Source organism: Hypomesus nipponensis, chromosome 23, assembly GCF_054491055.1.
Source record: "Hypomesus nipponensis isolate SF chromosome 23, ASM5449105v1, whole genome shotgun sequence".
Taxonomy (NCBI): Eukaryota; Metazoa; Chordata; class Actinopteri; order Osmeriformes; family Osmeridae; genus Hypomesus; species Hypomesus nipponensis.
The window spans coordinates 20,265,001-20,375,000 of NC_140383.1; the positions used below are offsets into that span (position 1 = coordinate 20,265,001).

At 46.7% G+C, this 110,000-nt stretch overlaps 7 protein-coding genes and 5 long non-coding RNA genes across 13 annotated transcripts; 2 read left to right on the forward strand and 10 right to left on the reverse strand.

The window, feature by feature from the left end:
- Positions 1-21,596: 21,596 nt before the first annotated feature.
- tbc1d4 (TBC1 domain family, member 4) lies at positions 21,597-51,338 on the reverse strand. Of its 2 annotated transcripts, XM_084688114.1 has the most exons (23): positions 50,264-51,338; positions 43,996-44,124; positions 43,383-43,629; positions 42,980-43,227; positions 41,623-41,712; positions 40,955-41,059; positions 40,701-40,833; positions 40,135-40,226; positions 39,900-40,010; positions 39,015-39,134; positions 38,699-38,749; positions 36,776-36,990; positions 36,096-36,248; positions 32,976-33,133; positions 32,408-32,587; positions 30,513-30,674; positions 30,190-30,348; positions 29,762-29,862; positions 29,453-29,596; positions 28,121-28,280; positions 27,495-27,664; positions 26,635-26,814; positions 21,597-24,453 (listed from the first exon to the last, which is right to left on the reverse strand). In XM_084688114.1, the coding sequence occupies exons 1-23, from the start codon at positions 50,654-50,656 to the stop codon at positions 24,223-24,225; spliced, it is 3,732 nt and encodes a 1,243-aa protein (XP_084544240.1). In that variant the 5' UTR covers positions 50,657-51,338; the 3' UTR covers positions 21,597-24,222. The 2 variants fall into 2 exon arrangements, with proteins under 2 accessions (XP_084544240.1, XP_084544241.1); XM_084688115.1 differs by lacking the exon at positions 36,096-36,248 and having other exon boundaries at positions 50,264-51,337.
- On the forward strand, positions 49,359-53,531 carry LOC146234519 (uncharacterized). Its single transcript, XR_014741543.1, has 3 exons — positions 49,359-49,438; positions 50,259-50,351; positions 53,115-53,531. It is a non-coding gene; the product is annotated as an uncharacterized LOC146234519 (long non-coding RNA).
- On the reverse strand, positions 52,221-55,068 carry commd6 (COMM domain containing 6). Its single transcript, XM_084688128.1, has 7 exons — positions 54,917-55,068; positions 54,602-54,660; positions 54,184-54,249; positions 54,014-54,090; positions 53,499-53,667; positions 53,121-53,273; positions 52,221-52,871 (listed from the first exon to the last, which is right to left on the reverse strand). Exons 1-7 carry the CDS (start codon positions 54,939-54,941, stop codon positions 52,821-52,823), a joined length of 600 nt encoding a protein of 199 aa, XP_084544254.1. The 5' UTR covers positions 54,942-55,068; the 3' UTR covers positions 52,221-52,820.
- A 4,709-nt stretch (positions 55,069-59,777) lies between these two features.
- On the forward strand, positions 59,778-62,922 carry LOC146234521 (uncharacterized). Its single transcript, XM_084688124.1, has 2 exons — positions 59,778-59,980; positions 60,655-62,922. Exon 2 carries the CDS (start codon positions 60,867-60,869, stop codon positions 61,803-61,805), a length of 939 nt encoding a protein of 312 aa, XP_084544250.1. The 5' UTR covers positions 59,778-59,980; positions 60,655-60,866; the 3' UTR covers positions 61,806-62,922.
- A 281-nt stretch (positions 62,923-63,203) lies between these two features.
- Positions 63,204-67,179, reverse strand: LOC146234522 (uncharacterized). Its single transcript, XM_084688116.1, has 3 exons — positions 65,836-67,179; positions 64,886-65,589; positions 63,204-64,129 (listed from the first exon to the last, which is right to left on the reverse strand). The coding sequence occupies exons 1-3, from the start codon at positions 67,142-67,144 to the stop codon at positions 63,800-63,802; spliced, it is 2,343 nt and encodes a 780-aa protein (XP_084544242.1). The 5' UTR covers positions 67,145-67,179; the 3' UTR covers positions 63,204-63,799.
- A 923-nt stretch (positions 67,180-68,102) lies between these two features.
- LOC146234523 (uncharacterized) lies at positions 68,103-69,662 on the reverse strand. Its single transcript, XR_014741539.1, has 3 exons — positions 69,182-69,662; positions 68,749-68,877; positions 68,103-68,274 (listed from the first exon to the last, which is right to left on the reverse strand). It is a non-coding gene; the product is annotated as an uncharacterized LOC146234523 (long non-coding RNA).
- A 3,405-nt stretch (positions 69,663-73,067) lies between these two features.
- On the reverse strand, positions 73,068-76,615 carry LOC146234524 (uncharacterized). Its single transcript, XM_084688574.1, has 4 exons — positions 75,272-76,615; positions 74,322-75,025; positions 73,469-73,565; positions 73,068-73,195 (listed from the first exon to the last, which is right to left on the reverse strand). Exons 1-4 carry the CDS (start codon positions 76,578-76,580, stop codon positions 73,068-73,070), a joined length of 2,238 nt encoding a protein of 745 aa, XP_084544700.1. The 5' UTR covers positions 76,581-76,615.
- Positions 76,616-77,533: 918 nt separating this feature from the next.
- Positions 77,534-79,093, reverse strand: LOC146234525 (uncharacterized). Its single transcript, XR_014741540.1, has 3 exons — positions 78,613-79,093; positions 78,180-78,308; positions 77,534-77,705 (listed from the first exon to the last, which is right to left on the reverse strand). It is a non-coding gene; the product is annotated as an uncharacterized LOC146234525 (long non-coding RNA).
- A 3,208-nt stretch (positions 79,094-82,301) lies between these two features.
- On the reverse strand, positions 82,302-84,341 carry LOC146234526 (uncharacterized). The gene is made up of 3 exons (XM_084688126.1): positions 83,708-84,341; positions 82,855-82,951; positions 82,302-82,621 (listed from the first exon to the last, which is right to left on the reverse strand). Exons 1-3 carry the CDS (start codon positions 84,233-84,235, stop codon positions 82,494-82,496), a joined length of 753 nt encoding a protein of 250 aa, XP_084544252.1. The 5' UTR covers positions 84,236-84,341; the 3' UTR covers positions 82,302-82,493.
- A 12,347-nt stretch (positions 84,342-96,688) lies between these two features.
- LOC146234527 (uncharacterized) lies at positions 96,689-99,926 on the reverse strand. The gene is made up of 4 exons (XM_084688117.1): positions 99,210-99,926; positions 98,260-98,963; positions 97,407-97,503; positions 96,689-97,105 (listed from the first exon to the last, which is right to left on the reverse strand). The coding sequence occupies exons 1-4, from the start codon at positions 99,907-99,909 to the stop codon at positions 96,972-96,974; spliced, it is 1,635 nt and encodes a 544-aa protein (XP_084544243.1). The 5' UTR covers positions 99,910-99,926; the 3' UTR covers positions 96,689-96,971.
- Positions 99,927-101,483: 1,557 nt separating this feature from the next.
- Positions 101,484-102,932, reverse strand: LOC146234528 (uncharacterized). The gene is made up of 3 exons (XR_014741541.1): positions 102,575-102,932; positions 102,130-102,258; positions 101,484-101,655 (listed from the first exon to the last, which is right to left on the reverse strand). It is a non-coding gene; the product is annotated as an uncharacterized LOC146234528 (long non-coding RNA).
- Positions 102,933-108,721: 5,789 nt separating this feature from the next.
- On the reverse strand, positions 108,722-109,952 carry LOC146234529 (uncharacterized). The gene is made up of 3 exons (XR_014741544.1): positions 109,823-109,952; positions 109,368-109,496; positions 108,722-108,893 (listed from the first exon to the last, which is right to left on the reverse strand). It is a non-coding gene; the product is annotated as an uncharacterized LOC146234529 (long non-coding RNA).
- Positions 109,953-110,000: the final 48 nt, after the last annotated feature.

Consider the following 110,000-nt stretch of genomic DNA (forward strand, 5'->3'; position numbering starts at 1 on the left):
TTTCTTCTCTCTTTTGTTATTTAGCTTTATCTATCTCTCCCTCTCCTTTCCCTTCTCTCTACCTCTATCCCCAAACTCTCCTTATCTCTCCCTCTTATTGGTAAACCTCTTTCTCTCTTCACCGCCACCCCCCCCCTTCTCATTTCCAGGCTTGTATGAGCTCAGCCTCTCCAAACAGAGATGGTCAGGGTTGGATTGTGGTTAGAACTGTTGGTTAGAACCCCAACCCAGTCTACTCTGACCATTCAGGCAATACCATTCAGATGAGCAGAGGGAGAAAGAGAGAGAGCAAGAGTGAGGAAGTCATCATACAACAAGCAACGCATTCAAAAATTGGTCTGACATACTACCCCCCATACACACACACACATACACACACACAAAAAAACAAAACAAGTGTAAAGCCCTCACCCGAATGACCCAAGAGACGCACCCGCTACCTGCACTGAATGGTCAATTCAACCACGCACACACGCCAGCCTCTTCTATACCGTATCCTGGACGTCTGTACATTCAATGCATTTAAATTCAATGTTAAGAGAGAGAGACAGTGTAAGAGAAAAAGACAGTGCAAGAGAGAGAAATAGAGAGAGAGAGAGAGAGAGAGAGAGAAAAAAAGAAAAAGAAAGAAAGAAAAAGAAAGAAAGAGCGGTCCTCTGTGATACGGTTGTTAGGGGGGGGTGACACTTTCTCAGCCCTGACAAGCAAGCCGGCTAGGGTTGCCATGACTCATCTCCGAGCGCGGCCGTTAGCAACTGATTGGATGCGGTCACTCAGTGGAGAATGAGTTCCATAGAGCGCCTCCACAGATCTGGCAATGCAAAAAGACTGGCCTTTCTCTCCAGAACACACAAGGTGTGTCCTTGGACGTGTCACTGTTCGCCAAGCTGAACACGACACTGTGGGCCTCGGATACTCAACACTAGGCTGGTGCAGAGCAAACGACTTTGGCTGTCTCTCCCTTTCTCCCTCTGCCCTCCTCTCTATTGTTCATCCCCTCCTTTTTTCCACCTTCCTCCTTGCTGCAGCCCCCCCCCCCCCTCCTCACCTACACACACACACACACACTTAGCCCTCATCCCCCTGCCTCTCACCGGTAACCTAGAGTAGATGGGGGTGTTATGTCAGGCCGATGTAGTCCCTGGTAACAAAAGCTGCCCTGTCCGCTCCGAGCCCAGATGTTGCTTATTGATCCCCCCGTGGATTTGGCAGAATGTGACCGCTCCAGCACTCTCTCTCTCTTTCTCTCTTTTTTCTCACTTCCTCTCTCTCTCTCTCTCTCTCTCTCTCTCTCTCTCTCTCTCTCTCTCTCTCTCTCTCTCTCTCTCTCTCTCTCTTTCTCTCTCTGTGTTTCCAAGAGAACTGTGAGCATTCTCTTCTTGTGTGCAGTATCAGACCAGAGCAGAGGCTGTCATCTCTATCTCTATTTCTCTCTCTCCCTCCTTCTGCCCCCCCACCCCCTTCTCTCTTTTACTATGGCTGTCTAATAAGGGTGGCGTGTCTCAGTGTCTGACATTGTGAAGCGTTACCCAGGTATCACGAGGGCTGTGTACCTGTCTGGAAGACATGGCAACCAGAGAGAGAGAAAACGGGGAGGGGGGGGTCTAAAAGGTAGAGACTGAGACGAGAATGTAAAGGAGAGGGAGATGTGGTCGCGGAGACGAAGACAAAGAGAGAAAGAGAGCGATTGAGAAAAAAGGTGGGAGGGGGAGGAGAGGAGAAGAGAGGAGGGAGAGGAGAGGAGAAGAGAAGAGAAAGGAAGAGAGGAGAGGAGAGGAGGGAGAGAAGTGGAGAGGAGGGAGAGAAGTGGACAGGAGGGAGAGAAGTGGAGAGGAGGGAGAGAAGTGGACAGGAGGGAGAGAAGTGGAGAGGAGGGAGAGGAGAGGAGGAAGAAGATGGAGAGGAGAGGAGTGGAGTGTAGAGGAGGGAGAGGAGTGGAGGGAGAGGAGAGGAGGGGAGGGAGAGGAGGGAGGGGAGTGGAGAGGAGGGAGAGGAGGGGAGGGAGAGGAGGGAGAGGAGAGAAGAGGAGTGGAGTGTAGAGGAGAGAGAGGAGTGGAGGGAGAGGAGGGGAGGGAGAGGAGGGAGAGGAATGGAGAGGAGGGAGAGGAGGGGAGGGAGAGGAGAGGAGAGGAGAGGAGAGGAGAGGAAAGGAAAGGAAAGGAGAGGAGAGGAGAGGAGAGGAGAGGAGAGGAGAGGAGAGGAGAGGAGAGGAGAGGAGAGGAGAGGAGAGGAGAGGAGAGGAGAGGAGAGGAGAGGAGAGGAGGAGAGGAGTGGAGAGGAGGGAGAGGAGTGGAGAGAAGGGAGAGGAGGGAGAGGAGGGAGAGGAGGGAGAGGAGGGAGAGGAAGACCAAGAGAGCCTCTAAAGCGTTGACTCCCCAGAGCCACCAGATCCAGAGCCTCCTGTCATGTCCAGGATGACAGCAATCTGGACACAGAGCAGCAGGCATGCAGCTACAGGCCTTTGCACTGTAAGGGGCACCAGCCCAGGAATGTCCTGGGGGGTATTCCAGGTAGCGGTTTTAACTAACTCTGAGATTAACCCTGAACTCTGAGTTGAGTTACTCTAACATGGGAAACTCATAAAATTCGGTTCCAGAAAAGCTGATATGAATTTGTTAACTCTGTTAACTCTGAGTACGGCAACTCTGAGTTCAGCGCGTGCATGAATACTACCAAAAGCCAACATCTATGGAGCTCCGATACTAGGATTCACCATGGCAACCGACGACAAAAAACGTAATATTTCACCACACTTTAGATATAAGTTTTATTTCGTGTTCATGCATCAATCTGAGCACATATTCCGGAAAAAAGCAACACGGCTGTATAGCCTTTAGCTACAATTGGCGTGGGAGACAATTGCTGCCGAGTCAATGCATTACTATTTGAATGCAATAGCCAGTCCGTACATTGAACATTTAACCCCACTGTCCGTTAATATTACAGGAGAAAAAGTGGTGGACTTAATAAAATAGCATGTTCAATGTTATATTACATATGAAAACATACTACGAACAGGTAATGCACATGTTGCTTATAGGCTACGCTTGTGATTGTAGCCTCGACGTCACCATGGTTTTAATCATATTTGACATGATACAAAGTTTAAATAACAATTGGTGGGTGCCTATTTCAACTTGTAGTGGCAGTTTCCCTCAACAGAATGCTTTTTATCAAAGGATGCTGATGATGATGATTAAGATGACGAAGAGACATTAATGACTGCTGCCGCAGAAATGGATGCAGAGAATAATGTATGGTAGCTACTGGTAGTTCTCTCTCCATGTACTTTTATTTACACGCTTTTTTTGTATTTGTCAGTTACACTGACATTATGAGAATATTGAATATAAAAACGATTTGCACATTCTGACAACAGGGCATGCTGTGTACAGTGAGATGTTCATTTAATGGCAGGTGAATTTTGCATGTGGAACAGTGAAATGTAGCTAATGTAATCTCATGTTACAAGTAAATTAGTTGTACAAACTGCACCTCGTGAAGAAAGTGCCAAAAACGAGAGAAGAGAAGAGAGAAACGAGAGAACGAGAAGAGATGGTGTAGGCCTACTTAGGGTAGAAGAATAAAGGCTCATCTCGAAAAAGATTTACTGGAACACCAGTTATGAGAGGATGCATGGTCACAGGTGGTGTTAATTGTAGGAACAATAACCTACATTAATATTAATTGTTGAATTTTCTGAATTTCTATTTTGACCAAGAGATGTTGTACATAGGGCAGAAGAATAAAGGCTGATCTTGTAAGGCTATCCACCTGCCCCCAGCTCTCTTATGGTAAAATATGGAGTTACTGGATGGAGTCTCAACTTGATGGCTCTCACATCTTTGTAACTTACTGTAGCATTGCTAGACATGTTGATAAGTAAGGGTCAGGATTCTGGTGTGATTGTAGTTGTTCTTGGGTATAAACGGAATTGTGAATGTGAAGCATTGTTCTGTGGATTCTTGATCTCCTGAGACCTTCTCCTCAGCTCTGGCTTGTCCTAGGCCTACTCCTTCTTCCTCACCTCATGCTTTCTATCTGTGGTTTACAATAATCATGGTAGAGTAGGCATAAGAGTTAACTTAATTGATTGCATTCATTTGCAATATGATAAAATGATTATATTATTTAACCTTAATTTGACCATTCCTGCTCTGATTTAACCCAAAGAGTCAAATAACTTCATTATTTGGTTAATGTTAATACACTGTTCAGTTTCCCATCTTCCTTCAAACCATAGGGGAATTAGTTTCGGTTGTTTGGCCAATATATTGACCCCCAACAATGTTGAAATAGATTTGCTGAAACAACAGTTACAGGACGGTAGCCTACATCATGTAAATTGTAGGAATTATATGAATCTTGCAAATTGTAGGAACAATAGCCGATAGAAATAAGCTACTCATTGTTAGATTCCTATTTGTAGGCAATAAAAAAGACCAAATACAATTTCAATTATGTGTCCTTATTTCAGTGCCAAAAGGCATTTGGTCAATTCTGAGTGAAAATCCACAGTGAGTAACACTATCGATGAAGACCTAAAGGCTGAGAATGTTGCTAAAACAAATTACAGATTGTGACAGGAAACGGTAACGTTAATTTCGGTATTCATCAGGGAATTAAAGTACATTGAACAGCATTCTTAAAATCGTCTCCCGGCGTATAACTAAGCAAATAAAATTTTGTTCGAGATCGCTCGGCTGAACCAGGAAATGGTATGCCGTGTCTGCCAACGCTATCAGGCTCATAAAGTGGGAGGGGATCGGTAGAAACGCAGAGTTAGGCATGGAAAACCTGCTAGCGAGCAGGTGTAGGCGCGGTTAGGAAGAGTTGGGTGGGCTGTGGTAGGGTGGGGTAGGTCAAGGTGGGCAAGGAGAGGTGGTGTGGAGAGGGATGGGAGGGGTGGAGTAAGGCAGGTGTGGTATGGTGAGGTAGGGCGGGGAATAGGGTGAGGTCTGCTAGGGGTAGGGTAGGGTAGAGGAGGGGAGGGTAGAGGCCATGATGGGCAAAGAAGCGTGAGCCTTTGTTCATTCTATATCCAAAGACATAGTTCGACCCAACACTAACCGTATAGTGTTTGTAACCTCGATCAACTGATAATGAACTGAAGGACATTCTTGGATTGTGGCTAAAGCCATATATATTCAGCAGTGTAAGCCCTGCATTTGTTTGTGACCGTGTACAGAGCTCATTCGTAAACATTGTAATGCAGATAAGCCAAGAGCAAAATAGCAAAGCCCAAAGGAGTTGATGGTGTTGGCTGAACATGGCTCAGTCCGAGTGAATTTATTAACAAAAATATGTTAAAACAGTCATACAACGCACACTCACTCACCAGAACCCCTAAAGCTGTGGTAAATGCATAATATTCACTCCTTCACTCCGAGCCCAAACATCGGTCAGTTCTGTGTAATAAGATTCCAACCGAATGCTACCGCTAAGACACCGCCGAGTTCAACATGTCTGCTCCTTAGCCTCAAAAGTGCCTCCACATCAATGACTTCTCCTTTATCTGTGTGCTAGCAGCCGGAGCTGCGAGTGTGCCTCGTGTGTGTGTGTGTGTGTGAGTGCGAGGTGCTGGGCGGTGGGAGGGTGTGTGGGCGAAGGTGTGTGGCACAGGGCCTAGTGCACCGCCTGGAGTGCATCGCTCGCTCGCCAGGCTAGCAGCAATCGCACGGCTCTAGCGCTCCGCGTTGCATCACCATGGAGGCTGCCGTTTGCCGTTGTTGGGGCTCAAAGGCTTTCTCGACTTTTTCTCCATCTCTCGCTTTCTCTCTCTTTCTACCTCTCTCTTTCTTTCTCTCTTTCTCCATCGCTCTCTCGTTCTCTCTCTTTCTCTCTTTCTCCGTCTCCCTCTCTTTCTTTCTCTCTCTGTCTCCATCTCTCTTTCTTTCTCGCTCTTTCTCCATCTCTGTCTCTCTCCATCTCCTGCTGGACATGATGACACTGGAGGGGTTGAATGTAGTTCTTTCCTTGGACTCGGGCACTGTTTTCAGGAGTGCTTTGTAGGAATTTGTGTTTCCAGTCCTTTCTTAGGGTTTGGTACTTCTTTCCAACAAAGGTTCAAATAGTTTGTTTCCTTTATTGTTGCTTCCATTCATATGACTTGTAAGAGTAGAAATATTTTCCTGTCATTTTCATCTTATCAGTGCATGTGAGTGTGCTGGATTGGGACGGAATCCTAATTTGATAATAGTCGTTGTCTATTTATCATTGTGACCACCGAGTCCCTAACGTTACATTGGAGACAAGTATGCACCAAGCAGCAAGTCCTTAACATGTTATGAGATCTCCTCCCAAACACACAGCCCTCAACTCACACATAGACATTAGCACTTCTTAATGATTATGAAAACAGCTTTTTTTTTTTTTACTAGGTCCCTCCTTCTGAAACAACCCCCCCCCCCCCCCCCCCCCCCCCCCCCCCCCCCCCCCTCAGCCAGGATTGGCCCTGTGTTTGATTCAGGATATTCCCTGCTGGAGAGAATTCCTGCGTTGTGCATCCCCCTCCCCCCTCCCCCCATCCCCACACACACACACAACCTCCAACTCTGGCCCTGGACCCTGCCTCTTCATGCCAGAACGCTCCAACAACCCCCACCCCCACCCCAACACACACATACACTCTACAGGCCAGGCTTTGCGGGGGGCATTCCAGTAATGTTCACTTTTCCGACCCAAAACCCTTCCTCCTTCTCCTTCCCTGTTCACACTGTACATACATATCCTGTACATCCACACACACAGATCCTATACACACATACAAACCCTGAACACACACACACACAAATATACTCAAGTACACATATATGTACACACATTATCGATAAACACATTTCTGTGAGAACAAAGATTTTCATACAAACACTCATCGGAAGGTTGGCCATACCCTTTGTACCTGACTAATTGTGAACTGCCAGTGTTTTGGGATAGGGAGTTGTGGTAGACCAAACCGTTTGTGTGTATGTGTGTGTGTGTGTGTGAGTGTGTATACTGTGCAAATAAAATGTCAGGTTCAGTTTTATAACCTGGTGTTGGGTGGCCATGATATAATCTAACAGGACCAGCCATCACAGACTCGGCCATTGTAATGTTTCGGGTCACGCTTGGACCTAACCCTTAAGTGGGTTTACATCTTACTAGTCCTACTGACCAACTTTCCACTGTAAACATTACACACCCACAGTATAGTGATGCACCGTCACACCAATGGAGTGGGTCAAATCCAGGGCAGACCTATTCATACAAATTACTATTCAGGTCATTACTGCATTCTCGTAATTGACTGAAAATAGCAGGTTAGCGCAAAGGAAGCGCTGTTTCTGCAAGAATAGTGAATGATCAGTTGATTGTATTTTCTGTACTGAATTGGTAGTACTAGATTGGAGGAAAGCAGAGTTCTGACCAGTATTATTCAGCCTCACTTACAGTCTCTGATACTCAAACACCCTGCCCTCGCCTCCTAACCAGACTGAGAGAGGCTGCAAGGGGAGGTGTGGAGGTTGATAAATCCACACTTTCCTGCACATCAATTATTTAGTTACTGCATCCAGTAACATCTTGCTAGTAAGGCAACTCACACACACAGAGACACACACAAACACACACACACAAAGGGGGTGGTTGTGAAGAGAGTATGTCCTGATTGGAACCTGAGTGGGGAGCGGACAGGAGTGTTCATTAGGCCACCTAGACACCCCAACCTCTCCCTCCCTCGCTGTCTCTCTCTTTCTCTTTCTCTCTCTCTCACACACACACACACACACCGAAAACGTGTACAAGAGTGTTCATTAATCCACCCTTCTTCCCCTTAGTCACACAGTTTTCCTTCTCTCCCTGTCTATCTTTCCCGAGCACTTATTCTCTCTCCCTCTTGCTCACATACGCACACACAAAGAGAGGACAGGGGTGTTCATTAGGCCAGTTGGTCCCCCCCACAACCTGACCTGGGAGAAGGATAACAAGACCCCAGGGTGGCTGGTGTGGGCCCTCCCTTCTCAAACACCAGCAATGAATTCTCCTTCATCCAGACTCGAGGAACCGCACACTCAGCACTCACATACTCAGAGCCTGGACAGTCAGTTTCCTCTCTGGAAGCGATTGTTATTATCTTTCTTCAGCCCAGCCTAGGTTTAGAGAGATGAATAACCCACAGCTAATGGTACAAAAATGCTGGATTTATGTCTGGACATATCTCTGAAGGACCTGTACGGACATTTGAAGGACAATGTTTGAGCATGGATATTTGTTAGCACTTCATATCCTGTATTCAAATACTAAGTCCTAATCAATTGGATTAGGCCAGTTAACCACTGAAACAGCACACACCAAGACAGATGGTCCTCTGGTCTATGCAGGCACACAGTTCCTATTCAACTCAAGTATTAAAGAGGAATAAGTGAACCCAGAAGAGCTATGTGTGTGTTGTCTTTGTGTGGGTTTATGTCCAGCCACCAACTGAAAGTCGTCCAAGAGTACCTCACTAGGGATGGATGAGGTGGAAAGCAGCTTTTAAAGAGCTATAACTAACCTTACCACCCCTAAGAGACGCTCGTTTGACTGACGTACGAGTCCCTGGGGTCTCCCCGAGCGAGCGGCAGGGGCCAATGTCTGTCTGTCTGCCTGACTAGCTCTTGGATGACTGTTTGACTAGCTGGCTGGCCGGCTGGCAGGATATCTTTCAGATATACCTTTTTTAGCTGAGTTTGGCTGTTTGGGTTAACACACACACAAGGTCTCCAAAACAGACCCCTAAGGGGGAGAGAGGAGGACTAAATGGGGAGCTGGGCTGAGCAGGGCCAAGCGGGGCCCGAGTGCTGAGCTGAAATTAAAGCTGTTTCCCTGCGGTTAGTTAAATAGTTGGACAGTGAGAGCATGGGGTGGCGAGGAGTCAGGAGAAGACTGTCTGGGCTGTAGTGAGTGGAAACTTGGGAAGGGGGGAGTCAGGGGGAGAGACAGATGGGGGTGAAACATGCAAAAATAACGGATTAGGGTGAATGTTTTTCTGACCCGCTTTAAATAGTTTTTTTTTTAACAAAGTCTGTCATGGAGATAAAGGCAGGGATAGCAATGGAGGGAGATGCAGGGAACTACCATATAGGATAGCTGTCACTGCTGCTTGGAGCAATGTAGGATATCCAGTACATTACATAAGAGAATGAGATATACAGGATGTACTAGGAGTGCCACTGGGCTGAGGCTGGAGAGCTGAAGTTAGCAGAAAAAGCAATGAAAGAAGGAGGGGAAAAGGCTTGGATGGAGATCTGTTCCTCATCTCAAGACTCAATCCTGTGACGATGTGAGTAAGTGTTCGGAAGTCACATTTTCAGACAACTTCTAGAACGCCGAACTTCAGCTCAACTGCAGAAAATCCCCATTTCAGCCCGTCCAGACACTTTCTTGGATAGAAAAAGTGAACTTCGGGTTCTCCATCTCTCTCTCAGTACTTGTATAATCAGTGAGTAATGAGGCTTGATAGGGCAGAAGAGGGAGAGTGGTGGTTTCAGAGCTCGCTGGCTGGCCCTTGGTTGGCCTGGCGCTCTGTAACAACGCCTGAGTGTTTACTGTGTTACATAACTGCCTGGCAGGCATCTGGGCTGAGGAGCAAAGGAGGAAGGGCCCAGGGTCCTTCTGCCCCCCCCCCCCCCTTCTCCTTCCCTGCATCCCCCCACCCCTCCAGATTCGCTGGGGTCCTCACCACAAGCCCCCGCCCACATTCTTGAGCCTCGTCTCACTGGGGTTTCGAGGGAGGTCTGTCTGTGTGTGTGTGTGTGTGTGTGTGTGTGTGTGTGTGTGTGTGTGTGTGTGTGTGTGTGTGTGTCTGTGTTTCCAGGGCTCATTCCTGTCAGAGAGGGTTCGCGTTCCAATATGAATAACACCACACCGCATTAATCACCCGCATGTTTCCCAACAAATGATTTCATCCTCTTGCCTTAAGGCTAACTTTTAGGGCCCACAATGTGGGTTGGTCGCAATCACCAATACTGCTTTTAGTATATTTTATGATACAAGTTGGATTGTTCTACTGGAGAAATATTCTCAATCATTCTTCACAGGTACAGGGAGCTGGCTGCGCCTGCAGGTTGTGAGGGAGACAGGAGGGAATCTGAAGCCAAATGTCTGGAAATCGATGGGGGTCCATACAGAGTTAGGACCAGCGTTCCAAGACAAATCCCAGCTGGGAGGACATCTGTACTGTAGAACTAGCAGACACAGATTTTTCTTGAGTAAAAAATAATCAAACTAGTGGAAAATGTACAATAACACTGTTACCATATCAAGAATGACTCTCTGAATTAGAATCAGCTTTATTCTTCAAGTTTGCACAAAGAAGGAATTTAATATGGCAGGAAGGTGCCTACGGTAAACATATGAGAGCTTTTAAATATATCGTGTAGAAAATAGAACACGTAAAAACATTTACAACAGTTTTCTAAATAATTCTAACAATTATTATCATTTGTTAAAGCACACTCAGTCTTCTGACAATGTTTTTGAGTGAATACATTTACTTTCTGTACGGTGAACAAGCTTCGAAAATTAAGATTCTTGTAATTAATTACATTTCGAAGTAATTCCTTCATGAGAAACACATGCTGGCAGGACATACTGTATGAAGGGACTAGCAGACATGGAACCACAGTACATGAGTGCTGGCCCTCTACAACATCACAATTGGGACCATTTCCTCTTTCAAAACAAAATGTCACTGCAACATTGACAGCTAATAATCGTACTCTGTCCTCGAGGCTTTGTGTGCAGCTGTCACAAACACATCACTGCAGCATTCATGTACATATTGTAGAAGATCGGTATTAGCAAAACGACCACAGACTGACGCCAGAGTGTCATAGGGCGGAGAGTGAAGCAGGACCTTATCAAGAAACTCTCATTAGTAAAGGGTGTATTTCTTGTAGAGTATTCGCCCACGGCATTGATGTGCACTGTGCCGGGCTGTGTGTGTCTGCTGGGCTGTGGGTGTGCTCTTTCTGTGTGTGAGTTTGTCAGTGCCACCAGTTAGCCAGTCGCTTGAGGGAATGGGGGTGGGGTGTGGATGAGTACAGTAGAGTACAGTATACTAACTATTTCCCTATTGGGAACAGTAGTTACCGTCCCTGCAATAACCATGTAAAATAAGAACATCATTTCATCACTAAATTAATTAGCAATGCAGTTGATGTTCGCTGTATTCTACGGTTCTAACAGAGAGTGTCTCTTTCAAAAAGGGGCTGAATGTGATACATACCCAACCAAGCCGAGCATGGCGTGACAAGTGGCATCAGCTATTGCTACTGTTTGGACAGAGACGTGTTGTACAGAGAAGAGTTTAGACAGAGCGTCTCACCAGTGCACTGGGTGCTATTCCACAGTGCTTGGGAGGGATGGACAGAGCAGTATATGGCCAAACATGTCGACGTATACAGCAGGACGGTCTGCGTTTTAGCACGTGCGTGTGCACTAGTGCATGCGTGTGTCTGCGCGCATGCACAAATGGAAGCTTCACATGTGTGACCTCCTATGTCCTGAAAGACATCCCTCTCCACCCCACCCCCAGAGCTTACGCAAACACACACACACACACACACACACAGTGAGTGTTCCGCCCTAGACAGGCCAGGTTGCCAGAGCTACACAAACTCCCACCCATTAGCGGCAGGATTCCAGGATAACCATGGCAACCAGTCTCTCACCCCCGGGGAGACAAGCAGTAGAACTGAAAGGCTCCATTCAATCTCCACATCCAGCACACGCACGCACGCACGTATATAGACATACACATGCACACACACACAGGAACACACACACACACACACACTACTCTGAAAGCCTCCCAACTGCCCAGCCCTGCCTTCCTCCACTGGGTCGGGCTGTGCGTTAGCTTGTTACAGACCACTTCATCCACACACACATACACACATATCAGGCAGAGCCAAGAGATACCTCATTTAAAGATACACGGGGTAGATAGATGGTCTTTTTCTTTTCCTCCCTTCATTAGTAGCCATTGCCCTACTAAAAAGTAAAGCACATGGTATATCTGTTTACATTTGAGTGCAGAACGGTTATTATTCATTGAAGAGCGTGTCACTTCCAGCCATAATCAGCAGAGCTGGAACTTTCAGCACAAAGAGATTGAGCAGCTGTAATGTAGTGGTAGATAATATACAGCTATCACCATCAGTCTGGGCTTACAATAAGGATTTATTTGGTCTTCTGTGAACTTGTTAGGATCTCCGTTCTCTCCTGTAGCCTAGCTAGGAGCTCTGTTCTCTCTCGTGGGCTAGTTAGGATCTCTGTTCTCTCCTGTGGACTAGCTAGGATCTTTGTTCACTCTTGTGGACGAGCTAGGATATATTTTCTCTCCTGTGGACTAGCTAGGATCTCTGTTCTCTTTCATGGACTAGTAAGGCTCTCTGTTCTCTCTTGTGGACGAGCTAGGATCTCTGTTGTCTCTCATGGACTCGTTGAGGGTCCGCTATCGCAGATGAGTAAGTGTGAGCTCTCTCTCCCTTCTCCTGCTCCAGACCCAGACGGTACTCTGTTCTCATTGTGGTTAGCCATGAAGACATTTACGCATTTAGCAGTCCAAAGCAACTTCCAAGAGAGAGTTTTACAAAAGTGCAGAGGTCACTGATCATAACAACGAGATAGCCCGAAACATTGCGGGTAGCCAAACATGGGGCATACATTGTGAAACCAACCAAATTAATTCCAAAGGGAAGAACAATAAGAGCATGTAGTTAGACTTATAACTTAGAATATATAATTAAACAGGAAGAACCTCAAAAGTGCAAGAGTGTACCCATGGAAAAAGCAAGCACAATAATTTGAGCGAGTACAATATTTTGAAGACAGTTACAACAAACCAACAAGAGCAACAAGTCTCTCAATAAGAGGCATTGTGATCCTGGAGGAAACTAACATCATGAAGAGACATGAAAGGTTAACGCACACAGTGGGAAATCAAGCTCTCTAAGTATCACAGTGGCACAGCACAGACAGAGGGGAGAAGGATCGTAAGAGTGAGGATGGACAAGAATGAGAGAAATAAATACTGAGAGATCTAGAGAGAAGGGGGGGGGATTATCTGTTATGCTGGGGACACACCTGGGGCGTAGCCACAGGCACAGGCCTACACAGGCCACAGGCACAGGCCTACACAGGCCACAGGCACAGGCCTGCACAGGCCACAGGCACAGGCCTGCACAGGCCACAGGCACAGGCCTACACAGGCCACAGGCACAGGCCTACCCAATTCGTTCTAAGGCCTACCCAAAATATCTCCGAAAAATGATGCACAGGTGCACATCTCAAAGTAAATAAGTAAAAAGAACGGAAAAGACGCCTATCCATATGTTTCTGAGCCTACCCAAAAATACGTTTTCTGGCTACGCCCCTGGAACACAGTGCACGATAATCGGAACGATTTCGCCCCTTCAGACAATCCTAGGTAACGTCCCGATTATCTTGATGGTTCTACAGATTATTTTATTAGATGTTCCCTTGGTGTGAGGTGTGTCAAGAGTCACCGAATCTGGTCGGAAGGACGTCGGAGGCGCCCCGATCGCGAATCCTATCATGTATAAACGTTGGGTACGTGCAAAAAGCTTGCGTACGCTGGTTTTCACGCACACTTTGTGATGTATAAAGATTTACTTAACGTGAGAATGTGCGGGCCGTCACAGAAAGTTTTGAGCAGACGTGAGAATGTGCGGACCGTCCACAAAGTCTTGTCTGGCTCTATAACATGGCGAATTGTACCTGAAAAGTGCCGAAACTCTAGCCTGGCTGCCAGCCCAACTTCTCCCCGCCCACAAAAAAATGTGGTCGGGAAGTTGGGTCTGGAGGGTCTCGTATTAGGGAACAACTACAGAAAACCAGAATCTGGGCGTACCAATGAAATTGCCAGGGCGGGCTTTATACGATGATGGACAGATGATCAACAGTAACGTAATCACCCACGTCACAAAAGAGCGCTTAAGTTGAATTTGTTTTGAACAAACAACATATTACGTTGCTCTGATTGGTTGTAGGTCTATCCAATTGAGCGAAGAGGCATTTGTTTTCCAGGCTCGTTTGAAACACACCCCGTAGTCAAAGCCCAACAGAGAGTTCTCAGACTCATATTCTGACTAAAATTATGAGTATGACCATGTCAGGCTACCGAAACTCACCAAACGTTATAAAATTTTCCACTACTACGTTTATGACGTTGACTATTCAAAAAACATTCATCATTAATGTGGATGATCACATCAAAATGCCAAAACCCCAAAACAGGAAATGCAATATAGCCTTCTGTTTAATCCGCCACCACTTAACAACTAAACTTGAGGGTGTCAAATCACTCAGGAAATGCATGTCACTAACCCTATAGCTGCCATGCTGTTACGATGCTCCACCACTCTTTTCTTCATTTAAAGTTTAACATCGGACCATTTCTTCTTAATTTCTGCGATGGTCCGGTTTTCTGAACCTACAGCATTTATGGCCCAATATTAATAATAATGATTTTCTTTGTAATGCACTTTACATTTCGCTAAATCTCAAAGTGCTACAGGTTAAAAACAAGAAAGGACGCAAATAGTGACAATTTTCCACTCCGCCCACTTTCGTTTGTCTACTACCTGATGACAGGCCGCCAAACAGGACACATTTTCTCGCCTCCACCTCTGTTGTCAGAACCTTGATCTCACAATCACCGTTTTTCTTCGAATAAACGCAGCGGCGTTTATTAAATAACGTACATTTTTGGTGCGGCGTTTATTCGAGGGCGGCGTTTATTCAAAGAAGTATGGTAATTCAGACAAATAAATGACCACAGGAGCGCAATAGACCATCTGCATATTCATTTATGGGAGGAGGCAAGGCGGGGTCAGTGGCTCGTTCATGTGCGGTCAATCTCACGTTGATTGTGATTTATAAAGGAAAGGTGCGCAGGACCTACCGTATGACCCGTTTATACATGTGACTATTTCTGTGTAGGTAGGCTATTTTTCGAGTTTTGGACGTATGCCATCTTCTGGTATGAAAGCTGCGCAATCCTTTATACATGAGGCCCCTGATGTGTGTGGGGAACCCCGAGGACAAACGCAGAGTTTTTCACGTGAAACGAAACAATATTCAATTAGAAAGCAAGCTGAGAGAGGACGGAAGCATAACAAACTTTGAATTGATTTGTGGCAACTGCAAACCGTTGTCTTTTTTTCCTTGAATTTTCTGTGAAAATCATTCCAAGAACTATCGCAATTTATTCATGCTTATCGTCCGCCATGCTTATAAAGTCTCGACAAGATTTAGCGAGATTTTTTTTTATTAACAGTCGGGACACTGTGGAAATCTGTGTGTGGTGTGCTGTTTTAGTCAAATCATGGCACGCCACACACTGTAGGAGCAAAACAGCTAAATCTCGGATTTTTGGTCTTCATGTGTGTGGTATCTCACAGTTTGAAGATCTTATAAGATCAAAAAAATCGAACACATTTTAGTGTAATTTAGTGTGTCCCCAGCATTAGGAACCAGACACCGCCGAGCAAGTGGTAGAACATATTGGAGATGATTAAACTTGAGACTCAGGAAGCACCAGCGGATACAATAACAACATCTATAGATATGTAGGTATATATGTCCGATATCTCTAGATATTCCTAGGTATCTCTAAATATAGAGCTACATAAGCAGATTGACTGTTGTAAAAGAGGGGACTATTTGAATATATTGAACATTTTTGCCCCAAAAGAGCTTAAAAAAATATGAAATGTGCCTTTTTGCATTCCAGTATTCTATATAAACATGTGAAAACATTTTCCTCAAATACTGAACCAGCAAACTTTGCAAAACACAACATTTGCCTTTGCCAAAACTTATGGCCACGTCTGTATACATGGATATATGTAGCCAGTGTCAATCGGTTAGACACACTCCAAGTTCGTATACAGACCACCTGCACTGACAAATCACCAGCTTTTTGTTGGCGTAGCTGGTCGTGGCCGCGCTTGGGATGTCGGAGGTGGTGGGTTCAGTGCCAGGTGCGGGAGAATATCGGCCGAGTGTACCTGCAACGGGGGCCCGGCCGCACGGGCCGGCCACGTCCGGTACATACCAGACCATCAGGGCGAGATATAGCAGGTGGACCCAAAAGCAGGGAGAGGCAAGGTAGGCAGCGTCAAAAAACAAAAATATATTCAGAATCAGAAGGGATTTTATTCTCCATGAATGTTTGCACAAACAAGGAATTTACTTTGGCAAGGAGGTGCATACATTAAACATATAGGAATATTGAAACTTAAATATGTGGACTAACTATACAAAAGGAGCAAAGTCCAGCTAATACTAAGGGGGTCTAGCTAATACTAAGGGGAATAAAATATAAGTAGCCATAATTTACAATCTAACCTAATATATTTGTCTTCCAAAAAAACACGTAGAACAAGTAGGGTGTACACACACGTAGGGACGACACGACACAAAAGTGACAGGGGAGAAACCATGACAAACATGAACTACAACAAAAAAGCAAACTCAAAACCTTACACAGACAACAAGACCCAGGTGTAGGTAATCACACAAAGGAAAAAACTTGGCCAGGGAAAACCATGACCTTAAACAAGAGCACCGTCATGGGTGTGACTTATATTTTGATCAATTGTATAGTCATCCCGTATTTTGATGATGATACTGTCTTCTTTATGTTAGCTCGTGAAGTGCCCGTGTGAGTGATCAATGGCTCCATTGTTTACAAAACGGTAAACATTTCAGACAATGTATTCTGCTCATTCTTCTAGTGAAAACAGACAGAATGTGAACTCTCTTTTCAATCCCGCCCTTCCCCAAAAAAACGATTTGCTGAACAACCATAAATATATAGGCTTGCCTGGTGGGGCCACACAATTTTAAGAAAACTACATGTTTATCATTTAAAAGATGTTAGATACAATTATCAGCAATGTAAATTAGAGCAGTATAATCACATCAGGTATCTCTACCCAACCATCCCTTTTTTTTACCCCCTACCACACACACACACACACATACTTAATACAACTGACATCTTTAGTTAGACATTAGGAACCAACAATATTTCCAATATGGCTAATACAGGCAAATAATGAAAGTAAAAACTAGAATCTGAACAATTGAATAGAGCAGCAAATGCTTATAATCATTATATGTAATGACACGTCGTCTGGAATCGGAACGTTATTTTGACATGAAACATTTAGATTTCAATGGTATCCTCAACAGGATGCCTTAACTCTTGGGCCCCCACGTTACCTCCATGTCATTGCAGTGAGAAACAAAATATTCAGTGATGAGGTGGAAACCGTTGCCCAATTCAAGTGTGCACACTCATACACACCCAGATTCGGGGAGTTATAGAAAGATGTTCTACTTCTCCCTCTGGAATGCACTTGCTTTTTTGAAGAGAAAACGTCATGCCAATGAATCCATTTCATATTTGAATGAGAAAAAGAAAGAGAGAGGAAAGAGGGGGACAGAGGGAGGGTTGGGAGTGGGCGTGGGACACAAAGACATTTAATAGCCTGTAAAAGGAATAAGGAGAACGGGAAAGAGTGGGTGGGTGGGGAAGAGTGAGAGAGTGACTGACTACCTCAAGCCGAGAGAGAGATGTGCGTGTGCGGCAGTGTGTGGTAGTCGACAGTGGGCGTCGTCTAGTTAGAGGATCAAAGTCAAGGTTTTGGGGGGTTTGTTAACATGGTAGGGATTGTATTTGGTGCCGAACAGAGGGATGAGAGAGGGGAAGATGGAGGAGGGATGGAGGGAGATTAGGCTGTGGAGCCTGTAAGCAAGCAAGAAATGAAGGAAGGAAGGAAGTCATGGGGGCATCATAATCTGACCTGAAAATGATCGTCAGTCTGTCACACACACACCTCCTCAGAGTGCCACTGGATACACAATCGAAACATGGGCACAAGCTAGACGAGACAATAAAACAGAAAGACACACACACTTGCACGCGCACACCCACACACAGCTCAGAACAATACATATTTGAAAACAGAGCATTTCTCGATCAATGACATACGAGGGTTCCGGAAGGATGTTTGCCGTGCCGGCACAATATGGCTTGACACACAAACACCCACGCCTACACACCCCTGTTTTCATTGAGCTTCTCTGGGTCTCTCTACGGTGTGACGTAGGCCTGTGTCCAGCACACTGTGACTCACACACAAACAGACTCTGCCCATAGGCCAGCGAGGAGGCTATGGCCTCTGTGGCCTTGTGAAAGAGGATGTACGCATGCATGTGTTCACACACACACAGAGCATGATGTCAGCACTGCCACTCCTCCCTCCCATATCGCTGATGTCATACACAGAAGAGTATGGGCTTTTCCCTAAACACACATTTCATAGATAATGTCAGATGTGAATAGCAGGAAGCAGGAGGGGTATCTGTATAGTGTCCCAAAAGGAGTTGGATCTTCCATCTGCAGTGAGCTGGACTGAATGCAGGACCCGGGCCAGTATATCAAAATGGAAGTATCTCATCCTTCTCTTTGTCTGTGGTTCTGTTATTCTTACATTCATCATCAAAGTGATTTGATATGACTCCGGGCCGGGCTCAGCATTAGTATGTTTACAGACGGAGCAGCAGAACCACATACTGCCCGTCAGCTCCTCTCGGGTCACCTGGGACCACACACACACACACACACAGAGCCCTCAGCTGTGACCCGTCTCTCCCCATAAGATCTCATGACGGATCGCTTCTGCACTTCTGCTCCGTGGAGCATCCTTTCTGCTCTCTGGCTCTGTCTGAGGTCCCAGTCTGTCAGTACCTGCCGGTGGATCTGTCTTCCTGGAAGTGGACGTTGGAGAATGTGTGCATGGGGGGGGGGGGGTTGGGAGTGGGAGTGGGAGGAAGAAGGAATAAGGGGGCAGGGGGAGGAAGGTATAGAGGCAGAGGGAAAGGAAATTCCCAGGGGTATGTGTGTGTGAGCATTTAGACCCCTCCCCCCCCACACACACACATACACACAGATATCACATACTGACTGTATACATACACACACACACACACACAAAATCTCCAGTCCTCAGTAGAGGAATAAGGCGTCGGATCAGGTAAACCCAGTGGAAACCCCAGGCTGTGCAGAGGGCCCCAGGGGATTCTGGGTAGCATGGCTGTTTGGCAATCCGAGGGGGTGGGGGGAAGTGGAAGAAGGAAAAATAGGATGGATGGGCAGATATATGAGGGGAATGGAATGGACGACTAGGCAGAGAGGAAGGAAAAGAGTGAGAAAAAAAATTCAGAGCGAGGCGCTCCTACTGAGGATGACGAGAGCTGACAGGCGTGTCATTAATCAGGAGATTCTCCAGGCGGGATACCTACCTATGTTCAGCAGGGGCCACAGGGGAGGCCAAAGGGAGTACTCCCCCCCCACTACCCCCCCACCCCCCCTTCAAACCCCAGGATTGGAGACTAGGAACAGAACAGTGAGGGTATCCAAATGTGGCTTCATTGTGGTTCTCCAATACCAAAGTTGCTCGCTCTGTCTCTCCATCTCTCTCTCCTTCAGCACCCTCCCCTCCCAGGAACACAGGTCTAACACACCTACACCTGGAGCATTTCTTTCGACAACAGAGAAAGAGAGGCAGAAAGAGGAAAAAGACAGAGTGAGAACATCTCAATAGGCAGATGAAACCTACAGCTGGGGGTGTAAGCTAGTCCGTTGGGGGCGGGAGCTGTATAGAGGGTGGGATGATGAAGGGAGGGTGGGAGGGAGAAGGGAGTAGTGTGTGTGAGCATGTGTGTACGAGCCTCGAGGGAGACGGCTTCTCCCTCTCCCTGGACTCGACAGAACCCACCTGAGTCTCTGTCCCTCCCCTCCAGCTGTTTCCGTCTGCATGCCCCCTCTCTCTCCTCCCCCACATTCTCTTTCTTCTCTCCCCCACCCCCTTCCTCCACCACCACCCCCCCCCCCCCCCTCCTCAGTCCCCCTCTCTCTCCCCGCTCCGCCTCGAAGGCCCACCTCGACGCAGTTCTGCTTCGACACAGCCACAGACCTCTCCAGTGCTGAACAGCACTTCCCCGCTGCGCCGTTCTCTTGTCCCCTCCTTCCCCGCACTAGTAGAACGGCACACGTTGAGAATGGAAATCGCTTTTGACACACACACACACTTTTTACACGGCATCCAGATACTGATCTGTGCCTACAGCCAGTATGCCGCCCATATAAGGCAGGATGACCCTCTACTCCACCCCCCTCCCACCAGTCTTTTCTCCAACTCAGCCTACCCCCTCCGACATTGTCTGTCAGCTTTGCCCCGCTACAATGACCCCGATCCTTCTCACTCTCTCTAACACTCACACACGCGCGCGCAGTCATACTTCAGTGGTCTAGGAGAGAAGTTCTTCCGACAGATATGTAAGTGTTATTACCCAATTAGTCATTGTTCCCCACTGGTGCTTTCTACAGTATGACCATGACATTATTCCTCTGGTCTCTTCCTCAGAATCTCCAGCAGCACATGTAGTACTGCCCAGGTTTAACGACGCCTTCAGTGAAGTCTTACATTACCAAGACGACAGAGTATATTGGAGTTGGGGAGGGAGCGAGGGGAAGAGGGAGGGAGAGAAGAGGAGGGACGGATGGACAGGGAAAAGAGAGAGGGACGGGGAGAGGGGAGGAGAGCAGATAAGGGCCTGGCAAGAGGAAGTGTCCAGCCTGGCCCTGGTCCTCCAAAGCACCCCCCCTTCCCAGGAAGAGGCCATGTGTGGGAATGTAACAGGAATGTGGCCCATTTTGTTTAGAGTCTGTGATAGGCTCTGGGACAACTGGTGTGAGGCAAGCAAGGGACTGTTCTGCAGTGTGTGTGTGTGGCTGAGGGATAACTGTACTGGGGGGGGGGGGGGGGGGGTCGCCGAGGGGCCTCTGTGATTTACTGTGTGTGTGTATAGTGTATGTGCATGTGCGTGACAGGCTCCGGGGGTAAAAGTTGGGTAGAGCGACACTGCAGCCCTCTCCGTGCAAGACCCTCACACACACACACACACCCTAAATCAGTGTGGGCCCATTGCAACGCCGGTCCAAGCTCTCTCTGACCGCCGCAGGGCCTGCGTATGGAGAGAAACTTGCTGTCCCCATCATGACGTTCTACAGGATGTGTGGTCACGACAGTATAGTGACCACTCATTCTGTACTGAAATGATATTGAATACTATATTCAGGGAGCACAAGTGTAATACAAATAATACATGTTAGTATTCTGCCATTGTAGTCGTCTAATATTGTAGAACTTGTGCCCCTGTACATTGTGCTGGGCCAAAAAGTAAGCATGGTTGTACCAAGAGGTGTGTGTGCTGTTTGTGTGTACAACTCACTTCGTTTTGGTAAAATGCTTCAGCAACAGAGAATAAAAAAACAACAGGAGCCTTGTCTAGAGGTCCAGTCTTGTACCTGCAACCTAAAACACCCTAAAAGTACCTTAAAATAGAGCTTCGAAAAAAGCTTGGTGCTTCCTCCGTTTCCGACGCCTACCCGCTCCTCTCTGCGGCTGACACATACATCATTTAATCATGACAGGATGGGTAGGAAGGAACACTCAGACAGTGAGAGTGGAAAAGGCAGTAAAGGTGTGGCTTTATTGACTTTCTTCTTGTGACAGTTTCTTTGAATATTATGGAGGCTTACTTGTCTCAAGATGAAACGGCATCAATGCCTTTTTTTTTTCTTCCTTTTTTACAAACAGCGTGTTTCATTTTGGAGTGATTTAAACAATACAGACAGACAGGCAGTGATTGTAGACTGTTACAATAGACTGTGAAAGGGAAAGGAGATGAGTAGTGACCATTTGTACACCTCAACCAGAACTTCCCCCTTTAAACTGATGAATGCTATGGCATATTTACAGTTCTGCAACAGTCCCAACTGGGCCAAAGAGAGGGGGGGTGGGGGGGGGGGGGGGGGTGGACTTTTGGCACAAACTGAGAACCTGTATGTACACACACTCACCATAGTCTGACGTTTTGGAACAGAAGTAACAAACTCCCCCACCATCCATTCTCCCAAGATTTCTTTACCAACAATCTAATTGTACTGAATACAATCAAGTATCAATTGTCAAGAGTCTGACCTTTTTACAATGTCCCATTTTTATGACTTAAGTCTGGACACAGCTGAATTACAGTCAAGACAGATGTTTTTGTGGGTCTTGTTAGAATTTGGTAAAGCTTGTACATTTAAGCAAATTGATGCATTGAGGGCACTGAGTAGTAAGGAAGGTATTGAATAAAACAAAACGCAATACATAATGCATCAATTGTCTTTGATGCATTATGTATTGCCAGCTTTGTCATCAATGATGGACAAACATAGGGGTAACATATTTGGTGTGACCAAGCAGACGATGATGATTGAGGGTACTTTGGAGAAAAAGCAATGCAGAAACCCATCTGCAAGCAACACCCCAGAATTCAACAGCAATGTTGAACACCCAGAAGAGCAGAAGAAGAACGGGGACGTTTTTATGTGAAAGCCCAGTATGCTAGCTGTCTTTCAAACACTTCAACAAAGGAAATTCCTGATATGGTGCGCTTAACGTGGCTGACAAGGAGAAAGACCTCGTCATTCAGATATGAGGCAGGTGGGTGGTGGTCTCCAACCTTTACTGTGTCACCTTGATTGTCACAGAGCCGCTTGACATTGACTGAGGTTGTCAGGTCAGATTCATCGGCCTCAAACGTATTCAAGACCCCTTCTTCCTTTATTCCTGACTCCCATCTATGCAGGCTGCTTTTAGTATGAGAGGGTATTGAACTGATAATGGTTGGAACTATACAAATAAATGGCCTGAAAAGCATTTTTGAACATCCTCAAATGACAGTGTGCATCCAATCATGGATCAATAGTGTTTCCCCCAAGTCCTCAGTGTAGGAAACACAGCACCAACTACGGTGACATGCTAAAACCGGACGTATGTACAACTTGGCTAACTCCATTAGAGTTTCAGATTGCTATGTTTGTTTTGGAACAACACCGATTGGAGCTGACCTCGTACTGAAATGGGCCTAAGCGTTTCTTCTCTCTTCAGTCGGGAGAGAGGCTAGTAGCTTACGGAGATGATGACTCAGACGTGGAAGTGCTATGAAACAAAAGGACTACTGAAAAACCCTCCTGGAACACAATGAAAATGTCTGACTAGATAGGTCAGCAGGTTCAGTAAGTGTGTGCGTGTGTGTGTGTGTGTGTGTGTGTGTGTGTGTGTGTGTGTGTGTGTGCGTGAGAGTAATGCGCCTAGTGGATCTAAACAGACAGCCAAGTCCGTTTGCTCTCCAACTTTTTTATGTTTTCCATGTTTCCTGTGTGGTTTCTCTCTCTCTCTCCCCTCCACTGTCTCTCTCCAACACACACACACACACACACACATACCCCTGGCACATACACACAGAAATACAAAACCAGATCACTTCTCTCCCTTCTTCCTCCTCCTGGAGGGGGTCTCAACGTGATGACATCACCAGCTTCCACCTCCTCCACAGTCTGACCGTGGGCCAACACCGCGGTCAGTCACACAGGAAGCGGACGACCTCACATCCTGCCTCGGCTCGGCGTGAAACGTATTCCTCCCGAAGAGGCGCGAGCCAGGGCTCCATATCTGCCTCTCTCGCTCACCTGTAATTCAACAGCTCCCTTTCCCCAGCATGTTAGAGGCACGCGTGCATCTGTGTGAAGGTACAGAGACGCGTCTCGCGACTAACATGAAATGGGAGGCCGTACCCACACGTCTACTGTCATGCTGCCTTATCGCAGACAACCGGGGCTGATATCATAAAGCTCCATGGAGGGAAAACGATTCATGTCACGTTCAAGTATATTGACAAATAGAGAAAATAGAATAGAAGAGACCCCCCCCCCCCCCCCCCCCCCCCGTTGCTCCATATTGAGATTAAGAGAGCGATATGGAGGAACACAGGCTTACATATATGCACACAGTCCTCTCTTTCTTGCTCTCCTGCATCGCGGTGCCTAGTTTAGCCCACGGGCAGCGAGTGGTGTCCATTCTGCCAACTCCCAGACCACGCAGCAACAGAAGCCCGCAGAGCGCCACGGAGAGATCCCGCGTGTCCGTGACGACATGTCCGTTTCAGTCTGCGACCCCCCTGACCTCCTCTCAGTTCCCCTAACCACCTTCCCTCTCCGTCCCGCCTCGGTGCCTCCACCGAGGCTCCGTCCGCCCTCTCCTCCTCCCATCAGGGCCTGGCGACGGCGGGCTTGGCCTTGCCGTTTGCCCCCGGCTTGATGGAAGTCATCTCGACGTCTCCCAGGGCGTCCGCAGGCAGGCAGGACTTCATCCTGTCGATGGTTTTCTGGTAGGACGCCTTCTCCTGCTCCATGGAGCGGATCACGTGCTTCATCTTGCTCTCGCGGGATAGGAAGCCCTCCACGTTGGTCTCCAGGCTCTGGATCTTCTGTCTGGCGGCCTGGAGGGCGGAGAAAGACAATATGATCACAGAAATGAATGACGTCCGGTGTTGGGATCTTGTGGGTTGCAAGGTGGATGGTGGGAGGTGTTTTACACTAATAGAATCCTCTTATGGAGGGTTAGACATATACCAGGTGGTTGACACTCACAAGGTCAGCAATGTGTATCGTCTCTTAAAAGCAGTAAGTAAGGAAGTAATGTAACTTCCTAATAATGATCATGATTTCCGATTGGGCTGGGTACAGCGGGGCATCATGGCGAGTTTAGGGGTCAAGGGTCAACTATGTTTCCAAGGACCATGATTGGTTGATATGACTTTGTGAGAACTTGGTGCCACTGCATCTCCTTTCAGACCTGTGGTCTTGGGAAGGAGTCAGTTCTGCGCAGCAGGATCCAGATCACAGCAAGTATATCATAAAGAGGATAGAAGAAGTGAACTTAAATCCCGACAATTCCACAGCTATGACCTCATCTTAACAGATGAACAAACTTTTACTACCGTAGACTACACACTAACACATCACCGAGCCAAACAGTTTAACCCTTGCAAAGGGAAAAATGATACTCTTCCAATTCTTTTGTCTTTCTATGTTCACGTTTTGGGATGTTGTACTTTAGTGACACCTTCTGGTCATCTAAAGTATTACAGACTGAGGCTGTTTGCTCCAGCCCTACAGTCCATTTGGGGAAGAAAAAAAATCTGTAACATACATTTAAGATGTCAGTAAAAAGAAGTAAGTAGAATTATTAATAAAATATTCATGATATAACAACATATTTGTTATATCAATAGGGCCATCAAAATATCGTTTTTTTCCCCCGCGTCGCATGTCACATTGTACGTATTAAATATAATATGCGAAAATGGCTACTGCTAAGAAAAGGAAAGTGGATGCTAAATGTCGTGTTTTTCAGGATAAAATTGGATAATTGAGCCCTTTCTATCCTTAAGTCCGTCTCTTCACTACCCCATGATTGATGGAACAGCCCCCCCTCTTTATTGTTACTTATTATTTAGTGATTCTGTTGTATTTATTTGATTTCTGCTTGTGTGTATTTGTGATTACCTGACTGCTTTGAATTGTATCATTCATTGGTTTTGTATACCTGCCTGCTTTCGTATTGTACATTGAAAAAAAGAAACGAAAACCTGCTAAATATGGCAATATTTTCTATGTGATATTTCTATCTCACAGTTATGTATCTTTCACTGTGCCATGTTTGAAGAAAGAAAAAAAAATGATGAATTATAATTTTTGATGAATTATACATTTTTTTGGTTGAGGTAAACGGCAAGCCAATATGTTTAGTATGTGGCGATGCATTGGCTGTGATGAAAAAGGCCAGTCTAGAACGTCACTACAGTTTGAAACATGGCAAACTTAACGATTGGAACAAACCAAGCATTGGAAGTGGCGTCTGAGTTCAGAACGACTTAACTGCTGCAAACACAGCGAAAGACTGGACTTGTTCAAGAATCACAGACCCCAATCTGGAAGACCAGCTGCGCGTGGCAACATCCTCATGTCCAGCGGACATCCCACAACTCTCAAAGGCAAAGCAGTTTCAGCCTTCGCCTCAGAATGTATGTTTCATCTATTTGATGTAGGTGTATTAATTAAGGTTGCGGTCCGTGAATACATATTTACACTACATTACATTTAGTCATTTAGCAGACGCTCTTATCCAGAGCGACTTACAGTAAGTACAGGGACATTCCCCCCGAGGCAAGTAGGGTGAAGTGCCTTGCCCAAGGACACAACATCATTTTGCACAGCTGGGAATCGAACTGGCAACCTTCTGATTACTAGCCCGATTCCCTAACCGCTCAGCCACCTGACTCTCCTGAATGACCTTTGATAGGAAAAAGGTTCGCCACCCCTGCTCTAGAGGGAAGAAGAAGCTAAATAGGTTTGGTGACAATGACATGTGTGTTTCAAATCCTCCTTCATGGTCATGCATTGTGTGATTTAAATACCAAGTCGGTTGTCTTGTTGTGGGCCCATTGAGACCAAAAAAACAGCACCATTTAAGTCTATTAACTGGACTAGCATTGTGTCGTGCGAACTGCACTTTAAATTCCTCAGATGATCTTACCTACCACAAGGGAACCAAATGTCCAGTTCCTAAAAAGTGTTTGTATTTTGTGAGTATCTGAGTGTGGTAGTTGAGCTCCCACCTGGAGTTTCTCCAGAAGTTCCATGTTCTGCTTCTTCAGCTGTGTGTTGGTCTTCTCCAGCCTGTCCAAGCGCTCCGAGTCGTCTCCGTGGGGGGTCGCGGGGTCCACCATCTCGTCCTGCAGGACGTGGTACTCCACCTCGTACGCGTGCAGCTGCTTGGAGATGTCCATCTCCAGTACCTGGCAACCCAGTGCGTCACACGAAAAGAGGGTTACAGTCTGTCAACCTGGTCACCCAACAGGTGACACTGCTGGGTGAGATCTAATCTTCCAGGAGAGTTAATCAGTTAAAACTGGAAGTAAATCAGTATTTCAGGTCCTGAAAACAGAGTGTCTACAGTGTGTCTGGATTTTGTACCGAACGAATGTTCTCCTACAAATGATCAACCCCCTTTAAACTTACAAAACCGAAGAAGATAATAGCATTGAAAAGACAAGTCGTTAACATGACACTGCAAACACACTATTTGCTACGCTGACTTTCATTAAACCTTATAGTGCACAAGCATAGGGGACTTACAAGCTTGTTGAACTGCCCTCATTGAGATACCAATGGCCTTTTATGAAGGAGTGTAATGAATCACACAAACACACACACACACACAGCCCTGCTGCACCCATATTGCCTAAATACTCTGCATGCTGACAAAGCACGTATAGTTTTGTGTGCCTGCTTACATACTGACAACATAACACACTGATAGAAATGTTCTATTTTGTGTTTAAGTCTAGATGTCTTAGACACCCCTGCAGCTACACTCATGATCTGCCCTTGAGGTAACAACACAGTATAAAGACAGCATTGTGATCATCCAAACTCTTTGACTCCTCCATTTCCCACCGAACCCTTTCCCCCATACCTTAGCGATGGTCTGCTCCATTTGGCTATGGGTTAGGGTGGGGATTGTAGTTTTCAGGTAGTCCACAATGGTTTCGAAGTTGTCACACTCCACAATTTCTCCCTCGTGGCTACTGAGCAGACACAGGGCTACTTTAAAGATGACCTCTGTGCCTTGGACAAACAGTATGTCTAAGACAGGAAACAGGAAGTATGATTCAAGGGAAAACAGATACTGGTCATTTAGGAACTTTTTTGTTTGCAAACAAAGTGAAAACCTTGACTTGAGAAGAACACGTGTTGAGTTTCCGATGACAAACTAGGAAGCGCAATACCAAACTTTGTGTGATTTTTTACACTATGACACAACTGTGAGTGTGATGGATGACCTGTGTTAGTGTGTTAGCTTAATTGCTGTGTGCTGGTTTCCTAATCAGGTGAGAACAGTAGTGCATAGATAAGATAAGAGTGTGCGGGAGACTGTAGGACAAGCTCACTGCAAAAGTCTCTTATGAACAAACCCACACGCCCACATCCACACATCAACAGAGACACATGTGAAACAAACACGCAGCGCAAATACAAAGACACACACACAAATGCAAGCACAGACACCCGCACAAATACACAAACACACAATAAACACACCGAAGATGCGTGCGACAAAGCCGAGGGGGAACTGGGAGGCGAACACGGTGAGGAACCAGGGGGCGGCGTAGAGACTGGGGCTGATCTCATGGTCCTCCAGGTGGCAGTAGAGCTCCCTGTGGTAGTCGTGCAGCAGTCTGGACAGCTGGTACATCTGGATCTGACAAACACACAAACACACACAGCAATTGGCACTATATGCAACTGACACACAAACACAGTCCCTGCAGGACGTAGAAGTCAAAACACATGTTGTGACACATGCCCTCCTGTGTAAATCATTCCCATCCAAAACGGGTAAGGCTGGCTCGGCGCAAGACTCCTGTATCAGACCTCCATCTAGGTATGTATCCTCAACCTGACCTGCTTTCGAAACCAGTTCAGACACAAGGAAGGAATGCTTCCATTTGCGCACAGGTTCTTGTTACAACTTAGAATATGAACAAACAGGATTCACCCTGAACCTAACTATTCCCCGTCAGCAAAGTTTACCATACCTGGCCACAGATCACCGGTCTAAGCTCTTCTCAGCACAGTTGGGTACCTCTTTCCCTATCCCAGCTTCACATGTCTGAAAGGAACAGTCCGGAATGACACACTAGACACTTCTTTCCCCTAGAAAACTTCAGGGCTGGTCTTGACAGAGCACTGAGAGAACACGCATACCCGCAGCTCACTGCTGAGGCCCAACCCCTGTTCAGATTAAACATTAGCACACCTACTGGCGCAATAACACCTCGCAGCACTGTTGAGGTTAACAGAGCGAGGAGTGTGCTGGAGGATAAGGGTGTGTGTTTTTGACATCCAACCCTCAGGGGAGAGACATGTCACGGCAGGGACCAGGGGGGGGGCGGGGGAGAGGGGGGGGGGGGGGGGAGGAGTTAGAAACAGAAGCTCCGACAGGCTCTTATCCTGTTTCTTTACTCATCAGATATGGTTGAGGAGCTCCTTGTTGTTAAGGCTTGTCCAGTCCACTGAAACACCATCCATCCAAACATCTTTCTGCTCAACTTCCCAAACACCTAGGGCTCCCCTCCATCCTCCCCTCCCCTCCTCCCTCTTCCCTCCCCACCTGCAGTGAGACCATCCTGTAAGATCTATGTTCTTCCGAGCCATGATTTTCTGCTGTACTTTCAATACTGCGCCATTCGTATATTGCGTCGGATCCCCCCAAAAATATCTGCACAATTATCCAAATGCCGGCCGTCTGAAACGCCATCCCTCCGTCAGGCCATCTTCTTGCCCCGCCAACTACTCCTCCATCTCTCCCTCCCTTCCTCCAGCCATTCCCTGGCCTCGTTCGCCCCTCCATCCGTCCCTCCATCGGCCTACCTGCAGACACACCATGTCAGGCTTGTACTGGCGCCTGAACCCCAGGTCGTACATGAGGAACTTCAGCATGTCAAACGCCTGGTCCTCGCTCATGTGCAGCAGCAGCACCCCTGCCACGAAGCTGATCCCCTGGCAGTAGCCCACCTACGCAGGGGGGGGACGACAAAGAAGAACGCCCACAACTTCTACAACGGGATGGAACACAGAGAGCGTTTCTAGAACGTGGCGGAATGCCAAGAACACACAAGGTTGCAGCACAGTATAGATGAGGTTAACTGTCCTGCACTCCCCACCCTCCCCCTCACACACCTCAGTGTCCAGGAGAGAGTAGGCTTTCAGCAGGTTGTAAAGGGACAGCTGGCCTGCCCCCAACTGGGTGGAGAAGTACTGGTGGGTGGGAAAGGTCCGGCCTGGAAAGGGGGGTGGGAGGTAGATATAGAATTCAGATAGAAATGTTATTTGAGTGCATGTGTGTGTGTGTATCGATGTGTTTGCGTGTGGTCTTGTTTAACTACCCTTAAGGGGACCAAATTCTGTGAAAAACCTTCCACAAAAAAAGGGTTAGAGTCTAACCCTAACCCAGGCAATTTGTGTTGGGGTAAGATTTACACTAAAGTTAAAATCAAGGTTTAGGGGTTAATGGTTAGAGGTAACACAATTTGGAATGGAAATGAATGGTCGGGCCCCACTAAGATAGAAACACAAACTACTGTGTGTGTGTGTGTGTGTGTACTGACCCAGATCTACCAGGATGGCGTGCTGCTGGGCGGTGAGCTGCTTGAGCAGAGTCTGGTAGGGCGTGTCTGGGGGCTGCTGGCGGGGGGGCAGTCTGTGCGTGAGTCGGTGCTGATGGGAAAACAGCAGCCACACCTCCCCGCGCCGTGCCTTGGACACGCCTAGAGGGCCACACACACGGCGATCACTACCAGGTACCACATCTGCACTGGGCGTGTCTGCATCTATGGCTAACGGCTAACAACGTCAAACATCAAACACACTATAAGTTACATAAATGTGAATACTACGACCCCCCCCCCCCCCCCCCCAGGGTGTCCCTCACCTTGGCCGACGGCATTGTGCACCTCCTTCTTATCCAGGGGAACCTTGTTCCTGCCGGGGGCGCTCAACTTCCTGTCCCAGAAGGCTTGCACGTCTGCCGAACACTCGCCCACCTCCTTGTAGTCCAACTTCATCTGACGGATGTGCAGCTCATCTTTGCTCGCTGGCAGGTCAGAGAGAGGCCAACGCAGAGCGCTTGTTAAGCAGTGGCGTTCAAAGGCAAACAATAGGAAGGATTGAGAGCACGGCTGATTAACTGAAGACTGAGAACTTCTTTCAGGGAAAGTGTTTGTTCATAGATCAAAAGAGGTACAGGTATGTTATTCCAGATGCAAGAGAGAGGTCTAAGTTTATGCCGACGATGAGTCACCATGGCTGCCATCACCACATTTGCACAGTTACCATGGCACCCAAAGCTGAACGGAAAAAACACCTGAGGTTTGGACAGAACCTCACTCGCATCTGCTGGCTACGCATCAACCATACCGCACCCCACAAAGTAGCACTGAGAAAGGACAGCATGACACAGAGTGATCAACCCATAGGAAAAGAACAGGTAAACGAGACGTAAAAAACCCAGTGATACAACTCACCCAAACAGGATGAGCTGTGCACCCCCCTCACCCCACCCCTCACATGCACCCCACCACCTCTGACCTGTGAGCTACTCTCTGCTCTTACCTTCTAGCGAAGGGTGTTAACCGCAGTAACATCCAGCAGTAAGGGGCAGCGTTGAAAACATATTACACAGAGAAGGGAAAAGTCGTGTTTGGAGGATTTTCAACTGAGTCAAGATGAATAATTGTATTTAGGTGTTCTGCCTGTAGGGGGAAGCAAATCCCAGAACTGTATCCCTTGTGACTTGCAAAACGTCCCTTATCGCCAGTCTAAGGACAATGAAATCATTGTTTTACAAAAGAAAAAAATGGTCTGACTTTTCACTTTAACCCACTGGCACTCAAATTACAGGTTTGCTGATACACATGGGCAGTGTATGTATGTGTCAGCTTGTTCCATCCAGGCATTCCTGTCCTCTAAAAATAACTGCGTTCCAGAATCCAAAACAGAGGCCCACCCCAAAATAAACAGCCGTCAGAAGCTAACTCTGGCCTCTCCAGCCAAATCCACCCGCTAGTATCACAACAGCTCTCTCTGCTCTCTACTATTCCTGTTGCAGCATGAGCTAATGGGTGGGTGGGTGGGGGTGGGGGGGGGGGTGAGTGACGTGGCAAGTTTTCATGTACATGATGGGGGGGGGGGTGGAGGAACTTTATGTAAACCACACTCTATAAAACAACAAGACTTGAAGTGCTTCTCAATACCTACCGGACAACTGAGAGAGAAAACTCTTGCAATCTAGTAGGATTTGGTGGACTAATGGAGTTAAGATAATAAATAATAAAAACAAATGCATTTTGCCCATTGGCCCATTTCATACCCATGTTTACCTAACAACAGGTATTAAACATGATAACCCCCCATCCACCCCCACCCTCTTCAATGTCTAACCCCCCATCTACCCCCTTCAGTATCTAACCCCCCTCCACCCCCACCCCACCTCCTTCAGTAACTAACCCCCATCCACCTCCACCTCATTCTGTAACTAACCCCCATTCACCTCCACCCCTTCAGTAACTAACCCCCACCCACCTCCACCTCCTTCAGTAACTAACCCCCATCCACCCCACCTCATTCTGTAACTAACCCCCATCCACCTCCACCTCCTTCAGTAACTAACCCCCATCCACCCCACCTCATTCTGTAACTAACCCCCATTCACCTCCACCCCTTCAGTAACTAACCCCCATCCACCCCCACCTCCTTCAGTAACTAACCCCCATCCACCCCATAAGTATCAAACAGGAGAGTGAAGGGTGCGGTCCAGGGCTCCCTCACCCTCCAAACGCTGGTTCTCCGTCTCCATGCGGAGCAGCAGGATCTGCTGGTGGATGGCCTTCTTCCACAGGGCCCGGTAGTCCGACCCCGTCCGCTTGGGACGCTCCGACGCCAGCCCCGCCAAGGGGTCCTGGGCAGGGTTGAAGGCCAGGGGAGAGAGGGGCAGCAGCTCACAATGGTCTGGAGGCCATACACGAGACTTTAACACTCCAAGGCTAGATCTACAGGTCATCAGTATTTCAACAAAACATATTAACTAAGTATCTCAAGTTAATGCAGTACATTTACTGCGATCAACTTTATTGACGTCTACTTCCTCAGTAAGGTCAAAGGGTGAACAGAAACATACGCCAGTATTGTAGGTAACATTATGTAAATGTGGGTGTTTCATGGTAGATGTGTCTACAGAGGTGTAACAGATTACACTTGTAACATCTGTAAACCTGGACTTGACGGATGACAGCAACAGCAGATACAGAAATGGGCGTTAAAGTTGTAAATCGACAGCAGGTGCTACCGGTTCCAACAGTAACATACCGGCATGTAGATACAGTTAGGGCCTACAGACCTGGATGCTGCATAGATGCAGAGCCCCTGTTCATGGGGGAAGCCACCCGGAGGAATATCTTCTGTCTCCAGGAGACCCTGCGGGGGGTCACGGGGGTGGCAGCGTTCACACTGTCACTGCTGCAGCCTGACAGCGTCCTCTTCCTGCCCTCCCCATTACTGGGGAAAGGGGGGGGGGGGGCGGCGGATGAGAGGGGAGGGAGGAGGCGGTGAGAGGAGGAGGGACGGTGGAGAGGAAGAGGGAGGACAGAAAGGTGACTGCAACTGATGCATGGCTGTGTCGTCTTGTTATCTTTCACCGACACTCTCAGCACAGCACACACGCCGCACGCGCACACACACACACACACACACACAGAGTCAGAGGAAACTTTACAGGCTGCTAATCGACAACGTCTTTGGTTGTCCTGCAGACTAGACAAAGATAAATCAAAATGAAAACAGTGGAAAAAAAGCAGACCTTCACGCAACCAATTAACGAAGCAGAGATTAGTGGCCGCAGCAACGATTAGAACGATAAACAATAGTAAACACAGAGACACGGGCAGCCATCGATGCAGTTGTTTGCACATATCCTGGAAAAAGCAGCAGCAGCTTTTGATGAGTGACGAGGACAGTGTAGGACAAGCAGTTGGATCTCATCCACAACCTTCTTTGTCACTGGCTATCATGTTTGTTCGCCTACTTTGTGATCTACTGACGTATTGGACATCTTTGTCCTACGGTTTAGTTCACCATGTGATTGTTTTGAACAAGCAGTTGTCTGGTCAGCAGGACGGACCTGACTCAGAATCAATAACAGGAAGTGACCTCACAGAGGGAGAGTTTGGGGCCACTGTTGCTGCAAAAACAGTGGTATGGTCCAAAGCCAGCCAGCCAGCACTATTTAGGAAGTTTTACATTTATTACTGATTTACCATGTCTTTTAATGTCCTCACATAGTCTTGTATTCCTGCAGTAGTGAGAGAGTGAGGTTGGGAGAAAGAAATGGTAAAACCCACACTGAAAAACCAACACAGGAAACACCAGATCTTGCTTATGGTTAGCATAACTAGGTAAGAACACAGAATAAACACAGCTATAGTAAGCAGAGATGTGGAATCTGTGCTGTGCCCACAAGGGGTCTTCATTAGTAGCTGATTAACTAGGCTGGCTGGGGGGCATTAGGACCTAGAGATAGCCTGAGGGAGGAGGGCAACCAGCTGGAACAGGAGATCCTCTGGAGAGGAGAGGCAGCAGGAGTCTGCCTGTCTGCTTTGTTGTCTCAGTGTCTCTGCCTCTCAGTGTCTCTGCCTCTCAGTGTCTCTGCCTCTCAGTGTCTCTGCCTCTCAGTGTGTCTCTGCCTCTCAGTGTGTCTCTGCCTCTCAGTGTGTCTCTGCCTCTCAGTGTGTCTCTGCCTCTCAGTGTGTCTCTGCCTCTCAGTGTGTCTCTGCCTCTCAGTGTGTCTCTGCCTCTCAGTGTGTCTCTGCCTCTCAGTGTGTCTCTGCCTCTCAGTGTGTCTCTGCCTCTCAGTGTGTCTCTGCCTCTCAGTGTGTCTCTGCCTCTCAGTGTGTCTCTGCCTCTCAGTTTGTCTCTGCCTCTCAGTGTGTCTCTGCCTCTCAGTGTGTCTCTGCCTCTCAGTGTGTCTCTGCCTCTCAGTGTGTCTCTGCCTCTCAGTGTGTCTCTGCCTCTCAGTGTGTCTCTGCCTCTCAGTGTGTCTCTGCCTCTCAGTGTGTCTCTGCCTCTCAGTGTGTCTCTGCCTCTCAGTGTGTCTCTGCCTCTCAGTGTGTCTCTGCCTCTCAGTGTCTGCCTCTCAGTGTCTGCCTCTCAGTGTCTGCCTCTCAGTGTCTGCCTCTCAGTGTGTGTCTGCCTCTCAGTGTCTGCCTCTCAGTGTCTGCCTTTCAGTGTCTGCCTCTCAGTGTCTGCCTCTCAGTGTCTGCCTCTCAGTGTCTGCCTCTCAATGTCTGCGTCTGTGTCACCCACTGTCTCTCTGACTTTGTGTCTCTGCCTCTCTGTAAGTTTGCATCCCAGTCTCTGCCTCTCGGTCTGGTTGTGTGCCCCAATCTTTCTCTGTAACTACCGGCCTCCATCTCTTAGTCTCGGTGTCTTTGCTTTTCTGCCTCTCTCTTATGCACCTCTGTATTAAAGTCTCTGTCAGTGGCTGAGGGGAGGAGCTAGGCTGTCAGACAGCGGGATAAATGGGGATATCAGAGGATATTTAGGGGAATGCATTTCCTGGTTTCCACATTGTGTGACCAGAATATCAGACAAGCATATTGATCCACATGTCATATCGCTGGCAGGTATGGAATGCATCTAGCTGCTGACACTACCGCTAAGGGGCTAAACTTTAATTGAGAAAATGGCAAGAAATGAATTCAAAACTAATCTTCACGCTATGAAGTTAACAATTCTTCATTCGTAATAAAGGTGATCATTTGAAATGAGTCATGCACATATAATCAAAGCCCAGCATTTATTGTAGCACAATATTGTAGCACAATTGTGTAGGTGTGATGCACCACAGGCATCGACCACCCTACACCGTACCAGGGCCTGTTGAGGTGGGTAAGCCGATTTACTGGATGAAAAGAGATCACGGTTAGCCAGGGATGAGTCAGACAGAATTAACCTAAATGAGTCCTAGAGAGTCGGACTGGGATGAGTCCTGCACAGTTAGTCTGGGGATGAACCCTGCGCAGTTAGCGTGGGGATAAGTTCCTGCGCAGTTGGAGTGGGGATGAGCCTAGCACAGTTAGTCTGGAGGTGAGTTCCACAGAGTCAGCCCGGCATAGAGCCTCACAGCTGCGTCATGGTTAGGCACAGGGCGCAGAGCAGCATTGACATGCACGCCAAGGCCAGAGAGGAGCCCGCCTCCCTCAGCACCACGCCTGGTGGAGGAAGAAGAGGAAGGGGAAGAAGAAAGGCGGAAACGGGGGGCTCCGGCTGCTGAGGTAACAGTGCATAGAAGAAAAGGAGGAAGAGAAGCCGGTGGAAGCTGCGGTTGTTGCTACCATCCCACAGAGGAACAACACGTGTGTACTTTCCCACCCACTCCACCGAACAGACACGTGTTTACGGGCCACTGGCTTTCTGGTCAAAGCGGTGTGGGCGGGTGGGGGGGTTCTGGCCCCCCGCTCACCTCTTGAGGGTCCCACTGTCTGGCAGGGAGGCCAGGGACCCCTGGTAAAAGCTTTTCAGGAAAGTGGGGGCGGAGAAGGAGGAGGGGAGGCTGAAGGAGTACTCGGAAGAGGACTCGGAGATGCTGCGCGTTCTCGCCAAGACCGGCCGAGGGCTGGGCGAGGCCAAAACACAAGAACACGCCCACACGATGTACAAAAGAAATCCATCAAACAAAATAAAACAAATGTACAGTACAAGAGGAAAAGGTGAGAACATCGGTGAGACGTCAAACTTCGTCTAACCCTGCCCCACTGAGGAGACATACCTGCGTGTATGTGTGTGTGGTGGGAACGTAATGTTTGTAAAAACACATGATTAAAATCCTGTATTTTTTTTTCTTTCTCTTGAAATAGCTAAAAGGCTGCCCAGAGTATGACTGCTACATCAATGTGGCTTCGATGAATAAAGGATTTACAAATCATTTTCCAGTTAGTACCCAACGATTACAGATGAGGCACATGCTATGATTTTTGACGGGAGTTAGTTCGACCTCCATTTAATAAGCATTCTGCAAATGCGCTTTCAAAAACATGACTCGCCATGTACATGACTCCCACCTCTGCCAACCAGAGGTACGCGGTCAAGTGACAGGAAGTGACACGGGTGGAAAAGGAAGCAGTGCGTCGTGCTGGGTTTTACCTGCTCTGCAGTAGCTCGGGGTTGACCGACTGCTGTCTGCGGAGTGGAGCCTTGCCCGCCTGGCCTTGGGACTGGCCCTCTGTGAATGAAATGCGTTTCTTCACCGGTGGGTGACTGAAGGTGTGGGCCCGCCGACGGAACTGGGGGGCGTCTGGGTCATCGTCGGGGAAACCAGTCGGCGAGCCCGGTGGGGAATCACTGGGAGATTCGTCCTGCTGAGAAGCGAAGAAGAGGAAGGTGAGGGTAAAAAAAAAAAAAATGGAGTCTTGAAAATAATTGCTAAAAGCTTTACGACTTTTTTTTTTTTTTTTTCGACCAACATTTGAAATATATGCAATTCAACCATTCACTTCAAAAATGCAAAATCACAGAAGAACCGAAGTCATTCCAACAAGTCGAGGGCCGCGCTCACCTAGCCCAATGATCGTCACGGCAACTGGCCCCCCACACACAGACACACGCGCCTCAACGACACCACACCACACACTGCCTGGTTCTGCCTTCAGCTGCTTTCTTATCGAGTGTATTCTACTGGCTGCTGTCCTGTGACTCACACCATCACACAATACAGGAGGGGAAGCCCTCTTTGGGCCCTGTTCCAAACGAAATCTCTCCTAACACCCTTGTGACCTCCTTCTCACACAGCGAACTGAACCAGGTCCTGTCACAGGAAGCGTGTGAGCAGTAATTCTCATTTTCCTGTTAAATCACCGCAACATCTCACCCGAAACGCTAGACAGGCTGGACCTCCACTGTCAAACTCCCAAGTTCCAGAACCTACTAAATTACCCCACACAGCCTTGGGAGATAAACATGAATTAAAAAAACAGGAGAGTTTGTTTTAAGGGAGGGCCAGTGCTTCATTGCAGGAGGGGGGTAACCAGAATTAGCCTGAGTCAAGGGATCTACAGAGGAAGGGGGGTGAGGGTCACTCGATAGACACAGAGAGAGCAGAACTTCCTGTCTGCAATGCTGTGTTTCCTGTTCACCCAGAGGGGTGGTGTGTGCGCGTGTGTGTGTGTGTGTGTGTGAGGGAGGAAGGAAGCAGACCATCCAGAGGGGGCATATACTTACTTATTCAGCTTTCCTACCCCCTACACTCATGACCAAGGCCAGGGTCAAGCAAAACACCCCTGCACCGGCACTGATAACAGTGGCTTCCATAGACTTAACCAACTGTGGTAGAAAGTGTTGGTTTCAGTCAAGGAAGGGGGAGTACATTGAATATGACAGTGTCACCAAGGTGAAATTTACAAAAACACCCCCTACCAAAGCTCAAACAAACATGCTCAAGTAACATAGCTGGCAATAATGGTGATTTTTTAAATTATTATTAGTTAATTGTTAATTTTTGTCGATGAAAGATTTTTGGGGAGGGGGGTTATGTAATGCAATGCAATAAAGTACATCTTCCCTGGACCTTGATGTATGGAGGACAAATTTCTGGTTATGTCAGGAGTCAGGTCATGTGAGGGCATCCTTGTATTTGTTATGTGTGTGTGCTCCCATGGATGTGTGTACCATCATTCATATTTTTTCCCTCCATCAGGTATGAAAGGGAGGTGGGGGGGGGGGGGGGCAACACACCCACACCCCACATTCAGCACCCCAGTGTCAACGCCAAACAACCGGTCCAAATGGTGTTCGTCAGGTCAGAGTAACAGCTAGACACACACCTGAATGACCGTGAACTAGATACTCTTTCTTGGAAAGAGGTAAGCGGTAGTAACATGTCTCAAAACGAGAGAAGCAGGGTGAGAGATAGAGTAAGAGGGAGAGTGAGAGAGAGAGAGAGAGGGGGGGGGGGGGGAGAGAGACAGACAGACAGACGGGCGAGTCTGAAGTGAGAATTCACAGAGCTGCTCCTTTATACGTTTCCCTCATTCGGGGAACTCTCGTGTTCCCTCGTCGTGAAATACTTACTCTCTCAAAGCTGCCCATGCTGCCCAAACGCCCTCGCATCCGGTTGGCACCCTGCCCACAGACATAATCAGCCACACTACAGGGTTAGGGACAGGGTTACATTACATCAAGCCAGTCTTTTAACCGCTACTACGAATAATCAAAACCCAGCTTAATAACTCTAGGGTAGAATGTTCTTGAATGTACACTTTCAGTCCTGAACGGCACTCTCCAGGGTTAACTCTACACAGCCCTCAATGGGAAGAGAACTTCGGAGCTCTCAGACTGTAGACCCCCCCACAGATACACAGGCTGGGCTGAGCAGGTGGTCTCGTACTCGTGAGAAGATGTTCTCCAGGGAGCTGGTGAGGGAGCTGCGGGCCTTGTTCTTCAGAACGTCCAGTTTGAAGCGCCCTCCCGGAGCCGAGCTTTCCACTGCTGCGCTGTTGGGAGCGCTCTGTCACGTGACAAACACAACATGAACACACATGAACACTCAGGGTCATACCAGAGAGGCCGTGCATATCGTCAAGACAGACTTACAGTAAAGATGCTGATGCTAATTGAGGGGGTCGCGTTCAACACGTAGCCTGCACTGTCCCGTGACCTGAATGACTCGAGGTTTCCCTCGCCGGGTCATGTGGTGTCAGGACAAATTCGTAGAAATGTTACCGTGTTGCTAAGTTGTTTTGACCTGCAGCACGAGTTCACCTCCGTTTTTGATAACAGACATGGAGAAAAGCCTTTCTCTCCAGACAGCTGTTAGTTTTCACACCCTAGTCAGAGCTCTTGGTGCTCTTGGTGTGTCTGTGTTTGAGTTGGGGGGGGGGGGGGGCAGGTGCTGCATCCATGTGGATCAGACAAAGTAAGTTGAACAACAAGATACAACAAGATAGACAGGCAGCCAGGCAGGCTGCAGACAGGGCCAACCTGTTCCTGTCAGGAGGCAGCAAGCTACATCAGAGAAAGGTCAGAAGGTGATGGGGGGGGGGTGAAGGGTCATGACGGTCACCAGGGAGACGAAAACAAGGAGGGCCGACAGAGGACAGCTGACAGGAAAGGAGTGACAGAGTTTGATGAGGACCAGTAGGGGGGGGGGGGGGGGGGGGGGGCGGAGGGCTTAAGTTTTGCCAGAATGAAGGTCTGTTAGGATCTTTTTAAGCTCCATGGTATATTGTATGGACTACACTGACCGGCTGGTGGACTTATAGCGTGTGTTTACCTGCGGGGCTTCTCCGATGTGGAGGTGGGATTTCTGTTTGGCTCCACACAGCTGTCTGAGGTGCAGGATCACCAGCTCGTTCTCCTCCTGGTCCGACGCTGGCTTCATCCTCTAGAATGTTCCACACACACAAGTCGGATTCAGAGGGTATTTCGGTCAATTTTCCGGGCCCAAGACCAAGTAATTGTTAAGAAAACCGCGCTCGTTTGGACTTGGCCTGATGTTCCGTCCTCACCTGAACTCTTTCAAATGCGTCCACTTGCTCGTTGTCAGTCAGCTGGGAGAGATATTTCTGGATGGCTAGCTTAGCCCTGGGAGGGTAGAGGCCTATATACACACAGACAGTGATATCATATCAGACCACAACACGATAGACTGATATCACCAATTTCACACAGGGTTCCTAGGTTATAAACGATGTGTGTGTATCAGGTGGAGTAGATAAGGCTGACCCCACAGGATCGATTTTTTCCTGTCATTTGCATCAGGCGCAGAGGAATATGCGAGTGTGGGCGGACTGACACTGATACTGTCGCACAGTGCAAGTCCCATTGTTTTACCGGGTCCTGATGTGCAGTACAGTGAACTGCATAGGTTCAACTCCCTCCTTTGTATGATCGCGATCCATTCGTACCATCGGCTGAGCTAGCGAAAGTGAGACGGTCAGTTGCGTGAGCGAGTCAGGAGGACCAGAGATCAAATACCGGGGAGAACGACACAACGGCTCCAGACAACCGTAAAACCATTGTCCTGTACACACAAACACACGCACACACGTAGCGGTCCACGAAGGCAGTATACCTTCGATGCGCTCGCAGAGCTTATGCAGGTCGTGCATGGGGCAGGCCTCGCACAGCTGGACCTGGGTCTTGCTGCTCTGCAGGGTGGCAGCGGTGGAGAAGGCCTGCTTCAGGGTCAGCATCACCTCGTCCACCTGACACGCACACACACACACGCGCACACCGTTTAATAACTCATTCGATCGGGATCTCCGAATAGGTCAATCCCGCGGACACGCAAACACAGTTGACGGCAATTAGCGGCAATTCCCTCACCAGGGATTCGCTGGCACACTGGAAGACGTAGCAGCAGTACTGACTGGGCCCCGGCTCCGCCACGTCTCGGCAGATGAACCCAAAGTGGTCCGTCTGCCTGATGCCCTGTACGGTGCGGAGGACAACACAAGCAGGAAGTGAGGTCGTTGAGAAAGGGAGCGCCGGCACCCGAACGCGTCATTGAGATCGATTGCTGCATCTCAAGTGCCGAGCTGAAATGGGATGACTCCAAGGCTGCTTTTTGAATCACGATCCGTGAACCAGGTTTATTTCACCTTCACACACCCAATTCGGTCCCGTAACCCGAGTTGACATGCACGGAACACACGTAACAAAACAACACATCTGATGATAAAATGCCTTGGCAATCCGCTGTAAGGTTAAGTAAGAGTAACAGTAGAGCAAACAGTATGTAAACAATAACTATCAGGGTGATAAAGGGGCTCTCAGGATAAAAGTTGCGTGTACGTGTGTCGTGCTGTGCTGGGAATGCGTGGGGGGAGCGGTGTGGGGGGAGCGGTGTGGGGGGAGCGGTGTGGGGGGAGCGGTGTGGGGGGAGCGGTGTGGGGGGAGCGGTGTGGGGGGAGGTCCTGGAGGAGGAACGACAAGAAGAGGGAGAAAGGGGAGAGTCGTGTGAGCACAGCGTCTCTGCAGAGCTCGGTACGGACCTGGGAGCAGGACGAGATGTCTTTGAAGTTCTTCTCCAGCACCACCGTCTTGGTGTCGGGACTAATGAGGTTGACCTCGAAACGACCCACCTTCAAACACATGCCCGTACACACACACAGACACACACACACACAGAAACACACACACAAGTCCATGAGGGATCTGACCTTCGTATGTTGTTTACCAATGCTGCTTTTCTTTTTTCTTTCAGGAAACAATTTCCTCACGACATAGCCTGTAGATATGTTTGCCACACACACACACTGTTAAAGTCAATCATCTGCAGAAACTGACTACTAAATGATGGTTTTGTACTGAGCGCTTTGCTGCAGTGGGCTGAATTAGCACCAAGAGGGACGGAGAAGAGTGTGACAAGAGGCAGCTGTAGGGAACAGGAAGTCCCTGGAGTCAGCCCCTGACCCCGGCCCTAACCCCGACCTCGGCAAGGCCCTCAAGTGGATCCGTGAAGGCGGAGTCTGATGCCGTTCTCGTGACAGGCATTCTGAATCAACACTAATTTGCAATGACATCGACATGACATAATATCATGAACAGGGCAGCAACATGACATTGCGGCTCGGGGAATGCCCAGGGCGCCCCCACTCTGCCCCAATGGTTGTGAGGGCCCCCTGGCAGCGATGCAGTCACTGCTACTGCAGCAGGAGTTATGGGCGCTCTAAATGAGGTGGTTAGAGGGGCCCGGCTGAGGAGCCTGCAGTCAGTGCCTAAAGCATTAAAGTGATTTGCGCTACCTAGCACCAGGGACTAAATGTAGTAAAGGATTGGATGACAGAGGCGAGGCAGTAAAGCATGTGTTATCTTGAGAACTGTGGGCCAGTTATCAGAAAGAGGCCTGTTGCAGCGGTGTTAATGAAACACCGACTGTAGCCCATGTTACACAGACGTGTTGATTTTAAATGTAAAATTGGCCGTAAAATATTGTGCTTCGAAACGATCTTAAAAATTGTGGAGTTAGTACCGAAGTGTGAATGAGATAATTCCCTATTCTATGAAAACAGACTCTCTAAAACGCTTATAAATGGGGGGTTATGCACATTTGTATTTTACGGCGGCCGACATGTGCAAACGCGCTGCACATTAAGAAAACATCTTCATGAATTAGACAACACATTGGCAGCATTCAGCAAACGCGCTGCAAATACACACAACACAACCAAATACACACAACACAACCAAATACATAAACGCGTTGCAAAAACGAAAGCACGCAAACCAAAAACGCTGCATCCAGTTTCACAACGGAAGTTTACTAGGCCTCTAGGAGGAGCGCTAATTTGCAGCGCGTTTGCACATGTCGGCCACCGTAGTATTTCCTACTCTACAACCAATCAGCACCTGGAATAGCATGGTGCGGTTCTTGTCGGCATTAGACGGCTGGACATGATTGGGTGCGGAGGCGTGTCTGCGCCGTGTGGGCGGGGCCTTCAAGGCGCCTTCCCGTGGCCTTCTTTGCAGGCTCCCCGCCAGACTGCTGCAGCGCGTTCTGAACTCCTGCTGCTCCCCGAACCCAGAGTCCTCCAGGATGCATTCTGGGACGGTCCCTCTAAGACTGCCCAGGCTGGGGCTGTTGGACAGGACCTTAGCTGGAGGGTTGGGGGGTAAAGCACACAAGCAGAATGGGCGACCTGTAGCAACAACCAGCTAATAAAAATGTTATATACACACACACACACACACACCTCCTGCGCTTGTCGACCACATGCATCCCCGGACCCAGGACTGAAGAAGCCCAACTGACCTCCCACGCCACCTCCGTTGGTCAGCTCCTCCCCTGCCAGGTCGTCCAGGTCCTCCGGCCCCTCGGACAGGGGCGAGGACAGCAGGTCCCCCTCCCCGCCTAGGGTGAACTCCAAGGGGGCGCCCTCTCTCTCCGTGGACCCCCGCTGGCCGTTGAGCAGACGTTTGCGCTCCACCTCGTGCTGGTGGAACTTGTCGATGCAGTCATCGATGAGGGTGGCAGGGGCCTTCTTGTGGGCCACCGTCACCTAGGCAGACGGATCGATTGATTGGTTGGCCGATCATTTCGCGGGTGGTCACTTTAGATATGAACTTAATCAGACAAGCAATCGACAACATGACTTTTAAAGAGGAAAGGTGTCACTCAGCAGTAAACCCCGCCAACCCGTTTTGTTCGAGAAAACTAAGAGAAGATTCCAGGAAAATCACAAAAACGTAGCCCAACTAATATATTTTAGTGGACTTATGAACTAAGTGCATGTTTGTATTTTGTTCCGTTTTGATGCACGATGAAACCCTTTCCTGTTTTCGACGTCACGTTACCTGGTAGTGTTGTGTGTGTTTTGTGCGTAGATGCTTCACGCAAGATGTGTCACGCCGCGTCACTCTACTACCTTTCCGCAGTAGAGCACCTCGTACTTCTGGGAGTTGTAGAAGGCCTCGTCGGCCTCCTGCCTGGGCTTGGACTCATCCTTCAGGGACGACTTGGACACCTGGCGGACGCTGCTGATCACCTCCGGCACCTGGGAGAGGGACGGACAACAACAGGAGAGGTACGAGAGATTTACAGGAATTCCGTCTCGTCGAACACATTCGAGTCATTAAACGTATATGATGGAAGCACTGGAAGGAGAAGAAAATCCACGTGCGAGTGTAGCAAGTAGCTCGGCAGAAATTCCAAGTCAAAGAAAATAAAGTGTATTTACATTTTCGGACCAAAACAAATGACCTAAAGAAAGGAGCCTCGCCTGAAGTCACCAAGGGCCAGGATGTGTCTTTAGAGGAGGTAAAAGCTGTTCCTGTTAACTGATATAGCACAAGGTCGTACAAACAAAACACGGCAAAAAAACAAAAAAACAATGATAGGGCCTCCAATAACAACGTCTGTCTTGCTGGGACGAGACCAAACATTGTGCTGGTGACAGAGCCAGTCAGGACAGGAGACATGAAAGCGCTCACAGGCAAACAGAAGAGATCCAACCTGAACAGGCCAAAGAGAAAACCATGGCTCCCCTGAGCTGCAGGGCACACACGGCTGACTGGAACACATGCAGCATGGAGGGGCAACAGCCTTCCTCCTCATCCTCTTCCACGAGGCTCCTTGAGAATGGAGGGGGTAGCCTTGAAGGAAAGTACACACCTAAACTTCCATTATTTTGATACGATCTGGTTTAGGGAGGGACAGAGGTGGAGGGAGAACAAAAGAAATAGAAAAATAAATAAAAGACTTGACTCCACAAGTTGTGGCAGACTACAGTCCTAAATCTGGCACTACATTCTATCCTGGGCGGTTAGGGGAGATTGTACCTCTACTCCATCATGTACGTGACCCCCCCCCCCCCCCCCCCCCGACATTTTTACTGCTCTGCCAGGAGAAAGGACTGGTGTGAAAGAGGCTCACGATCAATACTGCACTGGGCCATAAATCTGGCCCACACAACAGCTACTGAGGCAAAGGCCACCGCTGAATGCCAGATCCTTTAGAAAGCGAGAGTGCCTTTAGAAGCAGAGCCAATGTCGCCGTGCGACCTGGTTGGGCAGCAATGCTCAAAAGTAAAACAAACAAAAGCAGTCCACTCCTCACACCCTCCTCTCACCTTAGCCCTGAGATAAGAGCTGGAGGTGGCCTAATGTTGGGCAAATATGCTTTGGGGGGTATTATGCAATGCTAACAGGCATGGCTCAGTTCTTCCCATGGAAAGGGGTAGGCAACCGCATGAGAGGGGGACAGATCAAATATTACCCCTGAGCTCTTTAATATTGTAGCTGTGGTGCAGAGACCAACGCACTGACCGGCCCCAGTACTGAAGCACTCCGAACTGAAGACAGAGGCTTTCATTGAGTTTAAGAGAGGGGGAGGCATCTGTGTGCATGCACACACACACAGACAGGCACGCACACAGACACACAGGGGTGTGGCTGCCTGTTCATAACTGTCACTGGCTTATTTCCCAGGAACAACTCAAGAAGAAATCTCAGGGGAAAGAAGTAACGCACAAAGTGCAAAAGCAAAGCTCTCCAAATAATCACATCTTGCTAAACAAATTTGGTCAAAGCGGGGCATAAACAGACGACCATTGAGAGCGTGTTTGTCGACAATTAAAGACGGTCCAGCAAGTACAGCTCCTGGAATCCAATCCACATTGTTGCTTCAAGGTAACTACACTCAAGCTGCCGTGAAAAGCACCCCGTCAAAGAACTGCAATCTGACTTGGTCTTGATTGGTCTAGCGCCACCAACGCCATCGATGCTCACACACATGACACACAGCGTCTGATTAACAATTAAACACCTCATCGATTATTCATCTGTAAGATTATGCCAGAAGCCACCATTGGATCCAATTAATTATTTGCAGTAAAAACCCCAACAGAGGACTGGAGAAGAGGGCGGGGTTAAGGGGCCATAACCGCACTGGGGTAAGGGCCTGGGGTACAGGACAGGTAAGGGGACCAGAGGAGAAGACTGTGGAAAACTAAATGAATTGCTGGCAACAATCCAACCATGTGCCCTGCCTGCCCAGCTCATTTTGACCCCTAACAATCATTCGCCTCTAGTTTCTGAACTTTTCTTGATCTCCCTTAGATTCTCTTTATCTGCGATTCTTTATCTCTTCCTATTTCCTTCTGTCCCCTAATCAGGCTCGTTCGTCGTGACTGAACACAAGGCACGGGCCAGGAGGACCATTAGCATATCCATGACAACCTCAAACTCCTTGTTGTACTGCATCTGCAAAACTGACCATTGCCATGTTGAATTTGAGATATGGTTTTGTTGAGTAAACACAGCGACTAATGCTGCCAGTATTGTATCCTTCTTTGTTATTTTCTGCACTTTATACACTATCAAATGTCGCTTTGGATAAAAGCAAGACAGATCCACAAAAAGTGACAGTTTCATCAGTAGCTGTTACTGATTACAAGTATTTGGCTAGTGTTGACAATACTACTGCAGTCAATTTAACAACAGCGTCCATTTTCATTGAGGTACTGTAAAGTAGGGATGAGAACGTTCACTTTGGAAAAGGAGGATGAGAAAGTCCAGATCCCGGCTTTTGTAAGGAGTGGTTTGATAGTTCTCAACTTTTGAAGAGAAATCCATTACCATTGGTTAGCCATTGGTTTTTGCATAGAGACTTGTTGTTTTTACTTATCACACAATTCTTCTGTTTATTTAACTCTGGGTGAATAATTGGTCTGTTGCATAACCACCATGCCTATACACCATGTTCAGTCAGACTAACTAAGAACACATGTACAGCAAGATTGTGAAACTATGACAACTTAGTAATATAGCAGCCAAAAGTCTAAGTTAAACTGTTGATACACATTCTATAGGGTCACTTTCAAAGAATTCAAAATATCCACACAACCCATATACTATAGCCACTAAACCAAAAGACAAAAGGTTATGCAGAATTATTTCCGATGCATGCTGCAGAACTGTACTGTGGGTCTCAAACTCGGAACACGCAGACAAAGTGTGCCGGGCAAACCTAACCATTAAGGTGAAGGGTCATTTCAGAGTAGCAGAGGAAACCTTGTACTATTTAGACCTCAAGAAAAACCTATTGTTTACGCACAGCAACTTTAAGACTGCGCTGGCTGTGCTCAACCATTTCATTCAGACCCTCTGGCCCAGTCAGTTACAAGGATGGCACCACCATTTGGGTGCAGAAAGAGGGCAAATATTTGCTCCGGAGTTAAAAAGACGACTTGTGAATTTCCAGTTGCATGTGGAAAAGCACTAGAACGTGGCATTTGCAGGTGCCTTTCACCTGCCCTAGGGCGTGCTAGGACAAGTTATGTCACAGCACACGGCAACACTACGGCTAATTAAAACCCCTTTCCTAAACGGGTGTTCAGATTTGTATGACTGGGCTCATTGAAAATGTGCTGGGAATCATGTCAAATCAACTTTAGGTTGATGGATTGAAGGATAAAAGCGTGTATATTTCCAACTTCCGTTTCAACATGGATCTCACCATGGTTGGTAATGTTTTGGGGCGTGTTTTGCACTTCTTTAAAGACCTTATCCCCACCCCACATTAACTTTTCATACCCCTCTCAATCCACATATATTACTCCCTTTCTTGACGAGGAATGAGGAAATTGAACAGGACGCATCCACCATTTAGAATGTACATAATTATTATTGGCATTCAAATAGTTTAATTCATTTGATTACAGCACGTACACACACAAGAAAATCAGGAAGTATTGCATACAGTAGACAAACAGGCCTTGTCATAGGCAGTTTGGCCATCAGACCCCTTTTCTGTGGCCAATCACACTCCTGCTGTGAGTGAGTGAGTCGAGTGAGGACTGAAGTAAGCTGAACAAAATAAAGCTAATCAGAGGGAGCAGACACACTGGTTGAGAGACAGATAACATCAATTCTAAGCTCACAGCTCAGGCGGAAGTCGAACGCATGACTGCAGGCCGTCTTCATTCACCCGGTGGGCCCAAACAAATTACCTGGTAATAGTTGGCACAAGAGGCAACGGCTGGTGTCTATTTGTGCCTGCTGCCTAGGGGATCGTTCTTACTGCCAGACTGTGGGAATTCAAGATTCCTAACCAGGTGAAGGGTTATGGCAACCCAACGTCAAACAGTGTCATGTAGTGCTCTGTTATTATTGTGCTTTTCAAAGGGGAGTACGCTCCATTATTAGTGGTGAGCACAGCCCCACCCGACACAACACTGCAAAAAGGACCAAACACACTTAGGCTTTGCTTCTTTAAAAACATCAGTTGCATCATTACCACATCAACTGGCATTTGCTGACCTTCAAAGTAAAGAAAAACGTTTTTGCACTTGTAATACAATCGTTCTACTCTCACACATTATACACTTACTCTCCGAGGTTGTGCAATCTTCTTGCATTCTCTGAATCTTCCCTTTAACTGGAGTTCCTCTTTTAAGAATGCATGACAGGCTGAACATCAATGTCTTCACACAAAAGCAATCTGCAGCCTATACTTCAAAATTGCTTCTATTAATAACCCTGGGAGGGCTAGTGTTCTTCTAAATCTAGGTGTCCTATCTCAACACTAGCTTCACACTAATTACCTATTGCATCTTTAACTTTAAATACCAGGCTAGTGGTGTTTTAACTTAAACCATACTGTTTGCAAAGTGGCCAGTTGACTGTTGCCAGTCATCAATTTCAACAGGCCAGCTTTGTCAACCAAGCGGGGCGTGCTTCCAAAACAAACATTATGGAGGTGAATTCCTTTTAGTCCATCTGGCACGTGCTCGAAAGTGGCTGCTCGGCCTGTTTTTCTCGAGTAACCACAATGCCAGCAGCCAAGTTACAGCTCCTGTTGCCTTTTCTGACTGGCGGCTCCTGTGTCCATGCAAGCATCAGTGTCGGGAGGTAGGTGGAGGGAGGGAGGGAGGGAGGGAGGGAGGGAGGGAGGGAGGGAGGGAGGGAGGGAGGGAGGGAGGGAGGGAGGGAGGGAGGGAGGGAGGGAGGGAGGGAGGGAGGGAGGGAGGGAGGGAGGGAGGGAGGGAGGGAGGGAGGGAGGGAGGGAGGGAGGGAGGGAGGGAGGGAGGGAGGGAGGGAGGGAGGGAGGGAGGGAGGGAGGGAGGGAGGGAGGGAGGGAGGGAGGGAGGGAGGGAGGGAGGGAGGGAGGGAGGGAGGGAGGGAGGGAGGGAGGGAGGGAGGGAGGGAGGGAGGGAGGGAGGGAGGGTCTATCCAACACTTCGAAAGTGCATCTGCCTGCCTCTCCCCTCCCTGCCCTCTCTCCACTCCTCTCAGCTTTCAGCAGCAGACAAACAGCCTGGTCTGGCCTTGTACATACCATGGGAAACGTGATACATCCAAAACAGGCTGGTGAGGATCCTCAGGGACCAAGAGCAATACAGTAGCCCCGCATTTTTGTTTATGACCAATAAGCCTATATGTGGATCGACTGACAGCTAGAGAGGGTACAGTTAAAGATGTTACATGGTCAGACACACTTTGTACAGTAATGTGTATACTTTAATGTGTTATGTTCTGTCTGCTATGGCATTGGCACCATGATACTCCGAGTGAGGCCTTGTGTAAACATACCATACCAGACCATATAACAAACATTGCCCACTGTCTAGAATGCAGGCTTTAAGCAGGGATGGTTTGTACTGTACACACGTCCAATCTTTTTCTCATTTGACAAATAGCTACTTGTTATGTGCGTCTCTCCTGACTATGTGATCCCAAGGGAACTATGTTGGCTGATGAGAGTATGATACAGGTTAAGTTGCAACGCTGATTTGTGTTTAAAGAGTCAATCAAAACAGTCTGGCTCTAGCAGGGTGGTTTGACCCAATGTCGGAGAGGGGAGACCCTGATCTGGATTAATTTAACAAATAAATCCAGGTTGCCATCTCTATTCATCCCCACAGTGGCCTAAATACTTAATACCACGTGCAAAACATGTTTTCAACCGGCATTTATGTTGACAATAACTTCATGGCCACCTTAAGGCTTTTCATGTTATTTTGTCATTCTATTGAGTGAGCATAATTGCCTAGTCGCTAAATCACTTGACTGATAGCCTCGGTGTGTTTAAAGGTCTGATATTGATTGTCAGTTGGAAACTATGTTTGCAGACCATGATTTGAGTCATGTGAAACCCTTGTGTTGTTCTTGTGTTTTTTCGGTCTGTCAGCCTACCTGGTTTGGGTCGTACGCCTTAAAGACATGGCAGGCCATCTCGGACTCCGGGTTGTCGGGCTGGCTCCGGATCAAATAGGCGAAGTAGGTGAGGTCATTACTATTGTGAATGAACCTGGAGATGTATTGAGCTTTATGCTCGAAAATGAATACGGATGAGTTGGCGTTGTTTGCTGGAACACAGCGAATGAACGGAGGTATCAGGACCAACTGAACTTCCCTGGCCTGCCCGGGGCCAGACTCATTCTTCTCACTTTTCCTTCGGATTTCGGCCACCAGCCATGGCAGCATTGGCAGGGTAGTCCGCCGGTCCAGGGACGACCAGCCGATGTACAAGAGAGCAAATCTTTTATCGGTCTTGGACAGATTGTCTTTGTCATCTTGACCCTCCATGTCGGTTTAGCAGTGGGTCAGGCTGACAACACTATACTTGCCTATACTGCCTAATAATCAGTAGCATTAAACAATCGACAACAATGTACCGATTTAAATTAAGAATAAATATTCTAATTTAATTCGTATACATACGTTTACAATCGATACCTCATATTTAAAGATATAATAAATCTAAATGTTACTGCAACAAAGGCTCAATGAGCATGTGTCCCTCGTGCATGCTGCTCCTCCAGACTTGCCGTTTGTTTGTTCCCACTCCGAGCCACTCTATCAACTTCTAACTTTAGTCCTGTACGTCCCAATGAAAGTCCAGTCTTTTGTTTTCTTCTTCTCTTAGATTTGTATGTGGTAAGAGCTGCTGGCAAACTAACGCGTAAGTTTGCAAGCTTTCTTAAACGTGGCGTTGGCAGCCTCTATGTAAACACTAGTCGGTCAAAAGATAACATCAGACTTCTTTAACGCGCACTGGCTTTCCCCTAAAACATCGAGATGATACAATTCACAGCAAATTCTCAGTCTGCACCCCTGCGGAGAAGAAATGTGTCCTTTGCATTTAGTTTGAACGTCAATTGTGTGTTAAGAGCACCGTTTGATTGTTCAAGGGTAGCTTGTGGGGTAAGGCTCTCTTCGCTTCCATCCAAACAGCCCCTTGGAGGAGTGGCTGTGCGCGAGAGTACACTCACTCACCCGCCCCCACCGCATGTGCGCGAGAAGTGGGCGTTGCCACAAAGAAACGGGAGGGGACCATGTGCATGTGACAGATGCCAGGTCCCGCCCATTTAGTTACGTCTTACGTTGGGATCATTGGGATTTTAGAGTACACCTTCAGATTCCCCCAATTGTCCAAACTCAGGGGCGGTTTTAGGCACGGGCAGACCGGGCAGCCGCCCGGGGCGGCATTTTTTCATGTCACGTGGGGGGCGCACGAGTATAAAAAAAAAGAAATATCTGCGCGGTTTTGGATTATCGATCATTTAAGTTAGTGGGGAATTGACATATTGGCGCCCCCTTCAGGCAGCTGCAGGCAGCCCTGCTTGCCGTGCATCATTTTCGTTTTCGTTTGTTGCAGCCAGGTTGTACTCGTTCTGGGGGCGCTGTCGGGGGGCGGCTGAAGGGGTAGGGGGCGGCACACGATTTTTTCCCCGGGGGGGGGGGGGGGCGGTGCAAGTGATAAACTTGACCTGGGCGCACAATGTGCCAGAACCGCCACTGTCCAAACTAAAGGGATTTTTCATGTGGATTAAAGTTAACCTAAAAAGAACACGTTCATCACTGCCCAAGGCAACCAGTACAAAATTCTTCTGCCAATACATTCTCTTTCTCAGGCTAGGCATTTCTTCTGTCTGATTTGGCTACTGTGCAGTCCAGTTGGTTTATTATCACCACCCCATTCTATTAAATTACCTGACAATGTCAGCCATAAGCCTTACAGCACAATTGTAGATAAATAGTCCTTTCTAGCTATAAAAAAGTGTCCACCAAACTCAGTGGATATAAGTCCAGAGTTATCCCTCCAATATATAGTACATTAGATGTTACTTTATTGCAAACAAAATACACGTTTCTGGATGTGAGATGGAAGAGCCTCAGTGAGCTCATAACATCATTTATTAAGCTTAGTTATGCTAAGTCCCATGAAGAAGCGTAGAAAAATAATTTTACATATATAATGTCACAGGAAGAGAGAGTAGCACCAAATGTAACAATAGAGAAAAAAACATATTCAAATAAAATAACAACTTTGAATATTTAAATTCAGCTCATAAGTAATTTGGCAAAATAGGTAAACACACAACTATGCGTTCCAACTGCATCACAAGGTTTAACATTTCAGAGTGCAGTTTTGTACAGTATATCCCCAGAATAAGACACAGCAGTGCGAAGCAGAAACAGTTGAGCCTGTGACAGAAACTAGATAGCATATGTTGAGTAGGTTGGTCACCAATGCCTACCCACATAATCTGCTGTTAAATAAGGAACTATTAACACTGAAAATGAAACATTTTGACATACAAACCATTTTTATTTATTAACTAAACAGTTCTACTAGATATTTAATAAAGCCATCTCACATTAATGAGATTTCATGATACATCATGTAAACATAGCCAACATTGTCACAAGGATGAATCCTCAGCATGAGTAAAGAACTGTTTGTCTGTCACACAGTCTCCAGAACAGCAGCCATTTCCTTGAACTGTCTGTAGAAGTTCTGAGACAAAAATGTGGGTTACCAACAATCCAAACAATATGAATATTTTGTTTTACAATAGCATCCTAAATTTAAGGTACACTGAATTCCATCAACAAGGACTAATGGAATGAAAATAATCAACTTATCTATTGTTTTATTGTTATTGTTGCACTATGCCTGGTAAAATACAGACCGTTAATAAAATCTAACGGGTGCCAAAAGGTTGACTTTTTTCTAACTACGCTTTTAATCGTTTAACAGACTGACCTGGAACTGTGGCACTGTCATCTCAAAGGACCTCTGGGTTATCAGTCCTGACGTGTTGGCCAGCTTCAGGAGCAAGGAGACGTAGGGGGAGTTGAGAGAGCGACATGTGTCAGAGCTCACCGCCATCCCTAGCTTCCACTGCATGTCCACAAGCTAGACAGGCCACAAAGGATGACCAATCATCAGTGACTTTCACTCGTGACATCAAAACACTGCAAGGGTTTCTATTACTATTCCATTACCCATGCACCTGTTCCTTAGGGACCCGGACACACATTGACTTGCCAGATAACACATGAAAGCGAGTCACTCAACATTGGGAGATGTATAGTGTATTTGTCTAGGGGGCCCATCCCAGAGGCTGGGGAGACAGACTACCTGTCCAATGCCAAGCGTGGCCTGGGCCTCCTGCTGGGTGTGGACCAGAGCCCCCTGCTCGCTCCAGAGCTGCTGGAGGACCTGCAGGCTGGCTGGGGGCCACCTGCTGCAGCCTTCTCCCAGCCTGGACACCAGAGCAGCACCTGATAGGTTGCTCTTCCCAGCAGACCTGATGCACAGTAAGAAACCAAATTGTAAAGTGTAATGCTGTTTAATGACTGTTGTCAAATGTTAAAGAAAGGCCCACGTATACAGACAATAACACCGTCAAAGTTACCTTTAGGTAATCTACAGACAATAATAAGATAATACTTAGCTATCATTAGCTAATACTAATTTGAAACATGAACTGTTCCTGGTGTTACATCAGAATCAAACTCCTTCAAGGAACAATTTCACACCCGTCTCCCAAAGCATTCCAGAGATCCTAAACATTCTGAGCAGCACAATCTGTAAGCCAAGGGATGTTCTACTCTGACAAGTAGAGTACTCTGTGGGCCAAATGATAACCATACCGGAAAGTTAACAAGAGGAATCTGATGACCTCTTCAAGAGCGTCCCGATCCAGTCGGATTCCTGCATTTTGGAACCTCTGTGCTCATGAAGGTGGAGATAATTTTGGCAGTGAGTCACGTAAATATTACAGGATTTCAGTGAAAGGTAAATAGGGAAATGGGTGACTGACGTCAGAAATCTCTGCGGAGTCCACTCCCCTGGTCTGTCCTTGGAGATGAGTTAGGATCCGCTGACACTGGACAGATTATCAGATTAGCTATCAGAACCACAACAGCAAGTCCTTGAAGGGCAGAATTGGGCACTGCTATAGCTGTTCACTGAAAAATACATGGCTTCCTATAAACTGCTTCAATGTTATACAAGCTATGATCCTCTCAGTAAATGATTGCTTATGCTTTTCATTATGTAGCTGCCAGTATGACCATGATATTTTGTTTTAGACTAGTCTTGTCATTGAGATGTGAGTATGGCAGATGCACTACTGTTGAAGCTCAGCTAATTACTGTAGGGTGTTGTACTTGTCAAAGTATGTGATGGAGAGCAGAAATTGTAACATTAAAATCGATGGTGATGATGCATGCACTTACTGTTTGAGCGAATAGTTCCGGGGGGAGTTTGGCAATGTTTCCCACAATTCTATCCACACCTAAAAAGTAAAAATGCGCTGAGCACTGTATTCTAGATGAAGTCATCATTTTTAGACCATCTAGCTCGTTAACGTTAGGATTTTAGTCTAATCAGTGTTTGGTCGTTGGCATAATACTAGCATTAATCGTAATGCAAGCAAGCTAGCCAGCTAACACGTTAGCGTAGCATGTTTAGTTGATGTATTAGCTACCTTGTGTTAAGTAAATTGTGTGACACCATATACATCATGTGAAAACGTCCATGGTAAAACCTACCAGATGATGGTTCCAGTCCTGGCATCTTTAATTTACCTGGACCTTGTTCAGAACGAGGACATTAGCAAGCTGTTAGTATAGAATCTCTGATATCTTTCTTTGATAGGCAATAGCGCCCTCGCATGGCCGTGCACATTATGTCGTTAAAGGCTATGATCAGATGATTCTTGATGGGACCAGACCGACCAGACGGTAGACACTTTGGGATTTCATTTACTGTATAGTCCAGTGTAACAGCCTTTTGTGTGTATGGGGGATTTGAATAGAATAGACGGACGAGAGAGAAATATACATAGACTCACCCAGAAAGGTGGCGGTGTTAATAACGGTGTTATTAAAATATGACTCAATCGATTTGAGATCATTAGCATGAAACCAACTAAATCAAAGAGAAATAATCCTGATAGTCGTCGTCAGGCCCCTATACTCTGTTCCTATTTGTTGATTTTGCTGATTTGTGACGTATAGGCCTACTGATAACATCCTATTTATGGGAGATTTCAACATTTATGTGGATGACTGATTCATTAAGCAAGGCCTTCACTCCTCTCATAGATTCCACAGGATTCACCCAGTTGATGTCCAAACCACCTGTTCCACCACGCCCGGAGTGGCCAATAGCCATCTTCACTCACATACATTGGATCTCGTTCTCACACAGGGAATTGCGATGACCGGTCCAACCGTAATCAAATCGAACCAAATCAAAATGTATTTGTATTGCCATTTTTACACGCAAGCATGTCACAGGGGGGCTTCACATACGCCCATAGAACTGCCCCTCAACCAACCTAAACCCTCAAGGAAGACAAGGAAAAACTCCCAGAAAAACTCACAGCAGGAGAAAAAATTGAAGAAACCTTGGGAGGAGGAATTCAGTGAGGGATCCCCTCCTCCTGAGAGGGTTAGTGAAAGAAAGGAGCAGAACACAGGCTTAACGCAGCTATACAGCAGGGAAGTGTCAAAGGGTTTTGAAACACCAAAATCCATTGTTCAACTTGGTAGGTGTAGGAAGAGACCAGGAAACTCGCTGTTGCCTTAAAAATAAGTTATATTTATATGAATAAGGGTGAGAAGGCCCCGTCCCCCGTCGTCACCAACTAGTAACGGAAACTATAACAATAACATTATACAGTAACAGGTTTACTTTATTTGTCAAATCTAGATGGGGCAACGTGAACATATAGAAGCTTTAATTGCAATTTAAAAGTTACATGTGCTTGACCCCAACCAATCGGGCTTCAAGACTGGCCACTCCACAGAGACTGCCCTCCTTTCAGTCACCACTGCCCTCCTGTCTGCCAGAGCGGCTTCCAGGTCATCCGTCATCATTCTGGTGGACCTTTCTGCCGCGTTTGATAGAGTTAACCACCAGATCCTGCTCTCCAGACTTTCTGAGATGGGCATCACTGGCACTGCACTCCAGTGGATCTCATCCTACCTGTCAGGAAGATCCTACCAGGTCTCCTGGGGAGGCAAACTGTCAGGCCCTCGCCAGCTCTCCACTGGTGTCCCACAGGGCTCCGTCCTTGGACCCCTCCTCTTCTCTCTGTACACTACCTCACTTGGACCAATCATCACCTCCCATGGCTTCTCCTACCACTGCTACGCTGACGACACGCAGCTGTACCTATCGTTCCCCCCGACTGATCCGGGGATCTCAGCTAGGATTGAGGCCTGCCTCACAGACATCTCCGCCTGGATGACCAAGCACCACCTCCAGCTGAACCTTATGCTGGGGACACACTACGGGATAATGGGGCCGATTTCGCCCCTTCCGACAATCCCTGGAAATGTCCCGATTATCTTGATGGTTCTACAGATTATTTTATCAGATGTTCCCTTGTTGTGAGGTGTGTCAAGAGTGACCGAATCTGATTGGAAGGAAGTCGGATGCGCCCTGATCGTGAATCCTAAATATTCAACATGTTGAATATTTGCGATCAGAAATGTTGATGTGCGGGGGGAACCCCGAGGACTAACCCCGAGTTTATCACGTGAAACGAAACAATATCAATCAGAAAGCAAGCTGAGAGGAGACAGAAGCATAACAAACTGAGTTATAGCGCAACACAAAGTTAAATGTAATTGATTTGTGGCAACAGCAAACCCTTTTCTTTTTTCCTTGAATTTACTGTGAAAATAATTCCACACTATCATCGCAATTTCTTCCTGCATATAGTCCGCCATGCTTATTCTTAAATCTAGACAGATTTCGCGAGATTTCTTGTGTTAACAGTCGGGACACTGGTTGGAAATCTGTTTGTGTGTGGTGTGCTGTCTTTGTCAAATCATGACACGCCACACACTGTAGGAGCAAAACTGCTAATTTTAGGATTTTTTGTCCTCATGTTTGTGGTCTCTCACAGTTTGAAAATCTTATATGGTTAAAAAAATAGTTTAGTGTGTCCCCAGCATTACCAAAACAGAACTTCTCATCATCCCGGCTAAACCCTCCATCTCCCACGATCTGTCAATCACCCTGGGATCTGCAATGGTGACCCCCTCATCCTCTGCCAGGAACCTTGGGGTTACCATGGATGACGAGCTCTCCCTCACGGCCCACATTGCTGCAGTCTCCCGGTCGTGTAGATTCACCCTCTACAACATCCGGAAGATCAGGAGATACCTGTCTGAGCACTCCACCCAGCTGCTAGTCCAAGCACTGGTCCTCTCCAAGTTGGACTACTGCAACTCGCTGCTCACCGGTCTCCCAGCATGTGCAACCCACCCTCTTCAGAGGATTCAGAATGCAGCGGACCGCCTGGTTTACAATCTACCCAGACACTCCCATGTTACCCCGCCCCTCATCTGTATCTTGTATCTTGGCCAGGTCGCAGTTGTAAATGAGAACTTAAAATAATAATAATAATAATCTCTCTCCACTGGCCGTCTACCCATCAACGCCCGTATCAGATTCAAGACCCTGGTTCTGACCTTCCGAGCAGTGAACGGGACTACACCTGACTACATCAAGTCTCTCCTGCAGCCTTACACCCCCACCCGTCACCTACGGTCTTCAGACAACCGCCTGGTGGTCCCACCGCTCAAGACTGCCCGGTCCCAACACAAGCTCTTCTCCTGCCTGGCCCCCCAATAGTGGAATCAACTCCCCACCTCCATCAGAGACTGACTGTCTCTCCACCTTCAAGAAAAGGCTCAAGACGCACTTGTTCCGGGAGTACAACTTAAGAATGGTTTGCTTGACCCGATGTTAGTTTCCTCAAGGATCACAATGACTCTTGCTTTGAGACTTGTTGCCCTTGTGGTTAGTGGTAACTGATTTATATTTTTGTACTCTCTGTGATACATTTGTTTTTATTGTTGCTTGTTTTGCTACAGGTACACTTGCACTTATAGCGGTTCTTGTTGTTTAATTGTAACTTGTTTAACTACATGCTCTTGTGGTTCTTCCCTTTGGCACTTATTTTGGTTATTCACAATTTGTGCTTCATGTTTTGGCTACTCGCAATGTTTTGGGGCTATCTTGTTGTGATTATCAGTGACCTATGTACTTTGTAAGTCTCTCTTGGAAGTCGCTTTGGATAAAAGCGTCTGCTAAATGAATGAATGTAAATGTAAACTAACGATGTGTTGTAATGTTTGGGTACATGTGCTACTCACTATTGAGATGGAAGTGTTTATAACTGCTGTTGTTTAAGTGATCAGTTCAAAGTTGTCTCTCTGCTACTTTGAACTCCTGCTGGTGGTTATAATGACCTGAACAGCTGAATAAAGACGTGAAGCTGAAAGACATCTCTCATTATTTAGACTGTAGAAGAAGGATGTGTGCTTCTAACACATCTATAGTCTTTAGTCTCTCTCTGTATCCATCTCTTTCTCTCCATATCTCTTCCTCTCTTTATCCCTCTATCTCTTCATCTCTCTATTTCCATCTCATCCTTCATCTCTCAATGCAATGTTGCACTTTCCCCACTTAATGGCAGTGCAATCACAGGTTAACTCGACTGGATTGATTTCTCTCTGGAAACCCCATTTCTGAAAATTGAATTGAATGAAAATATGCATGCATATTTTTTTGATTGTCTCGAAAAAGTATCGCTTTTTCGAAGTGTTCGATACATCTTCTCCATAGGGACATCTGCTGGTCAGTTTATGATATGGCGACTGTATCGAGCCATGGAAGGACTCAAGTGACGTCAAGTCCTCGAGACGTCAGTCTCATAATCGTCATTGACAACTTGATAAATTAAGGTTATATGACAAATGTTTCGATTTGCAAGTGTCAAAAATATGTTATCATATATCTTGTTCTATTATAAACAACGTAACGTCTTTGCTACTTTACGTTTATGATATTTATTTTTAGGTTCTTACAACATTAATTACACATATTCTTCAACTGAGTATGGCCTCGTGATAAGAGCGCAACCCCTCACTCGAATGTAGTGAGATCGCATCCCCTCATCCCGTTTTAGTAGAAGTATATGCTAAAAGAATATCTTACTAGATGATAATGTAAGCTAGCGGGCTGGTAAAACTAGAGAAAGATGTAGGCTATGTGCTAATGTACACCTACTATCTCATATTTGTATCTATCTCTGTCTATCTAGCTCTGGCAATCTATCTGTATCTCTGATTCTGTCATTGAATGTAGTGTCCTTAAATAGGCCTATGTCTGCTCTTTAAAACCTACGAATATTAGTGATGTCCGATGTCTTGTAAGCGTTTGAAAAAAACGCCGTTTGTCTCAGCTGCTCGTGTGACGTCCGTCACTTCCATAGAAGTCGGCGTTTTTTACGCGTGGTTGAGACGGCTTTGCATGCCAAGTCGGCGTTAATTACGCGTGGTTAACACACGGGGGCGTCTTAATACTTGCCCACTAGGCCTTCCATACCTTTAACTCCTCCCCGACTGCAAGCGGCTACTCTCGACGGTCGTTTCATCACCTATTGACTTAAAACGTTTTTTTTTTTTATCCACGGTTACTTGAGCTTAAAATCAATGTAGTTTGTCATACGTAAAGTGAAGTTTCCCTACGTTTTAACATTTGAGACGTAATGTATTTAAAGATCAAAGCTATGTTGCTGTCCACTTATGAAGGTAAGTGCTAGCTTTTGACGTTGTATCCACGATTTGCGACTTTGTGCTTGGGTTTAAACTGATTTCGGTACTAGCTAGCTCGATTGTGTTGTTAGCTAGATTAAGTGTTTGTCTTTATTAATGGGGATATTTTAGTACGTTGTGGAAAGCGTATGTAATATGATATAATGTTATGTAGATGCAGTCTTGTGAGTCTCAAGCTACTTACTCCAGTTTTGTGAACTATGATCGCCCTCGTGGGCAGCATAAAGATAGTTGTGTTCTGTATTGTTGCAGTGCAGCCATTATAAAATGAGCGCTCATAAACGTTCCGTCATTTCTTTTCTATGTTGTAACTATCTGTTTTTAAATTGAAAATGAGACACATGCAATATAGTATAATAATATTATTGGATTTAAAACTTTGTAATTCCAATCCAGTCATTTTATTGTTAAATTACATGCAATGTTTATTATAGGGTATTGTTATTTTGAAGAAAACCAAATTACTATGAGGAGTTGTATGCCAGAGATTACGTATTTATCACAGTGTTGTGTTTCTCCAGTAAAAGAGAAATCAGAGAAACATACCTCTCACCAAATGATCAACATTACATATGCAAAGTTGACAATATGACAGACAAAAGAGTTCCTTCATGTGGATGGTGAGTCCTAATTGGAACTGTTTCTTCCAGATCCCCTACAGGCCAATCATACTTGATCATGGGCAGAGACTAGACAGAGAAGACAACTTAAGGCTCCAGAGAGACTACAGAGACTCAACCAGAGAGACTACAGAAACTTGAGCAGAGAGACTCAACCAAAAACAGCAGTAACCAGACAGAGGATCAACTAGAGAGAAAAAATCATCAGGAGACTAGATACAGGATCCTGAGAGAGCTGAATTATGAAGACACCTCACTGTGATATATGTGGGAAGAGCTTTTCCATATCCAATAACCTTAAAAAGCACATGAAGATCCACGCTGGAGAGAAGCCCTACAGCTGTGACCTCTGTGGTAAAACCTTCAGCCAGGCTAACGATTTCACAATTCACCACAGAATCCACACTGGAGAGAAGCCCTACAGCTGTGACCTCTGTGATAAAACCTTTAGCCGTGCTAACAGTTTCACAGTACACCGCAGAGTCCACACTGGAGAGAAGCCCTACAGCTGTGACCTCTGTGATAAAACCTTTAGCCAAGCTGCAAATGTCAAAGTTCACCGTAGGATCCACACTGGAGAGAAGCCCTACAACTGTGACCTCTGTCATAAAACCTTTAGCAGTGGTAACAATCTAACAGTTCACCGCAGAGTCCACACTGGAGAGAAGCCCTACAGCTGTGACCTCTGTGGTAAAACCTTTAGCCAGGCTAACGATTTCACAATTCACCACAGAATCCACACTGGAGAGAAGCCCTACAGCTGTGACCTCTGTAATAAAACCTTTAGCAGTGCTAACAGTCTCACAGTTCACCGCAGAGTCCACACTGGAAAGAAGCCCTACAGCTGTGACCTCTGTGATAAAACCTTTAGCCAAGCTAACAGTTTCACAGTACACCGCAGAACCCACACTGGAGAGAAGCCCTACAACTGTGACTTCTGTCATAAAACCTTTAGCAGTGGTAACAATCTAACAGTTCACCGCAGAATCCACACTGGAGAGAAGCACTACTGTGACCTCTGTGGTAAAACCTTTAGCGGTGGTAGCGGTTTCACAGTTCACAGCAGGATCCACACTGGAGAGAAGCCCTACAGCTGTGACCTCTGTGACTATTCAGCTAAAACAAGAAGCCATCTGAAGAGTCACCTGCGTGTCCACAATAGAAAAACCCCAAAGCAGTGATGTCTGGGGCCAAACTGTCCCAGTAGTAGTACTGTATAGCCTTGTTTGTTGCATATTTATGTGAAACTTGCTAAATAAACATTAGCTAGCTACACTATGTACCCTCTAAGCTAAATATCTATTACTTGTTTGGCCAATTTGATGGTGGAAAAAAGAAAAACCCTTTTAGTTATGGAGAAGAATATAGCTAGATAGCGCTAGTTCTTTGGAGGGGGGTCTGGTTTTTCCACTTATCACCAGAAGGGTCATAACTTTTAAACAAAAGTGTTTTTTTATTGCCCACATAATTATGTATATTTCATATGCTCTAAGTGTTCCTTTGTTTTGTAATAAGTGGTTGAAACAGTAGTACGAACGGAGAATATTATTGTAAAAAAAATGCTATTTGAAATCTTCCTGATAAAGGATGATTTTCCTTAAATCATCACGCATACATTCATGTAATTTGAAAGCCCTTCTCTTCAATATGATATAAACAGGGCAAGTGTATGATGTAATACGAAAATGAATGAAAATAAGAATGCATGCCTATCATTAGGGTTGGTACCGAAACCCATCCACTATGGAACCGGTTCCTACGCAACCGGTCCGGTAGGATTTGGACCTGATTAGAATGCAAAGTTTGGTTCCTCTTTCGGTTCTATTTAATGTGTCGTCCAAAATATTTTCCCTCTGTCGCTCCAAAACTGACATAAAAATATCACACTTTCTCTGTAGTCTACCATTAGATAGCTACCGTAAATGTAGACTACTTTCAAAATGCCATATTTTCCCTCTGGCCCTCAGTCGTTCCAGGTCTTTTCTGTGTGGAGTTGACATGTTCTCCCCACGCCTGCATGGCTTTCCTCCGGGAACTCCGGTTTCTCCCACCATCGTAAAGACATTGTATCGTATGAATGTGGGTGAATGAATGTTAGTTGTGGTCGGAGGGCGCTGATTGGTAGCCACGCTTCTGTCAGTCTGTCCCAGGGCAGCTGTGGCTACAGTTGAAGCTTACCACAGGTATGACTTACAAACACAGTATCAACTGATGGAGCAGTTAGCGCTCGTCACCAGTCTTTCAGGGGAATGCATGAACAGTTAACATGCCCTATCTGAGACTCCAACATGTGTGAAGCTGCAGACAAGCAGGCGGGTCGTCCTCCAAGCACAACGATTGGCAAAATGCTGATTCGATGATCCAAAAAAGGTCACGGCATCAAGTGTAACCGGTGTAGTCTGCGTTGATTTATATATTTTTTTAACACCCCCAATGCCCCCTCCAACAATCCCCCATTTCTCCCCTCCTTCTTCCACTCTCTCTGCCCTCACCTCATCCTTCATTCTGCCCTTTCTCCCCTGCACGCTTCTGCTTCTCCCTCCCTACTGCTCTCCTCTTCCTTGTCTTCCTTTGATAAAAGAATATGACAAACACCCGCCTTGCATACAAACACCTGTGTGTGGGCAAAGATGTGTGAGCAGGTGAGACCACTTGGGATCAATAAGAATGGTGCAAAATGTTGATTGCGAAACAGTCGTTGGGAAATGGTCAACATTCTCAACACGAACTTGACCTAACTATATGTCTAAAAACTTTAGAAAAGCTAGTGTTTTATCTCATTTTTATACTGAAGTACTGAAGTAAAGTGGCAGTGTACTATTAATGTGACACACAATAATTGGCCTTTGTGTGGCTACAGTCATCATATGGAGATGTCACAACCCTAAACACAAAAAGCTTAGCAATTACAAGGGAGGGATAAACTAAATGCAAATGTTTTTAATTGTATGTATTAATACAAAGAGTATTATTAGCATCATTATGCATTTCAGTGTGGGAAATGGCTACGGTGGTTGTTGAAGTGACAGATCCTCTCTGTCTCCGAAGTCAGGTCAAGAAGCAAGCGGCTGCCTCTACTGGTGAGTCTCGCAGCTACAACAGAACGCCTTGGAAAGAGCTGCAGAGATCCTGCGGAAGAATCCTTTAATGGACTTCTTCTTCTTCTTCTGTTTCTCTATGCTGGAGGACTCAGCAGGATCTGGGCCTGGACAGGGAACACCATCACACAACAGGAGATGATGTCACACAACCAGCACTGTCCATTTACTTGAAAAGAGTATGAGTGTGTGTGTCTCTCTCTCTCTGTGTGTGTGTGTGAGAAATGGTGGGAGAGCCAACTAAAGTGGGAAAGCCTAAATGAACAAAAATGATCTGACAATATATCATGAAAATATATCATGATCTCACTTCCACAGTTGAGGGGAGTAACTGAGTTGGTCTTCTTCTGTCCTTTGGCAGCAGAACTCTGTGTGACCTTGGTGACAGCATTGGTCTTCTTTCTCATCTGGGATGGAAGTGAGACCAAAGACAAACATAATTCCTTAAAATGATTAAGTGTTTTACATTTTGTTGACAGGAAATAAATGAGCAAAGTCTAGTTCAGGCATGGCACTCTGGCAGCGCGCGTCATCCGCTCATTACCTACACCTGTGTTAGCCTGCTCAAGCCCATTGAGCTACGTCCGATTAAGCGGCATTCAAAGGCTGCGCAGATACACACACACACTCACCCCTGGTTGCTGTATGATCTGTGCTGCTGCCAACCTCCACCCTCCCCTTCTCCCCCTTGTTGTCTGTATGTTCTATCCATCAGGGGGATTATATCTCTATTTGCTCCCTGCCTCATATTCTATGTATGTATGTTGCTCGTTAATGCTGCTCGCTAAGGTAGGGACTGGGTCTCCTAGATACATACACTGCCAAAGTCAAACCTATTTCCATGTCTATGGTTATCAATACATGCTCAAATCTGAAATGTCAGTGTCTTGACTGAACGACATTAACTGTAACTATCTATCTAATGTGGTGGCATGGGTGTAGCTATGTGGTAGAGCATTTGGCTGTGGATCAAGATGTCAGAGGTTCAAATCCTCCGTGTGTGTGGCTTTGAATAAAGAAATCTGCTAAATAACTACATCTACTCTTTACTACTCATACATAATGTATTCTACAAATGCATACTTTGAACCCTTTCTTGTCCTAGATTGCGTTCAGGTCAGGTCTACCCAGTGCCAGTGTGTGTGGAGTTGTTTTCAGCTTACCAAGGTGAACCATCTTTGGAGGCCGGAGGGTTTGGTCTTTCTTAGATGGTCCAGATTGTCCCCATCTGGGCAGGGGTCCAGAGCCATGGAGCTCCTGGAGATGGAGGAGCTGTTGGAGGTTTGGGAGTGCAAAGAGGAGGATAAATCTGAGGTGGAGGAAGAGGAGGAGTGACAAAACCAGGAGGTGGAGGAGGATAAATCAGAGGTGGAGGAAGAGGAGGAGTGGCAGAACCGGGAGGTGGAGGCGGATGAGGAGCTATCGTCAGAAAGCTCAGATCCGTCATCTATCCTCCCATTTCTTCTGAAGCAGGAGCTTCCATTGGCCTTTTCCAAGCCAGCAGAGTCCTGAGCATTCTCCTTCTCCTCACAAGCTGTTTGAAAACGGACGGTAACATCCCACACAGCAGGAGGCAACCAGGAAAGCTCCTGGACCTGCTTAGAGAAACCAGAAGCTCCATCATCCTTCCCATCTTCCTCGATATTCATTTCCCTGGCAACGTTGATGGCCTTGGTCAGGCAATCTGACATTTCTTCGTTGTTGGGGACAATGATATCAGCATTCTCCGACTGGCAAACTTCCTGGTTGGTGAAACCTAAACTCAACCCTGGGTTGGGACTTCCTGTTGTCCCTTCCTCGTCAGTGGCTTCAGAAGAGGAGCTCCTAAGGAGATCCGCCAGCCTGGCCATGGCCTCAGCATCAAGGCCTAGCACAACAAAACACACTCACACTGTTAAGTATCCTATTATTATTATAGCTATTTCCTATACTTTCCTTTAAACAGTGATTGACTTTGATCACTAACATTAATATTAGAGTTATTAACTATACCTACACTGTCATTCAGCAGTACTGTATCACTTACAACTCCAGTTACACAGTGTTACTAGTTGCCTGAACTCCTGAATTCCCTTCGGGGTCAATATAGTGATTGAGTAAAAAATGTCTCTACCTTTGTTGACCATGGCCATGGCTTTTCCTGGGTCATTGCAGGTACAGTGAAGGACATCTCCCACCTTTAAGGTTAACACCTCAGATATGGCCTCTAGTGCCCCCCTCTGGTCCTGGCTGGCAGAGGAAGATGGCCGCGGTGTGCTCTGTGAGATGTTTCTACCAACAATCCCTTGGCTGGGGCCCGGCGGAAACTTGATGGACCAGTCCAGAGACGAGTCGCTGCTGTCACCGTCATCTAAGGATGCATTGCTGTCGGAGTCAGCCCTGTCCTCCTTCCACATCCATTTAAGGTGATCTTTCATCGGGACACGTTCGTCCGGAAGAAAGATGACCAGGCCAAGGAAGTTCTCCATCAGTTGTTTGAATGCCAAGTGGAGGAAGTTGTACATCAGAGGCCTGAAGAGCTCCCAATCCAAGCACTGCTTTGCCTCCCAGTTCTGGACGTTGGGCTGGGAGTGACAGCGGCATGCCGAGGGAAAACGTCCCATCTGTGTCTCCGGGAGCAGATTATATATGTGAATAATCAGCTCATCGGAGAAGCAGTCGATCCTCGCCTGCAACACCCTCGTACCCGTGCTTTGGGACACCAGCAGGCGGTCCAGGTCGTACTCTGCCTGGTCGAAGGACGAGACAGAGGAGCCATCGTCACTTTCGCAGTCTTCGTCATCAGTGACTGATCTGGAGGCCGAGTGTGCCATCTGCACAACCGTGTCCAGCATTTTCTGAGCAGTGAGGTTAAGGTCGTGGCAACTAGCAACACTGTTTGCCTCACTCCTGGGACTAGGGCTCCTAGTGGCTGACTTAGAGGAGAAAGGAGTGGTCTCCTTCTGCTGGTTCTCTTCCTCCTGCTCCTTGCTGGCAGAGCTGCACTCCTCCTGCTGGGTGTAGAGAGGGAGGCTTTCCTGACACGAGAGTGTGCAAGCCTCCTTCTCCTCCCTTCCCTGGACCATGTTTCCCAGCAGCTCTCCCTGGCTACTGCTGCTGCTCCTCCTGCTTCTCAGAACACCCTGGGGGATGTCAGGTTGGTCTGAGCCCTGAGAAGAGGCCCGGACCTGGGACTGACGAGAGGATGAACTCTCCCTCCAGAGGTCTGGAGAAGCCACAGGGATGAAACATACCTTCTCACTCAACACCCCAGAGCGGACTGGAGACAGCAGATCTGCCAAAGAAGATCTGCTGCTCATGGAGACACAGCTGCTGTGGGAGGAAGCGGCACACAGCAGGTCTTGGTTGAGGTGATGGACCTGGTAAAGGGCCATGGCGGGCAGCACTCCCTCATTGACCACATGGAGAACCCACTCCATCATCTCCTCTAAATGCTTCTCCAGCTCAGCTATGTTCTTGTTCTGAGAGAGAGAGAGAGAGAGAGAGAGAGAGAGAGAGAGAGAGAGAGAGAGAGAAAAACAGGGCGCAGAGAGAAAGAGAGAAAGGCAGCGTAAAAAAAGGGGGAGGACGTTAAATCGCAGTACAGATACACATAGTTATTGTCAAGCTGAGTAAAAAAATATTGTGTTAGAAAATAAACATCTTATCTACCTTTCTCAACAGGACCGTTTTGATGAGTCTCCATTGACTGTAAGAAGAAAAAGAACACATTTGTCACACTCTCTCTACAGTACAATGACAACTAACGACACATTGTAACATTGTGTTCATCAGGGCAGTAACCTAAAGAGGACGTTAACAGGGACACTTACGAATGGGACATAATAGCTTCAAACAGAGACTGGGGCGTGGTCTCCCGGGTCACTGGGTCATCCAGGGTGGGAGGTGAAGACGGTGGAGACTGAGCCTGAGGTCGGCGTGTAGTCAGAGGTGGAGACGGAGGTGATGTGGGTGGAGATGAAGGTGGAGGTAGAGAGAAGTTTGTTCTCTCCCCATCATCTGGTGTGGACCTGCACTTTAGGGTCTTGGGTTCCTCTTGGCTGAGTGGCACAGAGGCTGATGGTCTTATTGGTGGAAGAACACCTACATGTAGAGGAGAGTCACAGTGTGATTGGTGGATCCCTCTCTTGATAAAAAGGGATCATTCAATCATGAATGTTGTACTTTTGATACATGAATAAACCAATACTCACAGTAGCTGGTCTGGGACATGGGAGGCATCTTCACACATGCACCACCAATCACCTGCAGGCAAGGCAAATGCTTAGCAAGGCATCATAACAGAGAAGTTATCAGAGTTGGAGACGAGGTTGATTGGGTTGAGGGGAGTAGTTGGTGTCTGTAGTACCCAGTGAGGGGATGAGGGCCTTTTACTCACCATCCTGCCTGGTCCTGCCAGTTTCCGGGCCAGGTGTGAACCTTGTTCAGCAGCTGGCGTACGGCCTCCAGTGCCCACATCAATCCTCCAGGACTCTGCCTGGGGCCCCTTGTTAGCCCCTCCAGCTTTGTCCGATCCTGCAGCCTTCCTGCCAGCCTTGGTTTTGCGGCCGGCCTTAGTGCATTGAGGAGGCAACAACATTATTAATGGCAAAGGTGGATGTTACATCACCATACTGACATGCTTGTATTGTATGCGTCCTCAACTTCCTCTCCCAACCTACTGGTCCATAGAGTGACACTGCTCACGATCAGAAGAAGCTCTGATAAGTCCCACAGGCATAGATTAAACTCTTAAATTGGTCATTCTGTGCCACATGGGTGAGGCATGTTTTTCCAAAGCACTAACACTTTTATCAGAATTATATAATATTGTATTGATGTTAATGTTACACTATCTGGTCAAAATCAGATGCCATTCCCTGGCTGTAACCACTGGAATACTGTTCAACTACACTACACTTCTGATTCTGGATGATCTGCTGCACTTACTTTATGCAAATACTATTAGCGTCATTTTGGATCAAATGAGTGTGCTCATTGAATATATTATCAAATGTGTAGAGTTTCTACAGGCAGCTGTTCTTACCTGGAGGAGGTCCTGCTGTTCTTGAGACTTCCTGTCATGGGGCTGCAGGGGAGGAAACTTCAGTCCAGGCTCTGACCAACAGGGTGGCAGGGGCAACTGGGAGGCAGTTGTGTCACGGAGACACGCAGGCTGGACACACACACACACACACCATGTAAACACACGTGCACACAAACAAGGTGCGGTAGGTGGAGTTGAGGTTACAATTAGCAGTGAAACACGACAAGAGAGAGAGAGAGGTGCCTCGAACAGAACTTTTGTTATCTTTTGATGAGGAAATATAACTTGGAATTATGAAATATGACTAGGTCAGGTCAGTGTCAAACACAACTTTTAGACTCACAATAAATAAAGAAATTATTCTCAGTAATCTAGAGAACCAAATATTTTCGTGTTTGAATCGTTGTAGCTACTTCAAGATGACCAGCCTTACCTTCTGTTTACTCCTCAATGCTAGTCTTTTATGTTTTGAGATGTCATCCATGTTTTTGCACTTGGTAAGGATGACAAATTAAGAAATCACTTCTATAAAATGAAAAGTTTCTTTGCCTACGAAGCATTTTCTTTCATCACTGACATATTTTACTTCTTAGGATGAATTATTATCATTTGCTAAAGTGCGTCACAATCTCTGTATGCGTCATAATGTCCAGACTGCGCGGTGTCTCTCCCAAAGCGATGCGACAGAAATGTGCGATTGCAAGTTTAAACTAGAGAGCATACAATTTCTGGGGAAATTGTGAGGGTGTGCTTGTGGCTGCCCCAGCTTTCCATACACTCCTGGTGTTTACATATTTCAAAAAGCATTTAAGTGTATGACTACAGTTCTGACCATTGTGTTCCCTTGATAATAAGTTTGTAAAAATGACATGCATCACTCAGATGGAGGAGAGGTGATACTGGTTGGTTGGAAGAGAAGGAGGCCAAATGTAGCTCATGAAGATGCAGCGCTAGATAACTTATTAAATTGTAATCAGATATAAACAACTTGTTGGTTGCCCTATTATGTCCTATTATCCTCCTATCATCGCCCTATTATGTAATTTGAACGCCCTGAACGGCATCATTTGAGTAATGAGGGCAAGCGTAGGCTTATTGATTACTTAAAAAACGTTAAGTTTCATTATGCATCATAGAGGAGCCTAGTTAGAGAAGGATTTAGCAGTTTAATATTAGAAGCCTATTTTATTAATAATTTTCAGAGTAACCTCAAACCTTTCTTTTGTTTCTTTGACCTTACATTTTCTTTGAGGGCTTAGTGGTCTCGGTTTAACATCATTATTTATAGCGACGTAATTACCGGACACTGTTAGCTCGCAATGTAGACAAAGAATGCCCCTGCAACAAAGTTGTAACTTGGTAACAAGTAGCCAGCTAGAAACCAAGCAGAAGTTTGTAGCCATATAAAGGCCTATAAATATAGGCTACTTGATTTGGCTGCAAGATTCGCTGATTTTGAGTGTCCAAGATATGATGGATTCTGATCTGGATCAACAGTCTAGCCATGTAGCTAAGGCTTGTCCGGGAAGAGTACATTTTTTTTTAACGGCAAGTCTGGAAGATCAATTTAGGCTATGCTACTTGCCCCGATGCACTGGACAAGTTATTAAAACTCAAACAAAATAAAATGCAATGTTAGGCCTACTTCACGTTATGTGCCACTCGTTACGTCTATCGATTTTATTTGAGCGAATTCTGCATCAGTAAAACCACCAACCCAAGATCTCTACAGACCAGCTAATTTCCTGCTCAACACTTCAACGGGGGCTTATTACTTGAAAGATGAATTAGGCTATTTACGGTCGTCTCAGTTACACCATGAGGGGTGGGAAATACTGTGATTTGCTTAAGAAGGCAAATGGCTAGTAAAACATAACATTTCATAATAATTTCAATAAATCAAGCAGCGCAGCAAGACCCAGTAAAATGTATATCCTACAGCTAAGCAAGGCTGAAGCAGGCTGACATTAATTATTTTCATGAACAGACAAAGTTTTGACATTGACAAAGTTTAGGCTGTGGCAATGAAGTTCAGGTTAGTAGTCAGATACTTTCACCTATTGAAAAACTTTTGAGTAAGGGGAAAGCCAAACATGTTCCGTCGCCGTTTGACTTTCTAAACATCTCTAAAGAGATGTTTTTGTTAGCTACTCATTAGTGTCTGGGGTAGGCTACAGCGTTGCAGTGAGCCGCCACACTGATTTGAAACCACAGGTAATGGTCATTTCACCAACAAATCGTTTATTAATGTCAAAATAAATCCTACAACAAAAACGTATTTGTGAGGAATATTTATTTTAACGATTGAAAACAGATGCATCATGACCACTGTAGTATGTGTTGCCCAAGCAACAGAGGCTAATGTCATGATGCTAATGCTTCAGTGAAATAGTAGACTACCGTTTCCGAAAGTATATGTGGGCCTACTTACTTAATAATATCAGCTAATATTGTACATTACATTTCACAATTATGTTTCACACCACAAAGTAAAATGATTAAATATCACCCTGGCCTCTTTGCTTGTGGCGTTTCTGCAGCTGCCTTGCAGATTAGTATCCCCCAAGTTAACAGATGGGAAACTAATGTTCTGCTAGAGATAGTCACGCGAGTTTTCGTGACGTTGGTGACGTTAGTGGCGTCAGTGACTGTGGCTAGCAAGTTAGCCACCGTTAGCTTCACTTTTTGCCACAAAAACGTAATTTCTACTTAAACCGTGCAATGGAACATAAATCCCAATACAACCAACGCAATCGCTACCGAGACGAACCGTTTGACATCGCCGTTGTCTATGTAGTCCAAATATTGAGGCATCCTTAGGGGGGCGAAAAGAAACAATAAATAATAAATAATATATATGTGAGATAACAATGGTTTGTGCTCGCCGAAGGCAAGCACACCCCAATAAACTGAAGTTTTTCAACTAAATTGGTAGGGAAATTGTTGTTGTGTAACAGTGTGAGTTGTACAGCGATTCTACGTCCTTTACCCAGGGCTATCCAACTACCATACTGTAAGTCGCTCTGGATAAGAGCGTCTGCTAAATGCTAAATGACTAAATGTAAATGCTACTTTCACGTTAACCACACAGTGAGGAATCAGCTTTGCTGTTAAAATATAAAGAGTGAAGCTTTATTGACACGTGCACGCTACATGCACGGGTTGCATGTCAATCTCATCAGCGGATCTCATTGGTTATCACATTATAATTGAGAGCCCATTACTGTTACTCGATTTGGCATGACCACCAGACCCTAGAATGTTCAGCACCTCTGCTGCGAATGGTGGAGGACAACCAAAAGTCCCTCCCACACAGCCCTGGATCAATCATTGTCCACTGCAGGAAAGTTCCGGTTTAGGTTGTATGTGTGTGTGTGTGTGTGTGTGTTTGTGTGTGTGTGCATGCGTGTATGTTAACCAGTTGTGGTCTCCTGCCCCTCTCCAGTGCCAGGCATTGGTAGAACAGGTTGCTTCATCACCAGCTGTATCAGTTGTCAACAACTTAGACACTAGGTGGACATGCTAAGATTTGTATGCTGTCTAAATCTGGACAGGTGCTCGAGCACCCTGCACCCCTTCCAAACCCCACCACCCCCACCCCTACCAATTGTTCTCCCTTCGTTAGCAAATGCTTCCCGTCCCTCTGTCTCCATTTTACTGTCTCTCTTATCCCATCCTCTCTGTCCCCCCTCTTCCTCACATTTCACTTCCTATTTGACACCCCTCCTCTCCCTAGGGGTGGTACGAGTTTTTCCTTGTCTTCTTTGAGGGATTAGGTTGGTTGAGGGGCAGTTCTATGGGCGTATGTGAAGCCCTCTGTGACATGCTTGCGTGTATAAAGGGCTATACAAATACATTTGATTTGATCTGGGGCACTACTCGGTGTGGGCACAGTGTTCAGCTATTCTACTTCCTAAGTCCCAGTTCTCATAAGGTTATCTGTTATCAATGTTATTTTCTGAAGCATACATGAGGACATTGAGACAAATGTATATGTATCTTCATGGATATGTTAATTCAATTGTAATATGTGACTTTATTTAAAACGTTTCTTCACCTTCAGTTTTATACAGAAGTAAAGTGTCTGTGTACTTTAATTGTGCCACACAATAATTAGCCTCTGCGTGGCTGCAGTCCTGATATGGAGATGTCACAAGCCTTAACACAAACAGCTTTGCAATTACAAGGGAAATATTTATTATTACTAAAATTATGAATAGCTCTGTTATGCATTTCAGAGTGGGAAATGGCTACGGTGGTTGTTGAAGTGACAGATCCTCTCTGTCTCCGAAGTCAGGTCAGGAAGCAAGCGGCTGCCTCTACTGGTGAGTCTCGCAGCTACAACAGAACGCCTTGGAAAGAGCTGCAGAGATCCTGCGGAAGAATCCTTTAATGGACTTCTTCTTCTTCTGTTTCTCTACGCTGGAGGACTCAGCAGTATCTGGGCCTGGACAGGGAACACCATCACACAACAGGAGATGATGTCACACAACCAGCACTGTCCATTTACTTGAAAAGAGTATGAGTGTGTGTGTGTCTCTCTCTCTCTGTGTGTGTGTGTGTGTGTGTGTGTGTGTGTGTGTGTGTGTGTGTGTGTGTGTGTGTGTGTGTGTGTGTGTGTGTGTGTGTGTGAAATGGTGGGAGAGCCAACTAAAGTGGGAAAGCCTAAATGAACAAAAATGATCTGACAATATATCATGAAAATATATCATGATCTCACTTCCACAGTTGAGGGGAGTAACTGAGTTGGTCTTCTTCTGTCCTTTGGCAGCAGAACTATGTGTGACCTTGGTGACAGCATTGGTCTTCTTTCTCATCTGGGATGGAAGTGAGACCAAAGACAAACATAATTCCTTAAAATGATTAAGTGTTTTACATTTTGTTGACAGGAAATAAATGAGCAAAGTCTAGTTCAGGCATGGCACTCTGGCAGCGCGCGTCATCCGCTCATTACCTACACCTGTGTTAGCCTGCTCAAGCCCATTGAGCTACGTCCGATTAAGCGGCATTCAAAGGCTGCGCAGATACACACACACACTCACCCCTGGTTGCTGTATGATCTGTGCTGCTGCCAACCTCCACCCTCCCCTTCTCCCCCTTGGTGTCTGTATGTTCTATCCATCAGGGGGATTATATCTCTATTTGCTCCCTGCCTCATATTCTATGTATGTATGTTGCTCGTTAATGCTGCTCGCTAAGGTAGGGACTGGGTCTCCTAGATACATACACTGCCAAAGTCAAACCTATTTCCATGTCTATGGTTATCAATACATGCTCAAATCTGATATGTCAGTGTCTTGACTGAACGACATTAACTGTAACTATCTATCTAATGTCGTGGCATGGTTGTAGCTATGTGGTAGAGCATTTGGCTGTGGATCAAGATGTCAGAGGTTCAAATCCTCCGTGTGTGTGGCTTTGAATAAAGAAATCTGCTAAATAACTACATCTACTCTTTACTACTCATACATAATGTATTCTACAAATGCATACTTTGAACCCTTTCTTGTCCTAGATTGCGTTCAGGTCAGGTCTACCCAGTGCCAGTGTGTGTGGAGTTGTTTTCAGCTTACCAAGGTGAACCATCTTTGGAGGCCGGAGGGTTTGGTCTTTCTTAGATGGTCCAGATTGTCCCCATCTGGGCAGGGGTCCAGAGCCATGGAGCTCCTGGAGATGGAGGAGCTGTTGGAGGTTTGGGAGTGCAAAGAGGAGGATAAATCTGAGGTGGAGGAAGAGGAGGAGTGACAAAACCAGGAGGTGGAGGAGGATAAATCAGAGGTGGAGGAAGAGGAGGAGTGGCAGAACCGGGAGGTGGAGGCGGATGAGGAGCTATCGTCAGAAAGCTCAGATCCGTCATCTATCCTCCCATTTCTTCTGAAGCAGGAGCTTCCATTGGCCTTTTCCAAGCCAGCAGAGTCCTGAGCATTCTCCTTCTCCTCACAAGCTGTTTGAAAACGGACGGTAACATCCCACACAGCAGGAGGCAACCAGGAAAGCTCCTGGACCTGCTTAGAGAAACCAGAAGCTCCATCATCCTTCCCATCTTCCTCGATATTCATTTCCCTGGCAACGTTGATGGCCTTGGTCAGGCAATCTGACATTTCTTCGTTGTTGGGGACAATGATATCAGCATTCTCCGACTGGCAAACTTCCTGGTTGGTGAAACCTAAACTCAACCCTGGGTTGGGACTTCCTGTTGTCCCTTCCTCGTCAGTGGCTTCAGAAGAGGAGCTCCTAAGGAGATCCGCCAGCCTGGCCATGGCCTCAGCATCAAGGCCTAGCACAACAAAACACACTCACACTGTTAAGTATCCTATTATTATTATAGCTATTTCCTATACTTTCCTTTAAACAGTGATTGACTTTGATCGCTAACATTAATATTAGAGTTATTAACTATACCTACACTGTCATTCAGCAGTACTGTATCACTTACAACTCCAGTTACACAGTGTTACTAGTTGCCTGAACTCCTGAATTCCCTTCGGGGTCAATATAGTGATTGAGTAAAAAATGTCTCTACCTTTGTTGACCATGGCCATGGCTTTTCCTGGGTCATTGCAGGTACAGTGAAGGACATCTCCCACCTTTAAGGTTAACACCTCAGATATGGCCTCTAGTGCCCCCCTCTGGTCCTGGCTGGCAGAGGAAGATGGCCGCGGTGTGCTCTGTGAGATGTTTCTACCAACAATCCCTTGGCTGGGGCCCGGCGGAAACTTGATGGACCAGTCCAGAGACGAGTCGCTGCTGTCACCGTCATCTAAGGATGCATTGCTGTCGGAGTCAGCCCTGTCCTCCTTCCACATCCATTTAAGGTGATCTTTCATCGGGACACGTTCGTCCGGAAGAAAGATGACCAGGCCAAGGAAGTTCTCCATCAGTTGTTTGAATGCCAAGTGGAGGAAGTTGTACATCAGAGGCCTGAAGAGCTCCCAATCCAAGCACTGCTTTGCCTCCCAGTTCTGGACGTTGGGCTGGGAGTGACAGCGGCATGCCGAGGGAAAACGTCCCATCTGTGTCTCCGGGAGCAGATTATATATGTGAATAATCAGCTCATCGGAGAAGCAGTCGATCCTCGCCTGCAACACCCTCGTACCCGTGCTTTGGGACACCAGCAGGCGGTCCAGGTCGTACTCTGCCTGGTCGAAGGACGAGACAGAGGAGCCATCGTCACTTTCGCAGTCTTCGTCATCAGTGACTGATCTGGAGGCCGAGTGTGCCATCTGCACAACCGTGTCCAGCATTTTCTGAGCAGTGAGGTTAAGGTCGTGGCAACTAGCAACACTGTTTGCCTCACTCCTGGGACTAGGGCTCCTAGTGGCTGACTTAGAGGAGAAAGGAGTGGTCTCCTTCTGCTGGTTCTCTTCCTCCTGCTCCTTGCTGGCAGAGCTGCACTCCTCCTGCTGGGTGTAGAGAGGGAGGCTTTCCTGACACGAGAGTGTGCAAGCCTCCTTCTCCTCCCTTCCCTGGACCATGTTTCCCAGCAGCTCTCCCTGGCTACTGCTGCTGCTCCTCCTGCTTCTCAGAACACCCTGGGGGATGTCAGGTTGGTCTGAGCCCTGAGAAGAGGCCCGGACCTGGGACTGACGAGAGGATGAACTCTCCCTCCAGAGGTCTGGAGAAGCCACAGGGATGAAACATACCTTCTCACTCAACACCCCAGAGCGGACTGGAGACAGCAGATCTGCCAAAGAAGATCTGCTGCTCATGGAGACACAGCTGCTGTGGGAGGAAGCGGCACACAGCAGGTCTTGGTTGAGGTGATGGACCTGGTAAAGGGCCATGGCGGGCAGCACTCCCTCATTGACCACATGGAGAACCCACTCCATCATCTCCTCTAAATGCTTCTCCAGCTCAGCTATGTTCTTGTTCTGAGAGAGAGAGAGAGAGAGAGAGAGAGAGAGAGAGAGAGAGAGAGAAAAACAGGGCGCAGAGAGAAAAGAGAGAAAGGCAGCGTAAAAAAAGGGGGAGGACGTTAAATCGCAGTACAGATACACATAGTTATTGTCAAGCTGAGTAAAAAAATATTGTGTTAGAAAATAAACATCTTATCTACCTTTCTCAACAGGACCGTTTTGATGAGTCTCCATTGACTGTAAGAAGAAAAAGAACACATTTGTCACACTCTCTCTACAGTACAATGACAACTAACGACACATTGTAACATTGTGTTCATCAGGGCAGTAGCCTAAAGAGGACGTTAACAGGGACACTTACGAATGGGACATAATAGCTTCAAACAGAGACTGGGGCGTGGTCTCCCGGGTCACTGGGTCATCCAGGGTGGGAGGTGAAGACGGTGGAGACTGAGCCTGAGGTCGGCGTGTAGTCAGAGGTGGAGACGGAGGTGATGTGGGTGGAGATGAAGGTGGAGGTAGAGAGAAGTTTGTTCTCTCCCCATCATCTGGTGTGGACCTGCACTTTAGGGTCTTGGGTTCCTCTTGGCTGAGTGGCACAGAGGCTGATGGTCTTATTGGTGGAAGAACACCTACATGTAGAGGAGAGTCACAGTGTGATTGGTGGATCCCTCTCTTGATAAAAAGGGATCATTCAATCATGAATGTTGTACTTTTGATACATGAATAAACCAATACTCACAGTAGCTGGTCTGGGACATGGGAGGCATCTTCACACATGCACCACCAATCACCTGCAGGCAAGGCAAATGCTTAGCAAGGCATCATAACAGAGAAGTTATCAGAGTTGGAGACGAGGTTGATTGGGTTGAGGGGAGTAGTTGGTGTCTGTAGTACCCAGTGAGGGGATGAGGGCCTTTTACTCACCATCCTGCCTGGTCCTGCCAGTTTCCGGGCCAGGTGTGAACCTTGTTCAGCAGCTGGCGTACGGCCTCCAGTGCCCACATCAATCCTCCAGGACTCTGCCTGGGGCCCCTTGTTAGCCCCTCCAGCTTTGTCCGATCCTGCAGCCTTCCTGCCAGCCTTGGTTTTGCGGCCGGCCTTAGTGCATTGAGGAGGCAACAACATTATTAATGGCAAAGGTGGATGTTACATCACCATACTGACATGCTTGTATTGTATGCGTCCTCAACTTCCTCTCCCAACCTACTGGTCCATAGAGTGACACTGCTCACGATCAGAAGAAGCTCTGATAAGTCCCACAGGCATAGATTAAACTCTTAAATTGGTCATTCTGTGCCACATGGGTGAGGCATGTTTTTCCAAAGCACTAACACTTTTATCAGAATTATATAATATTGTATTGATGTTAATGTTACACTATCTGGTCAAAATCAGATGCCATTCCCTGGCTGTAACCACTGGAATACTGTTCAACTACACTACACTTCTGATTCTGGATGATCTGCTGCACTTACTTTATGCAAATACTATTAGCGTCATTTTGGATCAAATGAGTGTGCTCATTGAATATATTATCAAATGTGTAGAGTTTCTACAGGCAGCTGTTCTTACCTGGAGGAGGTCCTGCTGTTCTTGAGACTTCCTGTCATGGGGCTGCAGGGGAGGAAACTTCAGTCCAGGCTCTGACCAACAGGGTGGCAGGGGCAACTGGGAGGCAGTTGTGTCACGGAGACACGCAGGCTGGACACACACACACACACACCATGTAAACACACGTGCACACAAACAAGGTGCGGTAGGTGGAGTTGAGGTTACAATTAGCAGTGAAACACGACAAGAGAGAGAGAGAGGTGCCTCGAACAGAACTTTTGTTATCTTTTGATGAGGAAATATAACTTGGAATTATGAAATATGACTAGGTCAGGTCAGTGTCAAACACAACTTTTAGACTCACAATAAATAAAGAAATTATTCTCAGTAATCTAGAGAACCAAATATTTTCGTGTTTGAATCGTTGTAGCTACTTCAAGATGACCAGCCTTACCTTCTGTTTACTCCTCAATGCTAGTCTTTTATGTTTTGAGATGTCATCCATGTTTTTGCACTTGGTAAGGATGACAAATTAAGAAATCACTTCTATAAAATGAAAAGTTTCTTTGCCTACGAAGCATTTTCTTTCATCACTGACATATTTTACTTCTTAGGATGAATTATTATCATTTGCTAAAGTGCGTCACAATCTCTGTATGCGTCATAATGTCCAGACTGCGCGGTGTCTCTCCCAAAGCGATGCGACAGAAATGTGCGATTGCAAGTTTAAACTAGAGAGCATACAATTTCTGGGGAAATTGTGAGGGTGTGCTTGTGGCTGCCCCAGCTTTCCATACACTCCTGGTGTTTACATATTTCAAAAAGCATTTAAGTGTATGACTACAGTTCTGACCATTGTGTTCCCTTGATAATAAGTTTGTAAAAATGACATGCATCACTCAGATGGAGGAGAGGTGATACTGGTTGGTTGGAAGAGAAGGAGGCCAAATGTAGCTCATGAAGATGCAGCGCTAGATAACTTATTAAATTGTAATCAGATATAAACAACTTGTTGGTTGCCCTATTATGTCCTATTATCCTCCTATCATCGCCCTATTATGTAATTTGAACGCCCTGAACGGCATCATTTGAGTAATGAGGGCAAGCGTAGGCTTATTGATTACTTAAAAAACGTTAAGTTTCATTATGCATCATAGAGGAGCCTAGTTAGAGAAGGATTTAGCAGTTTAATATTAGAAGCCTATTTTATTAATAATTTTCAGAGTAACCTCAAACCTTTCTTTTGTTTCTTTGACCTTACATTTTCTTTGAGGGCTTAGTGGTCTCGGTTTAACATCATTATTTATAGCGACATAATTACCGGACACTGTTAGCTCGCAATGTAGACAAAGAATGCCCCTGCAACAAAGTTGTAACTTGGTAACAAGTAGCCAGCTAGAAACCGAGCAGAAGTTTGTAGCCATATAAAGGCCTATAAATATAGGCTACTTGATTTGGCTGCAAGATTCGCTGATTTTGAGTGTCCAAGATATGATGGATTCTGATCTGGATCAACAGTCTAGCCATGTAGCTAAGGCTTGTCCGGGAAGAGTACATTTTTTTTTTACGGCAAGTCTGGAAGATCAATTTAGGCTATGCTACTTGCCCCGATGCACTGGACAAGTTATTAAAACTCAAACAAAATAAAATGCAATGTTAGGCCTACTTCACGTTATGTGCCACTCGTTACGTCTATCGATTTTATTTGAGCCAATTCTGCATCAGTAAAACCACCAACCCAAGATCTCTACAGACCAGCTAATTTCCTGCTCAACACTTCAACGGGGGCTTATTACTTGAAAGATGAATTAGGCTATTTACGGTCGTCTCAGTTACACCATGAGGGGTGGGAAATACTGTGATTTGCTTAAGAAGGCAAATGGCTAGTAAAACATAACATTTCATAATAATTTCAATAAATCAAGCAGCGCAGCAAGACCCAGTAAAATGTATATCCTACAGCTAAGCAAGGCTGAAGCAGGCTGACATTAATTATTTTCATGAACAGACAAAGTTTTGACATTGACAAAGTTTAGGCTGTGGCAATGAAGTTCAGGTTAGTAGTCAGATACTTTCACCTATTGAAAAACTTTTGAGTAAGGGGAAAGCCAAACATGTTCCGTCGCCGTTTGACTTTCTAAACATCTCTAAAGAGATGTTTTTGTTAGCTACTCATTAGTGTCTGGGGTAGGCTACAGCGTTGCAGTGAGCCGCCACACTGATTTGAAACCACAGGTAATGGTCATTTCACCAACAAATCGTTTATTAATGTCAAAATAAATCCTACAACAAAAACGTATTTGTGAGGAATGTTTATTTTAACGATTGAAAACAGATGCATCATGACCACTGTAGTATGTGTTGCCCAAGCAACAGAGGCTAATGTCATGATGCTAATGCTTCAGTGAAATAGTAGACTACCGTTTCCGAAAGTATATGTGGGCCTACTTACTTAATAATATCAGCTAATATTGTACATTACATTTCACAATTATGTTTCACACCACAAAGTAAAATGATTAAATATCACCCTGGCCTCTTTGCTTGTGGCGTTTCTGCAGCTGCCTTGCAGATTAGTATCCCCCAAGTTAACAGATGGGAAACTAATGTTCTGCTAGAGATAGTCACGCGAGTTTTCGTGACGTTGGTGACGTTAGTGGCGTCAGTGACTGTGGCTAGCAAGTTAGCCACCGTTAGCTTCACTTTTTGCCACAAAAACGTAATTTCTACTTAAACCGTGCAATGGAACATAAATCCCAATACAACCAACGCAATCGCTACCGAGACGAACCGTTTGACATCGCCGTTGTCTATGTAGTCCAAATATTGAGGCATCCTTAGGGGGGCGAAAAGAAACAATAAATAATAAATAATATATATGTGAGATAACAATGGTTTGTGCTCGCCGAAGGCAAGCACACCCCAATAAACTGAAGTTTTTCAACTAAATTGGTAGGGAAATTGTTGTTGTGTAACAGTGTGAGTTGTACAGCGATTCTACGTCCTTTACCCAGGGCTATCCAACTACCATACTGTAAGTCGCTCTGGATAAGAGCGTCTGCTAAATGCTAAATGACTAAATGTAAATGCTACTTTCACGTTAACCACACAGTGAGGAATCAGCTTTGCTGTTAAAATATAAAGAGTGAAGCTTTATTGACACGTGCACGCTACATGCACGGGTTGCATGTCAATCTCATCAGCGGATCTCATTGGTTATCACATTATAATTGAGAGCCCATTACTGTTACTCGATTTGGCATGACCACCAGACCCTAGAATGTTCAGCACCTCTGCTGCGAATGGTGGAGGACAACCAAAAGTCCCTCCCACACAGCCCTGGATCAATCATTGTCCACTGCAGGAAAGTTCCGGTTTAGGTTGTATGTGTGTGTGTGTGTGTTTGTGTGTGTGTGCATGCGTGTATGTTAACCAGTTGTGGTCTCCTGCCCCTCTCCAGTGCCAGGCATTGGTAGAACAGGTTGCTTCATCACCAGCTGTATCAGTTGTCAACAACTTAGACACTAGGTGGACATGCTAAGATTTGTATGCTGTCTAAATCTGGACAGGTGCTCGAGCACCCTGCACCCCTTCCAAACCCCACCACCCCCACCCCTACCAATTGTTCTCCCTTCGTTAGCAAATGCTTCCCGTCCCTCTGTCTCCATTTTACTGTCTCTCTTATCCCATCCTCTCTGTCCCCCCTCTTCCTCACATTTCACTTCCTATTTGACACCCCTCCTCTCCCTAGGGGTGGTACGAGTTTTTCCTTGTCTTCTTTGAGGGATTAGGTTGGTTGAGGGGCAGTTCTATGGGCGTATGTGAAGCCCTCTGTGACATGCTTGCGTGTATAAAGGGCTATACAAATACATTTGATTTGATCTGGGGCACTACTCGGTGTGCGGCACAGTGATCAGCTATTCTACTTCCTAAGTCCCAGTTCTCATAAGGTTATCTGTTATCAATGTTATTTTCTGAAGCATACATGAGGACATCGAGACAAATGTATATGTATCTTCATGGATATGTTAATTCAATTGTAATATGTGACTTTATTTAAAACGTTTCTTCACCTTCAGTTTTATACAGAAGTAAAGTGTCTGTGTACTTTAATTGTGCCACACAATAATTAGCCTCTGCGTGGCTGCAGTCCTGATATGGAGATGTCACAAGCCTTAACACAAACAGCTTTGCAATTACAAGGGAAATATTTATTATTACTAAAATTATGAATAGCTCTGTTATGCATTTCAGAGTGGGAAATGGCTACGGTGGTTGTTGAAGTGACAGATCCTCTCTGTCTCCGAAGTCAGGTCAGGAAGCAAGCGGCTGCCTCTACTGGTGAGTCTCGCAGCTACAACAGAACGCCTTGGAAAGAGCTGCAGAGATCCTGCGGAAGAATCCTTTAATGGACTTCTTCTTCTTCTGTTTCTCTACGCTGGAGGACTCAGCAGGATCTGGGCCTGGACAGGGAACACCATCACACAACAGGAGATGATGTCACACAACCAGCACTGTCCATTTACTTGAAAAGAGTATGAGTGTGTGTGTCTCTCTCTCTCTGTGTGTGTGTGTGTGTGTGTGTGTGTGTGTGTGTGTGTGTGTGTGAAATGGTGGGAGAGCCAACTAAAGTGGGAAAGCCTAAATGAACAAAAATGATCTGACAATATATCATGAAAATATATCATGATCTCACTTCCACAGTTGAGGGGAGTAACTGAGTTGGTCTTCTTCTGTCCTTTGGCAGCAGAACTATGCGTGACCTTGGTGACAGCATTGGTCTTCTTTCTCATCTGGGATGGAAGTGAGACCAAAGACAAACATAATTCCTTAAAATGATTAAGTATTTTACATTTTGTTGACAGGAAGTAAATGAGCAAAGTCTAGTTCAGGCATGGCACTCTGGCAGCGCGCGTCATCCGCTCATTACCTACACCTGTGTTAGCCTGCTCAAGCCCATTGAGCTACGTCCGATTAAGCGGCATTCAAAGGCTGCGCAGATACACACACACACTCACCCCTGGTTGCTGTATGATCTGTGCTGCTGCCAACCTCCACCCTCCCCTTCTCCCCCTTGTTGTCTGTATGTTCTATCCATCAGGGGGATTATATCTCTATTTGCTCCCTGCCTCATATTCTATGTATGTATGTTGCTCGTTAATGCTGCTCGCTAAGGTAGGGACTGGGTCTCCTAGATACATACACTGCCAAAGTCAAACCTATTTCCATGTCTATGGTTATCAATACATGCTCAAATCTGATATGTCAGTGTCTTGACTGAACGACATTAACTGTAACTATCTATCTAATGTGGTGGCATGGGTGTAGCTATGTGGTAGAGCATTTGGCTGTGGATCAAGATGTCAGAGGTTCAAATCCTCCGTGTGTGTGGCTTTGAATAAAGAAATCTGCTAAATAACTACATCTACTCTTTACTACTCATACATAATGTATTCTACAAATGCATACTTTGAACCCTTTCTTGTCCTAGATTGCGTTCAGGTCAGGTCTACCCAGTGCCAGTGTGTGTGGAGTTGTTTTCAGCTTACCAAGGTGAACCATCTTTGGAGGCCGGAGGGTTTGGTCTTTCTTAGATGGTCCAGATTGTCCCCATCTGGGCAGGGGTCCAGAGCCATGGAGCTCCTGGAGATGGAGGAGCTGTTGGAGGTTTGGGAGTGCAAAGAGGAGGATAAATCTGAGGTGGAGGAAGAGGAGGAGTGACAAAACCAGGAGGTGGAGGAGGATAAATCAGAGGTGGAGGAAGAGGAGGAGTGGCAGAACCGGGAGGTGGAGGCGGATGAGGAGCTATCGTCATAAAGCTCAGATCCGTCATCTATCCTCCCATTTCTTCTGAAGCAGGAGCTTCCATTGGCCTTTTCCAAGCCAGCAGAGTCCTGAGCATTCTCCTTCTCCTCACAACCTGTTTGAAAACGGACGGTAACATCCCACACAGCAGGAGGCAACCAGGAAAGCTCCTGGACCTGCTTAGAGAAACCAGAAGCTCCATCATCCTTCCCATCTTCCTCGATATTCATTTCCCTGGCAACGTTGATGGCCTTGGTCAGGCAATCTGACATTTCTTCGTTGTTGGGGACAATGATATCAGCATTCTCCGACTGGCAAACTTCCTGGTTGGTGAAACCTAAACTCAACCCTGGGTTGGGACTTCCTGTTGTCCCTTCCTCGTCAGTGGCTTCAGAAAAGGAGCTCCTAAGGAGATCCGCCAGCCTGGCCATGGCCTCAGCATCAAGGCCTAGCACAACAAAACACACTCACACTGTTAAGTATCCTATTATTATTATAGCTATTTCCTATACTTTCCTTTAAACAGTGATTGACTTTGATCGCTAACATTAATATTAGAGTTATTAACTATACCTACACTGTCATTCAGCAGTACTGTATCACTTACAACTCCAGTTACACAGTGTTACTAGTTGCCTGAACACCTGAATTCCCTTCGGGGTCAATATAGTGATTGAGTAAAAAATGTCTCTACCTTTGTTGACCATGGCCATGGCTTTTCCTGGGTCATTGCAGGTACAGTGAAGGACATCTCCCACCTTTACGGTTAACACCTCAGATATGGCCTCTAGTGCCCCCCTCTGGTCCTGGCTGGCAGAGGAAGATGGCCGCGGTGTGCTCTGTGAGATGTTTCTACCAACAATCCCTTGGCTGGGGCCCGGCGGAAACTTGATGGACCAGTCCAGAGACGAGTCGCTGCTGTCACCGTCATCTAAGGATGCATTGCTGTCGGAGTCAGCCCTGTCCTCCTTCCACATCCATTTAAGGTGATCTTTCATCGGGACACGTTCGTCCGGAAGAAAGATGACCAGGCCAAGGAAGTTCTCCATCAGTTGTTTGAATGCCAAGTGGAGGAAGTTGTACATCAGAGGCCTGAAGAGATCCCAATCCAAGCACTGCTTTGCCTCCCAGTTCTGGACGTTGGGCTGGGAGTGACAGCGGCATGCCGAGGGAAAACGTCCCATCTGTGTCTCCGGGAGCAGATTATATATGTGAATAATCAGCTCATCGGAGAAGCAGTCGATCCTCGCCTGCAACACCCTCGTACCCGTGCTTTGGGACACCAGCAGGCGGTCCAGGTCGTACTCTGCCTGGTCGAAGGACGAGACAGAGGAGCCATCGTCACTTTCGCAGTCTTCGTCATCAGTGACTGATCTGGAGGCCGAGTGTGCCATCTGCACAACCGTGTCCAGCATTTTCTGAGCAGTGAGGTTAAGGTCGTGGCAACTAGCAACACTGTTTGCCTCACTCCTGGGACTAGGGCTCCTAGTGGCTGACTTAGAGGAGAAAGGAGTGGTCTCATTCTGCTGGTTCTCTTCCTCCTGCTCCTTGCTGGCAGAGCTGCACTCCTCCTGCTGGGTGTAGAGAGGGAGGCTTTCCTGACACAAGGGTGTGCAAGCCTCCTTCTCCTCCCTTCCCTGGACCATGTTTCCCAGCAGCTCTCCCTGGCTACTGCTGCTGCTCCTCCTGCTTCTCAGAACACCCTGGGGGATGTCAGGTTGGTCTGAGCCCTGAGAAGAGGCCCGGACCTGGGACTGACGAGAGGATGAACTCTCCCTCCAGAGGTCTGGAGAAGCCACAGGGATGAAACATACCTTCTCACTCAACACCCCAGAGCGGACTGGAGACAGCAGATCTGCCAAAGAAGATCTGCTGCTCATGGAGACACAGTTGCTGTGGGAGGAAGTGGCACACAGCAGGTCTTGGTTGAGGTGATGGACCTGGTAAAGGGCCATGGCGGGCAGCACTCCCTCATTGACCACATGGAGAACCCACTCCATCATCTCCTCTAAATGCTTCTCCAGCTCAGCTATGTTCTTGTTCTGAGAGAGAGAGAGAGAGAGAGAGAGAGAGAGAGAGACAGAAAAACAGGGCGCAGAGAGAAAAGAGAGAAAGGCAGCGTAAAAAAAGGGGGAGGACGTTAAATCGCAGTACAGATACACATAGTTATTGTCAAGCTGAGTAAAAAAATATTGTGTTAGAAAATAAACATCTTATCTACCTTTCTCAACAGGACCGTTTTGATGAGTCTCCATTGACTGTAAGAAGAAAAAGAACACATTTGTCACACTCTCTCTACAGTACAATGACAACTAACGACACATTGTAACATTGTGTTCATCAGGGCAGTAGCCTAAAGAGGACGTTAACAGGGACACTTACGAATGGGACATAATAGCTTCAAACAGAGACTGGGGCGTGGTCTCCCGGGTCACTGGGTCATCCAGGGTGGGAGGTGAAGACGGTGGAGACTGAGCCTGAGGTCGGCGTGTAGTCAGAGGTGGAGACGGAGGTGATGTGGGTGGAGATGAAGGTGGAGGTAGAGAGAAGTTTGTTCTCTCCCCATCATCTGGTGTGGACCTGCACTTTAGGGTCTTGGGTTCCTCTTGGCTGAGTGGCACAGAGGCTGATGGTCTTATTGGTGGAAGAACACCTACATGTAGAGGAGAGTCACAGTGTGATTGGTGGATCCCTCTCTTGATAAAAAGGGATCATTCAATCATGAATGTTGTACTTTTGATACATGAATAAACCAATACTCACAGTAGCTGGTCTGGGACATGGGAGGCATCTTCACACATGCACCACCAATCACCTGCAGGCAAGACAAATGCTTAGCAAGGCATCGTAACAGAGTTGGAGACGTGGAGGTAGACTGAGTTGAGGGGAGTAGTTTGTGTCTGTAGTACCCAGTGAGGGGATGAGGGCCTTTTACTCACCATCCTGCCTGGTCCTGCCAGTTTCCGGGCCAGGTGTGAACCTCGTTCAGCAGCTGGCGTACGGCCTCCAGTGCCCACATCAATCCTCCAGGACTCTGCCTGGGGCCCCTTGTTAGCCCCTCCAGCTTTGTCCGATCCTGCAGCCTTCCTGCCAGCCTTGGTTTTGCGGCCGGCCTTAGTGCATTGAGGAGGCAACAACATTATTAATGGCAAAGGTGGATGTTACATCACCATACTGACATACTTGTATTGTATGCGTCCTCAACTTCCTCTCCCAACCTACTGGTCCATAGAGTGACACTGCTCACGATCAGAAGAAGCTCTGATAAGTCCCACAGGCATAGATTAAACTCTTAAATTGGTCATTCTGTGCCACATGGGTGAGGCATGTTTTTCCAAAGCACTAACACTTTTATCAGAATTATATAATATTGTATTGATGTTAATGTTACACTATCTGGTCAAAATCAGATGCCATTCCCTGGCTGTAACCACTGGAATACTGTTCAACTACACTACACTTCTGATTCTGGATGATCTGCTGCACTTACTTTATGCAAATACTATTAGCGTCATTTTGGATCAAATGCGTGTGCTCATTGAATATATTATCAAATGTGTAGAGTTTCTACAGGCAGCTGTTCTTACCTGGAGGAGGTCCTGCTGTTCTGGGGACTTCCTGTCATGGGGCTGCAGGGGAGGAAACTTCAGTCCAGGCTCTGACCAACAGGGTGGCAGGGGCAACTGGGAGGCAGTTGTGTCACGGAGACACGCAGGCTGGACACACACACACACACACACACACACACACACCATGTAAACACACGTGCACACAAACAAGGTGCGGTAGGTGGAGTTGAGGTTACAATTAGCAGTGTAACACGACAAGAGAGAGAGAGAGGTGCCTCGAACAGAACTTTTGTTATCTTTTGATGAGGAAATATAACTTGGAATTATGAAATATGACTAGGTCAGGTCAGTGTCAAACACAACTTTTAGACTCACAATAAATAAAGAAATTATTCTCAGTAATCTAGAGAACCAAATATTTTCGTGTTTGAATCGTTGTAGCTACTTCAAGATGACCAGCCTTACCTTCTGTTTACTCCTCAATTCTAGTCTTTTATGTTTTGAGATGTCATCCATGTTTTTGCTCTTGGTAAGGATGACAAATTAAGAAATCACTTCTATAAAATGAAAAGTTTCTTTGCCTACGAAGCATTTTCTTTCATCACTGACATATTTTACTTCTTAGGATGAATTATTATCATTTGCTAAAGTGCGTCACAATCTCTGTATGCGTCATAATGTCCAGACTGCGCGGTATCTCTCCCAAAGCGATGCGACAGAAAAGTGCGATTGCAAGTTTAAATAAACTGAAGTTTTTCAACTAAATTGGTAGGGAAATTGTTGTTGTGTAACAGTGTGAGTTGTACAGCGATTCTACGTCCTTTACCCAGGGCTATCCAACTACCATACTGTAAGTCGCTCTGGATAAGAGCGTCTGCTAAATGCTAAATGACTAAATGTAAATGCTACTTTCACGTTAACCACACAGTGAGGAATCAGCTTTGCTGTTAAAATATAAAGAGTGAAGCTTTATTGACACACGCACGCTACATGCACGGGTTGCATGGCAATCTCATCAGCGGATCTCATTGGTTATCACATTATAATTGAGAGCCCATTACTGTTACTCGATTTGGCATGACCACCAGACCCTAGAATGTTCAGCCCCTCTGCTGCGAATGGTGGAGGACAACCAAAAGTCCCTCCCACACAGCCCTGGATCAATCATTGTCCACTGCAGGAAAGTTCCAGTTTAGGTTGTATGTGTGTGTGTGTGTGTGTGTGTGTGTTTGTGTGTGTGTGCATGCGTGTATGTTAACCAGTTGTGGTCTCCTGCCCCTCTCCAGTGCCAGGCATTGGTAGAACTGGTTGCCAGCTGTATCAGTTGTCAACAACTTAGACACTAGGTGGACATGCTAAGATTTGTATGCTGTCTAAATCTGGACAGGTGCTCGAGCACCCTGCACCCCTTCCAAACCCCACCACCCCCACCCCTACCAATTGTTCTCCCTTCGTTAGCAAATGCTTCCCGTCCCTCTGTCTCCATTTTACTGTCTCTCTTATCCCATCCTCTCTGTCCCCCCTCTTCCTCACATTTCACTTCCTATTTGACACCCCTCCTCTCCCTAGGGGTGGTACGAGTTTTTCCTTGTCTTCTTTGAGGGTTTAGGTTGGTTGAGGGGCAGTTCTATGGGCGTATGTGAAGCCCTCTGTGACATGCTTGCGTGTATAAAGGGCTATACAAATACATTTGATTTGATCTGGGGCACTACTCGGTGTGGGCACAGTGATCAGCTATTCTACTTCCTAAGTCCCAGTTCTCATAAGGTTATCTGTTATCAATGTTATTTTCTGAAGCATACATGAGGACATTGAGACAAATGTATATGTATCTTCATGGATATGTTAATTCAATTGTAATATGTGACTTTATTTAAAACGTTTCTTCACCTTCAGTTTTATACAGAAGTAAAGTGTCTGTGTACTTTTATTGTGCCACACAATAATTAGCCTCTGCGTGGCTGCAGTCCTGATATGGAGATGTCACAAGCCTTAACACAAACAGCTTTGCAATTACAAGGGAAATATTTATTATTACTAAAATTATGAATAGCTCTGTTATGCATTTCAGAGTGGGAAATGGCTACGGTGGTTGTTGAAGTGACAGATCCTCTCTGTCTCCGAAGTCAGGTCAGGAAGCAAGCGGCTGCCTCTACTGGTGAGTCTCGCAGCTACAACAGAACGCCTTGGAAAGAGCTGCAGAGATCCTGCGGAAGAATCCTTTAATGGACTTCTTCTTCTTCTGTTTCTCTACGCTGGAGGACTCAGCAGGATCTGGGCCTGGACAGGGAACACCACCACACAACAGGAGATGATGTCACACAACCAGCACTGTCCATTTACTTGAAAAGAGTATGAGTGTGTGTGTCTCTCTCTCTCTCTCTGTGTGTGTGTGTGTGTGTGTGTGTGTGTGTGTGTGTGTGTGTGTGTGTGTGTGTGTGTGTGTGTGCGTGTGTGTGTGTGTGTGTGTGTGTGTGTGTGTGTGTGTGTGTGTGAAATGGTGGGAGAGCCAACTAAAGTGGGAAAGCCTAAATGAACAAAAATGATCTGACAATATATCATGAAAATATATCATGATCTCACTTCCACAGTTGAGGGGAGTAACTGAGTTGGTCTTCTTCTGTCCTTTGGCAGCAGAACTCTGTGTGACCTTGGTGACAGCATTGGTCTTCTTTCTCATCTGGGATGGAAGTGAGACCAAAGACAAACATAATTCCTTAAAATGATTAAGTGTTTTACATTTTGTTAACAGGAAATAAATGAGCAAAGTCTAGTTCAGGCGTGGCACTCTGGCAGCGCGCGTCATCCGCTTATTACCTACACCTGTGTTAGCCTGCTCAAGCCCATTGAGCTACGTCCGATTAAGCGGCATTCAAAGGCTGCGCAGATACACACACACACTCACCCCTGGTTGCTGTATGATCTGTGCTGCTGCCAACCTCCACCCTCCCCTTCTCCCCCTTGTTGTCTGTATGTTCTATCCATCAGGGGGATTATATCTCTATTTGCTCCCTGCCTCATATTCTATGTATGTATGTTGCTCGTTAATGCTGCTCGCTAAGGTAGGGACTGGGTCTCCTAGATACATACACTGCCAAAGTCAAACCTATTTCCATGTCTATGGTTATCAATACATGCTCAAATCTGATATGTCAGTGTCTTGACTGAACGACATTAACTGTAACTATCTATCTAATGTGGTGGCATGGGTGTAGCTATGTGGTAGAGCATTTGGCTGTGGATCAAGATGTCAGAGGTTCAAATCCTCCGTGTGTGTGGCTTTGAATAAAGAAATCTGCTAAATAACTACATCTACTCTTTACTACTCATACATAATGTATTCTACAAATGCATACTTTGAACCCTTTCTTGTCCTAGATTGCGTTCAGGTCAGGTATACCCAGTGCCAGTGTGTGTGGAGTTGTTTTCAGCTTACCAAGGTGAACCATCTTTGGAGGCCGGAGGGTTTGGTCTTTCTTAGATGGTCCAGATTGTCCCCATCTGGGCAGGGGTCCAGAGCCATGGAGCTCCTGGAGATGGAGGAGCTGTTGGAGGTTTGGGAGTGCAAAGAGGAGGATAAATCTGAGGTGGAGGAAGAGGAGGAGTGACAAAACCAGGAGGTGGAGGAGGATAAATCAGAGGTGGAGGAAGAGGAGGAGTGGCAGAACCGGGAGGTGGAGGCGGATGAGGAGCTATCGTCAGAAAGCTCAGATCCGTCATCTATCCTCCCATTTCTTCTGAAGCAGGAGCTTCCATTGGCCTTTTCCAAGCCAGCAGAGTCCTGAGCATTCTCCTTCTCCTCACAACCTGTTTGAAAACGGATGGTAACATCCCACACAGCAGGAGGCAACCAGGAAAGCTCCTGGACCTGCTTAGAGAAACCAGAAGCTCCATCATCCTTCCCATCTTCCTCGATATTCATTTCCCTGGCAACGTTGATGGCCTTGGTCAGGCAATCTGACATTTCTTCGTTGTTGGGGACAATGATATCAGCATTCTCCGACTGGCAAACTTCCTGGTTGGTGAAACCTAAACTCAACCCTGGGTTGGGACTTCCTGTTGTCCCTTCCTCGTCAGTGGCTTCAGAAGAGGAGCTCCTAAGGAGATCCGCCAGCCTGGCCATGGCCTCAGCATCAAGGCCTAGCACAACAAAACACACTCACACTGTTAAGTATCCTATTATTATTATAGCTATTTCCTATACTTTCCCTTAAACAGTGATTGACTTTGATCGCTAACATTAATGTTAGAGTTATTAACTATACCTACACTGTCATTCAGCAGTACTGTATCACTTACAACTCCAGTTACACAGTGTTACTAGTTGCCTGAACTCCTGAATTCCCTTCGGGGTCAATATAGTGATTGAGTAAAAAATGTCTCTACCTTTGTTGACCATGGCCATGGCTTTTCCTGGGTCATTGCAGGTACAGTGAAGGACATCTCCCACCTTTACGGTTAACACCTCAGATATGGCCTCTAGTGCCCCCCTCTGGTCCTGGCTGGCAGAGGAAGATGGCCGCGGTGTGCTCTGTGAGATGTTTCTACCAACAATCCCTTGGCTGGGGCCCGGCGGAAACTTGATGGACCAGTCCAGAGACGAGTCGCTGCTGTCACCGTCATCTAAGGATGCATTGCTGTCGGAGTCAGCCCTGTCCTCCTTCCACATCCATTTAAGGTGATCGTTCATCGGGACACGTTCGTCCGGAAGAAAGATGACCAGGCCAAGGAAGTTCTCCATTAGTTGTTTGAATGCCAAGTGGAGGAAGTTGTACATCAGAGGCCTGAAGAGCTCCCAATCCAAGCATTGCTTTGCCTCCCAGTTCTGGACGTTGGGCTGGGAGTGACAGCGGCATGCCGAGGGAAAACGTCCCATCTGTGTCTCCGGGAGCAGATTATATATGTGAATAATCAGCTCATCGGAGAAGCAGTCGATCCTCGCCTGCAACACCCTCGTACCCGTGCTTTGGGACACCAGCAGGCGGTCCAGGTCGTACTCTGCCTGGTCGAAGGACGAGACAGAAGAGCCATCGTCACTTTCGCAGTCTTCGTCATCAGTGATTGATCTGGAGGCCGAGTGTGCCATCTGCACAACCGTGTCCAGCATTTTCTGAGCAGTGAGGTTAAGGTCGTGGCTACTAGCAACACTGTTTGCCTCACTCCTGGGACTAGGGCTCCTAGTGGCTGACTTAGAGGAGAAAGGAGTGGTCTCCTTCTGCAGGTTCTCTTCCTCCTGCTCCTTGCTGGCAGAGCTGCACTCCTCCTGCTGGGTGTAGAGAGGGAGGCTTTCCTGACACGAGAGTGTGCAAGCCTCCTTCTCCTCCCTTCCCTGGACCATGTTTCCCAGCAGCTCTCCCTGGCTACTGCTGCTGCTCCTCCTGCTTCTCAGAACACCCTGGGGGATGTCAGGTTGGTCTGAGCCCTGAGAAGAGGCCCGGACCTGGGACTGACGAGAGGATGAACTCTCCCTCCTGAGGTCTGGAGAAGCCACAGGGATGAAACATACCTTCTCACTCAACACCCCAGAGCGGACTGGAGACAGCAGATCTGCCAAAGAAGATCTGCTGCTCATGGAGACACAGTTGCTGTGGGAGGAAGCGGCACACAGCAGGTCGTGGTTGAGGTGATGGACCTGGTAAAGGGCCATGGCGGGCAGCACTCCCTCATTGACCACATGGAGAACCCACTCCATCATCTCCTCTAAATGCTTCTCCAGCTCAGCTATGTTCTTGTTCTGAGAGAGAGAGAGAGAGAGAGAGAGAGAGAGAGAGAGAGAGAGAGAGAGAGAGAGAGAGAAAAACAGGGCGCAGAGAGAAAGAGAGAAAGGCAGCGTAAAAAAAGGGGGAGGACGTTAAATCGCAGTACAGATACACATAGTTATTGTCAAGCTGAGTAAAAAAATATTGTGTTAGAAAATAAACATCTTATCTACCTTTCTCAACAGGACCGTTTTGATGAGTCTCCATTGACTGTAAGAAGAAAAAGAACACATTTGTCACACTCTCTCTACAGTACAATGACAACTAACGACACATTGTAACATTGTGTTCATCAGGGCAGTAGCCTAAAGAGGACGTTAACAGGGACACTTACGAATGGGACATAATAGCTTCAAACAGAGACTGGGGCGTGGTCTCCCGGGTCACTGGGTCATCCAGGGTGGGAGGTGAAGACGGTGGAGACTGAGCCTGAGGTCGGCGTGTAGTCAGAGGTGGAGACGGAGGTGATGTGGGTGGAGATGAAGGTGGAGGTAGAGAGAAGTTTGTTCTCTCCCCATCATCTGGTGTGGACCTGCACTTTAGGGTCTTGGGTTCCTCTTGGCTGAGTGGCACAGAGGCTGATGGTCTTATTGGTGGAAGAACACCTACATGTAGAGGAGAGTCACAGTGTGATTGGTGGATCCCTCTCTTGATAAAAAGGGATCATTCAATCATGAATGTTGTACTTTTGATACATGAATAAACCAATACTCACAGTAGCTGGTCTGGGACATGGGAGGCATCTTCACACATGCACCACCAATCACCTGCAGGCAAGACAAATGCTTAGCAAGGCATCGTAACAGACAAGTTATCAGAGTTGGAGACGAGGTCGATTGGGTTGAGGGGAGTAGTTGGTGTCTGTAGTACCCAGTGAGGGGATGAGGGCCTTTTACTCACCATCCTGCCTGGTCCTGCCAGTTTCCAGGCCAGGTGTGAACCTTGTTCAGCAGCTGGCGTACGGCCTCCAGTGCCCACATCAATCCTCCAGGACTCTGCCTGGGGCCCCTTGTTAGCCCCTCCAGCTTTGTCCGATCCTGCAGCCTTCCTGCCAGCCTTGGTTTTGCGGCCGGCCTTAGTGCATTGAGGAGGCAACAACATTATTAATGGCAAAGGTGGATGTTACATCACCATACTGACATACTTGTATTGTATGCGTCCTCAACTTCCTCTCCCAACCTACTGGTCCATAGAGTGACACTGCTCACGATCAGAAGAAGCTCTGATAAGTCCCACAGGCATAGATTAAACTCTTAAATTGGTCATTCTGTGCCACATGGGTGAGGCATGTTTTTCCAAAGCACTAACACTTTTATCAGAATTATATAATATTGTATTGATGTTAATGTTACACTATCTGGTCAAAATCAGATGCCATTCCCTGGCTGTAACCACTGGAATACTGTTCAACTACACTACACTTCTGATTCTGGATGATCTGCTGCACTTACTTTATGCAAATACTATTAGCGTCATTTTGGATCAAATGAGTGTGCTCATTGAATATATTATCAAATGTGTAGAGTTTCTACAGGCAGCTGTTCTTACCTGGAGGAGGTCCTGCTGTTCTTGAGACTTCCTGTCATGGGGCTGCAGGGGAGGAAACTTCAGTCCAGGCTCTGACCAACAGGGTGGCAGGGGCAACTGGGAGGCAGTTGTGTCACGGAGACACGCAGGCTGGACACACACACACACACACCATGTAAACACACGTGCACACAAACAAGGTGCGGTAGGTGGAGTTGAGGTTACAATTAGCAGTGAAACACGACAAGAGAGAGAGAGAGGTGCCTCGAACAGAACTTTTGTTATCTTTTGATGAGGAAATATAACTTGGAATTATGAAATATGACTAGGTCAGGTCAGTGTCAAACACAACTTTTAGACTCACAATAAATAAAGAAATTATTCTCAGTAATCTAGAGAACCAAATATTTTCGTGTTTGAATCGTTGTAGCTACTTCAAGATGACCAGCCTTACCTTCTGTTTACTCCTCAATTCTAGTCTTTTATGTTTTGAGATGTCATCCATGTTTTTGCACTTGGTAAGGATGACAAATTAAGAAATCACTTCTATAAAATGAAAAGTTTCTTTGCCTACGAAGCATTTTCTTTCATCACTGACATATTTTACTTCTTAGGATGAATTATTATCATTTGCTAAAGTGCGTCACAATCTCTGTATGCGTCATAATGTCCAGACTGCGCGGTGTCTCTCCCAAAGCGATGCGACAGAAAAGTGCGATTGCAAGTTTAAATAAACTGAAGTTTTTCAACTAAATTGGTAGGGAAATTGTTGTTGTGTAACAGTGTGAGTTGTACAGCGATTCTACGTCCTTTACCCAGGGCTATCCAACTACCATACTGTAAGTCGCTCTGGATAAGAGCGTCTGCTAAATGCTAAATGACTAAATGTAAATGCTACTTTCACGTTAACCACACAGTGAGGAATCAGCTTTGCTGTTAAAATATAAAGAGTGAAGCTTTATTGACACACGCACGCTACATGCACGGGTTGCATGGCAATCTCATCAGCGGATCTCATTGGTTATCACATTATAATTGAGAGCCCATTACTGTTACTCGATTTGGCATGACCACCAGACCCTAGAATGTTCAGCACCTCTGCTGCGAATGGTGGAGGACAACCAAAAGTCCCTCCCACACAGCCCTGGATCAATCATTGTCCACTGCAGGAAAGTTCCGGTTTAGGTTGTATGTGTGTGTGTGTGTGTGTGTGTGTGTGTGTTTGTGTGTGTGTGCATGCGTGTATGTTAACCAGTTGTGGTCTCCTGCCCCTCTCCAGTGCCAGGCATTGGTAGAACTGGTTGCTTCATCACCAGCTGTATCAGTTGTCAACAACTTAGACACTAGGTGGACATGCTAAGATTTGTATGCTGTCTAAATCTGGACAGGTGCTCGAGCACCCTGCACCCCTTCCAAACCCCACCACCCCCACCCCTACCAATTGTTCTCCCTTCGTTAGCAAATGCTTCCCGTCCCTCTGTCTCCATTTTACTGTCTCTCTTATCCCATCCTCTCTGTCCCCCCTCTTCCTCACATTTCACTTCCTATTTGACACCCCTCCTCTCCCCAGGGGTGGTACAAGTTTTTCCTTGTCTTCCTTGAGGGTTTAGGTTGGTTGAGGGGCAGTTCTATGGGCGTATGTGAAGCCCTCTGTGACATGCTTGCGTGTATAAAGGGCTATACAAATACATTTGATTTGATCTGGGGCACTACTCGGTGTGGGCACAGTGTTCAGCTATTCTACTTCCTAAGTCCCAGTTCTCATAAGGTTATCTGTTATCAATGTTATTTTCTGAAGCATACATGAGGACATTGAGACAAATGTATATGTATCTTCATGGATATGTTAATTCAATTGTAATATGTGACTTTATTTAAAACGTTTCTTCACCTTCAGTTTTATACAGAAGTAAAGTGTCTGTGTACTTTTATTGTGCCACACAATAATTAGCCTCTGCGTGGCTGCAGTCCTGATATGGAGATGTCACAAGCCTTAACACAAACAGCTTTGCAATTACAAGGGAAATATTTATTATTACTAAAATTATGAATAGCTCTGTTATGCATTTCAGAGTGGGAAATGGCTACGGTGGTTGTTGAAGTGACAGATCCTCTCTGTCTCCGAAGTCAGGTCAGGAAGCAAGCGGCTGCCTCTACTGGTGAGTCTCGCAGCTACAACAGAACGCCTTGGAAAGAGCTGCAGAGATCCTGCGGAAGAATCCTTTAATGGACTTCTTCTTCTTCTTCTTCTGTTTCTCTACGCTGGAGGACTCAGCAGGATCTGGGCCTGGACAGGGAACACCATCACACAACAGGAGATGATGTCACACAACCAGCACTGTCCATTTACTTGAAAAGAGTATGAGTGTGTGTCTCTCTCTCTCTCTCTCTCTCTCTCTCTCTCTCTCTCTCTCTCTCTCTCTCTCTCTCTGTGTATGTGTGTGTGTGTGTGTGCGTTCGTGTGTGTGTTTGTGTGTGTGTGTGTGCGTGTGTGTGTGTGAAATGGTGGGAGAGCCAACTGAAGTGGGAAAGCCTAAATGAACAAAAATGATCTGACAGTATATCATGACAATATATCATGATCTCACTTCCACAGTTGAGGGGAGTAACTGAGTTGGTCTTCTTCTGTCCTTTGGCAGCAGAACTCTGTGTGACCTTGGTGACAGCATTGGTCTTCTTTCTCATCTGGGATGGAAGTGAGACCAAAGACAAACATAATTCCTTAAAATGATTAAGTGTTTTACATTTTGTTAACAGGAAATAAATGAGCAAAGTCTAGTTCAGGCGTGGCACTCTGGCAGCGCGCGTCATCCGCTTATTACCTACACCTGTGTTAGCCTGCTCAAGCCCATTGAGCTACGTCCGATTAAGCGGCATTCAAAGGCTGCGCAGATACACACACACACTCACCCCTGGTTGCTGTATGATCTGTGCTGCTGCCAACCTCCACCCTCCCCTTCTCCCCCTTGTTGTCTGTATGTTCTATCTATCAGGGGGATTATATCTCTATTTGCTTCCTGCCTCATATTCTATGTATGTATGTTGCTCGTTAATGCTGCTCGCTAAGGTAGGGACTGGGTCTCCTAGATACATACACTGCCAAAGTCAAACCTATTTCCATGTCTATGGTTATCAATACATGCTCAAATCTGATATGTCAGTGTCTTGACTGAACGACATTAACTGTAACTATCTATCTAATGTCGTGGCATGGTTGTAGCTATGTGGTAGAGCATTTGGCTGTGGATCAAGATGTCAGAGGTTCAAATCCTCCGTGTGTGTGGCTTTGAATAAAGAAATCTGCTAAATAACTACATCTACTCTTTACTACTCATACATAATGTATTCTACAAATGCATACTTTGAACCCTTTCTTGTCCTAGATTGCGTTCAGGTCAGGTCTACCCAGTGCCAGTGTGTGTGGAGTTGTTTTCAGCTTACCAAGGTGAACCATCTTTGGAGGCCGGAGGGTTTGGTCTTTCTTAGATGGTCCAGATTGTCCCCATCTGGGCAGGGGTCCAGAGCCATGGAGCTCCTGGAGATGGAGGAGCTGTTGGAGGTTTGGGAGTGCAAAGAGGAGGATAAATCTGAGGTGGAGGAAGAGGAGGAGTGACAAAACCAGGAGGTGGAGGAGGATAAATCAGAGGTGGAGGAAGAGGAGGAGTGGCAGAACCGGGAGGTGGAGGCGGATGAGGAGCTATCGTCAGAAAGCTCAGATCCGTCATCTATCCTCCCATTTCTTCTGAAGCAGGAGCTTCCATTGGCCTTTTCCAAGCCAGCAGAGTCCTGAGCATTCTCCTTCTCCTCACAACCTGTTTGAAAACGGACGGTAACATCCCACACAGCAGGAGGCAACCAGGAAAGCTCCTGGACCTGCTTAGAGAAACCAGAAGCTCCATCATCCTTCCCATCTTCCTCGATATTCATTTCCCTGGCAACGTTGATGGCCTTGGTCAGGCAATCTGACATTTCTTCGTTGTTGGGGACAATGATATCAGCATTCTCCGACTGGCAAACTTCCTGGTTGGTGAAACCTAAACTCAACCCTGGGTTGGGACTTCCTGTTGTCCCTTCCTCGTCAGTGGCTTCAGAAGAGGAGCTCCTAAGGAGATCCGCCAGCCTGGCCATGGCCTCAGCATCAAGGCCTAGCACAACAAAACACACTCACACTGTTAAGTATCCTATTATTATTATAGCTATTTCCTATACTTTCCTTTAAACAGTGATTGACTTTGATCGCTAACATTAATATTAGAGTTATTAACTATACCTACACTGTCATTCAGCAGTACTGTATCACTTACAACTCCAGTTACACAGTGTTACTAGTTGCCTGAACTCCTGAATTCCCTTCGGGGTCAATATAGTGATTGAGTAAAAAATGTCTCTACCTTTGTTGACCATGGCCATGGCTTTTCCTGGGTCATTGCAGGTACAGTGAAGGACATCTCCCACCTTTAAGGTTAACACCTCAGATATGGCCTCTAGTGCCCCCCTCTGGTCCTGGCTGGCAGAGGAAGATGGCCGCGGTGTGCTCTGTGAGATGTTTCTACCAACAATCCCTTGGCTGGGGCCCGGCGGAAACTTGATGGACCAGTCCAGAGACGAGTCGCTGCTGTCACCGTCATCTAAGGATGCATTGCTGTCGGAGTCAGCCCTGTCCTCCTTCCACATCCATTTAAGGTGATCTTTCATCGGGACACGTTCGTCCGGAAGAAAGATGACCAGGCCAAGGAAGTTCTCCATCAGTTGTTTGAATGCCAAGTGGAGGAAGTTGTACATCAGAGGCCTGAAGAGCTCCCAATCCAAGCACTGCTTTGCCTCCCAGTTCTGGACGTTGGGCTGGGAGTGACAGCGGCATGCCGAGGGAAAACGTCCCATCTGTGTCTCCGGGAGCAGATTATATATGTGAATAATCAGCTCATCGGAGAAGCAGTCGATCCTCGCCTGCAACACCCTCGTACCCGTGCTTTGGGACACCAGCAGGCGGTCCAGGTCGTACTCTGCCTGGTCGAAGGACGAGACAGAGGAGCCATCGTCACTTTCGCAGTCTTCGTCATCAGTGACTGATCTGGAGGCCGAGTGTGCCATCTGCACAACCGTGTCCAGCATTTTCTGAGCAGTGAGGTTAAGGTTGTGGCAACTAGCAACACTGTTTGCCTCACTCCTGGGACTAGGGCTCCTAGTGGCTGACTTAGAGGAGAAAGGAGTGGTCTCCTTCTGCTGGTTCTCTTCCTCCTGCTCCTTGCTGGCAGAGCTGCACTCCTCCTGCTGGGTGTAGAGAGGGAGGCTTTCCTGACACGAGAGTGTGCAAGCCTCCTTCTCCTCCCTTCCCTGGACCATGTTTCCCAGCAGCTCTCCCTGGCTACTGCTGCTGCTCCTCCTGCTTCTCAGAACACCCTGGGGGATGTCAGGTTGGTCTGAGCCCTGAGAAGAGGCCCGGACCTGGGACTGACGAGAGGATGAACTCTCCCTCCAGAGGTCTGGAGAAGCCACAGGGATGAAACATACCTTCTCACTCAACACCCCAGAGCGGACTGGAGACAGCAGATCTGCCAAAGAAGATCTGCTGCTCATGGAGACACAGTTGCTGTGGGAGGAAGCGGCACACAGCAGGTCTTGGTTGAGGTGATGGACCTGGTAAAGGGCCATGGCGGGCAGCACTCCCTCATTGACCACATGGAGAACCCACTCCATCATCTCCTCTAAATGCTTCTCCAGCTCAGCTATGTTCTTGTTCTGAGAGAGAGAGAGAGAGAGAGAGAGAGAGAGAGAGAGAGAGAGAGAGAGAGAGACAGAAAAACAGGGCGCAGAGAGAAAAGAGAGAAAGGCAGCGTAAAAAAAGGGGGAGGACGTTAAATCGCAGTACAGATACACATAGTTATTGTCAAGCTGAGTAAAAAAATATTGTGTTAGAAAATAAACATCTTATCTACCTTTCTCAACAGGACCGTTTTGATGAGTCTCCATTGACTGTAAGAAGAAAAAGAACACATTTGTCACACTCTCTCTACAGTACAATGACAACTAACGACACATTGTAACATTGTGTTCATCAGGGCAGTAGCCTAAAGAGGACGTTAACAGGGACACTTACGAATGGGACATAATAGCTTCAAACAGAGACTGGGGCGTGGTCTCCCGGGTCACTGGGTCATCCAGGGTGGGAGGTGAAGACGGTGGAGACTGAGCCTGAGGTCGGCGTGTAGTCAGAGGTGGAGACGGAGGTGATGTGGGTGGAGATGAAGGTGGAGGTAGAGAGAAGTTTGTTCTCTCCCCATCATCTGGTGTGGACCTGCACTTTAGGGTCTTGGGTTCCTCTTGGCTGAGTGGCACAGAGGCTGATGGTCTTATTGGTGGAAGAACACCTACATGTAGAGGAGAGTCACAGTGTGATTGGTGGATCCCTCTCTTGATAAAAAGGGATCATTCAATCATGAATGTTGTACTTTTGATACATGAATAAACCAATACTCACAGTAGCTGGTCTGGGACATGGGAGGCATCTTCACACATGCACCACCAATCACCTGCAGGCAAGACAAATGCTTAGCAAGGCATCGTAACAGAGAAGTTATCAGAGTTGGAGACGAGGTTGATTGGGTTGAGGGGAGTAGTTGGTGTCTGTAGTACCCAGTGAGGGGATGAGGGCCTTTTACTCACCATCCTGCCTGGTCCTGCCAGTTTCCGGGCCAGGTGTGAACCTTGTTCAGCAGCTGGCGTACGGCCTCCAGTGCCCACATCAATCCTCCAGGACTCTGCCTGGGGCCCCTTGTTAGCCCCTCCAGCTTTGTCCGATCCTGCAGCCTTCCTGCCAGCCTTGGTTTTGCGGCCGGCCTTAGTGCATTGAGGAGGCAACAACATTATTAATGGCAAAGGTGGATGTTACATCACCATACTGACATACTTGTATTGTATGCGTCCTCAACTTCCTCTCCCAACCTACTGGTCCATAGAGTGACACTGCTCACGATCAGAAGAAGCTCTGATAAGTCCCACAGGCATAGATTAAACTCTTAAATTGGTCATTCTGTGCCACATGGGTGAGGCATGTTTTTCCAAAGCACTAACACTTTTATCAGAATTATATAATATTGTATTGATGTTAATGTTACACTATCTGGTCAAAATCAGATGCCATTCCCTGGCTGTAACCACTGGAATACTGTTCAACTACACTACACTTCTGATTCTGGATGATCTGCTGCACTTACTTTATGCAAATACTATTAGCGTCATTTTGGATCAAATGAGTGTGCTCATTGAATATATTATCAAATGTGTAGAGTTTCTACAGGCAGCTGTTCTTACCTGGAGGAGGTCCTGCTGTTCTTGAGACTTCCTGTCATGGGGCTGCAGGGGAGGAAACTTCAGTCCAGGCTCTGACCAACAGGGTGGCAGGGGCAACTGGGAGGCAGTTGTGTCACGGAGACACGCAGGCTGGACACACACACACACACACACACACACACACCATGTAAACACACGTGCACACAAACAAGGTGCGGTAGGTGGAGTTGAGGTTACAATTAGCAGTGAAACACGACAAGAGAGAGAGAGAGGTGCCTCGAACAGAACTTTTGTTATCTTTTGATGAGGAAATATAACTTGGAATTATGAAATATGACTAGGTCAGGTCAGTGTCAAACACAACTTTTAGACTCACAATAAATAAAGAAATTATTCTCAGTAATCTAGAGAACCAAATATTTTCGTGTTTGAATCGTTGTAGCTACTTCAAGATGACCAGCCTTACCTTCTGTTTACTCCTCAATGCTAGTCTTTTATGTTTTGAGATGTCATCCATGTTTTTGCACTTGGTAAGGATGACAAATTAAGAAATCACTTCTATAAAATGAAAAGTTTCTTTGCCTACGAAGCATTTTCTTTCATCACTGACATATTTTACTTCTTAGGATGAATTATTATCATTTGCTAAAGTGCGTCACAATCTCTGTATGCGTCATAATGTCCAGACTGCGCGGTGTCTCTCCCAAAGCGATGCGACAGAAAAGTGCGATTGCAAGTTTAAATAAACTGAAGTTTTTCAACTAAATTGGTAGGGAAATTGTTGTTGTGTAACAGTGTGAGTTGTACAGCGATTTTACGTCCTTTACACAGGGCTATCCAACTACCATACTGTAAGTCGCTCTGGATAAGAGCGTCTGCTAAATGCTAAATGACTAAATGTAAATGCTACTTTCACGTTAACCACACAGTGAGGAATCAGCTTTGCTGTTAAAATATAAAGAGTGAAGCTTTATTGACACACGCACGCTACATGCACGGGTTGCATGGCAATCTCATCAGCGGATCTCATTGGTTATCACATTATAATTGAGAGCCCATTACTGTTACTCGATTTGGCATGACCACCAGACCCTAGAATGTTCAGCCCCTCTGCTGCGAATGGTGGAGGACAACCAAAAGTCCCTCCCACACAGCCCTGGATCAATCATTGTCCACTGCAGGAAAGTTCCGGTTTAGGTTGTATGTGTGTGTGTGTGTGTGTGTGTGTGTGTGTTTGTGTGTGTGTGCATGCGTGTATGTTAACCAGTTGTGGTCTCCTGCCCCTCTCCAGTGCCAGGCATTGGTAGAACTGGTTGCTTCATCACCAGCTGTATCAGTTGTCAACAACTTAGACACTAGGTGGACATGCTAAGATTTGTATGCTGTCTAAATCTGGACAGGTGCTCGAGCACCCTGCACCCCTTCCAAACCCCACCACCCCCACCCCTACCAATTGTTCTCCCTTCGTTAGCAAATGCTTCCCGTCCCTCTGTCTCCATTTTACTGTCTCTCTTATCCCATCCTCTCTGTCCCCCCTCTTCCTCACATTTCACTTCCTATTTGACACCCCTCCTCTCCCTAGGGGTGGTACGAGTTTTTCCTTGTCTTCCTTGAGGGTTTAGGTTGGTTGAGGGGCAGTTCTATGGGCGTATGTGAAGCCCTCTGTGACATGCTTGCGTGTATAAAGGGCTATACAAATACATTTGATTTGATCTGGGGCACTACTCGGTGTGGGCACAGTGTTCAGCTATTCTACTTCCTAAGTCCCAGTTCTCATAAGGTTATCTGTTATCAATGTTATTTTCTGAAGCATACATGAGGACATTGAGACAAATGTATATGTATCTTCATGGATATGTTAATTCAATTGTAATATGTGACTTTATTTAAAACGTTTCTTCACCTTCAGTTTTATACAGAAGTAAAGTGTCTGTGTACTTTTATTGTGCCACACAATAATTAGCCTCTGCGTGGCTGCAGTCCTGATATGGAGATGTCACAAGCCTTAACACAAACAGCTTTGCAATTACAAGGGAAATATTTATTATTACTAAAATTATGAATAGCTCTGTTATGCATTTCAGAGTGGGAAATGGCTACGGTGGTTGTTGAAGTGACAGATCCTCTCTGTCTCCGAAGTCAGGTCAGGAAGCAAGCGGCTGCCTCTACTGGTGAGTCTCGCAGCTACAACAGAACGCCTTGGAAAGAGCTGCAGAGATCCTGCGGAAGAATCCTTTAATGGACTTCTTCTTCTTCTTCTTCTGTTTCTCTACGCTGGAGGACTCAGCAGGATCTGGGCCTGGACAGGGAACACCATCACACAACAGGAGATGATGTCACACAACCAGCACTGTCCATTTACTTGAAAAGAGTATGAGTGTGTGTGTCTCTCTCTCTCTCTCTGTGTGTGTGTGTGTGTGTGTGTGTGTGTGTGTGTGTGTGTGTGTGTGTGTGTGTGAAATGGTGGGAGAGCCAACTAAAGTGGGAAAGCCTAAATGAACAAAAATGATCTGACAATATATCATAAAAATATATCATGATCTCACTTCCACAGTTGAGGGGAGTAACTGAGTTGGTCTTCTTCTGTCCTTTGGCAGCAGAACTATGTGTGACCTTGGTGACAGCATTGGTCTTCTTTCTCATCTGGGATGGAAGTGAGACCAAAGACAAACATAATTCCTTAAAATGATTAAGTATTTTACATTTTGTTGACAGGAAATAAATGAGCAAAGTCTAGTTCAGGCATGGCACTCTGGCAGCGCGCGTCATCCGCTCATTACCTACACCTGTGTTAGCCTGCTCAAGCCCATTGAGCTACGTCCGATTAAGCGGCATTCAAAGGCTGCGCAGATACACACACACACTCACCCCTGGTTGCTGTATGATCTGTGCTGCTGCCAACCTCCACCCTCCCCTTCTCCCCCTTGTTGTCTGTATGTTCTATCCATCAGGGGGATTATATCTCTATTTGCTTCCTGCCTCATATTCTATGTATGTATGTTGCTCGTTAATGCTGCTCGCTAAGGTAGGGACTGGGTCTCCTAGATACATACACTGCCAAAGTCAAACCTATTTCCATGTCTATGGTTATCAATACATGCTCAAATCTGATATGTCAGTGTCTTGACTGAACGACATTAACTGTAACTATCTATCTAATGTCGTGGCATGGTTGTAGCTATGTGGTAGAGCATTTGGCTGTGGATCAAGATGTCAGAGGTTCAAATCCTCCGTGTGTGTGGCTTTGAATAAAGAAATCTGCTAAATAACTACATCTACTCTTTACTACTCATACATAATGTATTCTACAAATGCATACTTTGAACCCTTTCTTGTCCTAGATTGCGTTCAGGTCAGGTCTACCCAGTGCCAGTGTGTGTGGAGTTGTTTTCAGCTTACCAAGGTGAACCATCTTTGGAGGCCGGAGGGTTTGGTCTTTCTTAGATGGTCCAGATTGTCCCCATCTGGGCAGGGGTCCAGAGCCATGGAGCTCCTGGAGATGGAGGAGCTGTTGGAGGTTTGGGAGTGCAAAGAGGAGGATAAATCTGAGGTGGAGGAAGAGGAGGAGTGACAAAACCAGGAGGTGGAGGAGGATAAATCAGAGGTGGAGGAAGAGGAGGAGTGGCAGAACCGGGAGGTGGAGGCGGATGAGGAGCTATCGTCAGAAAGCTCAGATCCGTCATCTATCCTCCCATTTCTTCTGAAGCAGGAGCTTCCATTGGCCTTTTCCAAGCCAGCAGAGTCCTGAGCATTCTCCTTCTCCTCACAACCTGTTTGAAAACGGACGGTAACATCCCACACAGCAGGAGGCAACCAGGAAAGCTCCTGGACCTGCTTAGAGAAACCAGAAGCTCCATCATCCTTCCCATCTTCCTCGATATTCATTTCCCTGGCAACGTTGATGGCCTTGGTCAGGCAATCTGACATTTCTTCGTTGTTGGGGACAATGATATCAGCATTCTCCGACTGGCAAACTTCCTGGTTGGTGAAACCTAAACTCAACCCTGGGTTGGGACTTCCTGTTGTCCCTTCCTCGTCAGTGGCTTCAGAAGAGGAGCTCCTAAGGAGATCCGCCAGCCTGGCCATGGCCTCAGCATCAAGGCCTAGCACAACAAAACACACTCACACTGTTAAGTATCCTATTATTATTATAGCTATTTCCTATACTTTCCTTTAAACAGTGATTGACTTTGATCGCTAACATTAATATTAGAGTTATTAACTATACCTACACTGTCATTCAGCAGTACTGTATCACTTACAACTCCAGTTACACAGTGTTACTAGTTGCCTGAACTCCTGAATTCCCTTCGGGGTCAATATAGTGATTGAGTAAAAAATGTCTCTACCTTTGTTGACCATGGCCATGGCTTTTCCTGGGTCATTGCAGGTACAGTGAAGGACATCTCCCACCTTTAAGGTTAACACCTCAGATATGGCCTCTAGTGCCCCCCTCTGGTCCTGGCTGGCAGAGGAAGATGGCCGCGGTGTGCTCTGTGAGATGTTTCTACCAACAATCCCTTGGCTGGGGCCCGGCGGAAACTTGATGGACCAGTCCAGAGACGAGTCGCTGCTGTCACCGTCATCTAAGGATGCATTGCTGTCGGAGTCAGCCCTGTCCTCCTTCCACATCCATTTAAGGTGATCTTTCATCGGGACACGTTCGTCCGGAAGAAAGATGACCAGGCCAAGGAAGTTCTCCATCAGTTGTTTGAATGCCAAGTGGAGGAAGTTGTACATCAGAGGCCTGAAGAGCTCCCAATCCAAGCACTGCTTTACCTCCCAGTTCTGGACGTTGGGCTGGGAGTGACAGCGGCATGCCGAGGGAAAACGTCCCATCTGTGTCTCCGGGAGCAGATTATATATGTGAATAATCAGCTCATCGGAGAAGCAGTCGATCCTCGCCTGCAACACCCTCGTACCCGTGCTTTGGGACACCAGCAGGCGGTCCAGGTCGTACTCTGCCTGGTCGAAGGACGAGACAGAGGAGCCATCGTCACTTTCGCAGTCTTCGTCATCAGTGACTGATCTGGAGGCCGAGTGTGCCATCTGCACAACCGTGTCCAGCATTTTCTGAGCAGTGAGGTTAAGGTCGTGGCAACTAGCAACACTGTTTGCCTCACTCCTGGGACTAGGGCTCCTAGTGGCTGACTTAGAGGAGAAAGGAGTGGTCTCCTTCTGCTGGTTCTCTTCCTCCTGCTCCTTGCTGGCAGAGCTGCACTCCTCCTGCTGGGTGTAGAGAGGGAGGCTTTCCTGACACGAGAGTGTGCAAGCCTCCTTCTCCTCCCTTCCCTGGACCATGTTTCCCAGCAGCTCTCCCTGGCTACTGCTGCTGCTCCTCCTGCTTCTCAGAACACCCTGGGGGATGTCAGGTTGGTCTGAGCCCTGAGAAGAGGCCCGGACCTGGGACTGACGAGAGGATGAACTCTCCCTCCAGAGGTCTGGAGAAGCCACAGGGATGAAACATACCTTCTCACTCAACACCCCAGAGCGGACTGGAGACAGCAGATCTGCCAAAGAAGATCTGCTGCTCATGGAGACACAGTTGCTGTGGGAGGAAGCGGCACACAGCAGGTCTTGGTTGAGGTGATGGACCTGGTAAAGGGCCATGGCGGGCAGCACTCCCTCATTGACCACATGGAGAACCCACTCCATCATCTCCTCTAAATGCTTCTCCAGCTCAGCTATGTTCTTGTTCTGAGAGAGAGAGAGAGAGAGAGAGAGAGAGAGAGAGAGAGAGAGAGAGAGAAACAGGGCGCAGAGAGAAAAGAGAGAAAGGCAGCGTAAAAAAAGGGGGAGGACGTTAAATCGCAGTACAGATACACATAGTTATTGTCAAGCTGAGTAAAAAAATATTGTGTTAGAAAATAAACATCTTATCTACCTTTCTCAACAGGACCGTTTTGATGAGTCTCCATTGACTGTAAGAAGAAAAAGAACACATTTGTCACACTCTCTCTACAGTACAATGACAACTAACGACACATTGTAACATTGTGTTCATCAGGGCAGTAGCCTAAAGAGGACGTTAACAGGGACACTTACGAATGGGACATAATAGCTTCAAACAGAGACTGGGGCGTGGTCTCCCGGGTCACTGGGTCATCCAGGGTGGGAGGTGAAGACGGTGGAGACTGAGCCTGAGGTCGGCGTGTAGTCAGAGGTGGAGACGGAGGTGATGTGGGTGGAGATGAAGGTGGAGGTAGAGAGAAGTTTGTTCTCTCCCCATCATCTGGTGTGGACCTGCACTTTAGGGTCTTGGGTTCCTCTTGGCTGAGTGGCACAGAGGCTGATGGTCTTATTGGTGGAAGAACACCTACATGTAGAGGAGAGTCACAGTGTGATTGGTGGATCCCTCTCTTGATAAAAAGGGATCATTCAATCATGAATGTTGTACTTTTGATACATGAATAAACCAATACTCACAGTAGCTGGTCTGGGACATGGGAGGCATCTTCACACATGCACCACCAATCACCTGCAGGCAAGACAAATGCTTAGCAAGGCATCGTAACAGAGAAGTTATCAGAGTTGGAGACGAGGTTGATTGGGTTGAGGGGAGTAGTTGGTGTCTGTAGTACCCAGTGAGGGGATGAGGGCCTTTTACTCACCATCCTGCCTGGTCCTGCCAGTTTCCGGGCCAGGTGTGAACCTTGTTCAGCAGCTGGCGTACGGCCTCCAGTGCCCACATCAATCCTCCAGGACTCTGCCTGGGGCCCCTTGTTAGCCCCTCCAGCTTTGTCCGATCCTGCAGCCTTCCTGCCAGCCTTGGTTTTGCGGCCGGCCTTAGTGCATTGAGGAGGCAACAACATTATTAATGGCAAAGGTGGATGTTACATCACCATACTGACATACTTGTATTGTATGCGTCCTCAACTTCCTCTCCCAACCTACTGGTCCATAGAGTGACACTGCTCACGATCAGAAGAAGCTCTGATAAGTCCCACAGGCATAGATTAAACTCTTAAATTGGTCATTCTGTGCCACATGGGTGAGGCATGTTTTTCCAAAGCACTAACACTTTTATCAGAATTATATAATATTGTATTGATGTTAAAGTTACACTATCTGGTCAAAATCAGATGCCATTCCCTGGCTGTAACCACTGAAATACTGTTCAACTACACTACACTTCTGATTCTGGATGATCTGCTGCACTTACTTTATGCAAATACTATTAGCGTCATTTTGGATCAAATGAGTGTGCTCATTGAATATATTATCAAATGTGTAGAGTTTCTACAGGCAGCTGTTCTTACCTGGAGGAGGTCCTGCTGTTCTTGAGACTTCCTGTCATGGGGCTGCAGGGGAGGAAACTTCAGTCCAGGCTCTGACCAACAGGGTGGCAGGGGCAACTGGGAGGCAGTTGTGTCACGGAGACACGCAGGCTGGACACACACACACACACACACACACACACACACACACACACCATGTAAACACACGTGCACACAAACAAGGTGCGGTAGGTGGAGTTGAGGTTACAATTAGCAGTGAAACACGACAAGAGAGAGAGAGAGGTGCCTCGAACAGAACTTTTGTTATCTTTTGATGAGGAAATATAACTTGGAATTATGAAATATGACTAGGTCAGGTCAGTGTCAAACACAACTTTTAGACTCACAATAAATAAAGAAATTATTCTCAGTAATCTAGAGAACCAAATATTTTCGTGTTTGAATCGTTGTAGCTACTTCAAGATGACCAGCCTTACCTTCTGTTTACTCCTCAATGCTAGTCTTTTATGTTTTGAGATGTCATCCATGTTTTTGCACTTGGTAAGGATGACAAATTAAGAAATCACTTCTATAAAATGAAAAGTTTCTTTGCCTACGAAGCATTTTCTTTCATCACTGACATATGTTACTTCTTAGGATGAATTATTATCATTT

Bases quoted from the DNA above. Each gene is read 5' to 3' on its own strand.
- LOC146234527 (XM_084688117.1), bottom strand. From the start codon at position 99,909: ATGGCACACTCGGCCTCCAGATCAGTCACTGATGACGAAGACTGCGAA. The intron at 97,504-98,259 runs GTAAGCTGAAAA...CTTCCATCCCAG, and splicing joins TCCAAAGATGGTTCACCTTG to ATGAGAAAGAAGACCAATGC. The intron at 97,106-97,406 runs GTGAGATCATGA...TTCCCTGTCCAG, and splicing joins TACTCCCCTCAACTGTGGAA to GCCCAGATCCTGCTGAGTCC.
- tbc1d4 (XM_084688114.1), bottom strand. From the start codon at position 50,656: ATGGAGGGTCAAGATGACAAAGACAATCTGTCCAAGACCGATAAAAGA. The intron at 39,135-39,899 runs GTAAACACACGC...GTCACGTGACAG, and splicing joins ACATCGGAGAAGCCCCGCAG to AGCGCTCCCAACAGCGCAGC. The intron at 38,750-39,014 runs GTACGAGACCAC...GTCTGTGGGCAG, and splicing joins TGGAGAACATCTTCTCACGA to GGTGCCAACCGGATGCGAGG.
- LOC146234524 (XM_084688574.1), bottom strand. From the start codon at position 76,580: ATGATGGAGTGGGTTCTCCATGTGGTCAATGAGGGAGTGCTGCCCGCC. The intron at 75,026-75,271 runs GTAGAGACATTT...TTGTTGTGCTAG, and splicing joins CATGGCCATGGTCAACAAAG to GCCTTGATGCTGAGGCCATG. The intron at 73,566-74,321 runs GTAAGCTGAAAA...CTTCCATCCCAG, and splicing joins TCCAAAGATGGTTCACCTTG to ATGAGAAAGAAGACCAATGC.
- LOC146234521 (XM_084688124.1), top strand. From the start codon at position 60,867: ATGAAGACACCTCACTGTGATATATGTGGGAAGAGCTTTTCCATATCC.
- LOC146234526 (XM_084688126.1), bottom strand. From the start codon at position 84,235: ATGTCAGATTGCCTGACCAAGGCCATCAACGTTGCCAGGGAAATGAAT. The intron at 82,952-83,707 runs GTAAGCTGAAAA...CTTCCATCCCAG, and splicing joins TCCAAAGATGGTTCACCTTG to ATGAGAAAGAAGACCAATGC. The intron at 82,622-82,854 runs GTGAGATCATGA...TTCCCTGTCCAG, and splicing joins TACTCCCCTCAACTGTGGAA to GCCCAGATCCTGCTGAGTCC.
- LOC146234522 (XM_084688116.1), bottom strand. From the start codon at position 67,144: ATGATGGAGTGGGTTCTCCATGTGGTCAATGAGGGAGTGCTGCCCGCC. The intron at 65,590-65,835 runs GTAGAGACATTT...TTGTTGTGCTAG, and splicing joins CATGGCCATGGTCAACAAAG to GCCTTGATGCTGAGGCCATG. The intron at 64,130-64,885 runs GTAAGCTGAAAA...CTTCCATCCCAG, and splicing joins TCCAAAGATGGTTCACCTTG to ATGAGAAAGAAGACCAATGC.
- commd6 (XM_084688128.1), bottom strand. From the start codon at position 54,941: ATGCCAGGACTGGAACCATCATCTG. The intron at 54,661-54,916 runs GTAGGTTTTACC...TTTACTTTTTAG, and splicing joins AGGACTGGAACCATCATCTG to GTGTGGATAGAATTGTGGGA. The intron at 54,250-54,601 runs GTAAGTGCATGC...TAATCTGTCCAG, and splicing joins CGGAACTATTCGCTCAAACA to TGTCAGCGGATCCTAACTCA.